Below are 121,896 nucleotides of genomic sequence, written 5' to 3'. Positions count from 1 at the left end.
CTTATGGACACAGAGCGACAGGCTTCGTCCATGTTCATGACAATATCAGTCAGCTAACTGCCCCTCCTCTGTTCACATCAACTTATCCTTTTTAACAGGATTGAACCTGGGACCATTAGCATGAGTAGAGGCCCCACCGCTGAGCCATAGATAGCCCTTTTCGTGAGTGTGTGTCACAATTTTTACCTTGTATTGGCTAAAGGGAGTTCACACACAACACAAAATTGTAATTGCAATCCTAGTATACCACCCTTCCTTTTGTTCTCTCACTTAGTGTATTGTTTTAAAGCTCCTTCCAACTTTATGCTCTTCTAACTTGGCAGTAGTTAAAGTAGTTAAATGGAACATTTATACCATATGATGGTTTGCATTCAACAACTGTAATTATGGAAAACTACAGCTAACAAGCTATGGCGAGATTACGTACTCACTACGAGTTCCTCCTACACTTCTTTCCAGTGGACGTAACTGGCATTGGCCAATAAAACCTGGAAATGCCATTACATTTCTTATCTGTTGGGAAGACATTTGACATTTGACAATGCAAAATGCCATTACATTTCTTATCTGTTGGGAAGACATTTGACTGGTGGCAATGAGGGTTGGGTCAGAGTCAGATGGTTCATTCCAAAATTCACGGCAGCTCCTAAGAGGACAACAGTTCATTGTAGTACTGAGCCTTTTGTTTCCCTGTTAAAAACAGAAATTGGCAAAAAAAGAATCTCTTTTACTGGACTACACATCTTCTTTCCCTAAACCGGTTGAATTGGCAAAATGCTGTGAAGTTCCTGAAAAAGAAGTCATGAACCTTCTAGTTGCTAAAGTCAACCAATGACCTAACTGGTAGAAAAAGATGGCGCTAGGACCCAGAAGAGCACAGGTTGACTTCTGGGGGCAGGAAGTAATAGGCAAAGCAGAGGTCTGGCAGCTCTGGATCGTGTATACAATTCACAAAGGACAGTCCTGCAGGTTGTGGCTGCATCGAGGGCACAAGATGAAGCAACCCTTTGCTCCCTTCGAATGAAGCCGTTCTCTCATTTCACCTTTAGGGCGGCAGTTAAAGCAGGAGGGAGACCGAAAAGGTACCAGGCAAGACTGCTTCGAGGCTGTTTATGTTTTCAATCAGCCTGGACCAAAACTCAGAATGACAGTATCTCAATATTACTGCCTTGTTGCTAACAACGTAATTGATGCAATTAGCAGCAAATTAGCTCGAGAGTTGGCAGCGGCACAGAAACACGGCAAACGCTGAGAGCGATCAAGCCTGAAGGCACCATGAGCCAGGGAACGGGAGACAAGGGGGTGGACCTGTCCTGAGCCACAGAAGCCAGGACTATACTTGCTCCCCCGCCCCCCGCCGCCCATGTTGCATGCATAGCCTATGGTTGCATGGAATCAGCAGGAGAACCCCACACATTGGGACTCAATGGGCCACAGAACAGAGCCCCGAATGCTGAAACCGCACCCTGCCTTGGAGAAAATATCTAGCCTCCGTGACAACGAAGATGTGTGGAGCAGTCCCTCCTCTGGCTTCTGGGTAGGGGAAATAGCAGCGAGGCCCAGGCTACTACTGATGCCTCATGCGGCAAAACATCTTCCGCCAACCATTACTTTGGAAGGGAAACTGACGGACGGCAACCGGTGCCGCTGCTCTCACCACAGGAATCGGGGGAGCTCTCCTCCCCTCCAATGCCGGTGTGGTTGATGACCGAATCCTCTGCTACAATATAACGTAAAATTGATCTTAATACCACCCCCACCCCAAACCCAAAGTAACATTGAAATGAAAACAGTTATCTCTGGCAAGCCCTTGTAACCTTCCCCGCGGGCGATCCTTCCAACCAAGTTTGCTAAATAAACTTCCGTTGCACACTTTCTTGCAGCCACAAAGCCATTTTAGTACATCAGCCCCGGGCACTCCCGCCAAGGGAGCAGCAGGCGTGAGAACGGCTGCTTTTTCGTTCTCAGCGGCAACACACACGTAAGCATAAAAGTACAATCAATCGCGGAGCTGTCGCTTTGCTGCCTTGGTCAAGAGGGTGGAACTCAGCAGTAGTGTCCGTAGAGGGGGCAAAGACACTACAGCCTCACTTAGGCAGCACCCCCCCCCCCCGGTCATGATGCTTAAGATGTGTTTTCACTAGCCAAGCTATTTGAACATATCATGTATAGCCCCCACTCCACTATTCCCATTCCAGGCAGCAAGTTTCACGCCACCTTCGGTTATGTCCGATTCACTCTACAAGGACGGTGAATGTTCGGTGGTTCTAAATTAGCCAAAGTGTGACAAATCCTTGCTCAGATTTTCTTCTAGACAATACAAAGAAACATATTCAGCACAAACCATGTCCGTGTCTTAAGATGACACAGTGGTTCAGGACTTTCTGCTGGCGAACCCAGGGTCCAGAACCCGCTAGCACCACCTTCGCCAGAGGCTTGTTGGGAAACGGCTCAGTGCCAACCCCCCCACCCTGAGTTCTGTCTTGTCTATCACAGACACAGAGATAAGCAGAAGATATTCATGCTAACACCATGACCGGGATAAAAAACTCCCACTCAACACGCAAATCCTCCCCCCTCTCTTCCCCTCCTCCTTCCAGGCCACGGCTTCCTTGGCTTCGAGAGAGGCTGCTCCCAAAGTGTGCGCTGCCTGCTTGCTGTGAGTTTCAGGGTGACCATTTTAGGCAGCGGGGCTGATGTCGCGTTTAGCACCTGCCAATTCAAACACAGCCCTTGGGATCCTGGTCTGGTTCAGTTACAGGCTTACACACGCCTTCCGCCTGAGCACAAAGGAGAAGAATCAACAGTCCCAGCTTAGGTTTAGAACAGAACAGGAGTCTGCTGTGTGGACAGCCATTTTCCAAGAGGCCACAAAAACCTCGCTTAAAGGCCTCTTTTTTAAAGAAAAGAAAAAAAAGCACCATCGACTTCTCAAGGTAACCCTTTGGGCGGAAAATAAGATCTCACACCCCATGCACTGAGCCCTGAAAGAACAGGCATTTTCCATGCTGTAGCACCACAGATACTTATACTAAACAGTCTCTCTAGCTTTCCTTCTCCACTTCAGCGTGGGTTTTATGGAAACACCCCCCAGCTTCCCGGGAAATGGTCTCTCAGCAAGCTTGTGTTCCTTTCCAAAATGTTAACTGTGTCAAAGAGGCACAAGAGCTTTGCCACCCAGCAGCCAATTACGAAGATCAGCGAAAGTCATACTGCCCTCCTACAATGCCACGTTTCCTGCGAGAATCAACACTAAATACTTCCAATGATGTTGAGACCATAACTGCATTTACATGGCTTTACATATCTTCTGAAAGAGTTGAAGTATGCAAGCGGCACACAGGAGTTTAAATAGCACCCTCCAATATTGCTTTTCCGTTCTTTCGTGCAAGAGACTAGATGCAATAACATTTGAGTAGTGGTAAACATGCGGATATTTACCAGGTTAATCTGCTCTTCCCCCACCCTCGCCCTGATCTGGTTCCTGAACAAAGTTTTCACTTTTATTTGCATACGAAAAAGTTTACTGGGCACTGCCGAGCCATAACCCCTTCATGCCTCCGTCACGTTCGGTTCTTTAAACAGAGTGCCAAGTACATGGAAGAGGAGGGTGGGTGGGTTAGGGCGCAAATCGAAGAGAAAGGAACCATCTTTGAATCCCAGTTGGCAGCCTGGAATCTCACAGATAAATTAAAGTAAGGCAGCAAATTGCAAGAGGCACAACTGAAAACCCGCCAAGGGCGGTGGGGGTCAGTTACCATCGAAAGCACACAACGAACCAAAGAACTGGCCCTCGGGAGAAAAAAGGTCATAGAGCTGCCTCTCCGCCACACCAAGTTGTGAACGGGCACGTGGAAACTTGTGCATATACGGATTTTTCTTCGATATGAATATAAAGAAGAGTCCCTCCGTCAAAAAACAAAACATAAATAGATCCTGTTGTGCGCCTGCTCTCCCAGTTCTGTAAACATTTGGCAATACATATACATACATACAGATTGCTTCCAGCGAACTCATGTGCAAAACGGGGTCGCCTCCTCTAGGGGGCGAGCAATGAGGTATATTGCGGCTTGTGTAGGATACCCGTAAGCTATTTCAGACCCGCTGTGCAGGGCTCTAGGTAGTTGCAATACCTGTCTCGAGTTGGCCCGAAATACCCTGACACACCCCCTCCCACCGGCAAAGCGGCTTCAGGTGGAGACAGGGACGTCACATCAGGACACAGCTGCGCTGTTCACCGTATGAGTTGTCCACGCGGTCAATTTCCTCAATTATCTTTGTGAAGATTCCTTGAGTCATCTGCAGGAGTCAGAGCGGGAGAAAGACGTCACCGGCAGCTGGGGGGTGGGGGGGGAACAGCCTTCATTTCTCAGTATAAGACACTTGAAATTATGCCCACTAAAAATTATGTAACTAAAAAAAATGCAGTAAGAGCTCCATGGTGCAGAGTGGTAAGCGGCAGTACTGCAGCCCAAGCTCCACTCATGATCCTGGCGGAAGGCGGGTTCAGATAACCGGCTCAAGGCTGACTCAGCCTTCCATCCTTCCGAGGTCGGTAAAAGGAGTCCCCAGTTTCCTGGGGGTAAAGTGTAGATGGCTGGGGAAGGCAATGGCAAACCACCCTGTAACAAAAGTCTGCCAAGAAAACGTCGTGATGCGACGTCCCCCTATGGGTCAGTAATGACTCGGTGCTTGCACAGGGGACTACCTTTACCTTTACTAAGGATCATGGCAAGATGGTTTACCGTTCCTGGCAGTTGGAACGAGGAGCACTGTGCTGTCTAACAGGGGATGCGAGTCCCGTGTAATCCACAGGGAGCATCTGTGGCTCCTTTGCATGGAGAAGATCCCCAGGTTCAACCCACAGCCTCTCCACTTAAGAGGACAGGGTAGGAGGTCACAGGAAGGGCCTCTTAGCAGAGACCCTGGGAGAGCTTCTGCCAGTCAGAACAAACAATATTGACTTGGATAGGCCAGCGGTCCGACACAGCGGAAGCAGCTCCGTTCATCACTTTTCCTAACCTGCAGTGAATCCGGAAAGAGATGGATTTCTATCCCATCTTTCCCTCCCGATTCGAGCCAGCAGAAGAGGTGGTCTGACCTGATTTTCTTTTGCCGAGGACTCCAGGAACACGGCACCCCAGGAATCAGCAAGCTTCCTGCCTTCATCAGTCTTCACCTGACGGCTGGAAAGATGCCAAGGAAAGGAGATGGGGGGTGGGGGGGCAAAAGAAGAGCATCTCGCCTGCTTTGCATCCCTACATTTTATTTCTGAGAGATGCCTTGTGGGTCTGGCATGAGCGGAAAGGTGAGATAGGGAACAGAATCCAGACGTTGCTGGCTGGATTCTATACGCAAAAAGAGTCTATACTGAAGAAACCAAATATTCTGCGTAGGATTTAAAATGCTGCCTGGCATTATAATTTCATTCATAAACAATTGCCCTTTCAAAACCATCTCCTGCTGGACTCCTGTATGCAATGTTCTTCATACCAAATTCAGGCACTTCCTCCCGTTTCCACCTCTGACTAACGTGCATTTTGTGTTAAACTTTCCGTTAACACTTTCTACATTCCCCCCCTCCCCGCAAATGTTGCACCCTTGAGGACTATAAACAACAGAACCTACTGGCACGTATCACGTGGGCCTATTTCAAGAGATGTTAGAGCCCAAATAGAAGGCAGAAAGCGCTCCACACACACACACACACACACACACACACACACACACACAGAGAGCCCATATGCTATTCATACACTATTCACACCTAGGGGAAAGATGCAAGCCTTCCACGCACAAGTGCGAAGAAACAGCAAGATGAAGAGAAGCAGTGTTTGATCCTGGCGAAGCATGATGAAACAGCGCTCGCCCTGATCCTGCTCCAAGGGATTGAACCAAAGACCAAAAGGGCATCCTCCCCCACACAGCGTGGGTTATCCGTCCTCCGGGAGAGACCGAAGCAGCCCCTTTCCTGTTTTCTTCTTACCTTTCTAGCGAGAGATCCGCTTTATTGCCCACAAGCACCACAGGCATCCTGGCGAGAGACAGAGAAAGGGAGAGCGCTAAAGGGGGCTCCCTCTCCTGCACACCAGAGAGGCCCCCCGTCCTCCCCACCCACCCCGAGGGCCAGCTGCAAAGGGTCAGTGCCTCCTGTCCCACTCTGCACAGGAGCTGGCAAGACCAGACCTGACCCTTCTCTAAAGAGGGTCTACATTCCTGACACGAGATGCTTCATCCCTCACTAAGGCGCAACACGTAAGATTTTGCAACGCACCGTGACTGCGGCCAAGGGTCAAACTAGGCAAGATGGCGTGATGGGCATTTTTTTTTATATCTAAGAGAGACTCTCTCTCCTGTCCCTCCAACTCAGACTGCAGAGGTATGCACTTGTGCCAGACGCAACACAGATACACACCAGCGCAGACCTCCCTGTTTGCCCCCAAAGAAAAGAAAAGAGGCTGGGGTGGGAGAGGGGGAGGGCTGTTTCCTTTGAGGGCTGCTATCAGGAAGGGAGAGTTGGTTTTGGTAGGCAAAAATGCACGGTGTGTGTGTGTGTGTGTGTGGAGGAATGAAACCTTCCCCTCTCCCCCTCCCCTGCAATCCACCTCAATCTAAACTGGACTCCCTGTTCAATGACTATTGGCAGTTTAAGGGATGCATCTGATCAAAGAGCTACTAAATGTCCTGACTGCGTTGACCTCCAGAGACGCCAGCAATCTGTCGCTTCTAAAATAAGACAGGTCTCAGCCCCAACCCGAACCAACCAAAGCCCCACCCAGTCTTCCTAGGTATGCTGAAGCTGATTAGGGTCAGTCACTAATGAGGGAAACACACTCTGCATATGCTCTGAGGCATTCAGGATGTCGCACCTTCTGACTTTAAGAAATAGCATCGCCAATAGCGTTCATAGATCCCAGAGGAGTTCGCCATGTTAGTCTGTAGTTGCAAAGTAGTAAATAGTCCAGTAGCTCCTTTAAGACTAAGCAACTTTACTGTAGCATAAGCTTTTGAGAACCACAGCTCTCTTCGTCAGATGCATCTGACAAAGAGAGCTGTGGTTCTCGAAAGCTTATGCTACAATAAAGTGTGTTAGTCTTAAAGGTCAGGCTTAGGAACAATTTGCAGGAGCAGTTTTTTAAAATCGCAGTGGCCCAGCTTGTCTTGGGAATACCTCCAAGCCCCAGGGCTCTTCAAAACCACACAGAGAGTTAAGATGCTACTCACAAGGCTGTGGTTTTGCTCAAAGGGAGAAGAGCTCCCTCTGAAGGCCGAGCACAAAGGATTCGACGTGGGCCCAGCCGTAGGTCTAAAGCCCAGTATTATCAAGGAAATCTGCAGCCTCGAGAACACTGCTGAAATTTGTAATATAATAAAGGAAATGAGCAAGCTGGGATCAGGAATTGGTACCAGTTATTGCCTTGCTTTTAATTTGATTGTCTTGAGAACTCACCGCTTAAAAGGACAATATTGCCCAGTGATACTATGAAGCTATTTCAAAATAAGCCAGCCACGAATCTCCTCTGTCCTGGAGAACAACCCGGCTTCCACTCTGTGCTGATGGAAACCAAGCAGTGCCTTCCGGCTTATATTTTCAGGGACGCACTGAGTACCATAGCAGGGGCAGCTTGTGCAATGGTTCCCCACCACAGAAGGAGGAAAGAAGGCTTGGCCGCTTTACCAGGGGGCATCAGGAGGCGGCCACAGAGCTACCATCCTGCAGGCACACATTCGCTGAGCGAATGACAGAGCTGGCAAATGAAGTCATCTCCTGCACCCAGAACCAGCTACTGCCTGGTGCAGTTGCAGCCCCGGTGTCTCCACCTCCTGAAGCAGATACCAAACCACCGTCTCCCTTCAGCCACAGCAGCTGCAGAGCCTGCAACAAGCCCCCCTGCCTCCACCCCCAGCCTTTCCTACCAGTCTCCCTCCTTCCACCCCAGAATTCTTTAGCATCGTCTTTTAGAACCGCGCCCCTGTTATCCCCAACCCCCAGTAAATTAGCATTTACCTCGTCTTCCCTCTGCTTTCATGCAACTTGCTGTGCAAAGACTTGACCACTTGAAAACTGCAGAAGAGGAGAAGGGAAGAGGGAAACCTCAGCTAAGATGCTTAGGCCACAGGAACTGAATACGACTCGTACCTTCCCCGTCAGATAGGCATGACCAGCCAACTTGCCCCGGGATCACCATATACTCGTTGGACACAGTTTAGTGCACAACAAGTTGCAGCTAATTAATTTTAAAAAAATATTTTGACTCTGGAAATCCCCGACCTCCTCAAATTTGTCACTGGACAGGTGATCAAGCAGATCTTACGGTGCAAAAGCTGCAGGACTAAAGCCTTGCACATTAGCAGACAACTCAGTAGAGGCCACACAGGAGCTCATAATTTTGCTCATAATTTCTTCTCTCATTGCCATTCACTGCTTCCCCCCCCCCCCCGCTTCAGAACATCACCCAGTTTTCATATCTCCTCTCAGCTACATGCCTTTTGTAAAAACAGTTCTAATGGAAGCTAAAGGCGGGGCTGGCAGTTATGTTTCCATCGCTAGGCAAGCCGCCTACCCCAAACAGAACGCATTTCCATTTTAACTTTGATGAATAAACAGGTTTTTGCAGTTTTGAAAGAGATCAAAGTCTTCCATAAATGCCTGCTTAAAAAAAATTGGCTAACGGGAGTTGTTATTCCCATAGACCCAAAGAGAGATGCCCTTACAGCCAGCTGAACCGGCACAGGAACTCTGCTGATGGGGTTGCAATCGCCCGACAGAATTATTCTGCCCCATCACGGTACTTGTCTAGCATGGTTAAACATAGCACGTCAGGTATCTGAAAGGGACTGGGCTGATGTCATTTGGAAGAGAGACAACTAAACATGGAGTGATTCCACACACGTTGGATAATGCACTTCCAATCCTCTTTATAGATCATTTGGAACAAATTTTTTTGTGTGCGGAACAAAAAATCCACCTCAAACGATTGATAAAGTGCATTGAAAGTGCATTATCCAACGTGTGCGGAATCATGGTGTGACCAAGGCTGATTCCGCACACGTTGGATAATGCACTTTCAATGTACTTTATCAATCGTTTGAGGTGGATTTTTTGTTCCGCACACAAAAAAATTTGTTCCAAATGATCTATAAAGAGGATTGGAAGTGCATTATCCAACGTGTGCGGAATCAGCCCAAGTCAGAAGTTTCCATAGCATTTGCTGATAGCTGAGGAAGAAAGGAAAGACAGGCATAAAAACAGTTGAAGTCAAGATCAGCCTGGTCGTTTGGCCTCAATTTTGTCCATGCCAGAGCCTAAATCTCCCCAAATTTGTCATAGCCAAGCCACAGTATCAAGGGGGTAAAGCTTCCTGCCGTGAAGCATCCCACTGACCTCTAAGCAGACCAGTCCCCATCACGCTTGCCTTGTGTTCACAGGCTCAGGGCTCCCTTACCTCTTGAGAGACGTGACAGAATACACCAGCACGTAGCCGTGGATGCCAATGATAAAAGAGTGCGGCAGGATCGTGTACTCATCCTGGACAAGCACAAAATGAGGAGAGACGAAGAATCATGCCAATTAAGAGTCATTTTGTTGCAAAGGAACTGCCATCAGCTCATGAGCACGCACGCTTTGGGGTTTAACGCATGGGAGAGGGTAATGAACTTCAGAGAGCACCTCTGGTAAAGGTCTGACACAAAGGATTGCTCCGTTTTGACAGATTTATGGGCGTGCATCACACTCCAGAAGCAGCTGTTTTTCGAAGGGAACTATATTACATTGGCCAGGTAGGGGGGGGAGAGAGAGAGAGAGTGCCCATGGGAAAGAGCAGTACAGAAGACAGAGAAGGACAGCCGTTCTTACCTGCCCTGCAGTGTCCACTAGCTGCAGATGGAATTCATCCTTCCCCATCGACAACATTTTGTTGTAAGCTAGAGAGTGAGGGGAGAAAGGAAATGTACAACAACGTGACTCAAATCCCACTGCACTCCTTCACAATTTAATTCCCACGGAGAGTTAAACGGAGAGCCAGTTTGGTGTAGTGGTTAAAAGCAGCAGGACTCTAATCGGGAGAGCCAGGTTTGATTCCCCCCTCCTCCACTTGAAGCCAGCTGGGTGACCTTGGGTCAGTCACAGCTCTCTCAGAGCTCTCTCAGCCCCGCCCACCTCAGAGGGTGGTGGTTGTTGTGGGGATAATCATAACATACTTTGTAAACCACTCTCAGTGGGTGTTAAGTCACCCTGAAGGGCGGTATATAAATCGAATGCTGTTTTTGCCGTCATTATTATCCCAGTGCCCTGTATCCAAGCAACTTCCGCCTCCTTGTTCCGCCCAATCATTGTGCCAACCAGGGCCTCCATCTTCCACCAGTCTAGCAATCTCCCCCTCCTAGCACTGCATTCCAGCCTGTTCCGTTCCTTTTCTTCTCCGGCCCATCTAAACCAATCTGACTTCATCTGAATTGGAGATCAGCAAAAGCAAAGGGAAGGACTGGGAAGGGCTCCGAAAGGATTCTCCACCCATTTGGGAATCTCTCATCCAAGCAGAGGCATTTCTATACATTCAAGAGACTCTATATGCATGCACAGAATTTGGGGTTTTGTCCTCCTGTTGGGGCTTTTGACAGCATGGCCACTCCCACCACACCACCGCCTAAGTGCTTTTCAAACTGAAGAGAGCAAAGTCAGCGAACGTCTTAAAATAACAGGCTAGGAATTGCAATGGGAAGCAAAACCCAGCTGAAGAAGCACTGGACGACCTGCCTCGCATCAGCCCGGCTTCACTCGCAGCAGTTACTATCTGCAGTTGCTCATGAGGAAGTATGCAAAGTAACCAACAGATGCATAGCTGTCTGTAGCCACTGATACAGAGAATGGCAGTGTAATTATTTCTGGTAACATCTTGATAGAGAAATCAAAGGGACAAAATTTAATGCCTGCCCCAAACCCTAAGCGTGGGCCGGCACTGAACCTCTGGCCGTTAGGCTAGCAGCCCCTCTGGGAAACGTTTTGGGCAGATTCCCCCCACCCCTGTGATCAGCACATTGGGAAAACAGGAGCTAAGTATCCCTTCTCTCCCAAAGACAATCACATCCAAACCCAATAGATTTCTGGGGAAACCTGCCCTCAGATAATCTGAACTGTTTCTCTGCATGAAATGGGTGTGGACTCCCCTCCAAAAACAGGAAGGGGCTGAAATGAAGGCGGAGGGGATCTGCGGCATGGCAGGAAATTAGCGTAGAGGTGCGACGTAACCTTTGTTTTAAATTGGAAAACCCCTAGAATCCAAAAGTTCTAACTGAAGATATTCCTTGCCCACTCAAAACTTCATCAAAACTTATTTGATTTTACCTCTTCTTGAAAAGCAAGAGCCCCTTTGTTTTTGTAATGAGTCAATACATTTATTTATAGATTAAAAAACCAAGAGCCCCTTTTTACAAAAAAGATCTTTTGAACTTTCAGTCTCAGTGTACGTCCTATCTCTCTCTCTCCCCCCCCCCCCCCGGCCTTTCTTACCAAAAAAAAGAACAAGCAATTGAAGTTCACTTCCTACATTTAACTTGAATTTGCCTCCCAAACATCAATTCACATTGAAAACTAGGTGTCTTTTTAAAGAGGGACGTTACACAACATGATCTTACGGTTTTATTAGTGTGAGCCAATTTGATGGGGGAGGGATATAAAAGGACTGTGTGTGTGTATGTATCACAAGCCCCCCCCCCCAAAAAAAACATTTGTTAAGTACTTTCCCACACAGATTAAACATGAAATCAACACAGGAGATTAATTTATGGGACTGCCCACCACCACTTTAAACACACAGTAAAGATATCCCTAGAAACCTCATTGGTAAAAGCATGAACAAGTGTTTGTGCAAAGACACCACTGAGTTCGAACATTCTCCAGTTATTTGCCCCTTACAGCTAAGCTCCCAGATGCGACTCAGTAAAGACCGGGTTGCGCAACACTTACTGCTTTCCACCGTGGGGTCATAACACTCCAGAAACTCTCCATCAATGAACTGGTGAGCAAGAGAGGTTTTACCTAGAGAGGGAAAAGTGACGAGAAAGCTTTGCTTGCAAGTGGGCTCTTGAGATCCCTTCGCAACCAGTAACAAAGACATTTTTAAAGGAAGAAACTTTGCAAGCCCCCCTGCCTTTCCTGATAAAAGGTGAGAACTGCATTGACTTACAAATCAGGGCCACTAAGGGGCAGCTGGCCAACGGAATCCAAGATTGGGTTCTGCGGTGGGAGACAGACAGAGGAACTGTGATGCAAGTGCTCAAGGGCAAATCTCCAGTATGTGGATTTTGTTTTAAAACCTCTATAGTGCCCCAGTGACTACTGCTCTGCGGCTAAAGACAAGTGGTGTAGAAGCCCTCAATATCGGGAGAAATAAGAAAAGCCCCTTCAAGACCCATTGAGGAGAAAAGCAGAATATAAATATTTAGAAAGACAAGTTGGCCAAATGATGATACACTCCACATACAGAAGGTACGTTCCACGGGCCTGAAGTATGGGAAGTGAAATGGGAGCGCACCAGAGGAAAAACAATACAAAAACTAGTCCATAAGTAGTACAGTTTGAAGGGTTTTTTTTAATGTCTGATTTAATTAGGTTGATTACACTTACAAAAATGCATCATTAACTATGTAAAAAAAACAACTGAGTGGGGCTCTTACCTTTTTAAAAAAAAAAACGAACTGTCAGTTTAGATTATACATGTGTCCAAAACCCTGTACTAACATCGTAAAGGAGGTAGGTGATCTTTCTTGGTCTGAGGTAGGCTGCCAACATCTTAAACACTAAATTCAGTATCATTTGGAGAAGTCTACAGACTGTTTCAAGATGCGTAGATAAGGAATATCCTGAATTATATTTAATCTCTTAGCCTAGAGAGATTACAGCAAAACCTGCAATGGGCATTCTCCAGGATGTACTTGTTCAGTCAGTAACAGGATTTTATTCCATTCGGACGAAAACACACAACCATCAATAGTAAATAGGTAGCCAGCATGCAAACAACTCCTCCTTGAAAACGTGTTTGGAAACGTGTTTCAGTTACAGGCTCAAGGGGTGCCGCTGAGAAGCAGGAAAGGGAGAAGCATCTTGGATTGCCGTTTCTCCTGCTTCTGCTGGAAGGCATGACGAGGACTTCATGCACAGACAATCCGCAAGCGATCGAGAACGATCAAGACCTCACCAGGTCCCAATTTTGCACCCCGCAGCAGCAACAAAACAGAAATGCAACTTGCTCGTGATTTTGCCAACCCTTGTTTTTTGGGCGACAAAGGAATAAGCCAGCAACAGGTGGAGCAGCTTTCACTGAACTAGCTAAAGTAGCTAAACATACATACACAGGCTCGCAACCGTCAACTGTGTGGAAACACCAGAAGGAAACAGGCACAAGAACACACACGAAGTTGCCGTATACTGAATTGTGTACTCAGACTAGCACGGGCTCTCCCAGGGGACTTAGGCACATGTCTTTCATATCACCTATGGCCTGATCCTTTCTTTTTTTTTTACACTGGAGATGCTGAGGATTGAACCTGAGACCTTCTGCAGACCAACCTCTGAGCCTAACACAGGTGACTGTGGAGATCTGACATAGCCTGGTGGCCTTGAGACATTAACGGCACATTAACGAGGCACAGAGATCCTTGTTTACCTTTGTCCCTTCATCACATAAGCTACTTTGCTCACTTGCACAGCTTTCCACTACGTACGCACAAAACTGAGCTAGAGTTTGGAGCCATCTTTGCAAGAGTGTCAAGACGCAGATCTCAACACACCTCCACCACTTCAAGAAAAATGTTCTCGGCCTCCCAGCCTCTTTGGCCAAGTTCCATCTGTTGGCGCTGCACTTGGATTTTATTCTAGCGATGAAAAAAGGCATTTATAAGCTACCCAGTGAAAATGATTTGTTTTAGAGTATCATAATCAGGATATGAATCTTAGATTCTGCTCCTAGCTGCCCAAGCTGACAAAAAGAAATCAGAGTCCCATAAGCACCTTTCAGCAAATACTTTGAAACACAGGCAACTTGATACCTGGGGCACCTTCAGTCCTACCCCACCCTTATCGTAACAACCACTAAGCGGTTTGTGAAATGAGTTCGTTGCACTCTTTTACATTTTTTCCACTTTATTTAATCACTTTATTTATAGTCCACCTTTTCCACTGAGAATCAAGGCAGATTGCTCCGTGTAAGGAACATGATATGTGCTGCAACAAGAGAGGCTAAATGTACAAGTCAATGGAAATTAAATGTAAACTCGAGACTTTCCAGAAAACCCTCCCTGATGATCCGTATAAGCATCTCCCTTGGAGCACTTCTTGCCAGCATAACAGCAGCATAATACTACAGCGCAACTTTATCTACTCAGTCTCAGGCAGGGAGCATTTTGCTTTGCCATAACTAGCTACGTTGAAAATCTGCAGCGGCCCAACACAGTTTTGGACCTGTTCAAACAAGATACATATGGCTGTACTAGGGGGGCCAACTTCCGAGGCACACACATTGGCGCCCACCACCACCGGACGCACACGGCTGGACGCACACGGCCTGCCACCGGGAGATTTATTAACCCATCCTAATCACAGCACAGAGCCTCCGGCCCCCTTTGGCCGAGCCGTCCATGGACCCCCCCCCCAGCTGCTGCAGCCTTGATCTAAGGAAACAAGCCCTGTCACCCCCCCTCCCATGCATAACCTTTGACCCCAAGTCATTTCCTCCCCCTGCATGCGGATTAATAGAAAACAGACCCCCCCCCTCCCCCGGTGACCGACTGCCTTGTTAGGCTGTGGGCAGAGGGCTGGGGGGGGGGCGCCAATGGCTCCCCCCGGAGGCAGAGGCCGGGGAACGGCTGCCCCCCGGCTGCAAGTTCCCCCTAGCGGGGAGCTTCGGTGCAAGGGCAAGAGAGGCGCCGCTGCTCCCACCGAGGCGCCCCGGCAGCCCAAAGGCGGAGGCGGCGCTTCGGAGGGGCGCCGGGGAGCGGCGGCAGCGGCGGCAGCAGCAGCGCTTTGGGGCGCCCGCCGCGGCCAGCCACGCGCGCCCCGGGGCCGCGCAGGCGGGCAGCGGAGCAAAGCCCCGCAGCGCGCCCACGGGCAAGCCCCGAGGCCGAGCCCGGAGCCCCGAGCGGCCAGGGGCGCGCCGCCTCCCGCCCGTGCCCGCGGGCTCCGTGTCCCGGAAAGCCCTCCGTCCCCACGTGACGCGCGCAGCCTCCGGGGAAGCCCGGCCGCCCCCCACAGCCCCCGCGCCTGGCGCCCCCCGGCCCCGGAGAGCCCCCGGCCCGCCCGCCTGGCCACGTGCCCGCGCCCGCCTGGCCTCACCCACGGAGCGGTAGCCCAGCAGCACGACCTTGCGGTAGCGCACCAGCGGCATGGCCCGGGCCCGGCGCGCCGAGGGGAGGGTCGGGTCGGGTCGGGTCCGGCGGGCGAAGGGCGGCGGCGGCGGCGGCGCCGGAGCAGAGGCGAGGCGAGGCGAGCCGCGGGCGCCGCAACTACAAACCCCCCACGTGAGCACAACACTGGCCCGCGGCCGCCGCCTCTCATTGGCCCCCGGGAAGGAGGCGCCTGCGCCGTCCGCCGCCTGCGCTCCATTCATGAAAACGGCCGGCCGGGCGGGCGCGCGGGCCCCTCCCCTCCCGGGGCGGCCTCGCGCGGGATTCGGCCGAAAAGCGGCCGCGGCTTTGCGCCCCTCCGAGGCCCTCCCCGCCTCGCCGTTTGTATCGCACGGCGAATGGCAACAACGTCGCTTGGGGGGAAATAATCAAGCCCGTCGGAACGCCTCTCCGGCGCGCCAGGCCGGGCGAGCGAGTCACGCACGTGCTGGAACGCCTCGCGGTTCCGTTCATGGGGATGAATTTGCCGGGTCGGACCCGAGAGCCGTTTGGAGGAGCTTTGACTCTCCAGAGCTCGTGTCCCGGGAATCGAGCTGGTCTTCAAAGTGCTGCTGGGCCTGGAGCTTCTACTGCGGACCAGCAGCCCGAAACTACCGAAGATAACTGAAATTCCTACAGGCCGGTTCGCTCCAGCTCGCTCGCGGACCGGTTCTGCTCCCTGTACATTGATCCAGAGGAGTTAGCCGTGTTCGTCTGCAGTAGCAAAACAGCAAAGTGTCCCGTAGCACCTTTAAGACGAACCCACTTTATAGGCGCATAAGCTTTCGAGAGCCACAGCTCTCTTCGTCAGATGCATGGAGGCATGTTGCTCTCGAAAGCTTAGGCTACAATAAAGTGGGTTAGCCTTAAAGGTGCTACTGGACTCTTTGCTGTTCTGCTCCCTGTATCTTCTGCCTAACCCAGGCACAGGGTGGTGTCTTTGCAAAGGAAGCTCGGTGGCTGGTATTCTTCTGAATAAAGGTAAGAGGGTGGCTATTTTGAGCCGCCCTTTCTTCTTTCTGTAGGAGCGGGAGCATTTGCCTTTTCCCTCCCACTGATAATACCTCTGTTGGGAAAGTGTACTGCCGGGCCTCTGGGCTCGGCTTCTTTATATTTCCCCGAGGCTCAGGAAATATTGACTGTTCCTTTATCACAGCCGAGGAGCCAACGCCCCTTGTTCCCAAATGTTTTAAATGTGCTGCTGTTCTGCTTGGGAATAACCTTCATCCACATTAGCTTCCCCCTAAACGTGCTTAGGGTAGATAGCTGGAGCTGCATAAGAATTATCTAACACATACATTTTCATGCTATACTTTCTCAGATGCTTCGCTAATGAGTTAGGGACCATGGACTTCAACACTATGTTGCCTTACATCAGCAACTGATGAAGAGAGCTGTGGTTCTCGAAAGCTTAGGCCTCAATACAGTCGGTTAGTCTTAAAGGTGCTACTGGACTTTTTACTATTTTGCCATACATACTCTCTGTTGCTTTCGATATGTGCTCCTTCATGTTGTCTAATGTCAGCCCTAGAATTGCTTATGTTCGGTTTCAGATTTTCTTCAACTCTGAATTGGATTTTTGCTAATGCTCTGTCTGTGAGAAAAGCAGAGTATAAATGACACAAATAAATAAATACCATTTCACATAGAAGAACAGCGGAACTGGAAACGTGCAAAGGTCCTTGGGCTAGAAGAAGGGGCCGTCCATCCAGCACCCCCGCGTGGAATGCATCTCTCCCCCCACCTCTGCTTTTCGCAAATGTGTGGCCTGGACAATTCTGAACAAGTTCCACTGTCCCCCCCCCCCCCGCCCCCGCCCATGAGCATGCAGTTGTGAGAACAGTTTAAGAGCATCATGCCACTGTTAAAGCACAGGGACTTTGCCACACTACATAACAATCTGTATTTCATGTATCTGAGGGCTCTGCAGTTCCCAGACTTGTCCCTTTCACCACCAGAAACTGAATTTACTGTCGATTGCAATTCATTTTATTTTTTCATCTTGTTTACGCTATTTGTAGTCTTGCCTTTCTCTCTGAGACTCAGGGTGGATTACACAGTGTTATTAATACGGTCATTTTCAACATTATTTCAATAAGCAATGTACGAAATACTTTGCATTTTCTTAGTGCCTTTTCGGGGTGCAATTGCAGGGAACTTAACCCTAGGTCTGCTCTTGTGTTTGATCCATCTGTCCGTCCACCATCCTATGTCTAATTCCCAAGTGGCCGAGATGTGTTAAATCCACAAATAAATGCCAGCCCCACCCCCTGAACCTACTATGGCCCCCTGTCCGTGCCCCCCCCCCGGCATTGCCAGCAACCCCCCCCCCCCGGCTGCTGCAGGCTCCTTGTGGGTCCCCAGTGGTCTGATCTATCAAATAGCCTTGATGTCTGTTCACCTACTTTTCATTTCTATTGGCTGATACTGAAATCTACATTTCCTTGGAGGAGTGAAGAGTTGTGGCTTTAAAGCACTCACTGCAAAGGGCATCGCTATCATTTCTTCTAGATATGTTACTGAGATGAACCAAGATTGGAACCCAAGGCAGAAAATCCCCATGGGACCTGCCATGCTAACCAAAGTGACGTATCACACTAATTAATTAAGGGTTTTTAAAATTTTGAATGATTCTTCAGAATCTGCTGCCAGAGGGCAAACCTCACGCTAGCTAATGCTTGGCCAGGCCTGATAAATCATGACTCACACTTTATTGCTTCTTAATCTTTCCACTCAAGCAAATATATAGTCTCCCTTTAAAATAGTAAAGACTCCGGTAGCACCTGTAAGACTAACCAACTTTATTGTAACATAAGCTTTCGAGAACCACAGCTCTCTTCGTCAGATGCATCTAACCCACTTTATTGCAGCATCAGCTTTCAAGAACCAGAGCTCTCTGACAAAGAGAGCTGTGGCTCTTGAAAGCTTATGCTACAGTAAATTTGGTTAGCCTTAAAGGTGCTACTGGACTCTTTTCTATTTTGCTACTACAGACTAACAGGGCTAACTTCTTTGGATCTATTCTATCTTCAGAAATAGAAAGAAGAGACAGCTATTCCTACTTTTTCTCCCCTCCTGCCGTAAGATGATAAAGGTCAGCCTTCAAAGGATGAAAATGAAAGCAAAATTAAATGTTTAAGGAATAATTGGGTGGGGGGAGCTGGATAATCCTTGCTAATTTTTGCCATTTTTAAGTTCTTAGAAAGTACTCTGCTTAGCTGAGGAAGCGGACCATCCTTGCCAAGGTGTTTTGATTTTTTTTAAAGCTGAGCAGGGCGGCGGTAACGGTTCTGTTGGCATTATTACCATGGAAGCTATCAGAAGTTATTTCTGTGCATTCTTATGGTGGGGCACCAGGTGGCAGCAGAAACCACAAAAACCGACTCTGAAAGCCGGTCTGGTGGCTCCTGGAATCCAGAACAGATTTCTTTGGGCATAAACCAGAGCCCAACCATCAGATGCATAAAAAGCTACCTTACATTTATACTGATTGTAAATAGTCCCATTAGTAATTTTTTAAACATGCATACATTTTAAAAACGTTTTCTTCTTGTGCCCATCTGCCAAGTACAGAAGCACAGCAAGAACCCAGTGGGGAGCTCTAATCCACAAAAGTTATGCCACACCCAAGCGCTAAGTCTTTGATGTGCCACAAGGCTCTTTGTTGTTGTTATTGTTGTTGCTGCTGCAACAGATTAAGACGGCAATCCTCTTGGAATTCATCGCACAATCAGAAGTTCCCTGTGGCCTTCAGTTCTCTTATTTGGTAAATACAACCCACCAGGTTTGATCTTTATAGCTGCAATCTAGCCACTGGTCAGTACATTTGAGTCTCTGTTGATCTCATTGGAAGAAACTCAGAATGGAGGCTTTGCTGGGCTGTGAAACGCAATGGGACCCAAAGCCACTTGATCTGAGCTCGACAGACATGCTCTGCCTGTGTCTGAGGGCTTGGGTGCTTGCAGTTTGTTTCCCACTCGCTTGTTCCTTGCATTGCTTCCTTGATCTGTTGGTACGTGGCTTTGTAGTGTGGTATATGCAGTGTGGACAATACCTCTCTGTTATTTCCAAAGTGTAGCTAATTCCCACACGGTCCCTCATTTTTGTAAAATAAAATACCTTTTATTGATTTTTAGTTAACTTAGAGCAGATACATCTCTATTCCTGTACCACAGCTTTTCTGCTGTACACGGTTTCCTTTGCCGTGATAATCCATGTAAAATACGAAGGCCTATCTGTATCAAATGTCTAGGCCATGCTTATTTTGATTGGAATACAGGTGATCTCTTGCCATGGAAACCCCAACAGGGGTCGCCATAAGTCAACTCTGACTTGAGGGCACCCTCCACCACCACAGGAAAGGGTTACATCCTGCCCTGATCAAAGAAACAGCTTGGATCCCATAAAGCAAAACTCAACTTTCTCCCCTCCCCTCTCCAGCTACAACTCAAAATGCTCCCTAAAATGCTGCCCTGGTGGGGCTGTGCCCTCTTGAGCAACACGGGGGCGGGGGGAGGGAAATGAAGAATCTGTACGGGGAAAAATAGGTCCATCCATAGAAACCTTCTGTTGGCTCCACTCCAATCAATTGCCCGACCCTCTTGCCATTCCTAAAGTGGATGGGATAGCTGGCTACGAAGAGCAAGTTCGGTGTAATGGTTAAGAGCGACAGGACTCTAATCTGGAGAACCGGGTTTGATTCCCCACTCCGCCACTTGAAGCCAGCTGGGTGACCTTGGGTCAGTCACAGCTCTCTCAGGGCTCTCTCAGCCCCACCCACCTCACAGGGTGGTTGTTCTGAGGATAATAATGACATACTTTGTAAACTGCTCTGAGTGGGCGTTAAGTTGTCCTGAAGGGCAGTATATAAATCAAATGTTGTTAGAGAGAAAACTCAGGCCATCTTGGGTTCCCTGTCCTGCTTTCTCCATCAGTTTTGCAAGCCAATCCCATGCATGTTTTACTGACTCAATAAGCTCAATAAGACAGGCTCCAAAATTTTGGATTTTGGCTTTTATCTTCATGTCCCTGGGCCAGGACTGAACACCGGCAGGCCGACACAGGCGAGTCCCCGCCGAGGCCACCACCTCACCTTCTGGAATCAACTCATCGCCTCATATCCACTGAATTTTTGCGTCTCTCTGGCTTTTTTCTGAGCGCAGTGGTTTTCAATGGACCTAACTCTGGCTGGAATGTGGTTTTCAATGGACCTAACTCTGGCTGGAATGTCTTCTGCACGGTAACCTACCCCTTAGCAAGGCAAGCCTCAAACACTGTCTTGATTTTCAGTGGAGTTTTCGAGAACTGTTTGAGAATCTCAAAGCTAACTAACTTTATATTTTTGATTGGTTACAGCCACACCCCTAAGCGTACTTACTAGGCAGTAGTTAGGCAGTGGGATTTACTTCTGAGTAAAGATGCTTAGGAGTGAGCTGTGTGAAACAAACCAAGCCAATTTATATGCCCAGAAATGGTGTCTTGACTAGTTCAACTGAATTGAAAAACTCACGAATGGGATGTACTTCCTTGCTTGAATTAGAAGAAAATTCATTTGTTTCTGCAGAAACCTTGTTTGCCCTTTTCGACCTGCCCCCCCCCCCTAAGCTTGTGTCTTTTTCTACACTTTCAAGCCTCCTCAAATGAGAAGGGACGGGGCTGGGAAGTACCCTTGGTTGGACACAATCTGGTCGCTTTATTTAGGAGCAGCCTGTGTGAGCAGGAAAGGGGGTGGCGGCAGCAGGAGCAGGTGAGGCTATTTCTGTACCCTGCCCTACCGCCACCTTTCTAATCTTGTCTCCTGTGTACCAGCAACTCCTAAAAACCTTCAAGGCAGCACAAAGGATGCCGCACCAGCTGCATCATAGAACCTCCCCCCACGCTTTGGGACGGATAAAGCAGTTTACCTCCCACCATGCTCGGCAGACAGGGCTGTGGGTGCAACAGTCTCCAAACAAATGCACTCCCTCTCAGGGTTACGAGATTTGTTGAGTCCTTTGATGTGGCAGAGCCTTGTCAAGGACTTAGCACTCATTCAATTTTGTATGATAAGGGACTAGAATCATCCACAGTACAGGGCCTGCTTGGGGCTTCATCTCGCTTTGATGCCAATGTAACGTGCGCCATACGTGCAACAATGCAAGTAAGACACACAGGGGGGGTCCAGACGGATCCCCTCTTATTGTGGGCAACACATGCGAGAAAAGGGGTGTAGACAAACCTTGAAGACTATGGGGCAGTCACTGTTATTGCTCCTGCCTTTGTTTCATTGCTGCCCACTTAACTTTTCTTCTCACGGACGTGGTGGTACAGTCTCAGCTTACTCCCATATAATGCGAGTAAGAGAGTTATCATTTATAAAACGGTCGGTCCAAAAGGATGCTGCTGAGCCCAGCGGTTGCCTCTTTCCTCAGCCTTTTTTAGGGCCTCATTCTCACTGCGACGGTAGAACTGTGTCTGGGTTAGACCACTTCGGACCATAAAGAATGGATCACAAGACTGAATGCCCCCCCACACACACACACACTCCTCCCTGCATAAAGCAAACGGGGATCAAGAAGCCCTGCCCAGCCTATTCTTCTTGTTTAAAGGAAATGTTTGTATGGGGGGGGGGGGGGGTGCAATCCACCCTGTGATACCACCCACCCACCCCCAACGAGGTACAGGTTTGTCATCTGTTTTAAGCAGAGGCCATATGAAGGCTGATTCTGGGAGCCTGGGCTGATCGTGAGGGGCAGGGCAGAAGGGGTTGCATCAGTGCTTAGTTCTCGTGGCTTTCTTACCTACCCAGGGTGGTGCCGATCACCACCTTGGGGTCAGGTGGTGGTTTTCCACAGGCTGGTTTGGCTAGCAATCCTGGAGGTGTTTTGCCATCTTCTAGGCATGGAGCAGGGGTCACAGGGGCAGTTGGGGGGGGGGGTATTTGTGAATTTCCTCCATTGAGCAGGGGGTTGGACTAGATGACCCTAGAGGTCCCTTCCAACCTTATGATTCTACGATCTCAGTGAGAACCTTGGGCCTGGTTCTCACAGGAAGGAGAATAAAGTGCTAAAGTGGACTATGCCCGTTTAGACTACTATGAATTCCAGCTCCGAATGCTCTTTCAGATACAAACGTCAGGCAAATTAAAAAAAAGTATTTGGAGAGAAGTTATCACCTGCTCTTTTCTTGTCGTGCTGATTTTCTGACTGCGGGAAGTTTTAACACAGACAAGTATTCCAAAATGTGATCCTCCGAGTTCAAGCCACACCGTCCATTCTACTATCTCGTGCTCCTGCAGGTGCGAATTAGGCTGCAGGTTAAAATGTAAGGGCCGCAGGAAGAACGGGACACTTTGCACGCGCCCTGTGGCCCCTCTGGTTGTCTTTTGCATATGCACTCTTCAGCGGATTCTTTTAGCATTTCATGCTCCTTGGTTTCAGTTTCCTGCTGAGTCTTAGAGTGGAAGTACAAGTGACAAAAGGCACAGGTTGGACACTTGTCAGCTTCCCTCAAGTTTTGATGGGAAATGTAGGCACGTCCTGGTCTTGCAGCTTCGCTCTCCGACGGCTGCCCAACGGACTTTTCAACTGTCACTTGTCCAACATTCCGCCAAGCTGCCTACATTTCCCATCAAAACTTGAGGGAAGCTGACAAGTGTCCAACCTGTGCCTTTTGTCACTTGTGGTTCCGCTCTCACCCTCCTGACTGTCAACTGGGCGGGGAGTTTGACAAGTACAGAAAAGTGAGGCAAACACTCAAGTGATTTATGGCTAAGGAGATTTAAAAAAAAATCGTACAAATCTTTGTTCACTGGAAAGCCATTACAGAATTAATGAAGAATAAAGTGTGACGTTAAGAGTTTGCTTGGAAACCACACAATATTTGCTGTTTTAAAAAAAATCCAGTTCCCCCACTTAATCTAAGGTGCCTGAAGACTGTCTGTTTTGATAAAAAGGAAATATGCACTGGCTTAGAGACTTAGAGGGGGGAAAGTTACGCGTGATGCGAAGAGATTGCATTCCAGGCTAATTCGAGTTTCCAAGACACATTCAAGGACTCCGTGCCCCCTCATATTAAGACACTGAACTGGCTTACCTGTTAGAGGGGGAATGGACTTTTGTTAGTGATCAGCCTATACCAAACTGCATTATGTATTCCAGTGTGATGCAATTAATCATTTAAAGGTATGCCTGGAAAGCGTTCTTCTTTGGTACCAAATGTGAAGTTGCGTGTGTGGTTTTCCATCCATATATTCTCACATTGAAAACAGGTCCAGGACAAAGTTCTGGCTTAGAGGAATTCCTTGCAAGCACCCACTTGTGTCGCCCGCCCCTACTTCGTTGGCACCTGCTAAAGGAGCCCCAAGAATGTCCCCCTCGGCCACGGCCCCACAAAGGGGTGGCTTCCAGCCATAGGGAGAGATGGAAGTGGGGCTAGACAGAGCAAGAGAGGACACAGAACCAGCCAGACTTCACGCCTACGCACCCCAGTGTAAACAGTTGCCTCTCTCAGCTCCCAGCTCTCTCTTGACCTTCATTATACAAAATGCCAGAGGCAGGAATGCGAAACAGGATCAGAAAGAGTATGAAACGGTGGCAAAGAGTCAAACATCCCAGCGGGAGGTGCTGGGGCACCCTCCCAGGCATGACTGGAAGTTCCAACCAGGCAGGCTGGCACAGTGCAGGGGGGGGGGAATCAGGACTGGGGCACAGGGATGAACGCGGCTACCTTGTACGGGGCAAGACCAAGGTTCTACTGAGCCCACCACCACCGACCTTGAGAGGAAGCAGCTCTCCAAGGTGCTGGGCACAGGGAATTCCCAGCCCCTGCTGCACCCGGACCTTTCAAACCGGCACTACACGTCAATGAACCCGGGACTCTTCCAAATGCAGCTGAGCTCTGGCCCCATTCCTAATTCTGGCTCAGTACCAGGGCAAGAGCGAAATGTCAGGGCCCCAGCTGTGGATGGTGAAGGAAAGGGGAGCTGGATCGCTGTTCCGTAGGGAGTCACCCTGATCCTCTGAACCCGAAGCTGTACTTTAGAGAGCACAGGGACTTCTTGCGAGTCCAGGCACCTTCAATATCTTTCAGGAAAGTGGATCCACGTACCCAAAGAGATGTGTCTTCTGGCTCCTCTGAAACTAACAGCATAGCATTGGACTAGGATCTGTTCTAATCCAGTGATTTGCATGCAAGTTAAAAGTGTGTGATGTACCCAATCCCACCATACCCCAGAAATGAACAATAAACAGCAGTTAATGGTTCATCCAGATGTGCAGGAGTAGATACTCTGGTGCAAACAACCAGAAAACAAATGATATATTGGGAGTCTTTGGCCAAGAAAGCTGAAATCAGACTGCAGGAGGTCTGAAGCGGCCGCAATTTGCTCTCTCTCCGGTAACGGGAAGCACAGGCATGCAACGCAAGTCAGAAATTCTCTTTAGTTAACACACAAACGCTATTGGGAAATAAAAGTTAAAGCAGCTCTTAGAAAAATATCCTTCCCCCCCCCCACTTCCCCACCAGCAAAGCATCAAATTAATACCCTCCGTTAGGTGGAAGCAGCCCTCCATTAAATTACCATTTATAAATATAAAAATAAAACTCTGAATCAGTAGCTAAGAGTTAATCTCATTGCTGTGAGCTTCACGGGAAAGCGGCAGGGAGAGGAAGGCTTACCCCAGCCAGCTCTGGCCTTCGACGGAGATACAGAAGCGCACGAAGGGCTTGGTGAAGGTCACCAAGGCTGAGCAGGGAAGAGAACGCGGGTGCAGCGGATTTTGCGTTCATTCGCAAGACCGTTCATCCTTGACAGTCTGTGCTACAAGCCCCTTCCCTGGAGCCCCCTCTTGCCCCCCCTCCTATTCCTATTGAATCCAGTGTTATGACAACCCAGGTAAGTAAAGCAGGCTGAGTTAAAGTGATCCTGCGCACACTGTTGTGAAAGCACCTTTGTTCTGAACAGGGTCCCCGGCTCACTGCTTAGCCCTCACGAGACAACCCCTGTCCTCGTGGGGGGGGGAGACACACCCAGTGCCACGTCACCTTTCTGGCATGGGCCGCCAACCCATTCCCTCTGTGGTTTTTCATGCAATGTTCACTGAAGCCCTAGAATGCTGAAGAAAGAGCACAAAACCAAACCCTCTTTTCTGCTTGAACCTAGTAGATCTCATATGTCAACCTCCACCCTTAGCCACCCTTCCATATCCCTTCCCTCTCCTTCAGTTAGGCAGCTGCAGTGGAAACAAAGACATACCTGAGTTAATACCGATGTCAAATAGAGATCCAGAGGGGAAATGGGGGGAAATCCACCCTCTCTCCTAAAAATCAGGGTGAGTTTGTAAAAACCTCTGGTTCTTTCTTTTAATAAAACTCCAGGTAGCTCTGTAAAGGTGCCTGTAGAAAGCAGTGTGTTTTGTGCATCGCCTACAAGCACGCGCGGCCACATCAGTGGACCAGACCACACAATTCACCTCCTACATACACAAGCCAGCCTGCCCTGCTGTCGCATTCTGCCCTCCCATACACACCAACTTGTGCGTCCTTCCAAAGGCAACACTGCTGTTTTTAGAGGAGGGACACACAATTGCCAAACCAGAGCTGTCACCATTTTGTTACCCAGCCAAAGCCAGTGAGGTGCGAGTGGGACCACGTTGGTGTCTGACACCCTGTGCGTCTCCAGTGGCTTGACGTTATATTTCTTTGTCACACAGATTGCAGCTCCAGTCTCTTAAGAGTGAAGGCTGTCCCGTCCCAGGATGCCCCACGCCAGCTGGTATAGAAACTGGGAATACCAGTGCATGCCAGTCTCCTGTGCACTGCAATTCCTTGCTTCACCCCTAAGAGGAAACCGTGAGGAGAGGCTGTGGACAAGCCGCAGTGGGGCAAAGGCTTGGTGGGCCCAATGGTGGCTCTCCAGCACAGCGTAGCAGGAAGCCAGCACACCGTTTACCAAAAGGGTGCCGTGCGAAGTCAACGGGGCATACACCCCAATGGCCTCTCGCTGCCAAACACGGACCACCCGGGCAGGGTGCAGCCAAGGGGCACCTGTGTGGTGGGCCAGCACCGAGTCCCCCACACGCACCTGGCTAGCAAAGACTGGGGAGAAGTCAGCTGTGCTGTTGGCTGGGCCCTGTGCAGCAAAGATTAGGTGGGAGGGTGTGAGGAGAAGCCGGCGGGCAGGCTGGTCCGTCTCGATGGTGACAAAGGTAGTCCGCTGGCGCCCGTCCCGATCGAGGAATAGCAAGACCTCACTAGGCGTCACTCGCCCACTCCGGTCCACAGCGAGCACAAGGTCCCCACAGCAAAGTTCAGAAAGTTGTTTCTTTCCTCCGCTCTGTAAGGTCACCACAGCATCACCCGGGAAGCAGCCACCGGCACGGACGGCCATGGAGTTATCTAGCGGAGCACAAGAGGGTACGGTTAGAAGTGTAGCGTTTGGCTTCCAATTTACGGGTATGAGTCTTGATCCCTTTGTGGATAAGAACTGGTAAGTTCCTTGCCATGTTTTGATTCCACTGCCGGGAGTGGAATACAGAATTCCTCCCTTCTGCTCAAGGCCAGGCTTCGCAGTGAACAGTCACACGACAATATGGAACTGCTTCATACCCTACTCATATGGTACAAGGAACACATGTACATCCTGCATATACATGCAGGTATTTGTTTGTAAGAAACAGCCAATGTGTGTTCACTTTGTAAATTGGACCAGTAAAGGTGGTTCCCTGTGCAAGCACCAAGTCATTACTGACCAATGTGGGGGCATCACATCACGACGTTTTCTTGGCAGACTTTTTGTTACGGGGTGGTTAGCCATTGCCTTCCCCAGTCATCTACACTTTACCCCCAGGCAACTGGATACTCATTTTACCGACCTCGGAAGGATGGAAGGCTGAGTCAACCTTGAGCCGGTTATTTGAACCCGGCTTCCGCCAAGATCGAACTCAGGTCATGATGAGCAGAGCTTGGGCTGCAGTACTGCCGCTTACCACTCTGCGCCACGGGGCTCGTACCTGGATAAATGTCGGGTTTGAATCACACACTGAACTGTACATCATCGTAGCAGCTTTATTGTAGCATAAGCTTTCGAGAATCACAGCTCTCTTCATCAAATGCATCTGACGAAGAGAACTGTGATTCTTGAAAGCTTATGCTACGATAATGTTGCTTAGTCTTTAAGGTGCTACTGGACTCTTTACTATTTTGCTACAACAGACTAACACGGCCAACTCCTCTGAATCACAGCAGCTGTTCTTGTATAACTCTCTTCTAGACAGATTAGTGCCTCACTCAAAGTGGTGAAAAAGGTCAGTGTCATTATTATCCCCACAATACAGCTGGGGAGCTGGGGCTGAGAGGAGGGGCTTACCCTGCTGAGCTCATGGCAACGGTGGGATTCAAACCAGCCGAGTGCTGATTCATAGCCCACCCACTGAACCACTGTGCTACCTTGCATGCATTGAACATAACATGAGAATTTCTCAATGCACACATCTAAATAGAAATCTCGCGTATATATAGGTTGTGTATCATTCATTGTAAACAAGTGTCAGACTGTGGGTCATTTCACATCCCTCCCTTCCTTTTAACTGGAGGTGCCAGGGATCGAACCTGGGGCTTCCTGCATGCAAAGCAGATGCTTTACCACTGGGCCACAGCCCCTCCGCATGCTGCATGCTAGGACAGCATTTATACTACAGCGGCGAGTGGAAGAGACCTTCCCCTTCCTCGAGCCATCTTAGAGCCAAAACACACGTTAAGAAAAACCTAGGTTCAGCACGTGTTCTCTTACCTCAAGGTTTGCTGGGATCTGTAGGCGTCCTGGAAGCTTAAAGTTTAGCATTTACAGAGCAGCAAAAAGGGAAAGGGAAATACAGGCGCCTGTATTTTAAGCTTTAAGCTTCCAGGACGCCTTTAAGCTTCCAGGACGCTTAGAGATCCTTTAAGCTTCCAGGACTTTAAGCTTCCAGGACCCCTACAGATCTTTAAGCTTCCAGGACGCCTACTTTAAGCTTCCAGGACTCCTACAGATCCCGGCAAACCTTGAGGTAAGAGAACACGTGCTGAACCTAGGTTTTTCTTAACGTGTGTTTTGGCTCTTAGTGTTTTTGCTTTCCGTTAACAGGTAAAAGGCCAGAGATCCCAGCGCTAGGCAACAGAGCAAGGCATTCTAGCAGCGGGGGTGGGGGTGGGGGAGGCATCCTGCTAAAACTAAATGCAAGGGGTGGGACAGTGGAGGAAGCAGGAGTGGCGCATTAGGGTTTGTGGATGACACAGAGCCAAGCTACAAGTGACGCCTGACACAGGTTGGACACTTGTCAGCTTCCCTCTGAGTAAGATGTTTTAGGCTGATCCTGCACTGGGCAGGGGGTTGGTCTGTATGGCCCCTTCCAACTCTATGATTCTGTAAGACTGGGCTGCTAACCTCTCCTCTCTTGACCTGGAACAATCCCAATCCCCATAGTCTACTGCGCCCCTCTTACTAAGCTCCACTCCCCTTTTCCGTAACAGGGAAGAAATCTTGGATCTCGTTTCCCATTTACCTGCTTTCACTGACACGTGAATGTGTGCCTTGGATTCGTAATACACCCAATCGAAGCCGGCCTCCACCGCCAAGCTGGCCAGCACGCCGTATTTCTTCCGGTCGCGGTCAGACGTGGTGATGTCCAGGGCTCTCCCCTCATAGTGCAGGGAGTTGGGTTGGTGATGTCCGTCTTCGTCCCAGCCCTCCGTCACTCGCAGCCTGATGCCCGGCCACTTGTTCATCACTGCGATGGCCAAAGTATTCACTCTGTCCTTGCAGCGCTGTCGGGAGCAAAGATGGAGGGGGCCATTAAAATCCATGCTGTGCGGGATTTGAGAGCCTACGCGCCAAGTGCTCTACAGCTGCCCTGGCTTCCTGACTTGCTTCAGGCAAAGCTGGGTCCACGTTTTGTGCGCTACCAGTTTTGCTACTCCCACCTTTATGTCTTACTGTGATTAAGCATTGCTTGGTATACTGCTTCTTATTTTTTAAAGGCCGACTCTTCCTGATTTCCCCCTCGTTAGGACTGGGTGTAGGCCTTAAGCCACCAGTGACTGGGGCTCTTAGAAAACAGACCCCTGAGCATCTCCTCCAAAATGCAGGCAGTGGAAGTATTCCCTATGACAAGAAAGTAGAAAGTAGGAGAGACTGAAATATTGGCGGTCCCTCAATGGCTACCTCATTTGTTTCAGTGGTTAGGCCTATCCTGTTTACAGGCCCAGTACTGGGTTTGACCCACATATCTTTGACTAGCTTTGCTCAGATGTACATAAAATACCTCCCTTTTCTTCGATGGTCCATCATTTAGGCCATCCCCAAATGTTTCGCTGTCCCGAGCAGCTAAATGGGACCATTTAAGAGACGTGCTCTAGAATCCCTTGTAATTTTGCAGAGGAAATCGGAGTGCAATTATCAGAACAAACGGCACACTTAAACATGCTGCGACCCCCACAATTGCCATTGAGCCAGCCCTGATCATCACAATCTGTCAACCATTTATAAATATCATCTCATGACACTGCACCCAGAGATGCTTTGGGTTGCAGTTCCACCATTGCAGGACTCATTTTCTACTCTGCTGGACTCAGGTTATCGGGTCCTGTACAAACATTACATGGGGTTGGATCCTATGACCCTTGATGAGAAGGCACAGATGGTCACGGATCACGTGCCCCTCTCCGCAGCAGCCATTTAGCAGGCTGGGTGGGGGGAACTGCCCTCCCTGCCTTTTGCATCAGCACAGCTCTGCTGATGGAAGAGAGAGGAGGGCGAGCTTACCCCTTCAGACCTCCATAGCTATTAGACCATGCAAGTCCTACAGGCCCCAGAAACACACATTCCTGGCTGGGGTCGGAAAGGTTTGCAGAGAGAAAGAAAGAGATAGGAAAGAATCACGCTCTTTGCATCTGCAGGATCCAACCCGTAGTCCCAGCAGCTAAGCAGAAACAAAGAACAGGTTATATACCATCACCGACCGCCACTGCCATAGCAGTTATGCAGCAGCAACGATGCACCCATTCAGGAAAGGGGCTCAGATCCAGCAAGAGAAGGAATGCCTTGACGATGTCATGGGTTCCAGTCCGCGTCTCCCACATGCCATGCATGCACACAGTTCCAGGGAAGAACCTACAGAGTCTTCACCAGAGCATCTTCCAAGGCCCACGAGTCAGACAGACAGCAGCTCACCCATGAGTAGAATTGCCAGCCTGCAGGTGGGACCCGGGGATCTCCCAGAATTACAGCTGATCTCCAGACAACAGAGATCAGTTCCCCTACATAAAGTGGCTGCTTTGGAGAGTGGACTCTATGAAATCATGCCCCACATCGAGGTCCCTTCTCAAACCCTACCAATCCTCCAGAACCCCACCCCCCAAATTTCAGGAATTTCCCAACCTGGGGCTCCCTGCAGACTAGGATTCAACCCCCCCTCCTCTCCCCCCGAAGCCCTAAAATAGCAAGTAATGGGCTGCAAATAACTTTTTGGACAGGGGACGAAAAGGCAGGCAGGCGGGAGGGAAGGGAGGGAAGGAGGGAAGGATTGCCATTCTAGCCACCACTAGTAGTTAGCTCCATATCCAGCCCTTCGTGTATAATCCATAAACCACGCTCCCCTGGAGAAGTGTTTCTAGTTCTGTAGTGGCACACAGGGCTCTATGCAGCAAACGCTCAAAACCATGGACACACATCATCTGCGCCGTGGTGCATGAATAGGAAAAAATGCGTTTTGCGAGGGAAGGTAGGTCTCTTGGATAAAAGAAGCAAGCACCCTATAAGTGCAAGCTCACAGAGGGGTGATATTGAGACGTACCCTATGAGCAGGCGTGTTGTAACGCTTTCCCAAAAGGCTGTTCGGAAGGTCTGTGAATTCTTATTGTCATTTGGAAGGAAGGAATTACTGGATTCCAACACAGCCATTCACGGTCAGGAATGACAAGAATCCTTTGGTTCCTGACTGTATAGGAATTCGCGGAGTTTCTGAATGACCCTTGGAAAGCATTAAAGCAAAGAGGATTGGCTGATTACAAGGTGACCTTCAGGCAGGCAGCATTAATAAAAATTCCAGAGGGATCATCACACACACAAGTAACATTGAACCCCATCACTGATACAGAACTTGCCATCACGGGCCTGGTCACGAGTCGTGAAAAGCCCCCCTTCCTTCTACGAGCCTTCATCCCACAGAAAGTGGTGGGGCTTTCATTCCCTTCAAATGGTCGACTCTCAATCAAAAACATGGCTGTCTCTCGCTCGGACTTTTGAATATTAAAATATTGGACGTATCTGAATCCAAAAATACAGATGAACATTTGGTTTTCTTCTAAAATTGCTTGTACGAACCTTCTTCCCCTTTTTACCCTGGGCTTTAAATACACCTATTTAGAAAAGAGTGAATTCCTACAGATACATGGAAAGAACCAATCGACTCCAATTGTCATTCTTGGCCATACCTTTTAAGTAGGGTTCTCATCACATGGTGCAGTTGGCTGGGGTCAGAATTCTATTTTCAAACGTCGCACCTGGCCACCTGGATCCATGCTATGGTAACATCAAGGCTTGGCTATTGTAATGCTCTATGCATAGGTCTCCCATCTAAGTTAACTAGGAGAAACTATTTGGTGCAAAATGCCGCGGCTCAACTCTTATCAGGAGCAAGCAGGAGCATGAACATCACCCCCATTCTACAGTCACTCCACTGGCTACCTACCAGTTACTGTGCTCAGTTCAAGGTAGTGGTTATTACATACAAAGCTCTTCACGGCCTTGGTCCAGCATACCTACGGGACCGCCTCCCTCTGTATGTCCTTCCACAGCAGCTTCATTCATCTGAACAGGGTCTCTTGCAGGTGCCACCCTGCACATGGACGAAACCAACAGCAGCCTGTACACAGGCTTTCTCTGTGGTGGCCCCTGTCATGTGGAACGGCCTGCCTGAGGAGGTCAGGAGAGCCCCCACTCTTCTGGCTTTCTGCAAATGATGCAAAACCAAATGATTCAAAAAGGCTTTTTACTCAGACAGGGTTGTATTGTAGGGAGGGGAGTCTCAGATGCTTCGCTAATGAGTTAGGGGCCATAGACTTCACCGCTATGTTGCCTTGCATATTATCTGTTGTTTTAAATATGTACTCCTATGTACCACCAGTGCTCCATGTTGTCTAATGTCAGTCCTAGAATTGCTTATGTTCTGTTCCAGCGTTTCTTCAGCTCTGTACTGGATCCTTGCTAATGCCATGTCTTTTTAAAATCCTATGGCATCGTTTATGGAAATGTCCTTGATACTGACCGTACTAATCTCACACTGTGTAATCCGCCTTGCGTCTCAGTGAGAAAGGCAGGCTAGAAAGGATATAAATAAATAAAATAAATAAATAACAGGGGACAGCCATCTTGATCTCTTCATTCATTCCAGTGAGAGTTTGACGACAGCTGCAAAAGAGATCCTATCAAGTGACGCCACCCCTGCAGAAAGGGACCAGCTTTTGACCAAGCAGAATGTTCTGCCCCCCCCCCCACCCCTCCTCTTCCATACCCCTAACACCCTCCTTATTTGCACTGGCAAATCTGCAGGGGTGGGTCTTATCACTGGGGCATCTGGAGCAAGTGCCCTGAGCTGAGGGGGGGGGCACACTGGGAGCCCCTCCACCCTGCAGCTGTCCCACTGCTCAGAAGCTGTAAAGTTGTCGCTGCACCCGTGCGCTGCCTGAGACTCAGCCTTCCCCCCACTTGAGTGATTCTGGGGCCCTGGAATCATTAACGTTGCCCCCGGCAAGACCCTGACAGCATAGCTGTTACGCTTGTAGCCACATGCCGTTGATGCAATGCACGCACTATGCTGGCACACGTCCTCTATGCCAACATGACACTTTCTTCCACCAGCACAGGGGGACTTAGCAATAATCCAGTTACCACTGAGCAAACATAAACCCAAGAGACAGGGTCACAGGGTCTTTTAGAAAGGCTGTGAGACTCTCTGATGCTAACTCACATCTGCTGGCAGGGGTTAAGTGCCATGTGGGCACACGAGCCTTGAAAACGTTTTTTTCCTATTTTAAATACCCTCTTGTGTATTTTGATGTACTTGGGTTAGAGCAGACCAGCCAACATTCTAAAGAAACAAGAAAAAGGTCAAATAGCCAGGCCTATTGTAGTCCTACCTTACTTTTCACACCAAGTTTTTGCTACATTTCATTATCTGCATCATGTAGATGGTAATGGAAAGAAAGAAAGAACGAAAGAACGAAAGAACGAACATTGGATCAAAAATGTAAGTGCAGAAAATTTTCCAAAGCTGATGTGTTTGGGGGGGGGGCAGCTGCCCTGAATATATTCTTTGGGGGGGGGGTTCTTCCAGAAATGCGTTGCCTCTTTTTAAAAAAAAAAAAACAGCCTCCCCCCACCCATAGGCTTCACCGTAAGTTTGGAAAACTGCAGAGGAGAAATAAGCTTACTTAAAAGCATGGGTATGCTTAAGAATTAAACATTAACTCTTTTGGTTTAGCCCACCTCCCACTTGAAGCAGCCAGGTGGAAAAAAAAAACACAGGCTGCTGGTTACCAGCTTCCCTGAGCAAACCACGTTCTGAATCATTATCTGGTTTCTAATTAACCTGTTCTAGTCTGTGCAGGCAAAGCTGAGCAGATAGAAAGATAACTGGGTTAAGTAACACCCTGCCATTGGTTCCACTAGCAAGTGCTCCCACCCACAGCTTCTTACGCTGCCCCCTGCTGGGTTTATGTTGAACCTGGAACTTAATAGTTGAGTGAGGAAACGACCCCCCAGGGGCTTCCAAAGAGCCTTACTGCTCAGTTTCAGGGGGCCCCCCTCTCATTGTTTCATCCCAGCTTCACTGCATATCCCTCACTGCCCCAGTTTTTTTCGTTTTCCCCCCACTCTTTCTGAACCCTGCTTTCCTCCAATCTTTTCTTCTGAAAGAGCTTGATTTTGTATTTTTCACCTCTCTGTAATGCCTATCCCGTTTCTCGTTGCTCTGCCCACTTCACCATTATGTTTTGGTGCATGATGGAGGGTGGTGAACATTTTTTCAATTTGCATGTTAGCGATATAGCAACACAGCGATGTGCTACTTTCAATAAATGAACCAGCACGGCCAATCGAGCGCTGGCAACAAGCAGCCGCCTGGAACACTTCTTGTAAGAGCACACCCAAGCACTGTGTGTCTGGGTGTCCCTTTCGAGTTCGGTGTGCTTTCCATACTAGGTTCGGTTTTAAATGCAGGGCAAGCCTGTGGGGATACATGGGGTCTCCTGGAAAGAAAGGGAAACCACTGCCTCGCTATCAATCTTCAGCGTGCTTCACATCACACATGCCCCCATTCCAGCCAGCATGCTGTCCACAGAAGCCTACGAAAAGGACACCGGCCCCCAAAGCCCCAGTTCAAAAATTCACAAACGACGATTTACGAATCAGAATGCAACTACAAAATCATTTCTTGGCATGAATGGGACAACAGAACAGCGTAAGGGTGCTTCGAAGTACCTCAACAATAACTTTTCAAAGCAACGTTGCCCTAGTCGTGCAACTGGACATGCTGAATTCTTTAACTGCTGTCCGTAATTCAAAAAGGGAAGGTCAGCGCAGCCAATGAAAGCAACCCGTTAAATGCACGAGAGCGGTTAACCAATCAAAGGCCAGACACGTATGCAAAGTACACTTCACCAGTGGGCTTTGGGGGCAGTAAATTATTAAACGATATAGTGAGACAGCCTGTGCATAAATGGATTATGTGCAACAGATCACCCCCATCACTTCATTGCAACAGCACAACAGTGCATGCACATACACACAAAAGCAGAGGAGGGGGAGGGAACACCACAAACTGAAGAGCCTGTAAGGGAAGGTAGGACACACACACAGACAGGGAAGGTTCACACAACCATCATAAACAGACTGTGACTGGACGTGCCCCAGAGCTGGGGGAAACACCAATCAACACAGCTGTCTGGATTCCCCAGTGCGTGCTGCCAGATTCCCAGATCCCCCAGTGCGTGCCGCCATCACTCTGCGCTGCAGCTAGTCATAACATCTACCATCCTGCCAGCCCAGCTCAAGCAATACCCCCTCGGAAAACTGAGTCAGGCAGAAATCAGCAGACACAGAGAAAAAGTGTGTTGTGGTCTTACTTCCCTTGGGGAAGTTTTCCAGGCAACTGAACAAAAACAGCAGTTCTATCTCTATGTTGACACCAATCCCAAGGCAGCGCAAACTGTGTGCCTTCAGCCGCGAATTACGGATAAGGTGCTGCCATGCTTAAACAAGGACAACCACGTGCCTGTTCAGGAAAAGGTGGTATTGGAAAATGCACTGGCTCTTTAAATGGCGAAGCAGAATGGGGGTGAAACGGGTACGGCTTGTTGCCTTTTGAATTTTAAAAACCGGCACTGGAGAAGTGCTCTGGTGTGACAGCAGCACGGCAGGGAGCATACCGCTCTAGAAAGGTGAAAGTGGGTGGGGGACAGTAAAAACGGGACGGCACAGTTGTCCTCTGAAGACCTCTCTCCAAGTTTTTCCAACAAAAACCTGGAAATTTTCTCTTTTAGAACCATTTTCTCTTTTAGAACCAACGAAATTTCTTTCAGTCAAAATGCTTTCCAAGAAGAAAGTCTAATTCCTGTGTATACTACAGACAAATATTAACTATTTTCAAAGATATATTTAATGCTTAAATAGGATTAATTTTGTCCACAATTCAAAAAGGCACTCTGTGTATATGATGGCAATGCACTGTTTAAGAAGGCAATGTTTTCAATGTTATTAGCTCAATATCAAAACCTGCTGATAGAAACAGTATATTGCGCAATGTTAAAGACTCACTCCAAACCAAATTACTTTTATTTATTACAAAATTTTCTTACTTCTCAGACAACAAAAGCTAAGATATATGTATTTAGGTTGCATAGCACGCAGTAGTTCTCGCCGTCATTGGATATGTTTGCCGTTTTTGAACAAAGCTAATACTAACAAAAGTTATGGATGAGGATTTTATTTTCATACACAATAAAATTAGTAAGTGTTGCATATATTTCAACCCCCCCCCCCCCGATTTCACGTTTTCTTTCCCAGGGGTTTTAAAACTTGGCTTCGCTGAAAATTTACAACTCTGTGTGCAGCAGTTGAGGACACTAACACTGCAATCTTGGGCAGAGTTACTCCAGTCTAAGCGTACTGAAATCAATGGGCTTAGAGTGGACTAACTCTGCCTAGGATTGCACTGTAAACAATTACAAAATGGCATAGGCATATATAAAGAGCATGGTGTTATCGATTAATTCCTACACTTTTCTCTCCAGTGGGGACGCAAAGTGGGTTACAATATTCTTTCCTTCTTTGTTTTATCCTCACAACAGCCCTCTGAGGTAGGTTAGGATCAGTGTGTGTGACGGACTGTAGGTCACCCAGTGAGCTTCCACTGCAGACTGGAAATTTGAACCTGGGTTTCCCGGATTCTAGTCCGACACTCTAACCACTATACCGCACAGGCTCTCTCTTCCAGATATTATCCATCAGGAGTCTCTTGTGCAACCATGTTCCACCCTGCAACCACGTTAGAAACGCTCTCACATGACAACTGGTTATTCCCAGGGCTTTTTCCCCCCTGGCAGTATGTACCAGTCCACAGAACCAGGACCTCTTTCTGCAATACCAACACCGCTTTTTAAAAGGGCGGGGGAGAAAGCATGGGTTACCCCTCATCTTTTCTTACGGTCTCACAACGGAAATTTCCATCAGAGAAAGATGCCAGAAGGGGGAAGAAGAGTGGAGTCCTTCTCCCAGCAATGCAGCCACAATAGAAATTTCCCCTTCCTACAGCTTTTTCACGTTAAAGGAAACTTGGGGAGATCTCATTACCAATCTCGCACAGAACACGTGATTTGTGCCTCGGATTTACAGGTCAAGCTTCAGTGCTCTTTCCCAAAAGCAGAACTAGGAAAAATAAGCAAATACATGTGCACTAATAATTTTTCCTGGTAACAACATTACGCTTTTCTTGGCACTTTCGAAATTACTTTGCTGAAGAGTTTCAGTCCCCCCCCCCCCAACACGAACAGTCTTGAATATTTTGCAAGTATACATTACTTAAGAGCCCCGTGGCGCAGAGTGGTAAGCGGCACTACTGCAGCCCAAGCTCCGCTCACGACCTGAGTTCGATCCTGGTGGAAGCTGGGTTCAAATAACCGGCTCAAGGTTGACTCAGCCTTCCATCCGTCCGAGGTCGGTAAAATGAGGGCCAAGCTACAAGTGACGAATGACACTTGAACGGCAAGTGGATTGAGCGGAGAGCAAGTGAACAGGGAAGAATACACTTGCCGTTCAAGTGTCATTCGTCACTTGTAGCTTGGCCCTCAGTACCCAGTTTCCTGGGGGTAAAGTGTAGATGACTGGGGAAGGCAATGGCAAACCACCCCGTAACAAAAAGTCTGCCAAGAAAACGTCGTGATGCGACGTCCCCCCATGGGTCAGTAATGACTCGGTGCTTGCACACCTTCACCTTACCTATACATTACTTACAAGTCATTGCACACATTATATTTTACATACACACTTGCAGCATTTAAAATAGGGCGAAGCACGCATGTTTGCAAACATTCATGCATGTGCCTTCTCTGTCGTGGCCCCCTACCTCACAGAATGGCTGAGGAGGTCAGGAAGGCTCTCTCACACACCTGTCATTCTGCAATCGATATAAAGCAGAATGTTTCAGGAGGGCACTTTAGTAAAGGGAATGGGGCTGTTGGACTACAACATATAACGCATGTATTACCTGTTTGCTGTCTGTGCGTATTTTCTTCCTCTCACTGCATTGTTCTCCTGTTACAGTTTCATGTCTAATACTTTCTGCGTTGTTTCAGATTTCCGTTATCCTGCTCCTACTATTGTATAGGCATCAAATAGATCCAATCCACAGGACATACCTGTATATTTTGCAAGTGTAAAATTCTTATAGGCCATTCCAGAGATTGCATTTTAAGTGTACATTTGAACCATTTGGAAAAACTTGATGCGTGAGCAAGTTGCAGCTGCATGTATATTATATTAGCCCCGCTTCCTGTTGGCCATATGTTCACCAGCATACCTGGGCTTGCCTGTGCATAACATGTGAAAAGTTCCTTGATTTTTAACAACCCTCCATCAGTGTTACTGCATCCACATACACAATGCACAAGTCACACATTTCTGTGATTATAAATAGCCAGAGTTTGTTTGTTACCCACAGCGCTGAGATGTAGTCAATTTGAGGGGTTAAGCAATAGCTAGACATTCTCTCCTATGTTAATATTCAGCCACATCTGGCACAGCTACCAAGAATATACCAGACAGATTTTTTTTAAAGAGCCCTGAAAACACAACTCCCTGATTTTCTCATGATGTAAAATCACAGCAGTTTGAAACAAGGGTCAAAGCCCAGATAAAGCTCTATGGGAAGATGATAAAAGCTGAGCCAGCCAGATTTGCTACTGTCCTTCCAAGATTATTGTTCTGTATGCAACCACTTCAAACCTTCTTTCCCTTCCCACATGCTTTCTCCGCCCGGAACAAGGTTGGTCAACTCCACCACAAAGAACAGCCCAGTTGGTAACTATGAAGGTAAGATGACTTTACGTGTGCACAAAAATATCTGGACAAATGATATGAGAACCGCAGGAGGTGGAGATGGAGAGTATAGCAGGGGAATGGCGTTTGATAAAAAGCGAACAGAATTATATCCATAGTGACAGGGGGGGGGGAGCCATGACCCTTGCAAAAAAAAATCGAGGAGGAATGCAAACCACTTCCCATCAGCTCCTGGGCCAGAGGACAATAGCTGTCCTCCAAGCCTAGAATTACTTAACTCGGAGAGAATTCAAACTCCTCGGGTAATAACAGCAAAATCATCAACTTTGCCACAAAGCCCCCTTTCAGCAGCTCCCGGACTAGTGTCAAAAAGGGCACCGTGGGACGTGTCATAGACGGGCCTTGCTGAGCTGACCCATCCCTCCCCCTGCCCCTCCCACGACATGAGCTTCAGCACCCAGCTGGCAGAATCGGGCTGGAAGCAGATGGCACCAAACGTTTTTTTTCCTCTTGATTTTACTCTACAGTGAAGTGAAGTCTGGGAGCCCATCGAATTATCATATAATCACCCCGCCTACACACACTTCATCATGGAAGAGGCTGTCTGACTAGGGGACATGTATAAAGCCAAACTGAACGGACTTCTCTGAATGTAGTTGATGAAATCCATCATTCTGGTTTTTTAAAAAAAGGATTCCCAAATCTAATTGCTGTGACTCAGCTTTTTACCTTTGCATCATTTTTCAGGGTCTGTTCAGACGGCACTGCAGAAACGGGCTTGTGAAGGCCGGCAGCCAGATATTTTAATAATGAGGAGGTCTCAGGATATACCGGGGTGGGGGGGAGCTTGTTAATAAGGATGCCAACAGAGAAAAATGCCCTGTCCTTTTAACAGAGGTTTAATGGGATGTTATTTCTTAGGTGATGTTGTTTACCCCCATGCCATGAAAACCTTTATCTGCCCTTTCCCACACATTACGCCTTTATCAAGTGCATAGGGCAATTTTATTCAGGCCAGTTGGCAACCCTAAGTGTTAATAAATGCAAAGCTGCAAATACTAAATCCCTGCCTCAAAGACAAATATAATTTTTTAAGTAAATTTAATAAATGTTAAATATTACTGATGTTTTTTAAAAAGGTGCAACGTGTGGCTCACTCATCCCAGTGCCCAAAAACTGCACGGCATGCAGAAGTTCACCGCTGACTGAGCACCTGAGTAGAATACGGAATGTACATTTCCCGTGTTGTCATTGCAAGCCAAAGAAATGTATTTTATTAAAAAAAAACAGAAGGAAAACTGAAAACTTGCGGAAGGAACCTGGCATATCCCTGAGGGTCCAGGAACACAGATAGCAAGCCCCCTCCCCCAAAGTGATGGCCTGGGACTAGGGGTACCATCAGGCCTGGAGAAAAAAAAAAGCCTCTTCCTTTTAACAGAATTCACCTAGTCAATAACATCCTACCTAGGAAACTACAATTTTCTCAAGGCCTCTTGACAACCCTACCTGGGTTTATTCTGTTGGTTGGTTTGTTTTAAAGTGAAGATATAAAGAAAGAAGCAACTCTGAACGAACGGCCGTATCCGGAGGACAGTGCTAAGAAAGATGACAAGAGAACCTGGACCAGAGGGCAGACGGAGACCGAAATGTAGGCATTTTCATTTGAGGTGCAACCAAAAATAAATTAGGTTTCAGGTGGGTAGCCATGTTGGACTGCAAGAACAGCAAGTTTCGAGTCCAGTGGTAGCTTAAAGGCCAACAATATTTCCAGGGTATGAGTTTTTGAGAGCCAGGCTCCTTTGGTCAGATATAGGTAGGAACTGCTGAACCTGAGTTCATTCACATATTCAGACTGATGGATCCCCCCACCCCACAAGGGCTGAATAGAGACATGGGGTTCTTATCTCACTACAGATGCTAATTTTCTGCATTCCCTACCTTTGCATTCCCTGTGCCTTTGCATCCTGACTCTCTTTTTTGAAACACCTCTTCCATCTTCTGACTGGGATATAAAGGTTCAGGGATCCTGCAGTTGGCAACCATAATGTCTACTTGTATCTGATGAAGGGAGTTTGACTCTCCAAAGCATATGCCCTGGAAACCTTGCTGGCCTTTACCGGACTCAAATCTTACAAATAAGCAAATTAATTAAGCAACATCAAGAACAGCCACACCCAATAAAGCTTACTAAACTAGAGGAAATCAGGAGGACAAAGACGGCGGTCCGTGACAAATCACAGACATAAACAACTCCTTTCCCCAGTCCGTTTCAGTACACAACTTTCTGCACATGTTTTGGCACACTGAGCATGCCCGATCCATAAACTCGGCCATTCTGGATGGCAGTTACCGCACAATACCCGTGCCATCCTCAAGAGTTTCATCCTTCCAAGGCTGAGCACTTCAATGGACTTAGCAGGGTGCTAATTCTGCCTGAGACTGCAATGCTAGTAGTGGGAGCCTCTTTGGGTGGCTTTAGATATTGCCCTAGAGGGACCATAAGGGCACTTCTGCATTTTGTAAGCGGCACTGGTTGTGACTTTCTGAGCAGCAGGTGAATAGGTAAACTACACAGGCCACAGATGCAGGTGAAGGCTGTTCCACTCCAAGGTGCGCTGCCCTCTGAATGAAGAAGCAGTTCTGCATTTTGCTTGCACAGCTTCTTCTGTAAGCTCTGAGACAGCTTCACGTTCTACATGCTAACAGCGATACCAAAAATACTGGTAAATGATAAGCGCATATGATACTATTCCTTTACTACCAACGATAGGCAAATGTATCTATGCACTTGAAGACTGCAAGCATCTTAGCCATAAGAATTTTGTTCCCAGACATTCCTACAGGACTTTAAAAAACTGTGCAATCAGTTCTCGCATTGACGTCACAGCTCCACCTTATCGAGGTATTTAGAGATACCGTCTTGCCCATAGTAAGCTTCACGGCTGAATGAAGGATTAAACCCAGAGGCTGCTGCAACAGAACCACCTCTGCTTCAAGTTCCTTCTTTTCCTTCTGCAAAAAGGGGATAGGGAACCAAGAAATCATGATTTATATTCTGATGTTAAAATGATGGTAACAGAAGAGATGGAAAATGCCACCGAGCCACAATGCAGGTCTGTTTGCTCGCACAATCCAGGTTGCATTTTGTCATAATCAGAGAACAGGTGCAATGCTGAACTATTCCAGCAAATGAAGCTACTGCAGATTATAAGAAACAGGGGGGGAAAACCCTGAAGCAGTTTTTAGAACAATCAAACAAACAAGGGTCTCTTTCCAATCTGACCTAAAGAAATATCTCCTAGTCTCCAAAACTGCTGAGTCAGCTCTCGAGCATGGACAAAAGGCACCCATAGAATCACCTCAAGAACCTTTTGTACTGGTACAAATTTATGCCAACCAATTTCCTGTCTCTGTTTATGACCACCCCCAATGTCCAGGAGGAGCCTGTAACCAACTCTTCCTGCAATTCTTTGCATTGTTCTCTGTACACCCCCAGAGCTATTCATAATGAAATGCCCGCTGCCAGCCCTCACCCCCACCCTGCTTCCAGATGGCATGTAAATGGGATGATGTCAGCATTCGGCCCACAAGAGGTAAAATCTCCTCGCCCCAAAGTCTCTTCCCTCCCCCAATTCCAATGCCCACTTTCCTTAAAACAAGCTGTTATCCAGGAGCACCTGCCCAAGACTTCTGGCAGGACTTCGGGCTCCCATCACTTCTGGCAGGACATATCTTGGGGTTGGGGGTAGCTGCTCTCGTTAGGACAGGTTTAAAACTGTTAGCCAGATAGGACAGGTTGAGGATACCTGTAAGATGTAGCCATAATCCTTCTGCTAGACTACAAAAGCTGGAGTGAAGATACCACCTAAGAATGCTCTTACTGTCTGCCCACCTTAAGTCCAGGAAAGAGCGTGGGAACTTTAAGTGCAGGAGTGCTTCCTTCATCTACATTTTGCCGGCTAAACCAATGTAGAAAACACCCATCATAACTGTGATGCTAAGTCTGATGGGAAAGAGTCCAGTAGCACCTTTAAGACTAACCAACTTTACTGTAGCATAAGCTTTCGAGAATCACAGCTCTCTTCATCAGATGCATGGAGGGTAAGAAGAAACTGGCCAGAAGCAAACTGATCCCGTTATCAGAAGCCAATGATTGCATCTGCTCCCCCCTCCCCTCACCAACTATATATCTCTGGCCAGGTTCTTCTTACCCTCCCTGCATCTGACGAAGAGAGCTGTGATTCTCGAAAGCCTATGCTACAGTAAAGTGTGTGAGTCTTAAAGGTGCAACTGGACTCTTTTCTATTTTGCTACTACAGACTAACATGGCTAACTCCTCTGGATCTAAAGTCTAATGGAGTAACCCTAAGGGGTTGAAAAGATATATTTTGGGTTCTGAGGTTGGGCTGCATTTAGCATCACAGCTCTGTATTCACATAATCAGGCAAGGATCGCTACGTTCAGTTTACGTTTTCCAGTTTACATGTTAAAGGGAGACCAAGAAAATTTATTTTGGCTTGGGAAGAGAGGGAGAAAAAGGATCTTGTTTCACACTCACATCCTCCCAGCCTGAGAAGTCCTCTAGGAAATTACTGCAAGGGAAGACTTGTGCAAACTTCCAAGGCACCTACTGAAAAAGACAATGAGCAAAAAGTTTTAGATGGTTGTTGTGGGTTTTCCGGGCTGTATTGCCGTGGTCTTGGCATTGTAGTTCCTGACGTTTCACCAGCAGCTGTGGCTGGCATCTTCAGAGGTGTAGCACCAAAAGTGGCATCTTCAGAGGTGTAGCACCTCTGAAGATGCCAGCCACAGCTGCTGGTGAAACGTCAGGAACTACAATGCCAAGACCACGGCAATACAGCCTGGAAAACCCACAACAACCATCGTTCTCCGGCCGTGAAAGCCTTCGACAATACAAAAAGTTTTAGCTTCGTATTTAAGGATCGACTAGAATCCGAGTCCGACATGACCAGAAGTTCCCCTTAGCAGGCCTACGGACTGGCCACATGGCCTTGGACCGACGGTAGTCTCAGGAAGCAGCCCTAAGGATGTTTTCCTGGGAGTCTCGGTGAATAACATGCAACTTACTTCGGATTAGACCTGCCTAGGATTGCTCCCTCAGTGTTCCTGCCTACATTCTCGTAGTAGCTGTTAGCACAGGATCCGTGCTCTCTGCGAGTGCCTCACCGTTTGTGAAGCTCTGCCGGAGGTTTAACTCTCTCTGCTTCTTCCCTAGCTGCTCTGGAGGCATCTCGGTGCCTTTGTGTTCTTTGCTTCCCCTGGTTAGCAGCCTGGATTTCGTAACTAACCTAAGAGACGGGTTTCAGATCAGGTGGTTGGTTCTGCTTCCTTAGGCACAAACAGGCAGGACATCATAAAAATGAAGAGGGAGAAGCAGGAAATCTTCGGGGAGAAAATAAACGGAGGCAGGATACATTTTGCAAACAGGAAAATCCCCACTTAACGCTAGACAAGGTCCATTAAATTGCATTAAACTGAAGTGTTACTTTTCGAAGGATGTGTTTGGCTCTGAGTTGGAAGCTGGTAGATTAACTGCCTTTTTCTGGCCTCAGATCGCATCAGTGGTTAATCGCCCACATGGTAATAGATCCATCTGATACCCAGCAAAGTGTGCCACGGGCTGGAAGCGGTTTCATAACTGATTTGTGCCCGTTTCAGGGTCTTTGAGGTTGAGGGCTATCCACAAGAATGCCTGGTTTTCAATGCACTCATCTTTAAATTCGGTAATTCAGTCTTTTCCTGGGTGGATTACAGAGCTGCTGAACAAATCATAAATGAAATCTTCATGAGTTAAAAAAAATAACTCCCCCTTTTCTCTCTCTACACAGTTTAGATTTATATCCCATTTCCTCTTCCACTAAAAGTGCTCACAACCTTGGAACATTCCAAGACAAGATATGATAACGGAAATCAAGCCACAACCTTAATCTAGAAAAAACAGGGTACAGACCGCTCAAGTAACAAACCAAATCCGTAAGGGGACTTACAATTGGTGGCAAAGTGTCACATGTTTTACGGAGACAATACAGCTTTGCAAACCACTAGATAAACCTGCATGCCTCACTTCACAAGGACTACAGTGATGGACTCAGAAATTGTTGACAACTAAGAAAAACATCTTATGTGAAGCAGCCCCTCAGGACATTTTCAGAGAAGACACTGAAAAGCCTCTTTCTCCCTTCCTCATGCTCTTTATGCCACAGTGGCAAAGGGTCATTTGAAAGTTGCTTTGATCAGTGTAGGCTTTATGGGTGCACATGTGAGACATATGAGCCAGATTCTAGCCCAGTAGCACCTTAAAGATCAAAGATCTTGCTCTTCTACTACAGACCAACACGGCTACCCACCTGAAACTTGTTGCGTCTCTTGCTTGATATCTGAATGTTTGCCAACAGAAGCGAGATATTGGAGGATGAACGGAAATTTAAAGGGAAGATGGGATTAAACCCTTCTATTCTCATCTAGCAGATATCATAAATTGTAAGATTAGCTCCTACTCCTTCAGGTTAGCATAAGGAAATCTATATGTAATTCTATAGTTTTCTGTTTTTCCCAGGAATCTGATTTCACGGAAGCTGTTCTCCAAATGCTACCAAAAGATCCAAGACGAACCAGACTGAAGTTGGTTCCTCTTCTCTTACAGTTCCTAGTTTCAAATGTTGATGATAATTAAAAGGCTTTGTGCTGCAAAACAACTACCCCCTATCCTACGTCCCCAGATGTACGGGGCTGTGCCATGCAAAAGAACCTACGTATGCTATTCCCCAATCCCAAGCTTGGTTTTAGCACTAATGGCTCCAAAATAATGCCTCAAGAGAAATGAAGATTATGAAACTGGGGTGAAAGTTGCAACCCAAAATAAGCTTTAAGCTCCCCTAAATCATGCACACATCCCAGGCTCTGGAAACCGTATCATGCATGGAGATATAAACTGATGCCTGACATAAAGCCTGATTTACGGTGAGGTTTTTTTTGGGGGGGGGTTAATTCCTTAAGTCCTCATTTCTCCTGGGGGCACCCCATTTTGCAGCAGCTAGCATTAAACCAGAATCTGGCCTGTGAATAGCATAAATTCCCTTGCAGGGCAGAACTCCTTAAGCCTGGGGGAGTAGAATTTTTTGTAGTCCAGTGCTTATTTTGGGGACAAAACGAGGAACCTGGAACCAACTGCCGCCTTGTCCAAGACACAGAACTCTGTTGCATGTCACGGCCTCTAGTTTCGCCCCCACCCCCCCTGACATTTTTTCAAGACAGCCGCATACAATAAATGCCAAAGAACCAGCAACACATAAGGATTACACTTATCAAAGAATTTCTCTATACTGTTGCCTTTAAGCATCGAAGGAGCCTAGCAGGTCACAGAGCTCCCCTGCCTGCATGGCCAACAAAGGGATCTCACAGGATAAAACAGTGCAAATCTGCAGATTTACTAGTCTATACTTTCCTCAGAACTAGAAGCTCCTAGACAAAAAAAGTGGGGGGTCAAGGTTAGCTGACCATCTGAACACAAGCCAGGCTACAATTTCTGCAACTGAACTGTGGGAGAGGTACAAGGGCTCAGGCTTGGGATTCTGGTTAGAGGTTTTGACCAGGTTCTGGGAGACCCAGGTTTGAATCCCCACTGTGCTATGGAAGATGGCTGGATTACCCTAGGTCTGTCACATAATGCAGCCCAACCTACCTCACAGGGGTGTTGTAAAAATAATTAGAAGAACGGTGTAAACCACTCTGAGTCCCCGTTGTGGAGAAAAGTAGGTTAGAGAAATGAAGCAAGCCCGCAAGCAAATCTGCTCGGAATCCACATCACTGGACCCCGAGCTTGCACCAGAATGGGAAGGCAGCCGGCACATGCTCAGAGGCGCTGCTTTCTTCAACCCTGCTTCAGGTTTCCCACCCGGACGGAGGTGTGGATCCGGCGAGGGCGGAGGCCCTGGCCGCGAGCAGCGCTCACCTGGCTCATCAGGCGGTCGGCGCCCGTCTTCTCCTCGTCCTTGAAGATGATGTCCGGGTTGTAGTTGGGCACCAGGTCCCGGAAGCCCTCCGAGTGGCGGCCGATCCTGCCCTCGGCTCTGCCGCTGGCGCCCAAGGTCTGCTCCGCCACGTCTGGCACGAACTGCTTGTACCGCAGGGCGGCCAGGGGCTTGCGGCTGTAGGGCTTCTGCCCCGCCGGGCCCCTGCCCGGCCCGCAGCCCCGGGCAAGGGCCAGGAGGCAGCCGGCCCAGCAGAGCCCCAGCAAGGCCAGCCCGCGCAGCGCCATGCCAGCCGAGTGCCAGGCGGGCCCCGGGCTCTGCCCAGCGGGCAGGGCGACGTCAGCGGCCGGCCGCGCCGTCAGGCGGGGCGGGCATCGGCACGGGCGGGCAGACCCAGCCGGGGCCCCGGGCACGCCGCGCCCGCCTCGGGGGCGCCCCCCTCCCCGGCTCGCCCGCCGGCAGGTGGCTCCTCGGCCGCGCCTCTCCGCTCGCTCCCGGGGCCAACCGGCCGGGCCCCCGCCAGGCAGCCCCGCGCGCCCCCCGAGCGCGCCCGGCGAAGGCGAAGGCGCAGCGCTGCGCCGCCGGCAGCGACCCCCAGGCGGGCGAGCCAGCCGGGTCCCTCCCCTCCCTCCGCGGCCCGGGCAGCCCGGCCCCCGCCGCAGGCTCCGCGCCCACCGCCGGCCAGAGCGCGGGGCTGGGCCAAGCGCCGGCCCGACTCCCGCGGCCTCCACGGCGCCCTCGCATGGAGAGGCCGCAGCGGCGGCTTCCAGGCAGCGGCCTCCTTCCCCGCCCGGGGCGGCAGAGAGCCCCACGCCCCCTCCTTCGCCCCGGGAGGGCGGGAAGCGGGGCCAGGCCGGCGCGCAGGGCCATCCGCAGAGGCGGGCCGGGGCGTCGCTTCTCGCCCTCCCAAGCGTGGTTTCCATCCCCTACGGGCAGGGTGGCCCGCCTCCGGGTGGTAGCTGGAGATCTCCCGGAATCCCAACTGAGCTCCAGGCCGCCTGGAGGAAATGGCTGCTTCGGAGGGCGGCCTCTCTAGACTCGTACCATGCGGAGAGTCTTTTCCGCCCCAGCCACCCTGCTTTCTCCCAACTTCATCCCCCAAATCTCCAGGCATTCCCGGCTTGGAGCTGGCAACACAGAATGTTCGGTGCGTGATGTGAGATGCGCCCCGTAGTAGCCACAGCATCCTCCTCCCGCCACACAGAAAAACCACCCAGAAGTAGGAAAAAAAACCAGGCCATTTATTGCTTACAGGGGCAAGAGCCCCAAGAACAGTGCAGTGCTGGAACCAGACTCATCACATACAACCAAAGCAAAGGACAGGCAGCTTTCACAGTTCTTCAGTTATATAAGGTGTTCATAAAACGAAACAATTTGGCTGGGCACAGCTCTCTTTCTATCTAATGCTAGGCGGTGCTGAGGAACCAGGGCTTAAATGCTCAGCCCTCTCAAATCCCAGCCGTACAGTTCGGAGTAGATTACCGGTGTCTCACATCGCGCCACCGGCGTAACAATCTGCAGTTCTCCAAATCAGCTACAAAGGGGCGCTTGCGCGCTGTTTGGGAGAGCTGCTGTCCTCTTGATGCAAACTTCTGCTTGTATTACGGACATAGGACAGTTGCGGTCTTACGCTGGCAACTGAACCCCGGCAGCAACACACTCACAGTAGGACAACACTACTACAAACACAGTGGAAATGAACACATGGAGGAACGACCCCTACCGAAATACACAAACCACAACCACTCTCAATTTGCACATTCTAGCTTCCGGAAGGAATGACTATTGCTATTGCTGGCGTCCCACCCGATTCCCTTCCCCACTTCTTCAGCCTCGTTCGTGGGTTCCATCACTTCCTCATAAAGCTTTATTAAATGGGGAATTAAAACTTGCTCGTTTATTCCTGGGTTCAATACTGGGTAATACAAACTGGGGAAGCCATCTTGGGACTCCAGCGACTGCGAGAGAGACCCAAACCAAGCAGCATACAACAGATCCGCAATAATGGATCTGTCACCGTGTAGACGAGCTTGTGTTTTGTTTCCTGCACGCAGGGAAAGGTAGAATGACTTCCAACAGTTGTGAATAAATTGGTTTCCGCCCCTCATGTCCTTCCATATTAAAAACTTCTAGTAAGCTGAATTCATTCATCTGATTTAGGACAATATCTCCAGTGTCCTTCAAGACCCCGCACATAATAACAACTGTTTCTAGAGCTGGGAGAGATGGAGAAGGGCCAGAGGGGAATCCCTTCGGTTGTGAAATTCTCCCTTCTAGGATCAAGCTCCCACACAGCAAGGCAATGGACTGGAGTAAAGGACAGGGCACTCTCTCTCCACCTCCTTCAGGAAAACCCACATCTGCCCACCAAATAGTGATAAGGGGGGACAGCAGCGGTGTGCAGTTGATGGCCGGCCGGCCAAAGCACTCAGTGGCTCTTACTGAGTTGACCAACAGCAACTGGGAAGAGGACAGCGGATGCGTCCGTGTTACTCTGCTGCCCACCGCTGTGGAAGAGGAAGGTATATATTGCAAAGTAAGTTTTAACAGACAAACACACACACACACACAAGCAGAGTTCGGTGGAAAGGGGGGGAGATATGTGGCCCAACTGCGCCAGCTCTTATTGCACTTAAGTGAGGTATGTAAACACGCAACGGAGTTCAAAACTACTATTTAGAACTGGCTCAGAATTCAAGGGAAGGATGCGCGCGCGCGCACACACACACACACACCCCGGACTGGTTCAGGCCACCAGATCTAGTGTCAGAAAGGAGGGCAAAGGTAAGTATGAGGTTTAAAAGAGACCATGTAAACACAGGAGGGGAGCAAAAGCAGCATTTGCGGTGCCCCCCCCCCCCCCCCGGCTGAGACAAGGGTCACCCAGGGACTTCCCGCATTGGCCAATGCCGCCTTTGGCTTTGCTCCCAGCATCAGCTAGTTCTACAGTAGAGTCCCTCCAGCAGAGTCTGGTGCCTCTTCCTCCACCGTCAGCCCCCCCCGCCCCCGCAGTGCTTCACTTCTTTGCTGACAAGGTGGGTCTGCACGAGGCTCCTTCGATTAGCGGGAAGACAGGGAGGTTTCTCCAGTGGCTCGAGCTCAGCACCGCCCCTGGCTTCCGGAACACAGCGAGGAGCTGGCTGAGGGTGTCGACAAAAGCACCCCCTCCCCGCCTTCAAGTCTCCTCAAGTTATTGGTCAAACGCGGGCCGGAGCAGGAGGCCCCCGTCCTCTTCCTGCTGCTGCACGATGGCTCAGAACACGAGACACGAGATCGTGACATCCAGCATGTCCCCCAGAGCAGGCAGCCGGCAAACGTGGCCAAACTCCGTCCAGGCGCGGCTGGTCGCTCTAGCTGACTTTGCTCGGCTGCTGGGACCGTGTCACAGGCAGAGGCAGCTTGTGGAGGCCTAGGAGGAAGGAGACGGCAGATGAGGGGGCCCGAGGCCTTGCCGTTTTCACCCTCAGAACAGGAAGCCCAACCCAAAACACGGGGCAAGCAGAAGACACGTTCCGTGGAAACGCTTGCATCTGGATTTGCAACTGGGGAGACGAGAAAGTTCCCTAGGGCAACCGCTCCACTGGGAAGGGTTACAGAAGAGTGCCTAGGATCTTCAGGGCTTATTATACGCAGCAAAATCCAAGGAGAGATTGTACAGCTCTAATGGGACCCCCCCCCCCCGCTCTTCCCTTTCTACCTAAGGGTATGTTCCTCCCTTCATTGCAGATCAGCCCATAACAATATTGCTCCCCAAAGTCATAAAAATGCTGGAGCAAAATAGGGCTGGGTGCTTACCGAAGGCCCGGATAAGTTCTGCTTGTACAGCCCAGGTGAATTTCTTCACCAGGCAAAGAGTAGTGAGGCCAGCGAAGAGCATGTTGTAGAGAAAGACAATGTAGAAGTTTCCCAGCCAGTTAAATCTCCCGAAGTCACCTAGCAGGTCAAACCTTGTGATCCCTAAGAGTGAGAGAGAGAGAGAGAGAGATGCTCGACATGCGTCAAAATTCACTGCTTCAGGCCCACCCCAAATATTACATCTGTTCCTCATTATGTTCTGCAAACAGAGAAGTATCATTTTCCCTACCACCTGCAGGAAAAAAAAACCCACAATTCACTTCAAACTAATGTGTGAAGCGATTTTCCAAAAATGGCTTAGCTCCTAAGTTTGATCCTGTGAAGTGCAGGCTACTCTGCCTGCCACACGCACCCCTTCCTACAAGTTCAGTTATCCAGAAATTCACTACCCAACTGTCCCTAGTAATAACCACATGGACTCCATACATGTTTTCTGACTTTGCAAGTTGCCTCCAGAGGCGACTTTAGCAAGTGAGGGAGCGCTGTGGTTGCACACACTGTAGGCCAAGTCTATTTACCAACTATGCCACTAACCCCAAACTGGAGAAAACAGACTCTCACATCTCAAACCACACAGTCGTCCCTTTTCTCCTCTATTCCAATTCTACCGGCAACTGTTTTCACATTTTACTTCTCGTCACTATCTGGCCCTTTATTTTTCACAAATCAAAGGAAGACTGGTTGCTTAGGAGTAGGGAATTTAGAAGGCAGTACAGAGAACAAACACCTTTATAACCCATGACCATTTTTAAAAGCAAGTTTCTAGTCCTTAAGGCTCCAAAGAAACTGCCTGTAGGCAGAAGGAGGAAGATTTCTAAGGGGCAAGAACTTCAGTGTCCCACGATTCCTTGCCCCTGTGCAAAACAAGAAACTATGCAAAGTAAGCAAACATATCCAAATGCAGACGGCAGAACTGGGACACATACATATAGAATCAAAGTTGTAGATAGCAATTTTTCAAACATCTCTGCTGAAATAGTGATTTTACTGATACAATCCTAGACGGACGTAGGTGAAGAGAGGACTCACCCAGGGTACGAGACAGAACGGGGAGTGCAGAGCTCAGCACCAGCAGGGAGACACAGTTCCCGATTATCTGCAGGGAAATACATCGTTACAAATCAGACTGCTTATCACCAGCCCTACACACATTAATGGCCACTATCTCCCCTTCCTTCTTAGTGTTCCCTACTCCACAAGACGGCAGACCCCTCCCCCAAGTTGTTCAACACTACACAGAAAATGGCTGAACAAACAGGGCTACACTGCCTTGGAAGGCTATCCGAATCAGCATGACTTGCTCTTAGGGGGAGGAAAACCAAGAGAGCGAGCTACTGTTCTTGAATTGTAGCATAAGCTTTCGAGAACCACAGCTGTCTTTGTCAGATGCATCTGACGAAGAGAGCTGTAGTTCTCAAAAGCTTATGCTACAATAAAGTGGGTTACTCTTAAAGGTGGTACCGGACTCTTAACTATTTTGCAACTACAGACTAACACGGCTAACTCCTCTGGATTTATTCTTGAATTGTGGACCTTCACTGTGCCATGTATCTGTTTTTGAAGGTTGACTGAGGATCTGACTGCCAAACCTCTGCTCTGAAACAGAAAGCCTTACACAGTGACAGCATTCTAACAGCGTCCTTTGCTGGCAAGCTACTTTACTCCTCCTGAATATTAAAACATACAGACAGCCATCCTCTGAGGTGCGGAGGCAGCAAAGACAGGCGACAAAAAAACAGCAAGTTCCCCTCTGAATTCTTGTGGTAATTATTTGGAGGGAGAGACAGGAAGTGCGTGAGAATTTGGGAAAGACGACCAGGAGCCCGTATAAGAACCTGCGGAGTGAGCCGTGTTAGTCTGTAGTAGCAAAATAGAAAAGAGTCCAGTAGCACCTTTAAGACTAACCCACTTTACTGTAGCATAAGCTTTCGAGAACCACAGCTCTCTTCGTCAGATGCACAGGCATCTGTTAAGAACCTGTGAACCCATTCCAAACTAGGGATCATCTGTGTGTGGCATTACACACGTGCTATAACTCACATGCAACCCAGCCCCCACTGCTTGACTTCTCGGCCCTCTCCCCACTTCCTAAATTGCCCGGGGTCGTCTTCTTCCCCACTTCCACATACAGCCCTTCCAATATATGTAAGGGACGCGTCCCACAGAGGCCTGTATCACTGTAGCTCCTTGGACTGCAGACATTCTGTGACAGACCCTCCCTCTGGGCACTTCCTAGTTCTATATTGCCATGACGTCACAGCAGCTCAAGCCAGTAGCTGGAACAGGGAAAGACACCAGCAAGCGGACTCAAAACGCGCAGCGCGCAGAACAAAGGCCTACCTTGGTCATCGCTGTGTCATGCCTTTCTGGCAGCAGTTTGGTGAAGAGAGGAGAGCTATAGAACCCCACAACAGAGGAAATCATTAAATAGCTGAGGCAGCATTAAGGAAGCACACAGCTGTGAGATCTGTGTTTTTAAAAAGTCAGAATAGGAATCTTCCAAGCCCGCGGGGCGGGCAAGACCTTTCTGCCACTTCTTTGATATGGGCAGACAAAGGGCCACCAGGCGATGCACACACAGAGAAGCCCTGCAAGATTAGGCCAGTGAGATCTGTAGCCCAGCACCCATCCTGTTCTCAGCGGTGGCTTCCCAACTGACCTCAGAAGGCCTACAGGAAGGGATACAGGCAACGACATCTCACCATTTATCCACCCCCCCGCCCCCCCCCCCCGTTACTGGAGGTTCAGAAATACAATTGGGGGACCTGCAAGGACTTGCCGGGGGCATCTCATTTCCCCTTCCCTCACCATGTCCTCTTTCCCTTCCCAGCCCCCCTTAGCCTCTTCCCCCTTGTCCTGCTTCTCTCCTTCCCACCCACCTTTGTCTGCCTCCCCCCTCCCTCAGCTTCCCTTTCCCCCCTGAACAGCCTCCCCCCCACCCTATGGCCCGGTTGCACGATGCTGGCTGAACAGGTCCCCGTTGCATGGTGCAAGGACTTGCGGGAGGCACTTCGCTTTCCCCTCTATCCCCTTCCCCACCCTATTTCTTCTTTCCTTCTTCCAGGCAGCCCCTTTCCCTACATCCTCCTTTCCTTCAAACCCACTAGAGGAAACACAAGTGGGTAGTCAGGCGACCGGCCAGCTTTTCCCGTTGACCTTCAGATCTTGGCACGGCCAAGGCGTCCAAATGGCCCACTGCAAAGGATACAATATAAGAATCACCTGCATGGCTGCCCCGAAGGAGCCAAAGACAGAAAAGGAAACTTTTCCTAGCGGTGCCTCCTGTGATAAGAGGGGAGAAAAAGAGAGACAAAAATCAGGTTCATCAGGAAAAAAAAGGCAAAGCAGCCTCAGAATCCTTTTAGGTTTTTCCTGTGTTCAGGCCCTTCCCCGGGGAAAAGGGGTCTATAGTGGGCTGTGTCACCCACACCACAAGCCTACAACCGTGCCACACAAACAAGGAAGACAGACTGCAACTGAAAGAGTGAAGGCAAGTAATCAAGACCAGGGAGAGGACTGCTGAGTAAGCTGCCCAGCACCCTCCTGAGAGTTCTTTGCCTCCCCCCCCCCGCCCCGATTAGTCCAGTATAAGCAAGTTGCATTCATTCACATACAGGTTGCAGCTTAATCACAAGTTGAGTGTTCTCAGAATGGAGTATATGCTGACCTGGATATTTACACGTACACGTACTGTTAGCAAAACCACTGCTTGTAGTTTAAATTTGTTGTTTGGGACCACCTCTCCCCATATGTTCCCCGGAGGTGGCTTTGATCAGCTAATAAGCAGTCGCTGATGGTCCCTGGCCTCTACCAGAGCCAGGGCCTTCTCAGTCCTGGCTCCGACGTGGTGGAACTCTCTGTCTGAGGAGACTAGGGCCTGGGGGGATTGGTTATCTTTCTGCCGGGCCTGCAAGACGGAGATGTTCCGCCAGGCATTGGGTGGGGGCTAGGCTGTCCTCTCGCCGGCCATGCCACTGAAGACCGTCCACCACCCATGCAGGAGCTCATAAAGTGTGACGCAGGGCATGATGCAAGAGCCAAGCCCTGCGTCTAAAATGCTGTATTTCAATATTTATACCTGCCATTTGAGAAATTTGCACACGGAAATTTGCACATTATTCCATGTGCACATGCATATGGAATAATGCTTTAAATGTCTGTTTATAATGTTTTTATTGTTTTAAACTGTATGTTATAAATTGTATGCTGTTGCACCGCCCTGAGCCCATCCGACGGGGAGGGGTGGTCTAGAAAGGGAATAAATAAATAAGCTTTAAATTTTTGTTTTTTATAAATAAAGCCAATGCTGGTCTCTGCTATTGATTCTAACTGGCTGCACCTTTCTACTTTTATCTATGTGGAAAAAATAAAGTGTTTAGAAACATTAAGACTTCAGTCCTAAGGACATTTTCCTGGAGGTAAGAAGCACTGAATAAAATGGGACTGATGACTGAGTAAACCTGTTCAGGACTGCTTCCTGAGCAGCCCAGCAGGCTCACCCAGTAGGTCTGGCCCAAAGAAATAACTGGGCTGGAAAAAAACTGCAGTTGACGCATCAGGTAGGAAGACCACAGCCTCTCTCACCTGGATTCCGCGGGGCATTGCTGCATCGTCCAACAACAGCTCCAAGACGTGGAAACAGACTACAAGGACAGAGAGACCCTAAAAGCAGAGGCGGGGAAGAAAGATTAAAAAAAACAGCACACCCATTAAGCACGGCATCTAAAAGCCGTTTGACGCACCTCCAGAACTCGATTCTCAAGCAAGCAGTTCTGCTTACAATACTGCAATACAGACTCATCCTTCAGGGACACACAAGGGAGTATACGAGCGGCTAAACTGAACCCGGTTCTCAGTCTTCTTTCACTCAAAGATCTGTACTTTGGACAATATTCCGGGCTGTGTTTTTGTGATGTCTTTTGAAAGTTTTGGAGTGCCTGTCTCCTGCAGCTGAGCAGCTTCCCTGCCCAAGGCAAAATGTGGGATGCGATAACCTTTTTTTTTACCTATTTGACCAGCTTTATTGACACAGCCCTGTAACAAGAGATCTTGTAATTCATAGAATGACGTGAAACTCCTCTCTGTTCAGAGCGTCCGCACAGCCAGTTCCCAGGAGGCACGTACCATTTACAGTGTGCAGCAGGATTTGAGTCCAGTGGCACCTTAGAGACTAACAAGGTTTTCAGGGTGTCTGCTGGTCTCTAAGGTGCCACTGGACTCAAATCTTGCACTTTGGTGGCCAATACGGCCACCTACTTGTAACCATTTACAGTGTGATGTTCTTTAGCATTTTGGAGATACTATTTATGGTATGTCTGCTCTTCTCATTCATAGCTACATAATTCGGTACATCTGTTAGTTTATATGACTTTAGACATGGATTAGAGATGTTGACAGAAGGCAGGACCATCAGGCAGCCAAACTGAAACCTCCATATTCCACGGAAGCTAACTGCCAGGATCTGGGGACCAAGAATGGCCCTCAACCATATCTCCTTTCCTATGCATATTAAAACATGGAGGTTCCATATATTCCTATCATCATCACCGTCATCGTCATCTCTCCCTCTCCTTTCTTTCTTTCACTGGATTTCTATTCGGCCCTCCCTGCTCAGGCCGGCTCGCATCATTTAAAACACGGTAACAACAATAAATACAACAATCCATAAAATTCATAAAACGTTTAAAAATCTTAGTTAATTAACATAATAGAATAAATATCAAGATGGCAGCAACCACGATAGAGCTATTTGCTTAGCTTCACTTGGATAAAACCTGTAGGCAATACCGGTGTAATTTCCAGATGCAATTAAATTTTTAAAACAGGGCGGTGGTAAAACATCTAATGGGGAGGGATTAAATCATTCCTCCACTCCCTCCCCCTACACTGCCGGCGGACGCCTAGCCCAGCCTCAGCCATATGCTTGGCAGAACATCTAAGCACTTCTTTAACCATCTCCCTGCTACCACCACCAGCTCCTCCCTGCAAAGGAGCCAGTCTACTTACATTATGCAACATGGGAAGGTTTAGACTAGTGGTTTTCTCACTATATGCACGGGAAGCCCTTCCGTGCTCCTCAGAAACCTTTCGCAGCTCTTGAATGAGAAGAGCAAGAGCATCGGCGTGCTCATCACTCACACCGGGGCAGCTGAGAGAGATCATGGAGAAGGTCCCAGGTTACATCTGCAGCTCATGCAGAAAGATGGAGAAACCAAAACAGGTCTGGGCTAAGGCTACATGTGGAATGAGTCTCTCAGAGCCAAGCTACAAGTGATGCCTGACACAGGTTGGACACTTGTCAGCTTCCCTCAAGTTTTGATGGGAAATGTAGGCAGCTTGGCGGAATGTTGAACAAGTGACAGTTGAAACGTCTGTTGGACAGCAGTCGGAGAGCCAAGCTGCAAGACCAGGACACCTACATTTCCCATCAAAACTTGAGGGAAGCTGACAAGTGTCCAACTAGTGTCAGGCGTCACTTGTAGTTTGGCTCTCATCCATCTGCAGACATGGGGAGCAAACTGGGGCCCTCTGTGCTGGAAGGCTGAAAACAGCTAATTTAAACTGTTTTCCCAACTTCAGAAAGCTGACAATGATGCGGCTTAAGAACGGTTTACAGCACAGCGACTAAATTTTGGGGAAGATTGGCTGCCAGTCCTGGATTTATCACTCGTGAGATAAATCCGAGCAAACCGTATCCAACTGATCCTTTCCGTATTTAGGATATTGTTTTTAACTTCTAATGTTCTTCTATAGTTGAACGTAGTTGTATCCAACCTGTGTTATTTGCATGTTACTTATTGTTGTTTGTTGAACTGTTATTTGTTGTTGTCGTTGATTTTGTTATAAAACATAAAAACCACCTTCATAAATAAATTTTTTTGTTTTAAAAAAAAGACTGGTTTACAGCACAGCATCATCATACTGCAAACCCGCTGCCCTTGACAGCATCTCCTTCCCCCAGCCCCGATGCTTACCGTCAGAGAGAGCAGAGAGAGCATGGCCAGTGGGTAGCCCAGGTTCCTCTGCCACGCCGAGGCCTTCCGACGTGTCTCTGTCAAAAAGCACACGCGCAAGAAGAGCTGAGTCACTTGGGACGTTTAACTTGGAAGTTCTTACATGTTTATTCCATCCTCTCTTGTCAACGTGATCATCAAGCTCCCCGCCGATGGAGCAGCACTGCCTACCAAACTGCACACTAACAAACACTGGAACCAGTTCTGGCCTTCCTCTAATTCGCTGGAACGGGAGGTGCTTCAGAGGCACCTAGGAGGCATCCTCTTTGTGGCTGCATTCATGGGGCGACGCTTGGCCTGGAACCTCCCAACATTGTGGGGTCAGCCTCGGCTCCCATGTCTGAGCCTGGCACAGCAGCCATTCGGAGGTGGCGCCCACTACCCGTTTTCAAAATTCCAAAAGTGCGCACAGGTACAACAGTTTGGCAACTCCTGCAATACATTATAGGATCTTGTCTCTTCCCCCCCAAAGCAAAACTGATCTATCAATACACAGGAACTAGAATTTCGTGATTGGGTCCTGCACAATTGATTCAAACGACCTGGGAAATCTGTTTTGCAATTAAGGAGAGAAACGTTAGGTGCCGAGGCAGGCGCAGGACGACAGAAGCGGCCCTCGTAGAGACAGGCAGCCAAGCAAGACTACTCAAGACTAGTCGCTGATCACTAGACATCCTTTTCTACCCTTTATCTTCAAGACGTGATCAAGCGCCATACCTTTTCCATGCATCCCTCACAGTGAAGAGATGAGCCCCTGTGGGTTCCTTATCTCTTATGAATCCCCTCAGATACTCCAGAAAGGTTGAGCGGCGTGGTATCATGACTGACAGGGAATTTCTTTTAATGATTTGATTAGTTTATCATCTTATCTATGTTGCAAGCCGCCTGGAATGCTTTAATCGAACAAACGGAAGGTTGGGAACAAAGGAGTTTTTTTGCCCTCCTCAGTCATGGACCTAGTTAGGGAACTTTCCCCTTCAGGAAGCCTGTTTTGCCCACTGTTGCTTAAAACTTTATGAGAAAGGCCTCTTTCAAAAGGCTTTTAGAAAAGCGCAAAGATGTTTTTCATCTGTGCCAGCTTATAGTTTTGACCTGTGAATTCTCCAACCCCAAATCTCTAGAAACACCAGATAGAAACAGAAATCAGTAAATAAATCATAACATCACATTGAACAGAGAGACCGAAGGTGATATGAATACGGTACGTAGAATCCAGCATTCTGACAATCTTAGAATTCATTTTTTAAAAAGAAGTAAGTTTATATCCCTCATAGCTAGGAAACACGAGGGATGTGTTTGGTGATAAAAGGTTTTCCCTGTCCCCCTCCGTACTCACTCACCCCTTGGCTTAGCAGAAATGACACCATAAACTTTCTTGGAGCAGAACTGTAATTTGGGGGCATAGAGCATATACAGTCTCGGCTACAGAAAGTAAAGATGTACTTCAATACAGCAAATCCAAGGATGGGGGATTCCAGAATTGCACAGCTGTACATTAACACACCTATTTGGCATGCACGTTCTGTCTCTCTCCTCGCCCCCTTACCCAGTGTTATCCTGTGTGTGTGGATTGCCAGATATTGTTGTCTCAGCAAGTCCATGTCGAAGCTGAGCCAGCAGCTTTTCCCTGCACAATACACAAAGGGGAAAAAACACATCAATCTCCCATGGATGAGCCTCCATACGCACTTCCGACGAGCCTCAGTCTGAAGGCACTAAAGCGGAGCCAGCTTAACGTTATACCAACCCCAGATACAGGAATTTCTGGCAAGGCACACCCAACTCTCAGTTCAGTCCAACGGCAGCGAGACACTCACCAGAGTTGATCTTGAGCGAAATGGCCATTTCCTCGAACACTGTGCAGTTCAGCTGCTCGTCTAGATCTTCCAGAAGCTGAAAAGAAGGGAACGCACACAAGGCACTGAGCAATCAAGAGCCCAGACAGACCCTGGCTATGCATCAGCTTCCTTTACTCCCTCCTTTAAAAGACAACTTTCCAGCACAGTCAAAGGTATGACCGAGAGCAAGATTTCCTGCATCATTTCTTCGTATTACTAGCCAAAATATTAGGGTCAAGTCAAGAGATAACTGAGAAAAAGCCTCATCCACTTAAAAGCCTATTAAAATGCCCTAAACTGGTACAGGGTGCAGATGCAGACATGAAGAAAAATCATGTTTCTAGTCCTTGGGATTTCCCAGGTAAGCTTGGCAGTGTGCAGGCAATTACATTCCCAAAACTGTGAGTGATGTAAAACGCCACAACCACTCAGGAATATACCGAGGCTCATCTTAAACAAAAGGATAACTTTATTCGGAATAAACCAATAAAAGAATACAAGGCCAACCAGAATCCTTCAAAGCAGCTTGCCTAGCCACCTTACCCAAGCCATTAAAAAAACTAGTCTGGCACACCTGACTATTACCGTACTTCAAAAACCTTACAGCACAGTCTGGTCATGAAAGAAAGGGGACAGTCAGTCAGTCAATTCACTGAATACCTTTTGACTTACTCAGAAGTGTCTATGCACCGAAACAAATAAAGAATATACCTAGCAATCTTCCTTAACGAGCATACGCGTTTACACCTCCAGATCAAGCCTATTACCGTAATAGTATCCACAACTCCTATATGATTAAAATAATTTGGAAATGCTTTTGGATAAGTGCAAGCCAGTTTACGTACTCATGAGCCACCTCATATGTTTATAACCTGAGAGGTACAGAAGTGGGTCAAGTTAAATATATGGGTGATCTCTGCTTATGAAACTTTGCCTATATATACACTCTGATGATTTAAAACACTCACACTGCAAGACAATAAAGGTGTTTCAGAGATGGCACATCAAAGGCTTGGCCTAACTGTATTTATGTAAATTGAAAAGTTGTACTCTGCCCTGAGCCTGCCTGGAGGGGAGGGCGGACTAAAAATCTAATATAATAAATAATAATAAATACATAAATCTTTTCCACCCTTTCTACCCATGGCTGACATTATCCCACCAGAAACTGGCTTGGATGCCACCAAGCATTTCCACCGGAGGAAGGGGGAGTGACTGTGGCCAATTCCCCCCATCCTGTTCCACCAGGAACAGCACGGAGGGTACTTGGGGCTGGAGCAGGAAGTGGGAGGCGGGGAAAGTCGGCTCCGCTGACGGAAACTCCGCTGACAGAAACTACTTCCTGTCAGTGGGATCCAAGTCTCAGGCCCGTCTTCAAGCTTATTTCCGTAGCACAAAGCCTACAAATCCTGCTCTCTTGATATTTAAAAAGGAACCCGGAGTGATACTTCCGAATTTAAACGCCATGGAACTACTGTGTGGCAACGCCTTTGAGGGGCAACACACTGGCACGGCAGACTCTGCAATTCCCCACAATGACTCCCTTAGATACCCACCACTGTGCTGAGCTTGAACTGCAACCAGCTCCACGGCACCTTTCCTCGGGCCTCCCACTGGAGGAGCTGGGGATGGTGCCCTTCTTCCAGTTCCCTCACACATATTTACAGCCTTGCCTTCACTCTCGGACCACCCGGCAGGGCCTCAACCACCCTGGCGTGCTGCTCCCCAATTCTCCCCGCTCCCCAATTCCTATCTAAATAATCCTTTATTAACAAGATTATCTTCCTTCCCTGGCTGTTCCCTTTCCCTCTGTACCGGGCCTGGAAAATGCTAAAAACCGCCTCCAGTCTTACCCTGGGCTTCACCAGTAGCGTCCCTGTGACGGTGAACATACGTGACAGGCCGAAGGGTGTGCACACTGTGGGGAGGTCAGAAAGGAAAAAAGTTAACAAGCGACATGGTGTAAATCCGTAACGCTGACAGCCAGGAGATGGCGGCAGTCTCGACTCGCAAGCAGCTCGCATGGGAAGCAGATGCCTCCGTTTGTTCTGCCACAGGGCCCTTCCCTTTCGGTTGCGCAAGGCCAGAGACAGGACATCTCCTGGCAACTGGCGAAATCCTGGGGATCCAGCTGCCTACAAAAGCCCTCCCCCCCCTGCAGTACATCAAGTCTCTGGCACTGGATTCTTCAAACCAAGGAGAGATGCTGCCGACGCCGATGCTCCCCCAGCACCATGCCGTTTGAGTCCATAAAGAATTAATTGTAGGAAACTTAAGCACAACCTGTCCTGCCAAGAGACAGCGCGGTGTGAAAGATACATGCAGTCTGGCAGAAACTCGAGCGAGGCTGCCCAAGCCTCCATAATAATACTAATTTAGCTTGAGGCAAAAGAGCTGGTCGTTTCCCAAACAGCTGGGATCTCTTGACAGCAATTTCACCCATTAGTCTGATAAGCAGCCGTAACTCAAACACAGACGGGAGAAGCCAGGCGACAGGGAGGCTTTTCCCCGTAATTCACTGATAGCCTATTCCTTTATCCCATGAAAAGCAGTTATTGGTACCACTGGCCAGTTTACTATGTTAAGAAACCCACTCTAAACAAACTAAGCAGTTATCTTCCTTTCTAAATAGCCGATATCTAACCACGTGGCCAGAAATTCCTCCAAGAGGAACAAAAAGAAGGCTGTTGGCCTGGCGTTTCTCCAGGTGATAACGGAACTAACCGTGCAATCCAAAGCAGAGTACATCCTTCTACATCCAATGAAGGCAGCAGGCTTACAAGAGGGCAACTTTGCTTAGGACTGTATGGTAAATGATCTGCCAGGCCCCCACTCATGACATCTGTGCAAAAACCACAGGGCGAGCACCCTTGAGCCAGTGTGGCAGAACAGTGAATGCCTGGGCTAAGAAATCCCCACTCAAGTCGCTTGGGTCAATCTCACCTCTCCTCTCTTAAACTATGTATGCTGCCCCAAGCTCCTAAGAAAAGGAAGGAACACGCAACAGGCAGAATGGAAGCCAAAGGACTTCAGAAAACCAGCCACCAAAGAATCAGAGATCAAAGGTCAAAGTGCGCCCTATTCAAACCTGAAAACATCTCCAACTCCTAAACAAAAGATGTCAGATCAGATCAAAAACAGAAGCAGTCCAGTGAAGTTCGAGAGAGGTAGGGAGAGAGACTGGCTTTAATATTATTTGGTCTATTTTGATAAAAGTACAGCCTGGAAACCACCTTTGCTGTGTAGGCACACACACACCCCTCCCAAATAGACGGGCACACAATTTTCATCCAACACATGGATTTGTTTTTGAACAAGCCTTTTGTGTGTTGCACCAAGGCAGGGGAGCTGGCTGGTCTGTTTTTCTTAGAGATTAAATGTACAACGAGTTAGAAACGAGGAGGTAGAAATAGATCGAGATGGGTAGCTGTGTTAATCTGTCTGTAGCAGCAGAAAAGAGCAAGAGTCCAGTAGCACCTCTAAGACTCACAAAATTTGTGATAGGGTGTGAGCTTTCATGTGCCACAGCTCACTTCTTCAGTTTGTCAGTAGCAGAGGAAAAGAGCAAGAGTCCAGTAGCACCTCTAAGACTCACAAAATTTGTGATAGGGTGTGAACTTTCGTGATTCAAAGCATGCTGAGGATGTGAGCCTAGATACTCCTAATACACAATTGCACCACACAGGCTAATTGTATCCCTAACACTGCTATCAGGCTTTGGGGCCTAGCATGCCACTCACCCTTCCCCCCCCAGAGCCCCTCTCAACAAGGGATTGGCTGACTTACACAACAGCAGCAGCACACCAAACAGGGAGATGCACGAATAGAGGTAGGGGAGATAATACTCCCATAGGTCTGTGGAAGAAAGACAGGCGATTAAAGAAAACTGGAAGGGGATTTATTTCAGAGTGTTGTGTGTGCCAGTTCAAACCACTCCCCCCCCCCCTTCAGCCAATAACCTCACACAGATTTAGGACACCAAGACAGTGATCTATAAGATCAAGAGAGTTAATACAAACACCCCTTCAGAATTACATTTCCCAGGATACATGGCACCTGACAAGCCTGACTGACAGGCCAGGCCAGTCAGATCTCACTGTAATACAAACACCTCAAGAATGAAATCACACTTTTGCTATGCAGGGCTTTTTTTCTGGGGAAAGAGGTGGTGGAACTCAGTGGGTTGCCCTCGGAGAAAATGGTCACATGGCCGGTGGCCCCGCCCCCTGATCTCCAGGCAGAGGGGAGTTGAGATTGCCCTCTGCACCGCTCCAGAGGCACGGGGGGCAATCTAAACTCCCCTCTGTCTGGAGATCAGGGGGCGGGGCCACCGGCCATGTGACCATTTTCAAGAGGTTCCGGAACTCCGTTCCGCCGCGTTCCAGCTGGAAAAAAGCCCTGTTGCTATGGGTTCGAAATGCTTCTGGGAAGTAACAAGGTTAAAATCTTAACTGCAAAGTGAAAACAAGAGAAAGTGTTTATAGTTAAAAAGCACTTTCTCGCCTCACCACAAGATCGAACTGACCTGTGGTTCAATCTCTACAGTTAAGGAGAAAGAATCCGCCTGCCGAGGCAAATTTGCCTCTTGTGTGGGAGGTCCAGTTTCAGTAATGCTCACATAGGATTTTAGGAGAGGGGTTCTCAGGAAAAAAAAAACCCTTAACAGAAACACGTTTCTAACCCAGGCATGGCCAGTGGAGACCAAGAGGCAATGAGACCAAGTCCAGGGCCCTTCTCGGCAACTCAGAGCACAGGCCGATCTTGAGGCGCCTCTCCCCGTTTAGGCTGCTGGTGATTCTTTACTAGAAGCACAGGCCAGGAACCCAAACTTCCAGCCCATTCTTCCACTACACAGATAGTTTCCCCCGGGTCAATACTTGAGTCTCACTCAGGAGAGCAATCACCAAGGAGTCAAGGCTCCCAGCGTCGTCCCTCTGCCTTTTTCCTCAAGCACTGTCTCACAATTTCCAAGGAAAACAGACCCAGGAGAGCCACTTAGTATAACACGTAGGCTTTTTCTGCGCTTCTGAAGCCCACAGGGGCCTTGCAAGGATGCTCAAAACACTCTGCCAAATTCTGTACAGTCCAAAAAGATTTTGATCCATAGTACCACGAGGGCGAGCGCGAGCGCGAGCGCGAGCGCGAGCGCGAGCGCGAGAAAGAAAGAAAGAAAGAAAGAAAGAAAGAAAGAAAGAAAGAAAGAAAGAAAGAAAGAAAGAAAGAAAGAAAGAAAGAAAGAAAGAAAGAAAGAAAGAAAAAGAGCCAACCCTCAGCCAAACCCCTTAAACCACTAACTCTTGCAGCCGGCTGCTACGGGCTGGTGATCTATTGTCCAGCTTGAGATTTTTACCCAGTCTTCATGAGCCTGATTTCTGGAATTTCTCTTGGGAGCCAGGGATAGTGTCCGCAGCCCACCGCCTCACCACTCCCACACCACCAATGCACATCCCCATTTGAATCTGCAGCTAGGCTGTCCCAAAGTAGCTTAATTCAGCTTTTGCTGGAAGGCTTTTGAGGAAGCAGGTTTGTTGCTCAGTCACTAGGGAAGCCGGAGTTTTGCTTACATGCTAAATTCCAGGCTTGAGGCACCCGATTCTGTTTCAGCCTAAGTGGGCGTATTAAAAATAATTGAAAAGCTTGTGAAAGGGGATTAGAAATAGTCTTAAGACGCATGCTGTGTTTTTCTGGCCAACGATTTTTTTTTGCATATGCATTAGGCCGCATGGCCTTCAGTTACTGCAGGCAAGAGAGGGACCCCTATGCATGTTTATTCATTCACAGGCCTGCAGTCTCCTCTCCTCTTTAGAGGCATCAACAATGGGAAGACTGGAAAATGCAACTCACCGTAGAGAGATTCCCTGCTGGCTGCGTCGTTGTCCACAATCGCTGATGCTACCCAGACCATCCCCAACACCAACAAGGTCAGCAACAGGAGCACCACGAAGGTCTCGTATACACGGGCCATGATGCCCTGGGGAGACAAAGGAGGCAGAAGGGACCGTGCTGCTTCAAGGCGGAAGACAGACAGAATTCAGACGGGGATGCGTGTCAGGGGGACTGCTGGTACCTTCTTTGATCCGGCAAAGCCTTCGGCTTCAGTGAAGAAATAGGCAAATGGCATGAGGAAGACGAGGGAGAGGTTGGAGAAGAGGAAAACCAGATTCCAGAGCCCTGCAAGGGAGGAGACAGAGAGAGGATGATTTGAGCAAAGGCGGAATCTCTGCACATCTAGTGCCTGCCAAGCGTTTTTAGAAAGTGGGCTTAGCCAGTTGAGGGGTTTGCCCTGGAGGGTTGCTGATCCGTTTTTTAAAGATGCTTCAGCAACAGCGGTCGCCACAGCACAACAACCTTCACTATGTTACGTTGGGTGTTCATTTTAAAAGGCGTTCTGCTAGACAGAGATTCTACCTGAAATACTGAAGTTACTCGAATCTTGCTCTACGAGAGTTATGTATAAACGTACTGCCTGAACAGTAGAGTCCAGTAGCACCTTTAAGACTAACCAACTTTATTGTAGCATAAGCTTTCGAGAACCACAGCACTCTTCGTCAGATGCCTCTGATGAAGGGAGCTGTGGTTCTCGAAAGCTTATGCCACAATAAAGTTGGTTAGTCTTAAAAGGTGCTACTGGGCTCTTTACTGTTTTGCAACTACAGACTAACACGGGTAACTCCTCTGGATCTTACTCCCTGACATTTTTAGCTGGTTTCGCATCCAGTGGCCGCTTTGTGGTTGCGCCAACCACCCTGGGCCAGTATCCCAAGGGTGCTTGCAAGGTGGAAAAGTTTAGGGACATCTAATGTGATTAGTAGAGGAAGACTGAAGCTCAGGGGCCAGTGAGGAGCAACAATATAGAGCAGCAAAGCCAAAACTGGAGACAGACAGGGTATTCTGAAGAATTCTGTTATCTCTTACAGCACTTTTCATTTTTAACGCTTGCCTGAGCAGCCACAGGGACTAGAAGCTTGTCCTTCTCAGGACACAAAGAACCTGGCGGATGCATTAGACACCAGTTGTGCTATTTCCACTAGCATGGACTGCATGCTATAAATGACATCCCTGGCTATTGCCAAAGAGAGTCTGACATATATAGCTACTCCCCACCTCCCACAGTCTCTGGAAGCAAAGCACGAACAGAAGTGCTGAGAACCTGAACTGCTTGCATGAGGCAAGCTTGAGAAACTCACCATGGACGAGGGAGCCATTCAGCCACTGGATGTAATAGTTCTGTGGAAAGGAGAGCAGGACTTCATTGCTGATGATGGAGAAGGGCAACAGGAGCACGGCGCCGAGAGATACGGCCAAGGTGAAGGTGCACAGCCACAGCCTGGGAAGAGGACGGAGAGGGGGAGTCAGACACGTGCCTGAAGACTACCCCCTGGCAAGTGACATAACCCCCCTCCTTCTGGAAGAAGGCCTGGTTGGCCCAGGCTGGAAAAGCCGGCAGTAGAATGGCCTGTTCCACTTGAGAGCGCAGGGGGTGGGATGCTCGCTTCGAGCCTTTCTTTGCATAAAACGTCCACGCAGAGAGACAACTAGCTTCATGGGGAGAATGGCACTGAAGGGGAGCGGGGAGGAACAGAATCAGAGAAGTGGTCAAGAGGGCCACTCGGCTCCAAGCTTGCAGGGAGCCTTCAACTTATGCGCCTCCCCCTATCACACCAAGATGCGCTGCACACACTGAGATTTAAGCTGCCGGTTTAAGGGTGTTTGATTACGGCCAGGGCCCTCAAAAGATACAAGCGGCCCAGGTCTTTCTGGAATCTGTAAAGGCCTGCCCCCTTTCTTTGCAGGGCTTCTGTTTACAGAGGTATCCCTCCTCCACTTGCAGCTTAAAGCAATACAGGCCGTTCTCCTGCTTCGGCACACACCACTTCCTTCCCCCCCCCCCCGGCGTGCACGAACCAGGCGGCTGCCTGCAGAGTCGGCAAAGCAGAGACCCATCTCTCCCCCCCCCCCACCCCCCGAAGCATGTATTGCGCAACCCTGGGGACCGCCCGCTGCCTCGCCACGGCTCCTTCTCTGCTCCAGCAGCTTGCTTCCCTCCTCGCACAGCAAAACTGGTCCTGAGCGCCTAGCCTCGCTTTCCCATCTGCTAGGTCTCCGTTTCCTCCTTCAAGACATCAAGGAGATACAAATTCCTCACGCTAGATCTACGCTTCCTCTAGCGGTGGAACCTGGAAGCCTCAGACGATTTAATACCTTCACAGCGGCGAAACGCAAACGTACACACTAAAACCACGAACAGAAAAGCTGGTATCCGATCAAGCAGGAGGAGAAATCAAAAGATGAGAAGCGGGGCGGGGCGGGGGGGGGGGTCAGTACAGGACGCACAAAGGAACTTACGCAATTCTGTTGACAGCGGCATCCTCGTCATCATCAACTGAGAGAACAGAAGAAAAACATTTCCTGTTAGTTTGAGCGAAAAGAGTCCAGTAGCACCTTTAAGACGAACCAACTTTACTGTAGCGTAAGCTTTCGAGAACCACAGCTCTCTTCGTCAGATGCATCTGAAGAAGAGAACTGTGATTCTCGAATGCTTATGCTACAGTAAATTTGGTTAGCCTTAAAGGTGCTACTGGACTCTTTTAGATTTTGCTACTACAGACTAATACAACTAACTCCTCTGGATCTATGTTAGTTTGAGGCATCACTTCTGAGTCCATCTGCAACATACACAAGCTAGGAAGAGACTCTAAGGGCATTTTGGTTTAGTGACTTGGAAGTTTCAAGGATGCATGCCCCAATCTGTTTCCCGCCACAGGCTTATTGCAGGACTACTTTGAGAAAGGCTCTCTGGACCACCGTGGTGCCAGAAATACCTTCAACTCCTCTGTGTAGCATTTCTACACAACAACTGTTTTTTGCTCTCTACAGGTGCAGCACAAAGTACAAGGGGAGGGAGGGAGGAGGTCAAATTGATAATAACCTGCCCAATAAAAACAACATTTTTATTCTTTTGCCGAGACTGAGAGTCTCCCGCAACCTTCTCAGTTGAAAGCCTGTCTTTGGATAATGTTAAGGGGTGAACATTAGGAAGCTGTCCCCAGCAACACACTGCAGAACCGAAACCTATTTGGAAGGCTGGCAAAGGCACCTGGGCTTGCTCCCCAAGTGCTACGTTTCCTAGGCTCACTGCTGCCACGGCAATTTGGTTAAACAAACAGCACAGTCTCTGATGAGAAGGAAGAGCCCTTTCCACAGGGGATGGCTACAAATATATAGAATAAAGCTACTGCTTGAAAAGAGCCCTAGAGAATGTGGCCTCCCTAAGGCAAACCGGTTGGGGGACGAACAAGAGACGCATCATCTCTGCTGCCTTCACTCGAAAGATTCTGCACAGCAGTTGACAAAGGAAGAGAAGCCCAAAGGGCTTATTTTGTTCATCGTGCGTTCGTCAGCTGGCCACACTTGGTCTACTTCCCAAGAACTCAAGCCTTTGCCAGTGCAATGCCCTATACAGAGCATGCGGAGGAGTTGCTATGAGATAGGGCAGCCGTGCCCAACAAGACGACATGGAGATCTTGGGAAGTGCTGGGTGGGAGAGGAAAGAGAAAGACCGCCCGTCCCCAGAGGTCACTTTGGGAAAGAGAGTCCAGCGATGCGGCCCCTCTCCTCCCGGCAGCAGTTCTGCAAGCTACTCGTTGCTGCAAGCAGCAGTCTTTATGAGTCCACGGAAGGAGCTCTTAGAATGGGTCATTCCTACATCGCCTGCGGTTGAAAGATGTCAAGGTTTCTACTGGAAAAGTGGAGGTTGGGGGTTGCTTTGAATTTAATCAAGCGCTTCTAAAAGTTAAAAAAACGGGGAGGAAACAGCTTGCGGGATGCTGTCCCTGTGGTCAAGGAGGAAACACCAGGGACGCAAAAAGCTTTCAAAACAGTTGGAACGGCGCAGGCGCCTCCCCAACAGGCCCTGAATGTACAAAGTAAGCAACACACTTTTCCTGTATCAGACACACCAACTGGGTTGGCGCCATCTCCGAGGGCAGTGGTGACACACAGAGGGGGATCAAAGAGGAACTGTTACATGCCCTCGTCTCACCGGGGAGTTTTCCTTACCGAGGACACACTGGAAACTATACGATTCATGAGTCACTCACAACCTTATACAACACTCTCAAAAGTTACCTGTGGTGAAGTCCGTGTGCCTTTTGAAGCGGGTTAGAACGAAGTGGCAGAGGATGTAGAGGCTGACAAAGAGAAGGGTGGAGATCTGCAGGGAGACAAACGGACACGGGTTAAGAGGCTAGCCGAGACCCAGGCCGCCACCTCCCTCTGCTGACCTCTGAAGGCGCACGGCCTGCCCCACCCAAAGCAACAGGGCCATGTGGATGTCAGAAGAAGGCAAGCATGACCTTCTCCCTGACCTACAGGTTCAGAAAACACAGTTCTATGTACACACCATCAACGGTGCACATCATCTCCGGAAGAGACTGTAAACAGACAGCAAGCAAACAACTCCCAAGGCCGGAACAGATTTGCACTGGTTATCTCCAAAACTAGTTGCGTTATGTGTAAAATGCTGCCAATCTAAGCAGACTAGTAGCTCTTCACTACTTAGATGGACACCAAAGGGTAGCAAATTTTCAAGGGTAGCATTTATTTATGACTGTTTTGACTACATTCACACAAGCCACTATTTCCCCTGCACTTTTTGCCTACCACACAACTAGAAGGCTTTCGTACTTCTTTTTTTTATTATAATCAGTAAATTCTACTGGGAACTAGTGGTCTAGCAATGTATTGCCATGATCACTAAACTCTCAGTTTTAATTTGTTAAAAAATCTGTAGTTCCTTTTGTTGTGGAATTATAAAAGGAAAGGTACAGGCAGTATTTTTCTCCTTGTAACTCAATAACAGAAGGGACTAGAGAGAGAGAGAGAGAATGTGAGAAAGAAAAAGAGAGAGGGGGGGAGAGAGAGAGACAAAGAGAAGCAAGCAAGCAAGCTCAGGCTTCAGTGATTCTGCCAGTATATTGTTAAAATGATAGTTTGGAATAGCATTTACCAGTCTGATGGCACGGCTGCTGGAAAAGCTGTATGCAACCTTAGCGGTGCAGTAGCCTGTTGAACAGGTCAACAAATATGGCTGTTGTGGATTTTCCGGGCTGTATTGCCGTGGTCTTGGCATTGTAGTTCCTGACGTTTCGCCAGCAGCTGTGGCTGGCATCTTCAGAGGTGTAGCACCAAAAGACAGAGATCTGGTGCTACACCTCTGAAGATGCCAGCCACAGCTGCTGGCGAAATGTCAGGAACTACAATGCTAAGACCACGGCAATACAGCCCGGAAAACCCACAACAGCCATCGTTCTCCAGCTGTGAAAGCCTTCGACAATAGGTCAACAAATAGTTGAACCAACGTTTTCAAAAATCATATCCTTGCTCACTACCAACAACCAAGACTCGAGCCAAACAAAGAGACGTTCAACCGCTCCTGCCATAAACACTGAAACATGCATAAGAAGTGCCACCTGCCAAACAGACAAGATAGCCAGAGGCTCAAGCAACCAATCAGAACAGCCACGTCCATTCACTGGGCACTTGGCTCATGACTAATATGTATTTTGCACAAGTTGTGAGCTGGGTTCAGTTACACAACCATGTCTTCCCACACTGGATTCCATGCAAAGTTGGTTGAAACTGTTTTGCTTTGCAAGCTGCTTGGGATAACAATAGGTTCAGGAGAGCGAGTTATAAATACCCAAAATAAATAAATGGAAACAGCGGGCGTGTCCATGTCAACTAGGAAGGGCGAAACCTGGAAAACGCAGCATTTGCCTAGCAGTTTGCATAAGCATTTCGGAAGGCGTTCTCCTCACACCCCTGAAGGCCCACCTTCTCCTGCTAGACGCAAGAGGGCTGCTGGCACAGAGTTGTCCAACGGAGACAGGCCACACTCACGGACGTTTCGCCTGTCACATGGCGTTTGTCTAGGCAGGGTTAGGGCATTGTGGCTATAGCGGTTAAAGAGACCAGATTAAGCGTCATTTTCTTTTGCTCACGTTTCAGACTCCTGATTCTATAAAAGCACCAAACACCAAACTGTGTGGTGACAGATGCCAGCCCGGCACATGAGGGGTGACCCGCAAACGAAACAGTATTCGTAAAGGGGAAATGGATCCAGAAAGGGGCCTATGCGCATACACGAAGCATTCCTGTCTAAACATGGAAGGTTTGGGCGGCTGGTTTTTCCTTTCATAATCTCTCATGCTTCATAGAAGAGGCACTGAAAGGGTCCCACATGCATGCACGTCCAATCCCACCACGCCAGGTTCACATTATGCAGTTTAACAACCCTTTAAAAGAGTCCTTCAAGCAACAAAGCAAGGATCCTTTAAGATTAGTATAAGCCCCTTCTTTGAGAGTGTGTGTTCATCAGGTCCCCCTCTCTCTCTGACGGAGAAAGAGAGATGCTGTTCTCTCGAAATGGCAGCAGAACACCACTCAAGGACCAAGTCACATGACTCCATTAGACATGGTCCCCCTTGTGGGTCAAAAATGGGGAACATATTCCCAGTCTGGGAATGCAAACAGCACAGAGGGCACAAAAACACCCCCTCGAGAGAAAGCCAGCAGTTAAAGTGAATGCACCCAGGAAATTCACAATAAAATAAGATTTTATAAGACAACAAACCTGTAAGGTCTCTCTTGCAGCACGTTCTACAACCCTGACTGGCAGGGAAAAAAGGGTTCTGAACTTGCATCAGACCCCAAACAGGACTTCAGGAATGAGCACAGAGGGAACCGCTTCAGCGTGCTCTACTGTTATCCTGACAGGAGATAATCAGGGCTTGGTGTATTCTGCACATGGGATGACGATGCAAACGCAGCATCTTATCTCTTTACCGTGAGTGCTGTTGAGGCTGGAGATCAACACTGCAGAAGCATGGAAGAATGACGCAATGAAGCCTCAAGGTGGGGGAGAGATGAAACTGAAAGGGGCTTGCGTCAGACCAGGAAGTACGCCTCTGGCCCTCCACTGGTCTACCTCCTTTCCCCTTGGCTACTAGGCCTCTCTTTCACCACCAGTGGCCGGAGTGTATGTGTGTTGTGTGCTATCAAGCTGATTGCAACTTAGGGCAATCCTACGCATGAGAAACCTCCAAAGTGTCCTATCATTAATAGACTTGCTCAGATCTTGCTGCTGGAAGAGGAGGATCCAGCGCCGTCCCTCTCCTCAGGTTTCAGAGGGGGATAAACCAAAGAGTTAGAGAGGTCAGGGCACTCTGTTTACTGCTCTAACTATCCTTTGACATGTAGATTTCTATTCTCAGGCATTCCTCCTCCTGACTTCCTCCTTCTCACTTCTTCTCTTCCTGGTATTGTTCCAGGCAACACCTCTCTCCTTCTCCTCCCTCCATCTTGGCAGCATGGATGCAGGCCTTGTCCTAGCATCCATGTCCATCCTTAAACTAGACAGGTAGTTAGGATCTCTCTCTCCTCCTTTCCTATCAGAGTATGGAGTTCCTACAATACAGAATTCTTATTTCTTTTCTAAATATAAAGCAAGTGTACGCTTTTGTTATTTTCGTTCCTGCACACACACACACACACACACACACACACACACACACACACACCAGCCAGCAGAACCAGCTAACAACCACCTATAATCACACTTCCTATGCCAAACAATGACTCTGCTAATGGCCCAAACATGGAATCCTTTAATTAGGTTTCTGGGCCCTACATAACGATTTATTTATCGTTTGCAGACTGGAGGACATGGCTTCCTTTATTGGCAGCATAGTGGTTAAGTGGTTGGGTTGCAAATCAGCACTCTGCTGGTTCAAATCCCACTACTGCCACAAGCTCAGCAGGTGGCCTTGGGTAAGCGCCACTCCTCTCAGCCCCAGCTCCCTAGGTGTATTGAGGAGATAATAATAATCCTGTCTTTGTTCACCGCTGTGAGTGGAGCAATAACTTGTCCAGAAAAACAGTGTATGCCCAGTTATTACTGAGTCAAGCGATCCTATTTGTGGTCTTCCTCTTCTCCTACTACCTTCGTCCATCCACTGCCACCCCATCTAAGATTTCTTCCACAAAGGTAAAAAGGAAGTAGAAGTGCAAAAGGACATGGACGCTAGTCAATCGGCATCCTGAATTTCCTGCCTGGGAGATGACATCGCAGGAAGCTATGCAGCAGAGCTGGCTGAGGTGGTTTCTGAAAGATGCCCTGAACTGTTTGAGCCAGAAAGATTGGGGACGTGCCCAGCCCAACCAAAGGAGTTGGCGCTCTTCAGCAACAAGAAAGAGGCAAAGAACACAGAACAAAACTTAGTTGCATCCCTGTTAAGGAACAGCCACGTAACTTAACATCTCCAGTTAGAATAGGACACGAACCACAGCTGTTATAAAATGGTTATCGTCAGTGTAAACAGAAGGGCCAGATAGCCATGTTGGTCCAAAGAAACAGAGGAGTGAGCTGTGTTAGTCTGTAGTCGCAAAATAGTAAAGAGTCCAGTAGCACCTTTAAGATTAGCCCACTTTATTGTGGCACAAGCTTTCAAGAACCACAGCTCTCTTCGGCAGATGCATCTGACGAAGAGAGCTGTGGTTCCCAAAAGCTTATGTTACAACAAAGTGGGTTAGTCTTAAAGGTCAAAAGAAACACCTCAATACCACCCATGAGAGCCAGGGTGTTGCGGTGGTTGGCATGAAAGACTAGGAGTTGGGAGATCCAGATCTCAATCCCTTTCTCTGCCAGGGAGGCTTCTTGTGTAATCCCAGGCCACTTTCTCCCCCATCCAATCTACTTCACAGGGCTGTTCTTGGAAGGATAAAATAGAGGTGGTGGTAAGCGGCTTTGAAGTCAATTCAAACCAAGCAAAAATGGCACAACACACCGTGAAAGCTTTTGAGTCCTCCAGAACTCTTCATCAAACGGGATGTTATCGTAGCAAGGAAATGTTTCAGGTTATGATCTTCGGGGCCTTTTGTCCACTCTGTTTGGAGCATTCTGCAGACTTCGGAGATGTTGGGCATAAGGCAGAGTTGGTAGCAGGTGCCCTTGGGCTTCTGAGATGAGTAAGGTGAGCACAGGTACAGCCCTCCAGGGCAAATATAAAAACCTGTGGTTAGCGTGTTCAATTTGGCACCGACAGACGTTTGATTAAGCGCTGTTTTTTTTTATACTGGCAACGGAGGCTTGTCACCGTTTTCACTTTCTCCTCATGAGGCCAAGGGCACCTGATTCCAACTCTGCCCTATTCCCGCGTCTTTTAAGTCTGCCGGACTTTGCAAACAGACAAAAAGATCTCAAAGATTATGGCCTGAAACATCTTCCCCCCCCCTCTCTTAACCCCTCCTTTAAAAAAAAAACACTCATGGAGCCCAATGGAGAATTCTAGAGAACTCAAAAGCTTTCCGTATGGTTGGTCTTAATAAACAGTATTACACAGAGTTTGATCTACCCATCAGACTTTGATAAACAACAGAACTTTCATGCTACAATGACACATCTCAGATATTTAGGTTCACATCCTAAGCCCCTACGTCTCTGAACTTCAGCCTGCTCCTCCTAAATCTTAGAAAAAGGGGAACAGCATCCCTTGACAATGTCTTGTCGAAGGCTTTCACGGCCGGAGAACGATGGTTGTTGTGGGTTTTCCGGGCTGTATTGCCGTGGTCTTGGCATTGTAGTTCCAGGAACTACAATGCCAAGACCACGGCAATACAGCCCGGAAAACCCACAACAACCATCCCTTGACAACTTTAACAAAAAAAGATACGTTGAAAACTACGTATACAATGCAGAAAGATGAGTCCTTCAGACTCATTTGTTTGTTTGCTTTACAGCATTTCTATTCTGCCTCTCTTAAAAAGAGTCGAGGTGGATCATAATATATTTTTATAATCTATAAACGACATAAAACAGCCCCCCAATTCATACACAAAAAAGTTTTGGTTTGCAAATTCTTAAAGACAGCAACGGGGGAGCTTTCCTCACTTCCCCTGTGAGTTATTCCACCAGGCAGGGACCAGAACTGAAAAGGCCCAAGGGTGAGCTCGGACAGATCATATCTACTTGCAGGCCAGGGGCTCCAAAATGCCCTGTTCAGAGGAACAGAGAACAACACGAGAAGCAGTCTGGCAGATATGTGGGTCATAGGCCATGAAAAGCTTTATAGGTAATTACCAGTAGCTTGGATTGAACCCAGAAATTCACTGGCAACCAACGAAGTGATTGCAAAATAGATGTCACAGGTTCATCCCATCTTGCTCCCGATAAGGATCAGGTTGCAGCATTTTTCACACACTGAACTTTCTTCAGGTGCAGTCCCATGTAGAGTACATTACAGCAGTCGAATCTCACAATCACTGACCCACATGGAGAGCCAGTTTGGTGTAGTGGTTAAGAGCATGGGACTCTAATCTGGAGAGCCGGGTTTGATTCCCCACTCCTCCGCTTGAAGCCAGCTGGGTGACCTTGGGCTAGTCACAGCTCTCTCAGCCCCACCCACCTCACAGGGTGTTTTGTTGTGGGGATAATAATGACACACTTTGTAAACCGCTCTGAGTGGGTGTTAAGTTGTCCTGAAGGGCGGTATATAAATCGAATGTTATTATGTAAATCGAATGTTATTATGGTCAGACCAAATGGGCCAAGGTAGAGAGCGAGTCACCGTGCCAGACGAAAACAGAGGAAGGCATTTTTCTGCAGCTGAACTCACCTACGGCACAGGATCAAGTAAAACCTCCAAGCGTTTCACTGAGTCGGCTGAACCCTATTAAATCTGGGGGGGGGGGGCAACACCCTCGTCCCCATGCTACAGTTTTACCAACCAACATCACCTACATCTTATCAGGATTCAGCTTCAACTTGTTCACTTGTAGCCACTTGACTGCAGCAAGCAAGCACTGGCACGGGACAGTCACAGGTGCTTGAGGTGGCTTAGAGAAAGAAACATACAGCTTGGTGAGGCCAGACCACCCAACACCAAAGCCTTGGATGAGCACACTCCCAAGGGCCTTAACACACGCAGCTGAAAGGCACGGGCGATAAAAATGAATTCTGTGGAAACCCCACAGGACAAATCCCACATTATACATATCTATGCGTTTCGTCTGTTTTGCAGAGAAGTCGGATCTGTCTGAGTCATTATTGCACGAATGAATGAATGATTCCAAGACAAACTCATTCAGGCCTGAGCCTGGACTGGCTTACCCCCCTCTTACAAATCTGTGGAACAGCCTGATCTAAACAAGACAGGGCTGTGGCACTCCCACAGCCAGAAACGGCCGCCTTCCCACGTCACACAGGCTGTAAACAGAAGGAACGGCACTTCCCCAATTTCATTCTTAAACAACCACGTACAAAGGGCGAGGCAAAGGTTGAAAGAGCAGGGCAGCACATTACGAGCCAAAGCAAATCACAGGACGGAACTCCAGCAACTAGGATGCTACGCTCCCATCTGCTCAAGTGTATCTTTCACACGAGCGTGCCTCTTCAAGCCCAAACACCCATTGGATTGGGTCAGCTGTACGGTACTGCTTTGCTAGCATTCATTTTCCAGGATAGAATCTGAACGACTTACGATCAGTTACAGATTTTCGCCCTTGTTTCTCTGTCTCCGTTTCATGATGGAGAAAACAAGAAAAGGTAAAGTCAAGAATCTGAACGCCAAGTTTGCACTCAGAAGCCACCCAAATTCTCTGCACGCTTGCCTGCCTTCGCTCACACCTTCCCTCATTTCGGACTATCAAGTGCACAATATCCATTTGGAAATGACGTGATATTGACTATGACAATTGGGATGTCATTTAGCTTTTCAACTTCCTGAAAAACTCATCAGATACACCGAAGCTCCATGATTTAAGAGTTATCTCTTGCACAACCCTTGGAACATGATAAAACACCCAAAGATCCATATAATGTGACTAACACTATTAACATCGTTTGAAACAGCGGATTTGACTCCTGTATTTGTATATGATAAAAGCTGAAAAAAATTGTTATTTTTAAAGTAGCAGCACAGAGGCTGCAACGGAATTTAGAGAGCGAGAGTTCAAAACAGCGTTCCTATTTACCTTTGCCTCTGTAGCCTGGCCAATAAATATTAGGAGACTTGGACACAGAACGTCACCTGTTACGGGGGTAGGATGTACACAAGCCGCAGACCACTACCTGGATACAGCGGAGTACAGAAGCTGAGTGTGTGCATCTGATACTCTCGTCTCGGGCTTTCTATGCTGCCTACGTCCTCCTATTCTAGCTTATTAGCAGGTGAAAGAGATCGCTTTCCCATTTTGAGAATGCAGAACAGGAACCAAGAAACACAGAACGCTGGAAGCATGCATCTACGGGCCAAGCTACACATGACGAATGACACTTGAACGGCAAGTGGATTGAGTGGAGGGCAAGTGAACAGGGAGAAATACACTTGCTGTTCAAGTGTCATTCGTCATGTGTAGCTTGGCCCTATCAGACATGAATGCCAGCGTATCTAGAAGGTACATGCCAAAGCGGCCAGGATCCCTCCAACAGGTACACTAAAACCCTCAACATTCAGAACCTCTGGAGATAACATCAGTGGCAGGTACACATTTTTACTGCTGTGTGTTCTACATAACGGGGAAGGGGGGCTGATGCAAGAAAGAACAAGCAAGCAGAAGTTGAAAGGTCAGGAGTAGAGTTCCACGCTGTCTCTGCTGAGACAAGGAATTTCTAGAGGAGACTCCAGACACGGCAGAGAGGGCGGGGGGGGGGGAAACAGGTTAGAGTCCGACTTGGGGGTGGGGATAAAATTCAGGCCAAGCGTTTTTTTTTCTGGTTTGTATGTCACTCAGATGTTCTGTCTGCCTTCACAGAAGTAAATGTGGAGTCTCTTCTACAACTCCTGTACAAGAATAAGCTAATCCATTTCACTCAAGAGACATCCCAGCTTGGCCAAAGGGACTGCCGGATTAGTTTGCACAGATCGGCTTGGAATCCGATATACCTGAGAAAGGCCATGTTAAAATCTGATCATACACAGGAATTCTTCAAGGAGCAGATCCTACAAAGAGTGTGCTATCCTCTCTGAAGAAGCCATGCGCATGACAAATTGTGATACAGCTTCAGGCGTGCCCTCCTGCAAAGTGAGCACCACATAAAACTGAATACCGCCACACAAACCATGCTAAAATTTTAAAAAGTGCTGCAATTGACCGCCACACAGGCACAGGACAGGAGCAGAACCCACCGATTCTGTGTTTGCCTGTTAGCTTCCACACCCATTTTCAAGAATTGGTTCTGACCTTCAAAGCAACTCTTCACAGCATGGAACCTCCGTAACTCAGACTGCCTCTTCCTCCGAGAGTCCCTTTGCCCACTGATGATAACTACATGACATCACTGTTGGTCTGTAGTAGAAGAGCAAGAATCGGGTCCAGTAGCACCTCTGAGACCAACTAGATTTCCAGGGTGTAATGTGCCGCCAAGTCGCCTCCGACCTACGGCGACCCTATGAAGGAAAGACCTCCAAAACATCCTGTCATTAACAGACTTGCTCAGATCCTGCAAAGTGGAGGACGGGGCTTCTTTGATTGAGTCAGGCCACCTCATTTGGGGTCTTCCTCTTTTCCTCCTGCCTTCCACTTTTCCCGGCATTATTGACTTTCCCAGAGAATCTTGTCTTCTCATGATGTGACCAAAGTACGATAGCCTCAGTTTTGTCATTTTAGCATCTGGGGAGGATTCAGGCTTGATTGGATCTAGTGGCTTTATACCACATTTAAACAGGAAAAACAAGGCATTTCAGACCTTCAGCACAGATGGGACCTGAGAACAATTTTAATTCTCTCTCTGATCACCAAAGATGCGTGCATAGACACTTGCATCTGACAAAGAGAGCTATGGCTCCCGAAAGCTTATGCTACAATAAAGTTGGTTAGTTTTAAAGATGCTACTGGACTCTTTACTATTTTGCATCTGACAAAGAGAGCTGTGGCTCTCGAAAGCTTATGCTACAAGCTTATGCTGGGTTAGTCTTATGCTGGGTTAGTCTTAAAGGTGCTACTGGACTCTTTACTATTTTGCATATATACTAGCATGGATGCTGGCAACTCCAAACTGCTTTCGCTAGAAGAATGTGCTATGCAAGAGGAACGTCAGCAGGCTTTCCAAAAAACAAAGAAATGTGAGCCACAGACTGAAAGTGAAGGGACAGCTGACATCAGTCTCAGATGGCAAGAGGACGAACGCAAACTTTTTTCCTTTTGTCCGATGGGCTCACAGTAGTGAGGCATACCTCAGGAATGTCAGAGTTATGTGCATCAGCAAAAACAGGGAGATGTCAAACACACTCAGCTTGTTACACATACAGTTTAACAGCTGCGGAAAACGTTTGAGCAAAAGCTACAAGACCCCTCACTGTAGACAGCTGCCTGCCGCAAGGAAGCGGCGGCATTATCAGAGTTAATTAGTTCAGTGATGCCTCAGTAATGGTCTGTTCTATTGGGGTATCTTGTTCCATCCTGTACCAAACTCTGCATTAATCCTCCTTTGCCTACTCATCAACGGGTGGGAGAAGTTCTTATCTACCCTGAACGGACCGATTACTCTTTTGGACGTAGTTTCAAACCGGCCTTGCTTTGCAACATCTTTATCCCTCCCCTCACCCATCTTCCAGTTGTGTAGATAAATCAGAACTCCCCAACTTCACTGAGCTGCAAGGCACTCTGGGTGTCCTGAGAAAGCGTTGTGGGCACCACGACAAAGTGCCAAAAGGAGGGCAAATCACAAGTCTTTCCCACGGGGGCAGAGCCATCACAAAATGGCTGCCACTGGGAGATCAGCCGTTTGCTTTCAATTTCCGAAGCGAGGAGAGGGTTGCCTTCCCACTCAGCCACAGGGAGAAACTGCCAAACATAAGGAAATCTATGGCCACGTTGAGGGTGCACAGTTGTGGCACGGTCTGCATTAGTGCTTTGCTAGTCAATCAGCAGGAAATCTGGAATTCTGCCCCCCCCCATTCCATTTAAAAATTTTCGAGGCTCAAGCAGCAAGAGGGGCACCAAGAAAGAAAATGGCAGACATCATGGTGCCCAAGGTCCGGACACCACACAGGGGGCCACCAATACAAATGGACAGACCTGATTATGTACACGGCATGCATCTGACAAAATGCACTGTACTTCACAAATGCTTATACTGGAATAAATTATGTTGCTCTCTAAGGTGCCAGGGGAATCCTATTTTAATGCAAAAAAAGCATACATCCATAACAACTAACTTATCTCCAAACACAAGCTCTCAAACAACTCCTTCCACAGAAGCTACCGCACAGACAAGGTACAGACTTGGGTACGTATGCAGAAAATTGTTGGTAAACGAACCTAAACAAGAATAAAATGGACTTCCGGTTTGGGATTCATGGAGGTCTAACGCAGCTCCATTTGTGGAGCTGACCGGATTGCCGTTTTAACCGGCCGGAGGGGTGAAAATAACCCGCGGCCGACTGCTCTCAGGCGGGGAGCAGGCAAAGAACGCTCAAGACCCTAGGGTGAGTTAGATCTCGGACGAGGGGGGGCTCTACACAAGGAGTCTCCCCCCCGATCCTTGAGGTCCCACCTTGCGACGGGTCGGCTATAATCTCTGCGGCAATTTTGGGGCCAATTCGGCTGGCATAAGACCTACATACCCAAGCTTCGATCGGGGAGGGAAGTCGAGAGGAGAATTTAAGATCGAAACAGCGATTACAACCCGAGAAAGCTGGAGAGAAGGTAAAGATCGCTATCTCTTGAAACGGGACAGATTGACAAAAACAGAGAGGAAAGAAAGTAGACTTTTAAACTGCAACAGACTAGCGAAAAGGAGGTGAAGACTCGGCAGGAGTTGTATTTTAAAAGAGACTAAGTTTAAAGAAGTTATTACAAAAATCGGACTATTGTTTTGAATACCTGTGGTTTTGGAGCTGTGGGAAAAAGACACCATCGCGAGACCTGCTGTGGGAAGACGGGAGACAGGAAGTGCGTAACAACAATAGAGTGGCTGGAGGGAAGCGGCCCTTGCCAAAGGGCAGGAAGTGGGGAATCGCCATCTTTGAAAGTGGAAGGGTCGTGGCTTCAGCGGAAGAGGAAGTAGGCCATCTTGGATTATAATAACATAGAGAAACCATAGAGAAAAGACGCCCGACATTTTGGATATAAAAAATTAATTTTGGCAAAGATTGGGACATTTAAAAAAAAGGAAAACGTTTAATTATACGCCACGGAGCTGAGGAAGAGAGCAGATTCGTGGGAGCGAGCTAAAGCAAGCCCCACGATGTCGAAAAAAGAGTGGCAATCGGCAATAGAAAACTTGGACAAAAAACTTATAGACATGATGAAAGAACTTAAGGACACGAAATTGGAGCTTATTAAAGAGGTCAAGGAAGTTACACAGACAGTAAAGTCGGAGCTGTCAGAAGTGAAAAAAGGTGTGGAAACGATTAGCAGTGAATTACAAGGAACGCAGCAGAGAGTTAAAACAGTAGAAGACGCGATGGAGAATTTAATAGACACGCAACAAACAGAGATGAGGCTGGTGAAGGGGAGGATGTCAGTTGCAGAAACTAAACACATGGAGAAGCAGCTTCGTTTTCGTGGTCTGCCAGAAGTGGAAGGGAAGTCAGCGCAAGAACAGATGACTGAGGTGTTGGCTGATTACCTGGGGAAGGAGGAGGAGGAAATTGTGGCTATCCTAGATGTGGCGTATCGTGTGAACTCGAGAATTGCAACCCAGAGGAAACTACCAAGGGATGTGATTGTGCAGTTTACAACTAGAAATATGAAAGAGAGGATTGTGACCAAACAATTTCAAGATCCATTGGAGATTGATGGCAAGACGATTATTATAATGAAGGAACTGCCCAGATCAGTGTTATTGGACAGGAAAAAATATAGAGTGCTAATTCAGACTTTGAAGGACATGAATATCAGATACAGATGGGAGTTACCGGAAGGAGTGTCCTTTGAGTTTGGAGGGGCAAAAAAACGCATCAGATCTGAGCGGGAGATGGAGAGATTTATCAAGGACAATGAAAAAGACTTACCAACAAAACCATGAATATGGAGTGTAAAGTATTATCTTGGAATGTAAATGGACTAAACTCACCGAATAAGAGAAAAAATATTTTTCATTGGCTACTAAAACAAAAATGTGATATTGTTTGTTTGCAGGAGACCCACATTAGAAAACAGGATGTAAAATATTTAAAATCTGGAAAATGGGGCAAAGAATTTGTAGCGGCTTCCAACAAGAAAAAAAGAGGAGTGGTGTTGTATATAAAAGAGGAGCTGCAGCCAAAATTTGTTATGAGAGATGTGGAAGCTAGATTTGTAGCAGTGGAATGTAATTGGAACTTAAAGAGAGTGTTGGTAGTCGGACTTTATGCACCTAACGGTGCAAAGGAAAGCTTCTTTGAGGACTTAAGGAAGCACCTAGACGATCTTGTATATGACCAGATAATTCTTGCTGGAGATTTCAATGGAGTGACAGATTTGGAATTAGACAAAAAGACTACAAAAGCACAAAAGAAAAGAGGACTATTGCCAAAGCTTTTTTTTGAGTTGATTCAACAAGAGACTCTCGAAGACGTATGGAGGAGAGAATATCCTAAAACCAAACAGTTTACTTTTTATTCTGCAAGGCATCTTACATTATCAAGAATTGATATGATCTGGGCCTCAAAGGACTTAGTGCTATGGACTAAGGAGGTAGAAATAATGCCGATGGTAGGCTCAGATCACAACCCAATTATGTGGAAATTTGGAAAAAGGAGAAAAAGGAAAGCCTGGAGAATAAATGAGGACCTGTTACAGGAAAGTGAGAATATGGAAACACTGAGAAGAGAGACTAAGTTTTTTATACAATACAACGTGAATAAAGAAGTACCAACCAGTAAAGTTTGGGACGCGTACAAGGCGGTTGTAAGGGGCATACTAATGGACTTAAATGGTAGAGCAAGGAAAAAGAAAGAGGAGAAAAGACAAGAGATTGAGGAGAAAATAAAGGCCAAAGAAGTACAGTTAAAAAAGAGACCAGGGAAAAAGAAAATACATCAGGAAATCAAAATTCTTCAAGAACAGTTAACAGCAATGAGCAACAAAGAATTGGAGTGGAACCTTAAAAGACTGAATCAAAAAGCTTTTGAGGGTGCTAATAAACCTGGGAAATATTTGGCATGGCAATTAAAGAAGAAAAGGGAAAAGAAAATAATAAATAAAATTTGTGAAGAAAACAAAACGTATTTGGAGCAGACTACCATTAGCAGAGCCTTTTATAAATTTTACGCTAAGCTGTATAATAAAAAAGAAGTAAACAAAGAATCAATAGCATCATATTTGGAGAAAACCAAACTTCCAGAGATCTCGGAAGCTTGGAGAAATAAGCTGAACAGTGAAGTAACTGATGAGGAAATAAATATGGCAATACAATCCGCAAATCTAGGAAAGGCGCCAGGGCCAGATGGACTTACGGCTAAATTTTATAAGACAATGGCCAATGAACTGGCACCATTCCTAAAAGAGGTGATGAACGGAGTTTTTAGGGATCAAAGAATTCCAGACACTTGGAGCGAAGCGAATATATCATTGATCCCAAAAGAGGGCCAAGATCTGACTAGCGTGAAAAATTATAGGCCTATATCACTACTCAATAATGACTATAAAATTTTTGCGAAGATATTGGCGGAGAGATTGAAGGGGTGGCTCTCGGAAGTCATAGAGGAGGAACAAGCAGGCTTTTTGCCAGACAGACAAATAAGAGACAACTTAAGGACAGTGATCAATGCTATTGAATACTACGACAAGCGTTGTGACAAAGAGGTTGGTTTCTTCTTTGTAGATGCTGAAAAAGCGTTTGACAATTTAAACTGGGACTTTATGTTTGCCACTATGGGAAAGCTACAACTGGGAGAAAGATTCGTCAGAGCAATTAAGGAAATCTATAGAGACCAGACTGCAGCAATTGTAGTGAATGATGAATTGACCAAAAAATTGACGATTAGTAAAGGAACAAGACAAGGTTGCCCGTTATCTCCATTGTTGTTCATTTTAGTATTGGAGATTCTGATGATACAAATTCGACAAGATGAGGAAATACGAGGAATAAAAATAAAGGACTATTCATATAAGGTCAGAGCATTTGCAGACGACATAATGTTAATTGTAGAAGACCCACTGGAGAACATGCCAAAAGTGATAGACAAGATCAAGGAGTTTGGAGATTTGGCAGGTTTCTTCATTAACAAAAAGAAGTCAAAGATATTATGCAAAAACATGACTAAGCAGAAACAACAATTGTTAATGGAAACAACGGATTGTGAAGTAACTAGTAAGGTGAAATACTTGGGAGTTGAGCTGACTGCAAAAAATATAGATTTGTTCAAGAATAATTATGAAAAATTATGGACTCAGATAGAGAGAGACTTGATCAAATGGAATAGATTGAACCTGTCATGGTTGGGCAGGATTGCAGCAGTTAAGATGAATGTGTTACCAAGAGTAATGTTTTTGTTACAGACAATACCAATCATCAGAGACTCTAAACAATTTGAAAAATGGCAGAGGAAAATATCAGATTTTGTTTGGGCAGGCAAGAAGCCTCGAGTGAAAGTAAAAGTTTTACAAGATGCAAAGGAGAGAGGCGGAATGCAACTGCCCAATCTGAGACTTTACCATGATGCAATCTGCCTAGTTTGGCTAAAAGAGTGGATGACATTAAAGAATAAGAAACTATTAGCCCTAGAGGGATATAAAAAAATTTTTGGATGGCACGCATACCTATGGCATGACAAAGTAAAGGTCAACTCGATGTTCCTGCATCATTTTGTAAGGAGAAGTCTATTTACAATCTGGAAGAAGTATAGAACTTACCTACAAGAAGGAACCCCCTTGTGGGTGGTTCCATATGAGGTGATAGATCCGAGAGCTGTGGATAATGAACAACAATGTTTAACGTACAAAGAAATAACTAAGATTGAAGTATCTAAACTTAGAATAAAGACGCAAGAGGAACTATCACCTAACTATGATTGGTTTCAGTATAGACAGATTAGAGACTTATACAACTCAGACTTTGCAAAAGGGGGCATACGAACAGAGAACTCGGAACTAGAGCAGACCCTTCTTAAAGAAGACAAGAAAAGAATATCCAAGGTATACCAAGTATTGCTGAAATGGTATACTGAGGATGAGATAGTTAAAACATAGATGGTGAAATGGGCTATAAATTTCAATAAAGAAATAACAATGGAGGCATGGGAATACTTGTGGAAAACTACAATGAAGACAACGACATGTATCAATATTAAAGAGAACATTTTCAAAATGATCTATCGTTGGTACATGACACCAAAGAAGATTGCGCTAGGGAATTTGAATACTTCTAATAAATGCTGGAAATGTAAGAAACATGAGGGCTCCCTCTATCATATGTGGTGGTCGTGTGAGGTAGCTAGGCAGTTCTGGGGGGAAATAATAAGAGAAATGAGTGAAATTTTACAGTTTCAAATAAATAAGAACCCAGAACTCCTGCTGCTAAACTTGGGAATGGAGGGAATTCCAGCCCATCATAGGACGTTGATTTTTTATATGACTATAGCAGCTAGACTTTTGTATGCGCAGAAATGGAAAGTACAAGAAGTACCAACTATTGAAGATTGGATCTACAAATTGCTGTATATGGCTGAAATGGACAAGATGACAAGAAAACTGAGAGATCTGGACTCAGGGCAGTTCAACACAGACTGGGAGAAGCTGAAACAATACCTGGAGAAGAAATGGGAGGTGGGAGGAAAACTGTGGCAGTTTGAGAACTACTGAAATATAATAAAAGTATAAAAGAGAGGGGTGACTTTACCGGGGGAGGAAGAGAAATGTGAATTTATAAGCAGTTAGATTAATTGATTGAGATATATATAGATATGTATAGGTCAACTGATAGAGAATAATTAATGATAAGGTTTAAACATGAGGATTGACTAACTAACAATATTTTCTTTCTTTGACAAGATTTATATGCACCAAACTGAATGTATAGAAGAGTTAAATTGATTGAGTATCTGAGGAGTTATATAGAATTACCATAAAAAGTTGAAATGAGTAATATATAGAGAACAAATCAAATTGTTTGATTTAAATGTGGGAAATTTTTATGGTTTATGATATATAGGTTTATATAGAATTATTCAAAACTGGAAAATGGGATAAATTGTTTATCTAAAGGCGTATAGTTTGGGTGTATAATAATTAAAGGAGTTAATGATGCACTGCTTAATATAATGGAGAATGTATATCTGTTTTAGACAGAGGAATTTAATAGAAGTAAGGGAAAAGGGACAGAGGGTGGGAAAGCTGTTGGAAGTCAACAAAAGGGGGGGAAAGGGAGGGGGTTAGAAACGAAAAATTAGGGGAAAATTGATTGTAATGTAAAAATAAAAATGTTCTAACCCAATAAAAAATTTTTCAAAAAAACAAGAATAAAATGATCGGAGGAGGACTGAATATGTTCTAGGAAGTACAGAATGTTGAGGTTCAGTCAAAGAAAAAAAAATAATAAAGGGGGGCGCCAATGAGTCAGTTCAAGCTCCTCAGATTCGAGAACCCCCCAGTGGGAGATTTCAGTGGGAGGGTTCACTTCTCACAATTCTTCAAGGGCACCAGTTTGTGTTATTCTGTGCTGGAGGCTGTCCCATAGCTGCAGCGTGATGAAGCAGAAGAAAACAGAACACCTTCCCTTTGTGAACGAGTGCCAAGTGACGTAGGCCAAGACAACAGTGGCATACCTGAAGATGCCTGGCAGATAACTGCTTAGGTTCAGCACAGATGCCTGCTGGCGGCAGCAGTCTGGGGATGAAGGGGGAGGGGCTCCATCTGGGAGATTAGCCCTAGAAATTCTACATTCTTGATCAGTCGCATTCTGTGCCGCTGATATTTATAAGTGTATTTTAACTGTGTAAATGAGATGTTTTTAGAATCGTTAATTATAGTAATTGCTTTATATATTTCAACCTTTATGTATCTCGTAATCCGCCCTGAGCCTGCTGGAAATGTGGGGAGGGCGGAATAAAAAATCGAAATAAATAAATTAAATAGAAAGGAAATGTGAATAAGGGTAGAACGCTTGGGGTGGAGGGCGTGTTGATTCAAGTCATTCGGAGAAAACGGAGGCGGAAGGAAGGAGGATATTTGCTGCCAAGCCGTTTCGCTTTTTCAGTACCAGGCCTGTGAAAAGTATGAATTTGGGATGGATAAGCCAGGAGGAAAGAAGAAGTACAATATTTTCAGCAGCCCTGAGGTAAATAAGAAATGAAGATCCAGATAATTCAAAAATACAGAACATGTTTTCCTCAGTATTCTCAGGACTCAAATGGCTTGAACCCTACCTAGTAGATTTCCACAAGCACATGGAAGAGGGCGATTTTTGCCAATCTCCCCTTCAGCAGGAAATCTCAGATTCCCTAAAAACTATTATTGGAGACCCCCCCCCTCCTCCAGGAACAGCATTTGGGGGTGACGCAGGAACCGTCCAAAAACACCCTCCTTGCAATCTAGGCAGGATCCTACCCAATATTTCCGTATGTGGGGGAGGAGGCCAAAGGTCACAGCGTATGTCAGCACCCGCAACACAGGGAAATCTAGTCATGAGGTCCGGGAAGAAAAGTTTAGGTTGCTACGTTGGAGACCTAGAACTACAAGGTAACATTAATAAAAATACTACCCATCTCACATACGAGGCTAGCTATGCAAGCAGAGTAGAGAATTCCAAAGGTGGCCGCAAGCTAAAAAGTTAGGGAGCCCTGGCAGAAGGCGTAACTGGTCTGTATTAAGCAATGCTGAAAGTTTACTGTTGCTTGAAGACATCAGAAGTGCCAAGCTGAATCGGATCACGGTCCACCAATTGGCCAGTCCACCTTTGCTCTAGAGCAAAACCATAATCGCACACGTGCCCCTCCTGCGGACAGCTTCAGGTGGGTAGCCATGTTGGTCTGCACTCGAAGAGCCAGATCCAGGTCCAGCAACGCCTTCAGAGACCAACTAGATTTCCCAGGTTGTTCATACAGGGCTGAGGAGCAATAGCTCCGCAGTGAAGGAGCTGTAGACCACAACAGCCAAAGGGGGAAGATGCTTGCCTGCACGTTTGACTGACTGCCTCTCCGCAGCTGTGAGAGTACGTCCAGAGGTGGCAGAAGGGCAAATATTCCCGGACCTATGGCTTAGCCCAGACATCTCACACCAACGATTACCCCTGCTTAGCCTGCGCTCTGCTGCAACTCTGAGACACTCAAGTTAATCCAAGCATTTCTGGCCCCGCAGTTTCATCCCCGAGAGACTGAATACTTTGTCAGCATTACTCTCCATTACCTTTCCTAGATGGGAAGGAACCTTTGAAACTCGCTGCTAACGCCAACTTGGCACCACCGGGCTGGCTGCTCCTTTTTCATAACCCTCAGTGCTCTTTCCTTGCTAAGCAGATAACTGCAATCAATACCAAACTCCAAATCCCTGCTAATAATGCTGGAGTCCACAGACAGGACTCTGGACTCACCTTTAGCACAGAGAGCCACGCTGGGAAGGACGAACTCCGTGGCCCTCTCTCGGGAGACGGATGCCAAGAATCTCTCTGCCTGCCAACCCTCCCGTATCATGCACAAGCTGTATGGGTGGCAGTCTCTGGGCAGAGATGCATCTACAAATAAAGATGTCACACTAGCTATATCACCATCTCAGAACCCGCGCCAAGCACTCTGAAATTGAGCCACTTGGCACCAGGCGTCAAAATATAGCTCCCTGCGAACACTCAGGGAGACTCTGGCTTAGTACTCCCTGCAACAGAGAAGAATCCTTATTTAAACTGTGGGCCAAACCAGGATAACTTCCCAAGGAGGTCAAAGGCAAGCTGTTCTCCCACAGTCACAGGTAACAGCCTAGCATTAGAGACCAAGTAAACCTGCCAACTCTTACAAGCAAGTACAGCTCAGGTGCTCCTATTCGGCTTGAATGCACAATTTCATGTAATAACTGCTGCCTTTTTTTTAAGTTTCTAATGCTGCCAGGAGCTTTCCAAGTTTGGCAAAGTCCCCACCTGGTTTCCCAGAATTAAGAGGCCCAAATGTGGATTCTGGCCAAGCAAACAAAGAAAACTAGCTTGGCGTAAAACACAAAACAGTTAAACAATCATTTGGAATACTTGTCAAAAATTAAAACAGTTAAAACAATCATTTGGAATACCTGTCGCAGCTGGGCAAAATGTTTGTTATCTGACATATCAGTTGGCTTGTTGTGGCATAAACGTTCACAGGGCAAAACCTGAGTGCATCAGAATGTCGGAGTCTATGCATGCATGCGCGTGCACACACGGGTTGAGAGAAGTGGCAACACATCTGGGGCACTTATATTAGGTCACAATAATTATCCCTGCGTCCTGCCCTCTCCCTAAGAACCCAAAATGAGCACACAGTTTTCCCAGTAGTTTCCTATCCAGTAACTGCCATGGACCCATCAGCGACTGAAATATGCCCAGATGCCTCCAAAGCCAAGGTTCACAAGCAAGAACTCATTTGATGGGGGTTAGAAAATTCTTGGAGAATCAGCTATATTGTAAGGCAAGAGGGGAAAAGCAAAATATGAACTTTCACAATTCATTTACTGTAAATGTAGTTTGGTAAATGTTTAAATAATAAGGTCCTAATGAACTTGGGAGCACCTGCTATTGAAAGTCAAGAGAGAAACAAGATCTACAGAGTTGATTCCCTCCCTTTACCTGAGGCTGTTTCTTGCTAACATTTAAATGGTTTAATGAGTTGCTTTCTAACCTAAAGGCCAGCAACAGTGTGGTTATGCATGATCTTAAGAAGTGCTTGGCTTTTGCCACTGCCCCTCAAAATATTATTTTTTAACTGTAAGTGGGATACTCCTCTGAGCTGAAATGCATATTGGACTTAGCGTTAAAAATGCACAAGATAGCGCTGGAAGCAGGCCAGAGCTTGTCCTTGAAACATAAGCTGTTGCCAGCTCACAGCCTAGAGATTCTTCCTCAGTACCTTTCAGCTCACAGGGGTATTGAGCTATGATGCAACCATTGTTTCTCCTGCCTACCTTCTATCCTTTTCTTCCTCTCTCCTCACCTGCTGTAGGAAACAGGATGCAAAGCATGCCCTAAGGCAGGGGGGAGAGGGAGAGAAATAAAAGGACTGGGAAAAGGATGGGGTACAAGAGTCAGGACTTACTTGTCTCCCAAAGAACGAATGCAAAATTACAGAGAGAGACTTGCCGAGTTATGTGCAGGCAATCCTGTCTTTAAAGCCACAAAGGATAAACAATCAATTCAACAAAGATGACCACAGAGAGCACATTTGGTATCATCTACTTCAGTGTAAACCTTGGCCTGGACAGCCCAGGTAAGCCCGATCTTGACAGATCTCAGAAGCCAAGCAAGGTCGGCCTTGGTTAGTAATTGGATGGGAGACCTCCAACGAAGACCAGGGTTGCAGAGGCAGGCAATGGCAAACCACCTCTGCTAGTCTCTTGCCATGAAAACCCCACCTGGGGGTCACCATAAGTCAGCCATGACTTGACGGCACTCTCTACCACCACCACTTCAGTATAAAGTGTGCAGACTGCACCATGCTGAAGCCCACCTGGCCAGACAAGATTTGTATAGCAACGGCGTCCTAACTCTGGAGCCTGTGGAACAGCCCGTTCTTCAACTACCTGCTGTAATATTTCTTGGTTCCACCATTGCCAGAGGCAAGTACAGAAAGAGTAGAGGTTTACGCACCTGCGGGCCCACTGCCTGGAATACATGCTTGGCTCTTAAGGATGTGTCTTGGCCAGAACAACTCAGGGACGTAAGCTTTCAGCTGTCTGGACATATAACTATACCCACTACTAATAAAATCCCCCCACTCCAAACGCAGTATTTAAGCAAAACAGCGTGGATAAAAGCAGACGGACTGTAAGATCTTCCGGGCAGGGACCTGCTTTGTTTCTTGTCATGCTGCTCTAAAAAGATCAACCCACTCTCAGGGTGCCCGAGAAACCTGAGTCTATCCCAGGCTTGGACTGGGGGAAAAAAACCCCGAGGTACCAAACTCTTTCAGGTCACGGGGCCGTGCGGGGAACGTCGCCCCGCGCTGTCTAGGGGTCCCCCCCCCCCGTCCCTCACGGGCCCTGCTGAGCGTCTGCTGGTACCGAGGCAACCCCCAGGCGCACCAGCCGCGTCGGGAGCTCTGCCTGCACGCGGGGAGGGGCGGCCGGAGCCTCCTGGAAACGGCGCCACGCGCCCCCCCCCCCCGAAGGAAACGAGCGGAGCCCCCCCCCCCGCCCCGCACGGCTGCCCACTCGTTAAAGGGAAGGCACCAGCGAAGCGCCTCCCGCGGCCACTCGGCGCGAAGGAAGGCGACGCTTCCGCAAGCCCAAACCCCGGGCGAGACCTGCCCTGGCCGGCGACCCAGCGAGCTGCGCACCGCGCTCGGGAGGCAGTCCGCGGCAGCCCCGGGCGCAGCAGGAGGAGGCCCCGACCGGACCCGCCGCCGCCCCCCGGCCCGGACTCACGAGGCACTCGCGGACCCTCTCGTGGAAGAGCTGCTCCCGCACGGCCAGCGCCTCGTACTCCGCCGCGTCCATTCTCGGGCCAGCATGGCTGAGGGCGGGCAGGGCGGGCAGGGGCGCCCGGGGCGGCGGCGGCGGCGGCGGCAGCGGCAGCGGCAGGGAGCCCAGAGGCCACGGCCCCGAGCGGGCAGCCAGGCTGGGCGGGCGCGGCGCCTTCGCCGTTCCGGGCGCACCGTTTGCAGCGCGGCCGCGTTCCGGGAGCGTCACGAGACGAGCTGCTCCGCCGCGCGCCCTTCTGCGGCCAGCCGAGCAAAGGGAGCCGCTCCGCGGGACGCGCCGATTGGCCGCGGAAGGAGTTTGAGGGCGCGCTTCTCATTGGCCGCCTGCGCGGAGAGGCGCGCGAGCGGGTAGGCTGCGCCGCGCGCCCTTCACGTCTCGGCTGCCGAGTGACTGGCGCGGCCGCGCGCCCTGCTGGCCGGGGAGGGGGGCGCTGCGGGAGCTGCGGGCCCGCCTCCTTTTGAGTTCCCAAGGGGGGGGGGGTCGGATTCTTTTCCCTCCCCTCGATTTTATTTTATTTGCAAAAAAAAAAACCCGAACCTCGTATGTAGTAGGATTAAACACATGGCAGCCATAGTGAGACGAACGCATTCCAGTGAGACATCGACATACAGACAGCCATTAAAAGTTTCCAGAAACTAAAAATAGCTCCATCTGCAGTTCTTGTTTATTTTTATTTATTTATTTTATTCGGTTTGTATTCCGCCCTCCCCGCCTCAGCAGGCTCAGGGCGGATTCCGATTAATATAATAATACAATAATATAAAATACAAATACATTAAAAACCAGTAAAACATCTTATATATTTTAAAAGGACACACACACGACAAACAGTACATATGGCAGATGTACAGCAGAAGTCGCCAGCAACCACCACCCAACCACCTCCAGCCATATATAGCAAAGGCTCGGTGGTAGATACCCTTTGTAGGGGCACACCTGTCTCCAGGGAGGCCCAGAGCCTCAACCGCATGCCTGGAGGAACAGCTCCGTCTCACAGGCCCGGCCGAAGGATAGCAAATCCAGCCGGGTCCTGATCTCTTTAGACAGAGTGTTCCACCAGGTGGGAGCCAGGACCGAAAAGGCCCTGGCTCTGGTCAATGTTAAACTGGCCTCCCTGGGGCCAGGAGCCAGTAGCAGCTGTTTATCATTGGATAAACATACAGGGAGAGACGATCCCGTAGATATGCCAGTCCCAGTCTGCATAGGGCTTTATAGGTTACTACCAAAACTTTGAATCTGATCCGGCACTCCACTGCTAACCAACGCAGCTGTCGCAATACCGGTGTTATATGTGCAGTGCAAGGCACTCCAGCGATGACCCACGCCGCCGCATTTTGGACCAGTTGTAACCGCCAGATCAGGTTCAGGGGAAGCCCTGTGTAGAGCGTGTTACAGTAGTCTAACCTAGAGGTGACCGTTGCTTGGACCGCTGTAGTTAAGTCGCGAGTCGCGAGATAGGGGGCAAGTTGCCTGGTCTGTCGAAGACACATTCAAATATAAAGTTGTACGGTCTTCTATCCATTGGAGGGGGGGCATTTGTTTCTCCTTACAAGGCTCTTAGCTACAGTAAGGCCATGATAGTAGTAAAGAATCCAGTAGCACCTTTCAGACTTCCCAACTTTATTGCAGCATAAGCTTTCAAGACGCCCTGACCTGGTAAGCCCAGAGGTGAGCCTGATCCCGTCAGATCTCAGAAGCTAAGCAGGGTCGGCCTTGGTTAGTCATTGGATGGGAGACCTCCAACGAAGACCAGGGCTGCAGAAGCAGGCCATGGCAAACCACCTCTGTTAGTCTCTTGCCACGAAAACCCCACCAGGGGTTGCCATAAGTCAGCCATAACTTGACAGCACTGTCTACCGTAACCACACCCCGTAAAAAGTCTGCCAAGAAAAGGTCGTGATGCAATGTCCCCCCCATGGGTCAGTAATGACTTGATGCTTGCCCAGGGGACTACCTTTACCTATAAAGTGACCTAGAGCCAGTCACTTTCAACCTGCCTACCTCTCAAGGTTTTTGTGAGGATAAAATGGAGGAGAGATAAGCTGGTCTGGGTTCCCACTAAGGAGAAATTTGGGGTATAAATGAAGTAAAAAGGGAGACAGTTTGGTGTACTAGTTAAGAGTGCCAGGACCCTAATCTGGGGAACCGGGTTTGATTCCCCACTCCTCCACCAGAAGCCAGCTGGGTGAACTTGGGTCAGTCACAGCCCTTCAAGAGCTCTCTGAGAGCCAAGCTACAAGTGACACCTGACACAGGTTGGACACTTGTCAGCTTCCCTCAAGTTTTGATGGGAAATGTAGGCATCCTGGTCTTGCAGCTATAATGGAGAGCCAAGCTGTAAAACCAGGACACCTACATTTCCCATCCAAACTTGAGGGAAGCTGACAAGTGTCCAACCTGTGTCAGGCGTCACTTGTAGCTTGGCTCTCAGCTGCACCTACCTCACAGGGGGTTTTGTTGTGAGGATAATAATAACACACTTTGTAAACCACTCTGAGTGGGTGTCAAGTTGTCCTGAAGGGTGGTATATAAATCAAATATTATTATTATTCAAAAATAATTAGTAGTGGTATCCACCACCAAGCTGAACACTTTCAAACCCCTCCCTCCAAGAACTCTCAATCTGGTCTGGCTGCAAAGGACCCTCAGGGAGGTGGCTTCCCTCAGGAAAAGAATTCCACACTACAAATGCCAGAAAGACGGAAGCCTGGTTTATCTGCGAAAACCCTAGCAGATATCTGGGGCAAATCATGTCACATGAAGCAGAGGCCCACATTTCTACCACTACTCCTTTTCATCTTAACTACAGGCTGTGACACCTGTGCTACCTCTGTGACATGTGTTGTTCTCCTTTTGCTCAAGAACATGCAATATGCCTGTTCAATGGGTATATTATGAAGGCTTGCCCACTCCATGCCAGAGTGAAGAAACCAATTCCTTGCACCATAATGCATTTGGGACATTGAAACACTTATTGCACAAATGTCCTTCTCCGAGTTTCCTCCTGGTTTCTGCCACAGGTATGCAAACCTGCTGCTTGAGGCAAATGTCCTTATGGCAATCTACTTATCCTCTGTATTAATCCCATGTTTTGCTAGCTATGATTTATTCATCAGAACTTCTAGCAACGCAATCCTATGCAGAGTTACTCCAGACCAAGTTCACTGTAATCAAGGTGCTACTCTGCTTCTCCTTTATAACTCTACAAATCAAGGTCACATTTCATTTCTCTTCTGCAAGAACTTTAAAACATGGAAATAAAATTTGAGGCTGGTTAAAAAGAACGAGCGTACTGAACAACTTCTCTGAAGAGTTCTCTACAGCCAAAGGATCAAATTACCAAAGCAGTTGGTGTGCAGAAAACATGAGAGATCAACTGAGATAGACTATGATCGACTAGCCAAAGGCACTCTCTGAAAGATTTTTTAACCTCACAATCTAATAAATAATAATAATAATAATAACAACATTTGATTTATATACCGCCCTTCAGGATTACTTAACACCCAGAGCGGTTTACAAAGTATGCCATTATTATCCCCACAACAAAACACCCTGTGAGATGGGTAAGGCTGAGAGAGCTGTGACTGACCCAGGGTCCCCCAGCTGGCTTCAAGTGGAGGAGTGGGGAATCAAACCCGGCTCTCCAGATTAGAATCCCACGCTTTTAACCACTACACCAAACTGGCTCTCTAGCAGATGGGCACAGCAGAGAGAAAAGTTTGATTACAAGGTGTCGATATAGATTTGCATACATGGGTGGGATAAATTTAGAGTGAAACAGCAAATCAGTCCATCAATCAATCACAATTTTTAGTTTTTAAGATCTGGTATTGTCCAGAAAAATTTTTTTATTTTCCAGTCATCCCAAATGTTCTAGCAGGCTTCAGCCCTGGAGTAAATAGAACTCCAAGTCGAGCAAGGGATATTTGACTCAGCAGCGAAAATAATGTTGAAAGTAAACAGCTTCTTGTTTTACCCACCCTAGAAGCATGAGCGAGCGTTGCTGTGTGTCACTATGAAAGTACAGCTCGTAATGCAACCCAGGAACATGACCAGTTCCAGCAACCAGCTGCAACGTGGGCTGATAGAGCCACCGTGTGGTGAAATGAACCACACTGAAAGCCGATTGTCTCTAAATGCTTGGCCATGGGGTGAAGTAAGTGATTTGTAGAGTAACAGAGCAATCCTACGTAGGTCTACTCACAATCCTACTCAAGTCTTTTCAATGGAGCTTACTCCCAGGAAAATGTTCTTGGGATTTCACTGTTGACATACTTTTCTCCCACTTTCCCACAAAGAATATCTGAGACCATTTACCATGGGTACGAAGCCAATTAAATGCAATGAACAGAAAAAGCAGAACAACAAAAATAATAAAATAGTAAAAGCCTTAAGTAAAAGCTTGGCAGAATATTGTCTTCATTTGGGCTTTGATCCTATGTAACATTTCCACAGATGCAAGGATTTTCCTCTCTTCCTCTTCCTCGCCCACGACAGCGAGGAAACCTTCAAAATGGTGTTTGTGGGGAGGGGGGGGAATAGTCAGAATTCCGCTGCGGGGAGTGAGAGATCATCAAATATTAACTCTTCAGTCTGTGGAGATTTTAGGAGGGATCCAAGCCCAAAAGTGAAATCCTATGGAGAGTTATACCCTGCTAAGCTCATTGATCAGGGCTGGCCCGATCACCTCCTTATTTTAATAATGGTAACAACAACAACCGTGCTTATATACTGTCCTTCTCGGCAGATTAGTGGCTCACTCAGAGCTGTGAACAGTCATTGCTAATACAGATGGAGAGCTGGCCTGAGAGGAATTACTTGCCCAAGGCTACCTGCGGAACTCATGGCAGTAGGGGAATTCAAACCATCAGAGTGCTGATATGCAACCCAACCACTTAAGCACTATGCTACAGCAACTCATGAACAGGCAGCCCTGTTAGATGGCTATAACTCTGCTTAGAATTGCACTGTAAATGTCTGACAATAACAAAGTATATAGAACTTATACAGAAAAGAATTTTTCGTATACACTGACTCCCAATTTTCTTCCAGGCCTGATTCTAAGTGCTGATATTAACCTGTAAAACAATATACCTGCATACCTTATGGTCTGCCATCTCTTATATGAACCTACCTGTCAACTCTGGTCATCTTGGGAGGTCTTGCTTCAGGTGCACCCACCACCTGAGGCTAGACAGGTGGCAGGAAAAGGCCTTCTCGGTTGTGGTGCCAAAGCTTTGGAAGTCCCTCCCCAGGGAGATTCACCTGTCTCTCTCCTCTGTTAGTCTCTTGCCATGAAAACCCCACCAGGGGTCACCATAAGTCATAGATGAGGGCACTCTCCACCACCTCGGTCGTAGTCTTCTGCCAAAAGGTTAAGGAGCTTTTTGTTTAATTTGGCATACCCTCAGTAAACTCTTATTGGCGCGCCTCCTGGTTGTTTGTTTGTACGTTCCTATCGTATTACACACACACACACATTTTAAATGTTATTTTAATTTTTCAAAATTTTATTTATTTATTTACATTTTTTATAGTTTGCCTTTCCCACTGAGGCTCAAGGAAGATTGCACAGTATGAGTCAGTACAGTTTTGATGCCTGATGTTCACTGCCCTCGATACCCGATTTTGGTGCAAATGCGATATATAAATGTTTTAAATGAATGAAAGACGTTTCCCCTGGCTGTCACCCATGCAGTTCCCAAAGTCAGGGCCACCCAGAGAACTTTAGAAGGTGGTCTCAGTGAAGGAGCAGGTTCAGACAGGGGTATTAGCCCATCACTGGCAAATCCATGGAAATATGGCATAGCTTACTGCCATGTGCGTAGACATCATAAATAACCACATTAGTCAAGCCGCTATATGTGCCCCAGAGAGCACTTCGTTCAACTGGAAAACACCTACTGGTGGACCCTGGCCCCAGGGAGGCTCGGCTGGCCTCTACCAGGGCCAGGGCCTTTTTGGTCCTGGCCCCAACCTGGTAGAACTCTCTGTCTGAGGACACTCGGGCCCACCAGGATCTTGTACCGTTTAGACGGGCCTGTAAGACAGAGATGTTCCGCCAGGCATATGGTGGAGGCTAATTTTAACCCATCATTGCCGAGCCTTCCACCGATCTTCCTCTACAAGGGGTATGGAGAGGTATGACTGGTTGCCCCCAAAAGGGCACAGTATTTTATCTGTGTTTATAACCTGATTTTAAGTTGTATTTTAATCAATGTTGTACCTCGCCCTGAGCCCGCTTGCGGGGAGGGCAGGTTAAAAATATATATATATATATATAGTGAATGCATAAAATTCCAGCCCATGGCACAAGAATGGCTGGAACCAACCATTGTTTCAAATGTTAATAAGTGTCTATGTTACACCCACAAATGGCATTGTGTGTTTTTATTACGTGGTAGGGGGATAGCTGCTCAGAAACTCGCCCAAGAGCACTCTGGCCATTTCCACACACGTTGAATAATGCACTTTCAATGCACTTTAGCAATCCTTTGGAAGTGGATTTTTTGTTCCACACATGGAAAAGCAGTTTCAAATATTCACTAAAGAGTATTGAAAGTGGATTATCCAACGTGTGTGGAAGCAGCCCCTGTTTCCCTGGTCTTCTGAGGACTGCAGCTCATGGGGACACATTTTTTGGTCAAGCTTCATGAAACAGACTTCCATGCCGCCCCCGCCCCCACCCCACACACAATAACAATATGTATGTAGTGCCATCTAGAGGACCTGCAAGAATTAGCAAAAAAAAAAAGTTCTTGTTTGTATATTAGAGGGTGGTTATTTCTCTGATAAACAAGAGTCTAGCAGCATCTTATTTAGTCCAGTTTGGTGTAGTGGTTAAGAGCGGCAGGACTCTAATCTGGAGAGCTGGGTTTGATTCCCCACTCCTCCACTTGAAGCCAGCTGGGTGACCTTGGGTCAGTCACAGCTCTCTCAGAGCTCTCTCAGCCCCACCCACCTCACAGGGTGACTGTTGTGAGGATAATAATAACACACTTTTGTAAACTGCTGTGTGTGGCATTAAGTTGTCCTGAAGGGTGGTATATAAACTGAATGTTATTGTTACTATTATCCTTAAATTGCTACTAGTCTCTTTGAGAATGTTTATCTTTCAAGAGTCCTCCAGTTTCCAGTGCTTTAATAGGGGCTAGATTTGAGTGAAAGCCCCACTTCAGGACCTTGTTTTGAATACCAAAGCCCAAAAACACATACAATAACGAGAGCACTTCTGAGCGTACGCAAGATGCATTTCCCTTTACCCAGGGCTTTTCTTCTGGGAAAAGAGGTGTTGGAACTCAGTGGGTTGCCAGCACAGGGGGCAACTCCTGGTGGGAGGTGGTGCCCCTGGTACCATGTGCACACATGCAAGGTGCACGCACACTTCTGGGACCGCGCAATGACATCACTTTGGGTCAGCTGGAACAAGGGGCGAGTTTTTTAAAGTTTGAATTGCCCTCAGCAAAAATCTCAGTTCCCTTCTGTCTGGAGATCAGGGGGCGGGGTCACCGGCCATGTGACCATTTTCAAGAGGTGCCGGAACTCCGTTCCACCGCGTTCCAGCTGGAAAAAAGCCCTGCCTTTACCAGTAACTGCAGCTAACTTTCACAAGTGCAGAAGGGACAAATTGCAGAAGCAAAGAGCACAACTTCCAGACGAATCTGAGGCATCTTTTCTTTTAGAAGCTCACCACTGGCTTTAACTCACTTGCTGTAATACCACCTTAGCCGAGGCTTGCACCATTTATGACCCACCCACTTGAAGACACCTGCAAGGCATCTGTTGTGGCCCACCAGGTTGTTGACCCTCCCTCTCTCCCTCTCTCTTTTTGCAGGCAACACAAACTGGTGTTCCTTGAGGCTCTTGGACCCACAGCTGACCAGTTGCCTTTGGCTCCCCAGCTGCACAAGCTGGTCCAAGTATAATGCCAGTAAGGACCAGATAGTGCTTTTGTTAGCACAAGACACACTCATGCACCCTCCCTGGTTGTCAAGCTAAGTAGCATTCAGTAAAGAGTGTTTTCCGGTGCAAACAGGTTAGGAGTCTTTACATTTCTCCATTCACTCATCCCAGCAGAATCTCCAAGATGCTTTTCTTGTTAAATTCCACACCTCTCTCCGAAGACTGGTTTTTAAGTCCTTCATTCAATTCATTCCTCTTTTCCCCCCAGCTCCATATGTTCCACTCAAACATAAACACTGCCATTCCAAGCAGAATCATATTCTTATAAATCAAAAAGAGTCCAGTAGCACCTTTAAGACTAACCAACTTTATTGTCGCAGAAGCTTTCGAGAATCACAGTTCTCTTCGTCAGATGCATGGAGGGCAAGAAGAAACTGGTCAGATATAGAGGAGGGGAGGGGAGGGAGGAATAGATGCAAACAGCTGCTTCTGATATGGTAGCTGTTTGCATCTACTCCTCCCTCCCCTCTCCTCCTCTGTATCTGACCAGTTTCTTCTTGCCCTCCATGGCCGATGCAGAAGGTGACACAGTGGATTGGAGCAAGCGTTAAGACTGGCTTGTTTTCAGTGTGTCCATGCAGTAATCTTTCAACAGCACAGCTTTAGCATGTTCACACATGACAATACATTGGGTGTGCCATAAGGTAAGCTTGGTCCATAACATGGTAATGGGTGGTCAGATGGATGGCCTGCTGGAAGCAGTGAAAAGTTTGTAGACGTTTCAGTAGGATGTGTGCACCTTTCAGGGCCATTCTAAACAGAGTATGGTACGCCCTTCTAAGTCGGCTGAAGTCAATGGGGATTAGAAGGATATGATCCAGAGGAGTGAGCCATGTTAGTCTGTAGTAGCAAAATCAAAAGAGTCCAGTAGCACCTTTAAGGCTAACCAACTTTATTGAGACATAAGCTTTCGAGAATCACAGTTCTCTTCGTCAGATGCATGGAGGGCAAGAAGAAACTGGTCAGATATAGAGGAGGGGAGGGGAGGGAGGAATAGATGCAAACAGCTGCTTCTGATATGGTAGCTGTTTGCATCTACTCCTCCCTCCCCTCTCCTCCTCTGTATCTGACTAGTTTCTTCTTGCCCTCCATGCATCTGACGAAGAGAACTGTGATTCTCGAAAGCTTATGTCTCAATAAAGTTGGTTAGCCTTAAAGGTGCTACTGGACTCTTTTGATTTTGCTACTACAGACTAACACGGCTCACTCCTCTGGATCATATCCTTCTAATCCCCATTGACTTCAGCCGACTTAGAAGGGCGTACCATACTCTGTTTAGAATGGCCCTGAAAGGTGCACACATCCTACTGAAACGTCTACAAACTTTTCACTGCTTCCAGCAGGCCATCCATCTGACCACCCATTACCATGTTATGGACCAAGCTTACCTCATGGCACACTCAATGTATTGTCATGTGTGAACATGCTAAAGCTGTGCTGTTGAAAGATTACTGCATGGACACACTGAAAACAAGCCAGTCTTAACGCTTGCTCCAATCCACTGTGTCACCTTCTGCATCGGCCATCACTCCACTGCCTGCAAAATACAGCCAGCAGCTTTTCCCCGGCAAAATACCTAAAACGCTTGACATGGGGTTCAGGGGTGGGGGGCGGGAAGATGATAAAGCAATATGGTGTATTTGATTCTTGGTTTTTTCGAGCGCAGCTTTAATTTTCCTTTTTTAAAAAAAACCCTCTCCTTTTAAAAAAATACAAAAAGCACACACCCACAAATCCAAGAAATTAATACATGGATTATATTACTGCAGTGCTTTTTAAAGTCTTTTGAACCACGGTTATAGAAGAATGGCCACCTCCAAATGCTGAATATTTCCCCAAGTGTACTTTTCTTTGTGTCAATCAAATGTGTGTTGTGGCTAACACATGGGGGGAGGTGACCTTGAGGCATCTCTCAATTCTTTCTACTTGTTTTTTTAAAAATATTTTTTAAAATGCAGATATACCTGTCATTTTTAGCATTTCCATTCAGACATGTTTTGACAGTGTGTTCAAGCACAATCAGATTCCTCAAATGGCCATTTCAGTTTTGGACGAGATGGTTACGGAGAAAAAACTTTCCTCTTTGAAGCTGTAGAAATTATCATATTTCATTAAGGGCCACCTACTTAACCAAATCCAGAAAGACCCTTAAGCAATTTACTTATAATTATCATTTCAGAATTCATTAGCAGCGCTGGCAAAACTTGTAGAAGTCAGCAGTTTGAGAACGAGTACTACATGTGCAACTGGCCCCCAACTATGAAAGCTAGTTTGTTCAGGGCACAATACAATCAGCCTTGTCCCAGTTAAACCCTAGGCCCAATGCCAAGTGTTGGTTTTGGACTTTTGAAGCTGTAAATCAGCTGGGACACGGATAAGTGAAGGGCTTATCTGGCTGCGTAGCTCTAGCCATCCCCAGCTTCACAAATCTGGAAGCTCTTCTACCTTCTGGAAAAATAATGGCGAGAAGCAAGACCTTCCCTGAGATGACTCCTTTCTTGAGAAATTGCCTGGGGAAGTTCAAGCAGGGACTTTTAAACAGCTGATCAAGATTCTTGGAGTGGCTGCACACAAGACTTTACATTCTTCTTCATGCATTAATTCACGTTGTTTCTGTAAAGTTGTAATATTAGCTGCTTCTGTTTGCAGCGGTGGCAAATGCAGACGCATACCAAGGGGCAACTGAGTATCATAATTTCCCACTTTCTCGGCCTCGGGCCCCTGCACCCACTGGTCGCCCCCTCCCCGCCGCCCACACTCTTAGAGAGCTTCTTAAAAAAACTCAGGGATTTGCTAGAGTATTACAATGCTGTAGCAATCCATTGCAACAATGTGCTGGTTCCCAGGTGCAATTTGCACCTTTCCTAACTTTAAAGTCTCTCTTTTTTGGGATGCAAGTTAGCAACTAGTACATTGTATTGTCGAAGGCTTTCACGGCCGGAGAACGATGGTTGTTGTGGGTTTTCCGGGCTGTATTGCCGTGGTCTTGGACCACGGCAATACAGCCCGGAAAACCCACAACAACCAACTAGTACATTGTTACTATCAATTGTTACATTACTGTGCTGGAGTGATGTCATCACAATTTAAAAAAATCCAAGCCCTGGTGTGTATAGGGAAAATGGTGGTCATGGGGAGAAAGCTGGGAGAAGTGGGACTGAGATGGACAGAATGTGCAAAAATGTTATCACGTGCCCTAAGGTTGTAACAAGCCAGGTCTTAGAAACATGGCAGCAAACCTGGGGAAACCACAGAAAAGGACGTCATACAGATACTCCCCAAAACATGACTGTAAGGAAGTGAAACACACCAGTGGGAAAAGCCCTTGTTAGGTTCAGGAGCCCATTCCTAAAATGGGTTTACCCAGGAGAAACTGCCATTACTTTAGTGCCTAAAATGTCACCAACATTGTGACATGGGAGCACAATCTGAACCCAGTAGCGCCCTCAAGATTAACCAGTATTCCATGGTCCAAGCTTTGAAGTCATGCTTCCTTCATCAGATACTAGTGAAACCCATGAAGCTTGCTTCCTCCCACTTTCTGAGGGGATCAGGTCCAAACTATGGCATTTAAATGTTTGGGGGAGGAGGAAATTATAATTCTGCCAAACGTAGACTGTTCCAAAAGGCTTGTTGAACTTTACTCACAAGTAGTATCAAATCGCAACTCTAAAAATGAGCTGCTTTTAGTTTTGGAGAGAAGCTTGGATCACGTGGCTTCAATATAGGGCAGCGGCTCAGCAAGTTCCAAATCAAACCTTACTTCTGCTATCAGCTTAATAGGTGGCCTTAAAGCGCACAGGCAAGCTGCACTCCCTAGGGATAAATATGAACCTGCCTTTCAAGATAACGCATGAGAAACAAGAGTATGCTAAACGGCAGGCAAGGTAATTGTGCAAGGTGTTATGAGAGTAGTTTTGGAAAGCACGGCACCAAACCATTTCTATTATCAGGCGCTGCTGAGGCAGTGGTCAGATTCCAACCCAGTACTCTGCAGGTTTGAATCCCACTACTGCCACAAGCTCAGTAGGTGGTATTGAGTAAGCCACTTCCCTGAGCCCCAGCTTTATTGTGGGTGCCACTGACTGGGGCACTAATTTCTCCAGAAGAGGGGTATATAAGAACAGTTATTTTAAAAAAAGTTCAGTCCAAAAGGAACTCTTAACATAAGGAAATCTTAATTAGCATGTTTACTAAGTGGCCAGTCTCATGTGACTGAAGGATGACGTGACCACCATTTGCAAAGAACTTGACATTCACAGAGCCCTTGGCCCAAGCCTATTCCGCTGGAATAGTGAGTCTGGATGTTAGACAGCACCACACAAGTGTTTTTAAAGCCATTTATTTCACAGACATGATGATACGTTTACAAAGACATGGAAAATTGACATGATCACATAGCAGAATGGCAAGATATCCTAGCGAAGGCTGCTGCACTCTTTCATAGGAACACCACCTCAGTTAACAAACAAGCCAAGTGTGTCAAGCTGAGAAAATCATGGAGATGAGCCATGCAGCAGAGGGACATAGAACAGAAGATTTAATATTCTTCTCCTTCTTCCTCTCCTTCTCCTTCAACAGAATCCACTCCAACCTCCTCGTAATCCTTCTCGAGGGCAGCCATGTCCTCCCGAGCCTCCGAGAACTCTCCTTCCTCCATCCCCTCCCCTACGTACCAGTGGACAAAGGCACGCTTGGCATACATCAGGTCAAACTTGTGGTCCAGGCGAGCCCAGGCCTCGGCAATGGCCGTGGTGTTGCTCAGCATGCACACGGCACGCTGCACTTTGGCCAGGTCTCCCCCAGGGACCACAGTGGGGGGCTGGTAGTTGATACCAACCTTGAAACCCGTGGGGCACCAGTCCACAAACTGGATGCTACGTTTGGTCTTGATGGTGGCAATAGCAGCATTGACATCTTTGGGAACAACGTCACCTCGGTACAACAGGCAGCAGGCCATGTATTTACCGTGGCGAGGGTCGCATTTCACCATCTGGTTGGCCGGCTCGAAGCAAGCGTTGGTGATCTCTGCTACAGAGAGCTGTTCGTGGTAAGCTTTCTCAGCAGAGATGACCGGGGCATAGGTGGCCAGAGGGAAATGGATGCGGGGATAGGGCACCAAATTTGTCTGGAATTCAGTCAGGTCTACATTCAGGGCACCATCAAATCGCAGGGAGGCGGTGATGGAGGACACGATTTGGCTAATGAGGCGGTTGAGGTTGGTGTAGGTGGGGCGTTCGATGTCCAGGTTCCTGCGGCAGATGTCATAGATGGCCTCGTTGTCCACCATGAAGGCACAGTCCGAATGCTCCAAGGTCGTGTGGGTGGTCAGGATGGAGTTGTAGGGCTCAACGACAGCGGTGGAGACCTGAGGAGCTGGGTAGATGGAGAACTCCAGCTTGGACTTCTTGCCATAGTCAACCGACAGACGCTCCATCAGCAAGGAAGTGAAACCAGAGCCGGTGCCGCCCCCAAAGCTGTGGAAGACCAGGAAGCCCTGGAGACCTGTGCATTGGTCAGCCTGTTGAAGTGACAGATAGTCAACAGTTAAATTGGATTTTAGTAGCCCTCATCTCATGCAGGTATTTCCCATTTCTGCCAGTTGTGCTGCCTTCATTTCTTCTCCTTTCCTCCTTCAACTGCATGCATCCCATGAGCTAATTTCTGAAACCATTTCTCAAAGTGCTTCATGCTGTTTTGTGTTCTTTTATTCTTGGCTTCCCTCCCCAGCACCATGGAAACCCATCTTTACAGCGTTGTTCTGATCTGAGATGATAACCTTAACCCACAAATGGGGAACTTTGGCAAAGGTCAGAGTTGTAGGAAGGCTGTTGTCCATTATCTGAAGGGAACAATCAGTTCATGAAAAAGCCATTTTGGGAGTCAAAGCGTGCTTTTTCAGATACAAGAACGAATGGAAATCTATCCATTCGTGGAAGGTGGAAGGATAGAATAGAAGGTGGAAACGGTGTCAAAGGGAGATGTAGAAGAACAATGCAACAATTAATCAGCTCGATTAGAGCGAAGAAATATAGATCAAGGTGAGAAGATGCTACTGGGACTCAAATTATGTTCTACAGACTCACATGGCTACACACCTGAGGCCCTTTAGCCGTTGAGCCTGATGGAACTTGTCCTGACAATCGGTGACTGGAATGATTTATGAAGTCTCTCTGTCTAGACTTGGTTCTTCAAGCAGAATATGTTTCTGGATCACCAGACACAGCAGACCAGTCCACCAAGAAGGAAAAGCACTACCCTACTGATTTCAGCTAGGTGGAAAGGATAGCTTTTACTGGGTGTAACACTAGTGCTGGCACACTTCAGTACTACTATGAATGCGTAGCTCCTCGTCATCATTCGGGCTTTTCTTCACACATCTAGGCCCAAGCTACATGCTACAGGACCTCTACAGTGATTTAACCCTTCTGGTGATGAGGCCTAGAACTGGGCCAACTCATACATTCATGTCTGTATTTTAAAGAAATACTCTATGCAGGCTTTAATTTCTGACAAGCAATGTGAAGTATCTCCGTATTATGCAGGAAACTAATAGGGTACATGTAAGGACACAGCAAGAATAAGCCCACAAGGAATCTGTTAGAACCTGTTGCCGCATGACAGTATTTAGACAGAGCCTTTTAAAGAAGAGGATGACTCAAGCACGTAAGTCATCATGTGAAAGGATCCTAGAATTTTACCAGTGTACCTCCAATCGATTTGTATTTCACTTCCCATTTATGTGAAACTTCCCCATCGCTTGTTTCGATACCACTCCTTCCTTCTTCCTCACTCGTCTTTAAACTAGAAAAGTCCTTCCACCCCCTTATTTAAGACGAACAGCTTATTACTCACCAGCTTCCGGATCCTGTCCAGAACCAAGTCAATGATCTCCTTGCCGATGGTGTAATGGCCCCGGGCATAGTTGTTGGCAGCATCTTCCTTGCCCGTGATGAGCTGCTCCGGGTGGAAGAGCTGGCGGTAGGTCCCCGTGCGCACTTCATCTGTGCAGGGACAAAAAGAGAAAGGAGTTTTTGTAATATCAATGCACCTTGTTTCTGGAATGTCCACTTCTGGGCTTTATCTATCAATTTTTCTTTAAAAAGCTTATGAAAAGCAAAAAGCTAAAATACTTACACAGGAGAATTTTTGTTGTTGTTGTTGCAAACTTAAAGGTTTATTTAGAGCATATTTTAAAGGATTTAAAGCTGAAGAATCGTTCAAAAATTCTCTAATGTTTGGTGGTCATTAATTTTGGGGGAGGGGGCAAGTTTCTGTTCCTCAAAATGATGTTGAGACTCACCAATGACTGTTGGCTCCAAGTCCACAAAGACGGCCCTGGGGACATGCTTGCCAGCGCCCGTCTCGCTGAAGAACGTGTTGAAGGAGTCGTCCCCTCCCCCGATGGTCTTGTCGCTGGGCATCTGCCCGTCGGGCTGAATGCCGTGTTCAAGGCAGTAGAGCTCCCAGCAGGCATTGCCGATCTGGACACCGGCCTGGCCGACGTGGATGGAGATGCACTCACGCTGCAGCAAGGAAAGAGAAACAAAACTTAGCAGCTTTGTCCTGTTAAGATATCTGCCATTGTAATTTGTTTTCCTTCTACAGAATGGAAGAAAAAAAAAACGCTGCAGGGAGTTTCCAGTTGGGTCTGAATCATACAAAGGGGAAGAAGAACGATATCCCTTGCCTGCTCACTCAAGATTACTCCAATTTGTTATCTCTGGTATCTCCTTGGGTTGCAACCCCAACATGAAAACTTCCAATACAGATCAAACAAAACTGCAGGCATCCCCTCCCCCCCACACCTATGTATGTTAAGCGCTATGCTCCTCTCCTATTACCAAACCAAGACTGGGATTCTGCTCCTCTACGATTTCCATCTCAGCAAAATAACTTCGACCATTATCTTTGAACAACAAGTTCTACTGCCATCATACAAGTCCTACTAACTTCTCTCTGTCCCTCATTTTTCAGGCTGTGTCCAGTAATGCAGCAACAGCAGTGAACTAGCCAGCAGCGGCATCACTTGTGAACTTCCCTACTTCATACAAAGGGTTCAACCACACATTTAGGAAGCATAATGTTCCAGAAGTGGGCCAAAGGGCAGTGGAGGATTTGAAAGGTTCATAGAATATTGCACCCCCATTTCTATCACCCGGGAGTCAGTTCATTTCATTCATGGCCTTCGGGGCTGGACGAGAACACACATTTTTAAAGGCTGGCTTCCATTTGCCAGCATAATGAAGTTCCAACAACAGGAAGAATTAGTCAACAGAGGAGAATTCCGTGGTCTATAAAAACATGGTGAATAAGCTATTCAGTACAAAACGGCAACTGTGCTCTGTGCAGCCAGCGCTCTGAGTGGCTTACCCGCAGTCACACCACTTCCAACCTGTCAGCTGACTGAGAAGGCAAAGCCCATGCGGCCAGCCTCTCATGTCTGCAAAGCAGGAGGGGGGAAAAAGGGCGCCTAAGAAAATGGTTTCCCTTCCGTTCCGTGCAGAGGACATCTGCTCGCAGCCTGTTGCTAGGATTATCTCAAGCCTAGATACCGATTCATGTCTTCTCTTTCTCATCACTCCAATCCACGGGTGTTCCTTACACGCCCACCCCACCCATTCAGCAGGGCACCACCTGCTGCAACACATTCCTGAGTCTTGGATAAGAATCTCTCCCCTCCCCTGCAGAAAAACACACACACACAACACACAAGCAGATGTCACTAGATGTCAGAAGCAACTGAGCCTTCCGGACATTAACTGATCTAAGCTAAGCAACTTAAAGCCCTGTAAGGAATGAACTAAGAATCAAGACGTAAGAGTTAAGCTTCTTTCAAGGGCTGGCTTGTCCTAGTCCCTTATTTCAGCCATCTGCTTGAGCCACATTTGCAGCAAGCTGCAGGGACTGGTAAAGGCCTTTCTGCTCATTGTACTGGGCAGTAAAGGCTACTGAAATGGACTTATCACCATGGTCCTCAAGGTGATGGAATGAATGATATCACCGGGGAAATAATGGGGGGATATTTTTATATTATTTAATACATTTTTGTCACCATGTTTCATTGAAAGAAGCTTTGTCATGCATCCGATGAAGAGAGCTGTGGTTCTCGAAAGCTTATGCTACAATTAAGTGGGTTAGCCTTAAAGGGGCTACTGGACTCTGCTATTTCGCTACTGCAGACTAACATGGGCCTGGGAGGCGGGTGAGACAGAGAAAGAGCATCGGGCCACCCGGCACATTTCAGGGCCTGGGTCCCACCGCGATCGCCCTGGTTCTCCGCCTGTACCCTTTCAACGGCTTGTTCTCAGTTTAGAGATCATGCAAGAAAAAGAAAGAACACCCGAGGAGGGGGAGAAATGCGCGTCTGTGCACGAGCCGCACGCGGTGCGAGGCGCCCCCCTTTCGAGCGGGAGCCCCGAGGACAAAAGCGCGGAAGGGCCTCCCCCGGGGGCCGCTCGCGCGTCTGGACCGGAGAGGACCCCGCCGCGGCAACTGCTGCCCCCCCCAGCCAGGCGGGGATCTGCCCTCCCTCCCCCCCCGCCCCGCCCGCGCGCGCCCAGGCCCTTCCGCGAGGCACGAGGCGCCCCCCCCCAGCCCGCCCGCCTCTTGCGCGGGAAAGCGTAACGGCCGGCGGGCGGGCGGCGCCAAAGGCAGGCGGGCAGGCAGGCCGTGCGCCTTTTTGAACGCGCCCCTCGGGGGAGGGCCCGGCCCGCCTCAGGCCCCCTTTCAGCCTCGCCCCGCCACTCCGGGCGCCCGAGCGGGCTCCGGCCGCACCCGTGTCCGCTGCGCCACTTCGGGGAAGGCGCGTCGGGGCCCCTCCGCCGGCTGGGCGCAGGGCGAGGCGCCACTCCTGCGCGGCCGAAGCTTCCCCGCTCGCCCACCCCGCCCGCCCGGGCCCCCGCCCTTGCGCCCCTTTGCCTCCCGTCCGGGTCTGCGCCCAGGGCCCCCCCCCCGCGCCCCGCCAGGATGCCCGCGCGCCCCCGCCGCCGCCGCCTCCAGCCGCCCAGCGCGTCCCGTGGCGCCCCCCTCCCCTCCCCTCCCCTCCCCTCCCCCCCTCCCCTCCCGGCATTCGGGCGCCCGGCCCCCCTCCCCCGCCTGCCCCCTCCCCCGCCAGGCCGCCCCCGCCGGGCTTCGCGGGCGCTCACCATGCTGTGGCGCAGGAAGGGCTGCAGGAGCGAGGCGGCGAGAGCGCGCGGGCGTTACTTCTCCCGACGAGCTACGAGTCGACGCAAGTAACCGAGTGGGCGAGGAAGGGGCCGCCCCGCGGCCTTTATAGCGCATCTCCCGGGCGCGGCGGGGCGGGGCGGGGCGGGCGGCCGTGCGGGCGCTTCGGATGATGAGCCGGCTGCTGGGTCGCCATTGGGCGGGCCGGCCCGTCCGTCTGTGAGCGCACAATCGGGGATTGGCCGAGACCCGGGCGCCCCTTTCCCGCGGCGAGGCGGCGGGCTGCCGGGGGCGGGGGGGACGGAGCCCGTCGTCTGCTCGCGTCTGGCCGGGCAGGAGGGCCGAGGCTGGTGTGGGGCGCCCGAGCGCTGGGCGGAGGGCCGGGGCGGGACAGCCCGCGCTCGCCTCCGGGGCGGACCGGCGCTTACAAACCCCCCAGGCCGCGCGTCTCTGTTCCCTGGCTAGACGGAACCCTGTTCCTTCCACGGGACTCTTGTCACTCCGAAGCAAGGCAGGATGCGGCTTGCACTTGGGGATGGGAGTGGCCCCCCCCGCCCCCGTTCTGCTCAGAAATGCACGCATACTCCACACACAAAAATAGAGAGAGAGTTGCTCAAACCGCAGCGTGCTTCTGGGGAAAGAGTACTGCATTTACCTGATCCGTATATATAAAATAATCCAGGCGTTCTTCGCGGAGATCTTTTATATCATTTTGTTGGTTACAGGAGTACAGATACAGGGGTGGTTTTGTTGAAACCAGCAAAACAGCCCTCTTTTGTAGGCCTTAAATACTACGAAAACAGTTTTGAATCGCTTCCCCCCCCCCGTGTCATTCCAATGTAGGTCACAAAACAGGCTTTGGTATTTAAAAAAGATCTGAGAATGCTCTGGGAGGGTGGGGAAGACAAATGGCGAGCAGCTGCCGAGGGCTGTGCATATTTTATTTTCAGATAACCCATGTTTTCTGCCTGAGCTACCACTTAAGTTGGACCCCTACCCCCCAATATCTGAATTTAAGGAACATTTCATAAAACAGACATGTACTTGAAAGAAAAATGAAGTGCAAAATACGTTCAGCTTTTGGAGTGAGTTCTTTTGTCCTTTATAACATCATCATAGACCTAGCAGCATGCATCAAACAAGATCAGAACACGTTTGTGTTGTATATATTGCTGGGGGGGGGGAATTGCATGGTTATGAGTGAAATAATTTAAAAGGCTGAAAAACAAGAGGACACGCAGCCAAATCCAGAGCAGTCGAGAAGAATGTCCCAGATGCCATAAATAATGGAGAGAACTGCAGAGCGGGGGCGAACTGAGGCCAAGCGATGTCACTGCAGCTCCATTCTGCAGAGGAAAACTGCGGCAGCCGCAACGATGACAATACCTCTTGTAGACCCAGCTTGCAAGCCGCCCAGGCCTCTCTTTATATGACTTGCATCTTCGTGGCAGAACAAAAGCGGAAGGAATGCAAATAAACCCCCCAGCGTATCTGCTGTGCATTCTCCATATAAAGTTAGAGGCTGGATAAAGAGAAGGGCGCTCTAGAACCCACCCTTCTCTACCGCAGCCTCTCTGTCAATATACTAGCGGGGGGGGGGGGGTAGGTTGCAGGGAGGGCAGAAGAGGAATTTTATTCTGAGGCTGGGTTCAGTGGGTTGGATTATGCAGTCTAACGTGCTTGTGTTAAATCTCCGCTAAAAATGGCGATCCTCAGCAGCAGTAGCCGGATTGCCATTTCCTCATATAAAGTAGAAAGGGGGGCCGGGGGGGGGGGGGTAGAGCTGCTTTTCTTCTTCCACTTGCCTGCAGCCTGCGCGCTTCTCTCAAACTCTGCATGCATTTGGCGCAGAATACATGCTGCACGTACCTTTTCATCTTCACACAGGTAAAAAGAATCCAAAGGAGGGAAAGAAGGCTTTGTGTTTCCTCACCTCAGCATCTGACACCCAATATGTTTTTGAGGGTGAAAACCTTCACCGGTACAGAGAGTGCCTGTCTCGTTTTTTTCTTCCCCTAATTATTCCGTCTCTGACCTGGATAGGCCAGGCTAGCCTGATTCCATCAGCCCTTAGTATCTTAGATAGGAGACCACCAAGGAAATCGAGGGTTGCTACGCAGAAGCAGGCAGTGCCAAACCCCCTCTGAACATCTCTGGGATTTAAGACCCTATGGAGTCACCATAAATAAGTCAGCTGCAACATGACAGCAACAGACAGACAGTCTAAATATTGGCATTTTGATAACACTTGCACAAATGTTGCTGAACTGTGGTTGGGCTGCAAACCAGGCCTCTGCTGGTTCAGCTCCCACTCCTGCCCTGAGCTCAGCAGGTGGCCTTGGGTAAGCCGCTCATCTCAGCCCCAGCTTCCCAGCTGTATTGTGGGGATAATAACAACACTGCCTTGTTCACCGCTACTTGCCTAGAAGAGTGATACATAAGTGCAGTTGTTGTTGTTGTTGTTACCTCTTGGGTTTTGGACACAGCAGGAGCTAAGGAAGCCCATTTAAGGCTTATAACTTGTGGTTAATGTTTGTGATCTGGCCTTTTGCCCATCTCAGAACCTAGTAGCAGGAGAATCGAAAGAAGGATACCGCCTCTCCTCCAAGACAAGACTTGTCTCTTTGCTCTTTGTTGTGGTTTCTTGGTAACCCGGCTCAGTTCCCACGGCCAGCATTGATACATTCTGCCCTCTTTCCCTTTTTGTTATCCCTTAGTAATATTATAAATTAGGGATAGTATATATGAAGTTACTATGTTCCCTGTATTTAAAAAGTTGCAAGCTACTTGGAGTTTCTTTAGTTTACATGTATCCATAATAGATTTGCAGCAGACTGCTGAGCCTCACAGTGACTTCCTTTCCTATTTTTAAAATTTATATAAAGGGGAAAAGGTACAGAGTATTTTACTCGTACTACTATAAAGGAAGAGCTCCCTTTGTTCACCAAATAAATACTGGGCGAAATCAACAGCAGCCCCTACACGGGCTTTTCTCTGTGGTGGCCCCTACCCTGTGGAGTGGCCTGCCTGAGGCGGTCGGGAGAGCCCCCACTCTCCTGGCTTTCCGCAAATGATGCAAAACCGAATTATTCAAAAAGGCTTTTTACTCAGATAGGAGAGCGGTATTGTAGGGAGGGGGCTCTCAGATGATTCACTAATGAGTTAGGGACCAGAGACTTCACCACTGTGTTGCCTTACATATTATCTGTTGCTTTGAATATATACTCGTATATGCTGCCTGTGCTTCATGTTGTTTAATGTCAGTCCTAGGATTGCTTATATTCTGTTTCAGCCTTTCTTCAGCTCTGTATTGGATTCTTGCTAATGCCATGTCTTTGTAAAATGGTGTTTATTTACCCTATGGCATCGTTTATAAAATTGTCCTTGATACTTACTGACTGTATTACTCTCACAATGTGTAATCTGCCTTGAGTCTCAGTGAGAAAGGCAGACATGACTAAAAATAAATTAAAATTAAAAATAAAATACCTTGCAATGATAAATGTTAAAATATATTTCTCTGGCAGCTAGGACCTGAATTAAGCAGAACACTAGTGAGACAATAACGTGGTGCGTGGCCCTGGCACATGGCGCTGGGGCACTGTGCTGGCGTATCTTGGAGATATGCTGGCGTAGCAGCCACTTGGCTCCCTGAGTGCGTTTGACACCCCCCCCCCCCCGAGATTGCTCTGAAAATGTTTTTACACAAGTGGCAGATAATAGCTCCAAAATCTGTTGCTGAAGCTGGGGACCAGAAGACCTTTGGCATTTAAGCAAAACTGACCTTAATGGTTGATACGGATCTTCACTGCGACAGGCAATAATTTTTGTTTAGCAAATTAAAACCCAAATTAAACACAACCTTTGCTATGCAAATGACTTCAACCTATTACATTTAGTCATTTTTAATGCAAATTCGGCAAAGGTTCTAAGTTCTCGTAATTTTTTTTCCCCATTATAGCTTGCTTTTCAGGAGCATTCAGAGGGCATGATTTTCTTCATGTAGATGCAAATCTAGAATGGACTTCCTCATCTCTAATTCACAACTAACATACTTGATTTCTCCATGAAAATGTTGCTGCTGTCAGTTAAACAGCCTTTAAAAGGTGACAAGAGATGCATTTCTATGTACACTTATAAATCAAGGAACGAACCAGATATGCTTAGAAATGGGCTGCATTAGATCTGTGCAAGTACGGTGTGCAATCCTGCACTTGTCTAGAGGCTAAAATTATGCCAACATTTCCCGCTTTCCAGCATAAGGATATAAACAAACAGCTGTCCGTATTTAATTTTCCTCCCTGAAAATGAGAAAGCTTAAGGACTTTACTGACTTATGCTATATTTTAAATAAGGATTTTTACCTTTCCCTTGTTCTGTCCTCTGAGTGGATGGGTTCTTCACATTCTTAATGCTTATGACCTAGTCTTTTCGGAATACTCATAAAGAACTATAGCTTTTAAAAATAAATACCTGCCTGCAAAATACAGTTCTTTTTGTGTTTACGCATGCAAAAGCCAGGCTGTCACTGGGAGACAAAGCTAAGCTGATACTGGTCAAGTCAGTTCCAAGAGCTCTCTTATCCAGGCCGACCTACATATTCCACATTGGGCTCAAGGGTGGTAGAAAGGCTGGATATAAATATGATGAATAACAGGAAAAACTACACGTTACCTCCTATCAGAGATTATTTCATTTACAATGGGTAGTAACAGTAGTAAATGCTGCAGTACGGGAAAGACTTGCATAAACGAAGGAATTTTTATCGCAGACTCATTGCCTAGGAAGATGTGTCCACTCAAGGAATGTAGAGCCAAGGTGCCATATCCCATATGCCTTCTAATACATGTCTTGTGCCCTCTAGTACATGTGAAGGAGGACTATTTTTGTCAGATGCCAATTCCTCCCAATTTTTAATAATATGGCAGAAGAAGCTTAAATTCTCCATCGTACACGATTATGAATGCCCCAAGATTTTTATCCCAGAGGTTACAGTTTTAGCTAGGATTTACGTTCCACAGAGGAGGCATTGTGCTAAGAGACCTAACTTGCCCTAGACCTTCAGAGAGTCTATGAGTGAGTCAAGATTTGAACCAAGATCTAAGGGCCAAACAAGATGTGCATTTAATCATATAATTACTTAGATTAACCTTCACCTGATATTCTGTGTGCACTTACCTTGCAATAAACCTGCTGAACACAGACAAATATGAGTAAACATTAATATGATCATTCTTACGCACACTTAAGTGGAAATATGCTTCCAAGTAAACACAGTTTGGGTTGGAATACGCAGCCCATATTCAGAACACCGAGGACTGTTAATTTTTTAAAATTAAGCTTTAAGGAGAAAGGAAAAAATTATTGGCGTATTATATCGAACCAGGCTCTGAGCGCTCCTAAAAAACACAACAAAACCAGAGCGTAACATCAAGGTGAAAGCGGCCTGAGATTTCCAAAATAACCTTTTTCCCCCCACAGCATTTAGCCACGAGTGGTAGCAGAGCTCAGCATCCAGAGAATCTGTTTTTTATATTGGAGACCTTTTGTTTAAATTTCCCCCTATTTTTGAGAGGTGCTTCTCTTCAGATCTGGCCCCGTATCTCATGCCACATCAAGAAAGGGAATGATACAGTCAAATATACAGTGAATAACTTTGATGGTTTGAATATTATTTATTCACGTTCATGTTCCACCTTTCCTCCAGGGAGGTCAGATCAACATTTTGCTCACTTTGTAATAACAGCCCTAGGAGGTCATTTAGGCGAAGCAGTTTGTCCCAACCACCCACCCAGCTTCACAGCTGAGCAGGGGGTTTGCATTTGAGGTTGCCATATGCAAACCCAGCCATAGACTTCACCCATAGGTTTCACCACTCTGTTGCGGGTGTGGTTACACTCACTACCGCTCTTTAGTTAAAAACTTCACCTGTTTTGTGTTTGTTCAGACAAGATTACTTACAAATTTAGGGAACGATGCACAAAACTGCCTCAGAGTGATAGCTAGGTGGAGCGGCTTGAATGACCAGTTAACCTCAGGTTTACCAAGGCGCTGAACACTATGGTCTGTATGCCACACATTTATTTTATTTATTGATGTCATTTATGGTCCACCTTACTGAGACTCAAGGCGGATTACACAGTGTGAGAGTAGCACAGTCAGTATCGAGGGCAATTTCATAAACCATGCCGTAGGGTAAATAAACGCAAGTTTCCAAAGACATAACATTAGCAAGAATCCGATACAGAGTTGAAGAAATGCTGAATCAGAACATAAGCAATTCTGGGGCTGACATTGGAGCACCTATTTAAAGCAACAGATAGTACGTAAGGCAACATAGTGGTGAAATCTATGGGTGAAGTCTATGACCCTTAACTCATTAGTGGAGCATCTGAGAGCCCCTCCCTACAATACAAAAGCCTTTTTAATAATTTAGGTTTGCATCATTTGTGGAAAGCCAGGAGAGTGGGGGCTCTCCTGACCTCCTCAAGCAGGCCGTTCCACATGACAGGGGCCACCACAGAGAAAGCCCGTGTAGGGGCTGCTGTCGATTTCACTCATATGCAGGGTGGCACCTGCAGGAGACCCTGTTCAGATTGCTAGCCAGGAGGTTTGGTAACAGTGCCACTACATGGGCCACAAGTTATTAACACCTCGGTGCGCCTGGGGATTGCTTAGCTACCTACACTGATGTGAAAGAGCAGTGACACTCACTCAGTGGCTCAGGACAGGAGCCACGTGAGGTTCTTTGATATGCCCCCTGTGGCTCTTTTGAACACTGTTCCCAAAAGCGGTACCCACAATATGTTTCAGGAAAGTGGGAAAGTGGCTGGCAGTTGGCTCCTATGTTGAAAGAGTTTCCAGCGAAGGAATGGTAAAGCAGCAAGGCTCCCTGAGGTGTGGGCCTCGTGCTAGGGATAGAAGCAAATGGTGAATATGACTGGGGCGTGGTATAGGCATGGGATTTTGATTAAACACACCTTTATCATTCAGGCATTGCAGACTTATAACAGCTGTCTATAGCGCCTCTGCATCCCCAAACTATGTTTAAAGCAATGGTTGTTGTGGGTTTTCCGGGCTGTATTGCCGTGGTCTTGGCATTGTAGTTCCTGACGTTTCGCCAGCAGCTGTGGCTGGCATCTTCAGAGGTGTAGCACCAAAAGACAGAGATCTCTCAGTGTCACAGTGTTTATGTTTAAAGCAGCTGGGTGACACCTGTCAGGCCTGACGTGGTATATCTGAAAACTTTTTAAAATTGGTTTTTCTATTGTACTTTACATTGTAAACTGCCTTGGGCCCTCTTTGTCACCAGGAACATTTTCCAGTGCAAAACCGGACAGGAGTTGGAGAGTTTTTAACTGAAAATCCAGCGCCAGCAAGCAAAGCCAGGCTTAGGTTTAAATGTCTAGTCTGGTTCTCTGAGGCCCCGTTCTTGTGCATTTGTATCTAAAATATTAAGGATTAATTTTGGTGTGGATTTAGTGAGCTACCTGTGATGGACTGCATATTTGAATCACAGGCACACAGCATCCATTTTGTTCATAGGTAACAAAAAGTCTGCCAAGAAAATGTCGTGAATGCGACGTCCTCCCCTGGGTCAGTAATGACTCGGTGCTTGCACAGGGGACTACCTTTACCTTTTTAATGGCTGCTTGTAACTGAATCTCAGAGATTTCTTGTTAATTCTGATAAAATCCACAGAAGAACTTTGGTCTCCAAGAAACCTAACCCCTTCTGAAGTTAAGTAAGCTTTAAGCCAAGTTAGAGGATCATTTGTCTTTGACTGGTTTTGCTCCCTTTCTCAGACTGCCAAGGTCTGCCAGGTTACCTTCCCTTGTTACCGAACCAAATATCTTAATTTGAAGCATATAAGCTAAAAACTGTTTCCCCTTTACGAGGTGCCTTTTACCACAAGATGTGTGGATTTATTGTAAATGCACGTCTTCACGTGTGCATTTTCCTTGCAAAAGTGAGCTTTCTGCTCATGGAGCGTGCCTAATCTTCTTACCTTTTTTCATCTCAAATGTCACAGAGCTCCTTCCTTTTCATTATTTATTTAAAGCGTTTATTTACTTCTTTGTTTGAAGCTCAGATGGTGCAAAAGAGGGGGAAGGTTTTTATGCAATTTAGCAACCCCTCTCTCTCTCCTCCCCTTTCCTTTATTTTAAAACAGGGAAGGGTTTTTCTTTGCTTGCACTACACAGAACATACTTTGCACTTGCTTTATGTTATCTGTATGTGTTTAACTTTCCATGTCCAGTATTACAGTGCTGAGGAGGCTGAGCTGAGCATGAATTTACTGTATAATGTTGTGACAAAATGAGACACAGCAATTCTGTATCACCACCCTTTAAAAAGGAATCGTTATTAGTGTGTCTTAATGCAATATAAAAATAGCATAAAATGTATTACCTAAGGGGTCGGAATGTAAAGTCAGAGAGATCTTTTGTTGAATTTATAAATTTCTCTTCTCTGAAGCAGCACTTCCCTCCATGTACCCAGACAGCCCAGGAGATATGCGTGGTTAACAGTAGAAATAAGATACTGTCCACAGAGGTGACCTGAATACAGGTGCAGGCATGTATGCCAATGGTTTCTTGTAAGGCAATCTCTTACCAACAGCTCCTTATAGGAAGAGGTTTGTGAGAAGTGGTTTCCCCTTTGGGATTTTAAGCATGGGATTGCAAAGATACAGGTATGCAAAGACACAATTAAGATTACATGAGGGAGCTCTGAAAACTTAGCATGTGGACATGTGCCACGGATGTCCACCCTCTTCTGTGGATGGATGTGTGATTCTGCTCTAATTATATGCAGCATGCTTCAGTCAAAGTTAAGCGCTTTTAAGAGCGTGCATTTTGAAGGATGGGCAATCAAAACCTGCATGGCTGAAGTCAACATAGCCCCAGTGCTGCTACTTTGTTAGCTTATGCTTGCTCAGCAGAAAGGAAGTATGTACAAAAAGCCCCAGCCATAAAACGTTTGAGAGCACAGTACATGCAACTTACTTTTGAGTTCATCTAATACTCGGTGGTTCTGTCAGCTTTTCCCACTCCTAGAATTCACACTGGTAGGCAAAAGGTAAAGGTAGTCCCCTGTGCAAGCAGAGAGTCATCACCGACCCATGGGGGGGACGTCACATCACATTTTGACAGACTTTTTGATACGGGGTGGTTTGCCATTGCCTTCCCCAGTCATCTACACTTTACCCCCAGGAAGCTGGGTACTCATTTTACAGACCTCCGAAGGATGGAAGGCTGAGTCAACCTTGAGCCAGCTACCTGAACCTGGCTTCTGCAAGGATCGAACTCAGGTCCTGAGCAGAGACTGCAGTACTGCAGCTTACCACTCTGCGCCACAGGGCTCTAGAATTCACACTGGCAAAGTACAAAAACTTTGGAAAACATCAACATGGTATTCCATGTTTTAATAGGTCAATCCAGTTGTCCTTTGGGGCCAGACTAGAAACCATTGCAACTGACTGAGACATTTCAACCTAAACCTGCCTCAATCGTGCAGAAAGAGGGGCTGAAGGTGTGCTTTAAGGAGAGGCGGGCAGGGGTGCTGTTTGCAGCCTACTTCTGGTCCATCCATTGCTTGCCTTTTCAATCAAAGTTTAAGCAGCAGCATGGAGTCAATGGTGGCAAGAGAACTGGGTACTCCACCAACGTTTCCTTGTGCCCTGCCCACCCCCACTTTTTAATGGCTGAGGTCTGCGTTCACACAGAGAGGTCCTGCCGTAATCACGTCCAGTTTGGCCTGCAAATAAAACTATGTATTCCATTTTAAGCATGAAGCCTCTCGTCAGAGTGGTGGAATAGGCAGAAAATCTTTCGCGTTGCAAATGACGACACAAGACACCAATCCTCTAGGACAGGGAATGCCTTTTATTCTCAAACCCATAACATTATTGGACGGTTTGGGCCTGTAATAAAAATGTTCCATGTTTTAAAGCACAGATCCATTATCATAGGGCAGACAAATGCATTGGAATTTGCACTGCTATATAATTTAACCGATCAAACCAGAACTTGAATATTGTTAAATAGTTTTGAAATTCCCTGTAAGAGCAGCACCGTTGTGACGTTACTTTAGTATTCCTCTCCTTCCTCCTCACCTTCTCCTTCAACAGAATCCACTCCAACCTCCTCGTAATCCTTCTCCAGGGCAGCCATGTCCTCCCGAGCCTCCGAGAACTCTCCTTCCTCCATCCCCTCCCCTACGTACCAGTGGACAAAGGCACGCTTGGCATACATCAGGTCAAACTTGTGGTCCAGGCGAGCCCAGGCCTCGGCAATGGCCGTGGTGTTGCTCAGCATGCACACGGCACGCTGCACTTTGGCCAGGTCTCCCCCAGGGACCACAGTGGGGGGCTGGTAGTTGATACCAACCTTGAAACCCGTGGGGCACCAGTCCACAAACTGGATTGTACGCTTGGTCTTGATGGTGGCAATAGCAGCATTGACATCTTTGGGAACAACGTCACCTCGGTACAACAGGCAGCAGGCCATGTATTTACCGTGGCGAGGGTCACATTTCACCATCTGGTTGGCCGGCTCGAAGCAAGCGTTGGTGATCTCTGCTACAGAGAGCTGTTCGTGGTAAGCTTTCTCAGCAGAGATGACCGGGGCATAGGTGGCCAGAGGGAAATGGATGCGGGGATAGGGCACCAAATTTGTCTGGAATTCAGTCAGGTCTACATTCAGGGCACCATCAAATCGCAGGGAGGCGGTGATGGAGGACACAATCTGGCCTATCAACCTGTTCAGATTGGTGTAGGTGGGGCGTTCGATGTCCAGGTTCCTGCGGCAGATGTCATAGATGGCCTCGTTGTCCACCATGAAGGCACAGTCCGAATGCTCCAAGGTCGTGTGGGTGGTCAGGATGGAGTTGTAGGGCTCGACGACAGCGGTGGAGACTTGAGGAGCTGGGTAGATGGAGAACTCCAGCTTGGACTTCTTGCCATAGTCGACCGACAGACGCTCCATCAGCAAGGAAGTGAAACCAGAGCCGGTGCCGCCACCAAAGCTGTGGAAGACCAGGAAGCCCTGGAGACCTGTGCATTGGTCAGCCTGTTGGAATAAATTAATTTTAATATAAATAATTCCACTAACAATACTACAAAGAGTGTGGTGGAGAAAAATGCCATCTTCTAGCCAGCTATCATTCTTTTAAGATACAGTACGAATTCAAATGTTAAACCTGTACATTGTATATGGTTACATGGGTAGGGCTTTGTTTAACTGACATCAGAGTAACAGCAACAGCATATCTGCTTTTTTCACTTTTTATAAAGACCCTAACACAAATGGGAAGTTTGATCTTATAACTCTGGAGCTTGTTATCACAAAATAGCCGCCATTCAATGGCTGTTGCTTTTCTAGAATTCTGCACAGATTTTCCTTCAGAGGACGCGTGTTACTCACGAGCTTCCGGATCCTGTCCAGAACCAAGTCAATGATCTCCTTGCCGATGGTGTAATGGCCCCGGGCATAGTTGTTGGCAGCATCTTCCTTGCCTGTGATGAGCTGCTCCGGGTGGAA

The 121,896-nt window shown here is 47.7% G+C and overlaps 5 protein-coding genes across 5 annotated transcripts in view; all 5 read right to left on the bottom strand.

The window, feature by feature from the left end:
- Window positions 1-4,209: 4,209 nt before the first annotated feature.
- On the bottom strand, window positions 4,210-15,380 carry RHEBL1 (RHEB like 1). The gene is made up of 8 exons (XM_055003970.1): window positions 15,329-15,380; window positions 11,966-12,037; window positions 9,857-9,924; window positions 9,447-9,529; window positions 8,009-8,065; window positions 5,987-6,034; window positions 5,102-5,186; window positions 4,210-4,299 (listed from the first exon to the last, which is right to left on the bottom strand). Exons 1-8 carry the CDS (start codon window positions 15,378-15,380, stop codon window positions 4,210-4,212), a joined length of 555 nt encoding a protein of 184 aa, XP_054859945.1.
- Window positions 15,381-24,871: 9,491 nt separating this feature from the next.
- DHH (desert hedgehog signaling molecule) lies at window positions 24,872-47,225 on the bottom strand. The gene is made up of 3 exons (XM_055003593.1): window positions 46,920-47,225; window positions 28,899-29,160; window positions 24,872-26,754 (listed from the first exon to the last, which is right to left on the bottom strand). The coding sequence occupies exons 1-3, from the start codon at window positions 47,223-47,225 to the stop codon at window positions 26,087-26,089; spliced, it is 1,236 nt and encodes a 411-aa protein (XP_054859568.1). The 3' UTR covers window positions 24,872-26,086.
- A 933-nt stretch (window positions 47,226-48,158) lies between these two features.
- On the bottom strand, window positions 48,159-92,455 carry LMBR1L (limb development membrane protein 1 like). Its single transcript, XM_055003464.1, has 17 exons — window positions 92,165-92,455; window positions 69,773-69,857; window positions 67,991-68,027; window positions 66,832-66,971; window positions 65,712-65,815; window positions 65,489-65,615; window positions 63,431-63,499; window positions 61,498-61,562; window positions 59,624-59,699; window positions 59,353-59,433; window positions 57,768-57,844; window positions 55,378-55,455; window positions 54,002-54,075; window positions 53,134-53,224; window positions 51,823-51,889; window positions 50,734-50,895; window positions 48,159-50,347 (listed from the first exon to the last, which is right to left on the bottom strand). Exons 1-17 carry the CDS (start codon window positions 92,234-92,236, stop codon window positions 50,289-50,291), a joined length of 1,464 nt encoding a protein of 487 aa, XP_054859439.1. The 5' UTR covers window positions 92,237-92,455; the 3' UTR covers window positions 48,159-50,288.
- A 12,057-nt stretch (window positions 92,456-104,512) lies between these two features.
- Window positions 104,513-110,451, bottom strand: LOC129346531 (tubulin alpha-1B chain). The gene is made up of 4 exons (XM_055003873.1): window positions 110,335-110,451; window positions 107,490-107,712; window positions 107,042-107,190; window positions 104,513-105,707 (listed from the first exon to the last, which is right to left on the bottom strand). Exons 1-4 carry the CDS (start codon window positions 110,335-110,337, stop codon window positions 104,727-104,729), a joined length of 1,356 nt encoding a protein of 451 aa, XP_054859848.1. The 5' UTR covers window positions 110,338-110,451; the 3' UTR covers window positions 104,513-104,726.
- A 9,769-nt stretch (window positions 110,452-120,220) lies between these two features.
- Window positions 120,221-121,896, bottom strand: part of TUBA1A (tubulin alpha 1a) — a 4,259-nt gene continuing 2,583 nt past the window's right edge. The window contains exons 3-4 of the mRNA XM_055003775.1: window positions 121,780-121,896; window positions 120,221-121,425 (exon numbers count right to left, since the gene is read on the bottom strand). The exon at window positions 121,780-121,896 is cut by the window's right edge and continues 32 nt beyond it. Of these exons, the coding sequence (XP_054859750.1) occupies window positions 120,445-121,425; window positions 121,780-121,896 (1,098 nt within the window). The 3' untranslated portion in view covers window positions 120,221-120,444. The remainder of the gene's footprint in view (window positions 121,426-121,779) is intronic.

Source organism: Eublepharis macularius, chromosome 19 (genome assembly GCF_028583425.1).
Source record: "Eublepharis macularius isolate TG4126 chromosome 19, MPM_Emac_v1.0, whole genome shotgun sequence".
Taxonomy (NCBI): domain Eukaryota; kingdom Metazoa; phylum Chordata; class Lepidosauria; order Squamata; family Eublepharidae; genus Eublepharis; species Eublepharis macularius.
This window is presented reverse-complemented; position numbering and strand designations above follow the sequence as displayed.

Coding starts and splice junctions, on each gene's coding strand:
- RHEBL1 (XM_055003970.1), bottom strand. CDS start 15,380: ATGCCGCTGGTGCGCTACCGCAAGGTCGTGCTGCTGGGCTACCGCTCC. Junction 9,530..9,856: donor TAGTGGACACTGCAGGGCAG/GTAAGAACGGCT, acceptor GTGCTTGTCCAG/GATGAGTACACGATCCTGCC. Junction 8,066..9,446: donor TCTGTCACGTCTCTCAAGAG/GTAAGGGAGCCC, acceptor CCTCTTCTGCAG/TTTTCAAGTGGTCAAGTCTT.
- DHH (XM_055003593.1), bottom strand. CDS start 47,225: ATGGCGCTGCGCGGGCTGGCCTTGCTGGGGCTCTGCTGGGCCGGCTGC. Junction 29,161..46,919: donor CCGACCGCCTGATGAGCCAG/GTGAGCGCTGCT, acceptor TGCTCCCGACAG/CGCTGCAAGGACAGAGTGAA. Junction 26,755..28,898: donor TCACGTGTCAGTGAAAGCAG/GTAAATGGGAAA, acceptor GTGCTCCGCTAG/ATAACTCCATGGCCGTCCGT.
- LMBR1L (XM_055003464.1), bottom strand. CDS start 92,236: ATGGACGCGGCGGAGTACGAGGCGCTGGCCGTGCGGGAGCAGCTCTTC. Junction 69,858..92,164: donor AGAGGGTCCGCGAGTGCCTC/GTGAGTCCGGGC, acceptor GTCTCCCTGCAG/ATCTCCACCCTTCTCTTTGT. Junction 57,845..59,352: donor CACACACAGGATAACACTGG/GTAAGGGGGCGA, acceptor GCTTTTTGACAG/AGACACGTCGGAAGGCCTCG.
- LOC129346531 (XM_055003873.1), bottom strand. Junction 107,191..107,489: donor CTTGGAGCCAACAGTCATTG/GTGAGTCTCAAC, acceptor GTCCCTGCACAG/ATGAAGTGCGCACGGGGACC. Junction 105,708..107,041: donor TGGACAGGATCCGGAAGCTG/GTGAGTAATAAG, acceptor TCACTTCAACAG/GCTGACCAATGCACAGGTCT.